This window comes from Haliotis rubra, unplaced genomic scaffold (genome assembly GCF_003918875.1).
Source record: "Haliotis rubra isolate DU_JTF1 unplaced genomic scaffold, ASM391887v1 Scf1097, whole genome shotgun sequence".
NCBI lineage: Eukaryota > Metazoa > Mollusca > Gastropoda > Lepetellida > Haliotidae > Haliotis > Haliotis rubra.
This window is the reverse complement of record NW_025765000.1, coordinates 25,343-153,584: the sequence shown is the minus strand read 5'-3', so window position 1 is coordinate 153,584 and position 128,242 is coordinate 25,343. Positions and strand designations below refer to the sequence as shown.

The 128,242-nt window shown below is 39.4% G+C and overlaps 3 protein-coding genes and 1 long non-coding RNA gene across 4 annotated transcripts; all 4 read left to right on the top strand.

Moving 5' to 3' along the window:
* The first annotated feature begins 6,900 nt into the window (after window positions 1–6,900).
* Window positions 6,901–7,638, top strand: LOC124283884. The gene is made up of 3 exons (XR_006900428.1): window positions 6,901–6,993; window positions 7,090–7,184; window positions 7,346–7,638. It is a non-coding gene; the product is annotated as an uncharacterized LOC124283884 (long non-coding RNA).
* Window positions 7,639–8,367: 729 nt separating this feature from the next.
* Window positions 8,368–19,753, top strand: LOC124283878. Its single transcript, XM_046719907.1, has 11 exons — window positions 8,368–8,578; window positions 8,971–9,644; window positions 9,923–11,346; window positions 11,480–14,727; window positions 15,085–15,381; window positions 15,640–15,756; window positions 15,924–16,068; window positions 16,265–16,401; window positions 16,663–16,751; window positions 17,494–18,632; window positions 18,859–19,753. The coding sequence occupies exons 1-11, from the start codon at window positions 8,368–8,370 to the stop codon at window positions 19,133–19,135; spliced, it is 7,758 nt and encodes a 2,585-aa protein (XP_046575863.1). The 3' UTR covers window positions 19,136–19,753.
* A 6,790-nt stretch (window positions 19,754–26,543) lies between these two features.
* On the top strand, window positions 26,544–31,981 carry LOC124283871. Its single transcript, XM_046719896.1, has 5 exons — window positions 26,544–26,605; window positions 27,456–27,551; window positions 27,689–27,832; window positions 30,990–31,131; window positions 31,785–31,981. Exons 1-5 carry the CDS (start codon window positions 26,576–26,578, stop codon window positions 31,979–31,981), a joined length of 609 nt encoding a protein of 202 aa, XP_046575852.1. The 5' UTR covers window positions 26,544–26,575.
* Window positions 31,982–33,216: 1,235 nt separating this feature from the next.
* On the top strand, window positions 33,217–72,589 carry LOC124283859. Its single transcript, XM_046719888.1, has 53 exons — window positions 33,217–33,227; window positions 33,316–33,435; window positions 34,996–35,139; window positions 35,534–35,647; window positions 35,899–36,156; window positions 36,850–36,988; window positions 37,175–37,379; window positions 37,878–38,030; window positions 38,216–38,567; window positions 39,068–39,374; window positions 39,679–39,805; window positions 39,913–40,149; window positions 40,243–40,452; window positions 40,622–40,893; window positions 41,037–41,196; window positions 41,312–41,533; window positions 41,800–41,950; window positions 42,413–42,696; window positions 42,853–43,050; window positions 43,189–43,324; window positions 43,448–43,494; window positions 43,689–43,812; window positions 44,977–45,206; window positions 46,008–46,160; window positions 46,290–46,461; window positions 46,816–47,070; window positions 47,283–47,503; window positions 49,858–49,963; window positions 50,142–50,258; window positions 50,448–50,580; window positions 50,858–51,032; window positions 51,200–51,476; window positions 52,679–52,748; window positions 53,286–53,435; window positions 53,683–53,897; window positions 54,203–54,435; window positions 54,644–54,797; window positions 55,914–56,092; window positions 56,298–56,435; window positions 56,537–56,702; window positions 56,889–57,042; window positions 57,125–57,246; window positions 58,126–58,265; window positions 58,445–58,592; window positions 59,067–59,261; window positions 59,376–59,579; window positions 68,006–68,755; window positions 69,300–69,512; window positions 69,840–69,935; window positions 71,047–71,360; window positions 71,488–71,683; window positions 71,840–72,205; window positions 72,253–72,589. The coding sequence occupies exons 3-52, from the start codon at window positions 35,025–35,027 to the stop codon at window positions 72,112–72,114; spliced, it is 9,762 nt and encodes a 3,253-aa protein (XP_046575844.1). The 5' UTR covers window positions 33,217–33,227; window positions 33,316–33,435; window positions 34,996–35,024; the 3' UTR covers window positions 72,115–72,205; window positions 72,253–72,589.
* Window positions 72,590–128,242: the final 55,653 nt, after the last annotated feature.

Sequence of the window (128,242 nt, the reverse complement as noted above, 5' to 3'; positions counted from 1 at the left end):
TCCTACTCTTCTATTATCAAACATGAGGTCTCTTAAGAATAAACTTGACGAACTTTCGGCAAGCACAAAATATTTGTACGAATTCAGAGACAGTTGCATTCTATGTTTCACGGAGACATGGCTATCACCCTCCGTGGACAGTAACACCCTCTATTTGGAAGGATTTGGTACTCCAGTTCGATTAGACAGAGATTCATATGCTACAGTGAAATCTATTGGAGGAGGTGTATGTATGTATATAAATGAAAAGTGGTGTCGTAACTATCTTGTGAGAGAAAGGATATGTTCACTAAACATCGAACTTCTATCAGTGTCTATGCGGCCTACTTATCTACCACGTGAATTCGGTCAGATCTTTGCTGTGAGTGTCTACATACCACCCAGTGCCGATAACAAACAAGCAGCTGATGTAGTTCATAATCATGTTCAATCCTTAGAGCTGATTTGTCCTGATGCGCCGAAATTCATACTTAGAGATTTTAATGGATGTACCCTGAAGTCTGTGCTCCCCACCTACAATCAGTATGTAACATGTTGAACACGGATAGACAAGATCCTTGAATTGTGTTATGGTAACATCAAGAACGCCTACAAATCATTTAGTAAACCACCCCTAGGAGCTTCGGACCATAATTCTGTGTATTTGGTGCCCACATATCGTCAAAAGTTAAAAACAGAGAAGGCTATTGTTAAGACTGCCTAATCATGGAACAGAATCTATTGAAACCCTACAAGGATGTTTTGCGTGTGCAGATTGAGACATGTTCTATGATGCAGAACAAACATTAGAAGGAATGTGTGACGTCTTTATGGATTATATAAATTTTTGTGTCAACAACATAACACCAGATAAAGAAATCAGAATTCAAAACAACAAGCCCTGGATCACAAAAGAAATGAAATCTTTAATAAACGACAAGAAACGAGCATACATGAAGTGTAAAATAGCGTAAACTCTCAGAGAAAGTTGAGAGACAGTTTCAGCAAAGCAATCTGCAACAAGCCTGGGAAGGCGTGAACACGATGATTAGCAAGAACAGGCGACGACAGACAACCAACGCCGGGGATAATAAAACGTTTGCTGAGGACCTCAACACTTTCTACAGCTGCTTTGATTGTCACGACTTTACCAATGAGTGAGCACAAGTTAGTGAAGCCGTACGGGATAGTGAAAGTCGTATCCATATATCAGAAGCTGACGTCATTCAAAGCTTCTCCAGAATTAACATCAGAAAAGCAAAAGGACCTGACAACCTTGAGGCATTGTGTTGAAGGAGTGCAGACTTCAACTGTGTACAGTTTTCACTAGATTGTTTCAATTCTCAGTGTATACACACGTTATTCCTTCGGTCTGGAAAACATCAGAAATTGTACCAGTTCCTAAAAAGACACAACCTAACGAAATCAACAACTACAGGCCAGTTGCTCTCACATCTATAGCAATGAAGTCGCTGGAACGCATCTTCTTGAGACATCTCCGTCAGGAAGTTGCCGACATACTGGACCCGCTCCAGTTCGCCTACAGGTCAAGGAGAGGAGTTGTTGATGCCACACTGTCACTCCTTAATAATGTCTATAAACATCTAGAGAAACCTAAGTCATACATCAGAATCCTCTTCCTTGACTTGTTATCTGCGTTCAACACTATCCAGACACATATGATGATACAGAAACTGTTAGACATGGACGTTAACTCATACCTCATCAAGTGGATCGAAAACTTTCTTGTGGACAGACAGCAGTACGTGAAAGTTAACGGGGCTCTATCAAGTAAACGGACCAGCAACACTGGTGCACCACAAGGCTGTGTAAGATCTCCTGTTCTTTTCACCCTCTACACTAATGATTGTGCAAGCTCGAATTCAACCTGTTCGACTGTAAAGTTCGCAGATGATGCAGCAATTGTCGGCAAACTGAACGACACTGATTCTGAAGAACTGTATAAGAGGACATTAATCATTTTACGACTTGGTGTGCTGAAAACCACTTACTCCTAAATGTCACAAAAACAAAGGAACTGATAATTGAATTTCGGAGTAAACCCACAAAAATGCTTCCAGTGATAATCAACGGTGAATGTGTTGAGACAGTGTTGGAGTATAAGTATCTGGGAACCTTCATTGACTCTAAGCTGAACTGGAACTCTAACACTGAAGCCCTATACAAAATGTGTCATCAACGTCTTCTTCTCATGCTTAAACTGAGATCTCTTAATGTTAACCCATCTGTGATGTAATCTTTTTATGTAGCATTTATTCAGAGTATTTTAACATTTTCCTTCCATTGTTGGTACAGGTCTCTCTCAGTTCATCTCAAATCAAAAATAGACAAAATTGTTAACACTGCAAGTAAAATCGCTGGAGTCAGATTTGAATGTTTATCATCAATATATGAGCGGCAAATCGTGAATCAAGCTGTCAAAATCATATCTGACCGTACTCACTACTTAAATTCGGAATACAACCTCCTCCCTTCAGGCCGCCGCTACAAAGTTCCAATTGTGAAAACTAAGAGAGTCCGTGCATCCTTTATTCCAAGTACCATATCTCTCTTAAGCCAATGTGAAGATACCTAAATCAAAGAATTTATGTAAATATGTTTGGTATCTCTCTAATGTGTCAGTAGCTCTGCTGATGTAACACAAATTCCTGAAAAGGCATTAAAGTATTATTCTATTCTATTCTAAATCGTCTCATGGGTATTGGATCAAATCAACCATTAATTGAACACCAAATTAGGTGAAGGTCACAAAAGATCGGATTGTCAAATTTGCTCACACTTTCCTAATGTGTTTAACTCAAACACCGATCACCTTTGACAAGTGTCCATTTTTATCCCCCAGGCATATAATGCGGGGGACTATAGTCAACGCCTCGTCTATCTGTCAATATTTCCGTTCAACATTTTCAACAAATTTGGTATATGTTTGAAACAGAACCTAAAGTGGTGCTTTTTGGTACATGCGGATTTTTTGTAATTTTTCTTTATTTTGATTTCCATTGAAACAATTTGGACTTGGTTTCAAAAGGAGGGGGTGGATTTTGTTTCCGGGGCACAATTGAAAAGCATGAAAGATTTTTCATCCCAAACTGGTACATGTATTAACCATGCTCGGAAGTGGTGCCTTGTGCTATTTTGCTATTTTCCCTGTTTCCATGGAAACAAGTTAGGCTTTCGGAGCACAACTCGAAAACCGTTCAATATATTTTATCAAAACTTGGCACATATATCAAACAGATCCTTAGCAGCGCCTTTTGCTATTTGCAGATTTTAAACATTTATATTTTTCTTTCCATTCCAGCATGCTACATGCTGTAACCAATGGCGCACCATATCTCTAAAACTAATAGGTATTCTTTCATGAACCTGTGTGCACACAAAGGTCTGGTTGTGAAATGGTGCCTTTGTGCTACTTTGTTGTTAAGAATTTATGTTGTGTTTGTTTCTATATGGTAGCATGTTTGATTTTTGTCTTTGTCAGGACCATATCGCGAAAGAGTATTATGCATTCTTTCATGACACTACACGCACACAAAAGCCAGGATGTCTAATGCTGCCTTTTGGTATTAGGAATTAATCAAATTTGCATTTTGCCTGTGTACAAAGCTGCGAATCCAGATGAGACAGAATAATCTCTCATCAAGTAGGACTTTAAGGAACTGTCAGATGATTTGTACTTTAAAATTTGTTCTGATGACTCTTTTTTATGCATAATATGCGGAATCCTAATTTGTAGAAATTTCGTATTACTTCCAAAGAACACACTATTGTCATGCTCATATCGAGATCATTCACACACTTTCATATTTGCAGATTTTGAATTCTGATTGTTTACTAGAATACACAGAATACTAGAAAAATATTGTAGCAGCACATATGGTTCAGTGTTTTCACAGGTCATGAGTTGGGTCAAGGTTATTCAACCGAAAGTGCTTTTCAAATGGCAGTTTCTTTCAGACTGTATGGAAGCGGTGGTATTACACCACCGGAAATGATTATAACATTCTTCTATTATCTGAATTTGTATGCACTTCCTTTAAGTGTCTGTCTTGATGATATTATGTCTAAAATGATCATAACCGTTTTCCTTGCAGCTTTGGATGCTGGAGCAGAACTTGGGCAAGAGATTTCCGTGGATGTACAGACTGTCAAATCAACAATGTCAGTAGGTGAAATACCAAATTGTATGTAAAGATACTTAGGAGTAATGTAATGAAAATGTGAAAAGTTCTGATTCTTTCAACTTTCAGTGAATGAGATTTAGACAACTGGAAGCACAATGGGTAGACATACTACACAGTGAATGGAAATGGACATGAACTCAGGCGATTGTTCCACTGCCTCACTGGGTTAAGTGTAACTAAAAAAAATAGTTGTTCTCTGACATTATGGTACTACAAACATGGACATGAGTTCATTGAAATAAGAATTATTTCTGTTTTGTCGTTCTGTTTTGCATTAGACAAGTATAGGTCCATTTGTTGCCGGAAAAGTCAAAGCATCGTTTGGCATATCGATCATAATTGCATCTGCTGGAATATCTCTCACTGGATGGCTGATGAAAACAAGTTTTCCTTTCATACTGGAGATGAACTACGCAAAAGTACCAACAGTTGCCACGTGAGTACAATTTTTAATCACTGCATTATAGCAAACGCAGGTAAGGTATTGGGCATGTTCTATGCATAGTTTCTGTGGTATGAAATCATTGATATTTTGGTGATTATTATATTTTTCAGTGTCGGATCCAACTTTCGAATGATGCAAGAAATAAAATTGCATTTGTAAACTGTCCAAAAGCACTCAAATACAACTTCCTTTGAAAACATCCGAAATAGGGTTTATTCCTGACATACCGTGAAAGTCATTGCATACAGCAGCCTTAGCTACCGTTCTGGTCTATCAGGAGACAATATGAGTATATGATGTATGCCTGAAACAGCTTAGAAAATCGGGTTACTATGCAGCTGAATTATAAGGTAATTCTAAACTTCATCAACAGTAGGCACGTGTCTGAAGGAATGATTTGCTAGCAGTATCACTTTACACTATTTGTTTGTGTGGTTGTTGTTTACCGTCGCACTCAGCAACAATATTCAACCTATATGGCCGCGATCTATAAATAATCGAGTCTGGACCAACCCAGTGATCAGCAGCATGAACATCGATCTACGAAATTGGGATACGATGAAATGCGTCAAACAGGTCAGTGAGCCTGACCATCCGATCCCCTTAATCGCCTCTTACGACAAGTGGGCTTCTGAAAACCACCCGGATATTCATGGGTGCACTTCACAGTCTGATTTGTAGGTGGAATCTCCATATTATTGACAGGATGTTGTGGTTGGCTTATGCTTTAGGGATAAGATATAATCACTCTTGTTATGGTTCCACTTATTGGTCATAATTCGTGTGGATGATAACATGTGTCCGACTTGTTTCCTTTATGCTAACAGTCTTACTGAACATGGCCAGGACCTCCCATGGGAAGCATTTTAGTTGGAGTTAACATACATGTACTTGTTTAGCAGATCTTGAGGTAAAAGGTGGAACAACGTTCTTCCTCACAAATTCTTGTGTGAAACATCGTGTTGTTGCAGAATGTTGTAAAATAAGCGTCTGCTGTATGATATTTCCAAAGGTACCTGTGTTTGGACAATCCGCATGCGTTTCTTGTACCCCTAATTCTTCTTCCACTATGCTGTATTTCATTGCTCAGTAAGTTGCCTTTTCTTTTACTTGCGCCTATATACTATCATATAACCCACATCAGTGTAAAACGATAATAGATTCAATCTTTAATTTCAGAAAAAAACTTAATGTCGAGCTTACACCACTTGAACTACGACTAAGAGCATGGGTAAAAATACTTTTCATTATCAACATGCATTTTGACATTTGGCACTGGCGAAGCCCCACATACACTGGCACCATGTGGGAACACCAATTTGATATAAACGATAACACTCCACCACGATTCCCCAACTGTGACCACAGGAAGAGGTCATTGTCAGGAAGCTGTTCTGTCCGGCAACTTGATGGAAGACATCCCAGTGACACAGCATTCATCCTGGAAGTTGACAGTGGGGATGAAAATAGCCCTCTCACTCTACACTATAGTATTGGTACTTCTCGAGGTGGAAGAGATGTGAAGTCACTGGTGGAGATGAGAGGACCCTCCTTAACATTGCCCACGGTTTCATTGCCTCATGGAGTACCTTTGTATTGGACAATAAGGGCTAGGAACACTCAAGGTATTGAGGCAGCGGCTATGTGCATGCTCCACACCTATGACAATACAGTTCCAGATGGGAGGGTAGATGCTGCCTATCAGTTTACAAGTCACAGAACGGTGATCCAAGCCAACGTTGTTGTATTCGAAGATTCTCCACTAACACCTAATCACTCAGTTGCTGTGGGATACAGTCCTGGGGAGTTCGGAAAAGAAATTTTGGATTGGCAAATTCTGTACCTGGAAAACACAGATGAGAGAAAAGGTGTTATGTCCGAATTGAAAAATTTTGCCCCATCTAAGCCTGGAAAGCTGTCGTCTGCTCCATTTTCTACAGCTCATGCAGATAATGACATTGAATGTGCAAGACTGTGTTTACAGACAGGTTCAAAGTGCATTTCCTTTGACTATGAAATGCATACTCAGTCTTGTGATCTCCAAGAAACAGTTGTCGGAGCTAAGGCGAAACTTCGTGCTGCTGCTTCCTATTTCCACTATGAAAGACTTGGAGTTGGTTACAGTGCTTATCGGGACTTCTCTCACTCAAACCTCGAACATGGTGCCCAGTATTTTATAAATGCAAAGATCACCAACACTCTAGGATATGTTGCCTACCTGCCATCAACTGGGACTCTAGCTGACTTTACTCCACCTGAACCTGGTCCTGTAGGAGAAGTTGTTTCAGATGTGTTGACAGCTGATGGATGTAAGGCAGCTGTGACTCAAAGATGCATCGATGTCACCAAAGAGCTCAATCACAGGTAAAGCTGCCACCTTGGCCTTCTGCACTATGACAACATAAACATGTTAAAACATCCGAAGAGAATATTATTCTATTGACGTGATGTCTTTTACAGAAAAATCATTGATGGGAGTGCTGGAAGAACGGTTTTTGGAGGCAACAAACCTCTTGAAGATACGAAATACACACTCGCAAACAACTATATCTCAGGTAATCTACTTAAACACACATGCCAAGTGTCGCTATGAAAATCTGACATACAATGCCTGTGGAAGACCAATTGGGTAATGATTACATTTCCTTATGTAACTGTGGATAATTTGTTCTGTGTGGTTTGTTGTCATCGGTATATCTATGTTTACTTTTTACAGGAAACTGCGATGGCTTCCACGACGACGAAAGTGGTATTTGGGGCTACACGTGGGCAGCTGGGACGTCTGTGTGTGGGTCTGATGTCGTGAAGTTCACTGATCCTCACGCTCAGCTGCAAACCAGGCAAGACTGGACATACACCGGACTGGGCAAGAACCTCCATCTGGCTGATGGTCAGTACTATATCACCTTCCAAGCTATCAACAATGTTGTACACGGAGGAGCCTTGGTTACAACAGTGTGTCACTCTACACCTGTGACAGTTGACACTACACAGCCCGTTGTACATGAGGTAGGGATTTGCTGTTTGATGAGGATTTTGATATCTTGGGCGTCTACTTCAATGTATCGGACGCTGGATCGGGTATTGCCAGGGTGGACTTTGGTCTGGGCAAAACAAAGTATGATTTATTTGTTAGATCTTACAGCCGTCATCCCTTCCTGAACCGAGCTGACCCATACCTTGTGATAGAAGATCTTGGCTTGACACCTGGTGTCCAGGCTTGGGTGCGGATCAGAGCCGTTAATTCAGGTAAGGAGAAACCATTGACATAATAGACAGACACATTTAAAATTATTAAAATTAAATTGTAACTGTTCGTGAGACAAACATTTATAACATGTTATTGTTTGTTATTTATAGTGGATCTCTCCACTGCAAGCCATGGTGATGTTCCGATACTCATTGACTTTACACCGCCAGTCGTTGGTAAAGTTCTTGATGGGGACAAACTGCTCGAAGATGTTGAATACCAACATAACACTCAGATGATCTGTGCACAGTGGGTCGACTTCTATGATCCAGAATCTGGTATTGACAGGTATGTGAAGTCAATTATGTCCCAACTTCACCTTTGTCTGTAATGGCACAATGTACCTGTATGCATCTCGCACCAATATGGGAATGAAACACTTTACACATTTGCGCATGTTTATACCATTCGCATTGACGATCTAGACGAGTTCCAACAATAGAATGGTATTTCATCTGTCATAGTGATTGTTTAGTTGCTAAAGAACAATGTTGCAATATACCTGTACTTTCAGTTATCTCTGGGGTGTTGGAACGACAGCTGGAGCTGATGACATTCTTCCATTTACAAATTTTACGCATCAAGTTAAATCTGGGTGCAACGTCACAGCTCTGCACCACAATACAACGTACTATTCAACAGTTGTCGCTTTCAATGGGGCCATCAATCAGAAGGAAATTCTGGCAACATCTAATGGAGGTATGTTTGCTAATCGAACATATTGTTTTACGATGTCATAAGCTATATTTAAGGGTCCGTAAGAGGATCTGAAAGTGCAGAAGATAATCAGGAAATAAACCCATCTGCAGAACAATTTAGGACATGATAAAAAATTTGAATACACAAATGTACTGAGAGTTATTTCCCCTAGATGTGATGTATTAACATCCTGACAATGACGTGTGACATTTATTCTAGGAAAGGAAAATATAGCTGGTATTTTGAAAATGCTATAGCAAAATTACGACAATTCCTATAGACAGACAAAAGTGATGGTATACTGTTGTATAGTAGATAGTGTACATATGGATGCCGCAAAGTGATTTTACTCTGAAAGAATGGATGGGTATACCAATTGTCTTCTGTTTCAGTGCTGGTAGACGTAACGCCTCCATTGCGCGGGTTTGTCCAGGATGGTCCTGATATTGTGAATGATGTGGAGTTCAGTTCTCAGACAGCTACTATTGAAAGTGCCTGGGCCAACTTCACTGATCCAGAAAGCCACGTACAAGAGTACACAATGATGGTATATGTAAACGATGAACTGAAAAAGAAGTTCCATATTGGATCCAGGACCAGTTACACTGACCATACAATTGACACTAAACACAAGGACCATATCCGAGTTCAAGTCGCAGCAACAAATGGAGCAGGACTTGAAACACAGGCAGACAGTAATGGGTATCTGGTTGACGAGACACCACCCAACATGATGTATATACAAGATTCTCAGACAGGCAAATACCAAAGTGATTCCTCACACCTTGGCGTCAAGTGGTATTTTACAGATGAAGAGTCAGGCATCTTGGAATACAGATACACTATATTTGAGAAGATTGGCGGTCAGAAGAAAAGGTTTTGGCCAAAGGATGAGACATTTGCTGTCATTGAAGTTGAAAAAGCAGACATACAGTTGGATTCCCTTCCACTTACAAATGGGGCCCAATATACAACATCAGTCACAGCACTCAACAACGCCCTTCTTGCAACGTCAGTAGAATCAAGTGGTGTTGTTATTGACACAACACCACCCACAGTAAAGAAAGTGAGTATCCATCATTGTATAAACTTTATTTCGCAAGGAAGTATGAATCACCAATGATTAATTTTATTCTGTTTCCAAGACAGCAATCAGGAACAATCATGCATATTCAGTGTATGGAACAGTTTTCAAAACCTTTTGCAAGTTTATGAGCACACAAACTGTTCCTGTTGAGAATTTTCTGCAATATAAAACGTATTCATTTGTGCAATATAATAACGCATGCCTGAAGCAAATACACCTGTAATTAGGTACTTGAACAGTTGCTTCACGTGTTGTAGGTGCTAATCGGTCTCCCTGGGCAAGAGGAGGAGCTTGATGACTTCGGAAATGTAATCCACATGGAAGATCAACCGATGCATGTGTCTTGGACAGCTCGTGATCCTGAGAGTGGTATCTCTCAAAATCTGCTTTGTGTGAAGAACAATGTCATACAGTGCACTCGAAGTGAGCAGTTTACCAACTATGGAAGCACATCATCTGTAACATTAGAAGCTCTCAATCTTATATCAGATGAAAAGACTCAGTACGTTGTCGTTATCAGAGTTACAAATGGAGCAGGCTTGACAGCAGAAGCTTCATCAAAGCCAATACATGTAGAGAAGGGAAACTCCCCTGGAACAGTCTATGATGGTCGAAGTATCAGTGAAGATACAGATTTCCAGCAAGATCTTTCAAGTCTCTCCATGTCGTTCGATGGCTTTGGTAGTGATGCGTGTGGAATAACCGGCTATGACTGGGCGATTGGAACACAGCCATACCTGAGTGACATAATGCATTACACAAACTATGGACTTACGATGGTCAGCGACAGTTCAGGATATGCGGAAATAACAAATACAAACTTCAACAATGTGAAGTACTATGTTACAGTCCGGGCTATAACTGGTGTGGAATGTCCAGACTCGTACATCGTATCATCATCAAATGGTGTAACGGTTGACCATGAAGTTCCTGTTATAAATCAACAGTACAGAGGTCAAATGATGTCTTCCTCACTTTTGTTTTTAAACCAAACAACAACTCTACCAATATCATGGTCTGTAGAGGATGCAAATATCATGCCTGTGATATCCTGGTCAATAGGGAGCCTCCCAGTCTCTGGTGAAAAACACACTGTTAATATTTCAAAGTCGGGTCTTGATCCATGGGACATAAGTCTTTCAGCAAACAACACATATTTCGTGACAACATATGGCTCTGATATGGCAGGCAACACGGCATTAATGAGTTCACCGCCAATCACAGTTGATAAAACCCCCGTCTCTATTATTGACTATGAGTGTACACCTTTTGTATCAATGATGTCAACAATTGTCACTTGTTCTTGGAGGTTTTTCGAAGAAGTAGAAAGTACCATCACTAACGTATCAATCACAGCACGTACAGGACAAAGCAGCTCGCATATATTAGTGGTTAGCAGGCTATCGGCAATTGAGAGACGCTGGAGCTTTGACACAGAGTTAGTTTTGCAAGATGGAGTTTCATTCCTGTATATAACTCTGGAAATTGAAAATGGTGCACATCTACGCAGCAAATTCTTCAAAGAAATTGTCTTTGATCAGACACCGCCAGCCGACGGGGAAGTCTCAGTAGTTACATCATCTAATCCATCATCAAAACAGGAAGTAGTCTGCCAGCAACAAACAACGTACATGTCTGTCTTTGTGAATGGATTCAACGATCCCGAATCACAGATAGACAGGTGAATTACAACTTTGCTACATGAATAAAAACTCACAGTTAAGATTTATGCTAAAACATTCCTTACAGCCACGACATTTCCTCATATGCTATCGACTATGTAATCATAATGCTAAAACTGTAATATGTTTCAGGTATGAAGCAGGACTGGGAAGTGAGCGAGGACTGACAGATGTTCTTACTTTCACAAAAGTCACTTTGTCCAACGGACTGTTTGTAGTTCCAAACCTACACTTGGAATCTGGAGCCCTCATCTTTGTCACTGTCCGCATTTTCAACAAAGCCGGTCTGTTCACAGTGAAAGAAAGTAACCCGTTGGCTATCAGCCCAAAATCCTACCTAGTTGTTTTGGATGGACCAGGATCTGATGATGTTGATAGTCAACATGATCTGACGACCATTCAGGGAAGGTGGGGTTACTCTGATCCCTGTCCAGTGGTATCAGCAGAGTGGGCAGTAGAGGACATCACAGGGGAGATTATCAAAGGCTTTGAACAAACCCCTGGGAATGGTCATAACTTCTACAATGATGAATTGACATTGGAGAATATGAAGACATATAGAGTCATTGTGAGAACCACTGATGCCCTCAACCGCACCATGATTGGGAGATCTGATGGAGTGATGGTCAAGATTCAGCCTCCAGTTCCTGGGAATGTTCGAGATGGCATTGCTTCTGACATCAACTACCAGCTACCTACAAATTACCTTGCAGCAAACTGGGATCCGTTTGGAGAAATGAATGATTTGGACCCATCACAGAAAATTGAATACTATGAAGTGGCTGTAGGGAATGACAGAAGATATAAAGACAGGAGATCCAATGTTCATTTCTTTGAGAATGTTGGTCTCAACAGAAGTTATGTCTTTAAGCATTTAAATCTAACCGCAAAAACAGTAACATATTACATCACAGTGAGGGCATACAGTTCTGCTGGAAGTTATGAAGAATCTTTTTCAAATGGAATCCGAGTTGGATTTGGAACAGACATCGTGTCGGGAGATATCGAAGTTGCTGAGTACCAATCCAGCACCAGTGAAATACAAGTATCATGGTCTGACTTTATATCTGACTTTAACATTCGGAAATATGAAGTTGCTGTTGACACTGAAGAATACACAGAGTCAAATACAAGCTTGGAATGTCAGGCTATTGTCTTGCAGCCACTTGTGGCATTTGAGCCTGTCAACAAAGACACAATCAAAACCATAAAGGGTCTTCATTTAAATCATACGGAAGTTTACTTTGTCCTTGTCAAAGCTGAAGATGAGGCAGGGATATGCCGGATTGCATCCAGTAAAGCAATTACAATTGATACAACACCACCTGAACCAGGACAAGTGATCATTGATGGTGGACGGTCATCTGGTATTCTATATGCCACTCAACTGCACTCTGTACATATAAACATGACAGGATTTACAGATGAAGAAAGTTCCATAGATTACTACACGGTGGCATTATTAGGGGAACTTTTCTGCTCTGATTCAATGTCATTATCCCCCAAAGACAAAGACGTTTTACGTTCTGTTACTGTTTCAAATTCCGATGCCCACTTCAACGATCTCATGTTAGACACAACCAGGCCATACTATATACAGGTTACAGCAGCTAATAAGGCAAGTTTGAAGACGACTGTGACAAGTGAACCTATTTTAGCAGATTACAACCCTCCAGTTGCTGGAAACATAAAAATTGGGTCAGATTGGAGGTACAGTTCAAGGTCTTGGGGCGATACGAACCTGTTACAAGGCACAATTCTCATCAATACCAACATACACGATTCAACATGTCAAACTGAAAGAGAACTACTGAATAATGACTATAAAAAGGAAATAATGATTTTGGATGATGTCTTCCAATCGCACGCTGTTGATATTTTAGATAATAACCGTGTCAAGATATATGCACGACTTGACCCGTCGCTGCAACTGTTTGAAAAAGGAGGAGTCAAAACAAACCCAACGCTACTGACAGAAGGCAACTATTCATTTTCTCTTCAGGCTACAGCACGACACAACGTTTCATCTATGATAGGTCTGATTCAAGAAAGTCTTCCAAATCCTGATGATATCTTAATGGCTTATGCAAAGATATTTATAGATAATTGCAATGGCAGTGCATGTTCTAACGGCGACAGGACTGTAGTAACTGATGACGAGAGTTGGAACCTTGGCGTTCTCGTGACTATGAATAACATCTCAGAACCCATAATTCTGTTCTGGGCCAAGGATAAATCCAGAATCAAAGTTCATAATGTCCATGTAGACTTTGATCCAAGTTTCTCACTGAACGACTTTTCTCTTCAAGCAATAAATGATTCAACACCATCAACAGATTCGTGGGATATAAATCTATTCATCAACGGCCAGTTGAAGGGTCAACATGCTGGACTGAACATTCAAGGATACGTTGTCGCCTCTGTGTTCTCCTGGAACAATGATGGATATATTCCACAAGTGGATGATCCGTTTGACCCATTCACAACTAACCTACTCCTGTCATCACTGAGACTACCGCTCCCGCAAATACACCCATGTAGGTACGGACGGGCATTTTATGATTCACAGAGCGGGATCAAAGATATTTCCGTTGGTCTGTCAGATTCTCAGAACACAACTGCAAACATAGTACCTTATACGAAACAAATGTCATTTTGTGTTCCTTGCAAAGATCTTTGCAAAGAAAGTTGTGGATTTGAAGGTTCCTGTTCCAAGAGTACAGACCAACCGGGATTATCAGTAAGGCATTTCGAACTCAGCAACTTGACACTGATTCCCTCTCGGATGACTGATCGAATTAACTACACTGATTCCCAAGCCAGTGCCTACTATTTTGATGTGAAAGTAACTGATCATGCTGGTTATGAAAAACAAATCAAGTCTAACGCAATCATCATTGACACAACACCCCCAGTGGTGACTGATGTCACTTGCTTTGATCCGGAGTACTCGCTGTATGAACCTGCACTCTACATTGGAAATGATCATGCTGTCAGTGCTAAGTGGGAGATATCAGAGGATTTCAGTGACATCAACACTGTCTTTGTTGGAATCGGAACAAAATGTGGACTAGATGATATTGTTCAAATACCCCTTCAAAACAGACTGAAGAATGTAACACTGAATTCAACAAACGAAAGTCTTCAACAGGATCAAAAGTATTTTGTCGGCGTTACCGTAATAAATTCTGCTGGTCTCAACCACACTGCATGCTGTCCATTTGTCATTGATATTAAATCTCCCACAGTTTCCTCTACTGAACCAGTGCCACTGTTTGTCTCAGCAGACGATGTAGCCGGACTTAACGTTTCACTTACTGAGTACAATGATCGAGTTGGAATCCAGTGGGATGATCCTCATAATGATGTGGACTATTTTGGTGAGACAAATGCTGACTTATTGTTTCTTCTTTGTACCTAAATGCATATGTAATATTAGATGATACAGTGTCAAAGTTGGTACAGCTGAAATGCTCGATCACTTTGGGTTTTTTCCCTTTAAAAGTTTTGCTATTGGGTCGACTGGACAGGTGTTTTGAAATGCCGTACTTCTATCTATTTCGTACCTACGCTGGGATCCACCAGTCTCCGGTTTGAACCCAATACGTCTCCTGATTATGATCCTTGATTTGTCAACCTCAAACATTGTGCATGGTTCAAGGTTACCATCTATTTCGAATTTTAAAAACGTTTCATTTTCCCACAGCTATGCTTATGTCATTTAAATGATGTTCCAGACTGGCAGCTGGCGAGTGAGGATTCAGCAGACGAAATATATCCAACAATGCGAGTCGGTTCCAACACAACTCGACGTGTCGAGGTCCTGAAGGGAGATATAAGTCTTTCTCATGGCGCTGTCAACGCTTCAGTGTCTGAATTCCTTAACAGAAACTTCTCTGATGGTCTTAAGAGTGCCGACTTCAAGAATAGTCCTCTCATGCTGGAACCAGGCAAATGTGTCATCCAAACCGTGACTTCTGTCAGTAGAGCTCACAAGAGAAAGGATTTGACGTCACAGAAGACCTGCATTAAACGTAATGTCTTTCTTTAGGTGTATGTTGATATCTGTAACATATTTCAACACATTATTCAGCCTCTGCTGATTCCGGGTAATCAACCCGGATGGCTTATGGATTAATAGCATTCACTGGTTTGCCTAGTCCAGATTCAGTTATAAACAGCTTTTGCGAAAATATTGCTGAGAGGCATTACAAACAACATTTTATCGTTCATATTAAATGTGCAATCAGTTACTTATTTACTTATTATGATGTGACTTTTGTATTGTGCAGGCAAGAAAGACATGATTGTGAGACAGGGTACAAACAAAACACTTGTGATTGACGGCGTTGTCATCTCCGAGTTATTGGCAAAGCACAATCACTCTGTTTGCACAATATCGGTGGAAGGTAAGGTGATCAGATGATTAGACAGTAGCGTCAGTTCCGTCAAGCACAAACTCTGCAGTTAATACTAATGTATTTACATGGTTTGACCCGTCCTAAATTTCGAGACAATTACGGTATTTTTTCTGAATGTTGTGCAATATGTGCAATGTACCCATACTGTTGTGTAGTTTCCAGTGGCGCCCTAGCGGTCGGTGTATTGAGCAAGACCGATCAACACATGGCCTACGGTGCTCCAGCCGCCGTGGATTATTCCCCTTACATCGTCAGCCCCGACATCACCTCGACACAGCTGTCCCGGTTTCTCACTGGAAGGTGAAGTATTGTGTTTTTGTTTCTGAAGCAAGTGCCTGTACACATATCAGAATTGACAATGCACTGTATTTCTGTTCACATGAATCACGGGATATCAACACCACTTCTACAAAAATGTTCTCATCCGCAGTATGACATAGTGTAGCAAATAATCATTATTTAGATTTAGGCATGTTCATTTAATTTGTTTTTTCAGAGTCTACAATTTTGTTAGTCCTGCATTCTACCTGTCGCCGATCAGCAATGTACAACTAACAGAAGACATCAACGTTGATTTGCCAGCATCCCCAGCTAATGAACACCAGGAATCAGCGATCATTCTGTGGGACTCAGGTACAAATACGACTGTATAAAACATTTTAAGCATATCTGCGTTGTTTCGCATTTTGAAAGGAATGAGTTGGTATGGTGTTACGCCACTTTTAACTATATTCTCATTTTATGGCAGGACGGCCAAAATGGGCTGAAATATTTTACCAATGGGGAGTCGAAACCAGTTTTTTTGCGAATTCGATCATATCCACTAGGCTATCCTGCCGTCCCATTCTGAATATTGTTCATTATGATACTAATCGAGTTCCTTTCTGTACACAGGTGACAAGGTCTGGCGCCATGTCAGTGAAATCTGCGGTATTGTCCCTTTCAAGAGCCGCGCCACCACGCGTGATCCTCATGCAATACAGGTGAGTTATATATGTCGGTATGCACTGGTGCATATATATATATCTGTTTGGGCACCTTATGGTATTTATGTCGAGGCCAATATACCATCTGCTCCAATTTATGTCTCCTACGTGTCTCAGTTGGTTCATTACATTTTAGAACGTGCATATTATATGCAAGGAAAGACTCAATCTTCTTACTAAAAAATATAAACATGAAGAATGAAAACGTATGGCTTCACGTCAAATTTTATACCATATGGGTAGGATAAAGCAAAGGAATGTGTTATGCAGGTTGGTGCTATTTTCAGTATTCAAAAACATGCCGTTGCCGTTGTCTGTTGGCTTTTGAGTCAGAGTTCACCATCGGGAATAGGGAAAATTACTCGGACAATAGTCATTTTTTAACAAAAGCTGTTTAACAGCGAGGTATTTGTAACCGTAAGGTACACTGGATCCAGATTGCGCGCCGTAATCGCTACTTTATTTTTTGCTGAACTTACTGTAGTTTAGGCTGTGTTGAAACTGGACCTTTTTGAGGGATGTCATGTACTGTTTGATATCGATCTGCACGTGTGATAACCTCTATCAGATCTGTCTTTACCAATGTACCTTTAGGTTTTCGGGCACATTATCATGCTATAACGCATGTGGTATACTGTTTAAATCTCCCCTTTATGACTATGATAGTATTGATAAGTGGCGGATGTAAATTGCCTATGCCGATCACCTAATCATAATGAACATATCACTTTGTTTTCAGATCTGCAATTTAGTATTTAAGAGAAGCTTGACAAAATCAAATACACGTGAGAAGAGGGCAACTCATCCTTTCTCGAGCCCAAGAATGTTTTCCGGAGCAATTGTGTCTAAACATGTGAACAATACACCTCCCATCATTGACACCAGTGTTATCCGATGTGTCGAGGACAGCTTTGTGGAGCAAGTCATCAAGTACCACGATCTGCAGCATGACAATTTAACATTTACATTAGAAGAGCATCCTCATCACGGTGAAGCCAACCTCACAGCAGAGGGAATGCTATCCTACCAACCAGAGAAAGATTTTAATGGCTATGATAGTATTCTCGTAAATGCAACCGAGGTATTCATACTTGATCTGGGAATACAACCAGCTACATTTACCAAGAGAATACACATCAACGTGTCAAATGTTAATGATCCACCTGTCACTTTCTACCAGAGGGACACCCAGTCACCAATACCATCATTGGTTGAAAGTATTCACAAGGTATATGTTGAAGGCAATCTAACGGATCACTCTCTGGGTTCGTTTTGGGTCGCAGATGTTGATGACCCTGAAGATTTGACAATCATTCAAAATAATGTAAGTGGTCTGGCAGCCAACTTTACACTTACACAGGTTGATGCGGCTGGGGAAGATGGAGAGACATACAGAAACATGTCCATGATCTACACAGGGAACACTATCACCAAACATGACCTGAAGCTGAAGACCCTCAAGGAATTCCACGGGAGCATCCAGTTCTCACTGCTCGCTGTTGATGCGAATGAGAGCTACAGCCACGCCCTGTCCATCCACGTGTTTGTCCTCATCAACCCATGTTACCATGGTAGCTGTGCTCCAAGAAACCCGTCTTTACCATGTGAACATCCAGGCAGAGAAAGCAGCTTTCAGGCCTATCACTGTGAATGTGTAGCTGGTTATGAAGGACAGTTCTGCGAGAAGGAAATCAACGAATGTCTGAAGGCCACCTGCTCCCTTCTGTATGATTGCGAAGACAAACTAGCAACCTATGACTGTGTCCTGAACATCCCGAAGATTCTTGCTATACTTGTCTGCTTTCTTCTGCCCTGCTTAGGTGTTACCTTTTACATAAGTCGCAAGTACAAACAAATTAAACGCCGATCAAAGGTCTGGTAAGTAGCATTTTCACTTTTACTTTAGCTTTTCTTTTAAATTATCGCAATAGACATGATAATATCTGATTTTGGTTTTTTGTCTGATTAGGCAGATCCGACAGTCATATTTTGTTTATAGTTTGTTTTTACATGTTGCATACTTCACATTAATAGTATCTCAATACGTGTCTAAATGTGCGTTTTTTGTGGCGTCGATATTTAAGGTGTACATTTTTGTTTGAAGGAATTTGCCAGACAACACTCCAGATACACAGACGAATCCTGTATACCTAGCAAGATACACATCCACCACGGAAGAAGTAAAGCAGGAGACGACTTCCGGGTCGCCTTTCAGCAAGAAAGAAGTAATTCAGGACAAGAAACCTGCTGCTTTTCAAGAGAATGGCAGAAGCACGCCTGCCTCGTTCATGGGTCCAGGACACGCACGCATGCCTCACAGGAAAGCAAACTACTCCACCCAGTGGAGCTCAGATAAAACCCTTCCTAGAGTTGTTGATTGAAGCAACAGTATCCAAAGTGTCGAATTTTGCAGTGTTTGCAGTGTAGATGTTCTAATAAAGGCTAGGCTTCTTTTGTAACTCATATTAGAGGAACCCGTATTGGCCTTTGTGTGAACTTTAACATTTCTAGTATCAGTATTCGAGTATTTACTTCAGATACTAATAATGCGAGTGTGTGTCTTTGAGTTAACGCTATCCATATTTCGAAATATTTTATATATGTATCTGAAATGGAAACCATCTAAGACACGAAATATATTTCATTAAGAAATAAAACATCTATATGGACAATTTGAAAGTGTTAAAATTAAAGCTATTGATAACCTGTATATGGATAAAGACTTACTTAAGGTCATATTTATAATGTCCATGAGAACCAAGATTGCTCAGATTGCCCTATGTATATTGAGATGAGTGTGAAGATGTACAAAATATAATCCCACCATTGCTAGAAATTGTTCATAACACATATTGCCTTTTTGCAGATTGAACCCGTGTTTGACAAAATGCTGTTGATAATATTGATTTGAGTTATCTATATAATTATATTAGTTGTCAACAAAACCGTGTGGGTGCCAATCTGACCCTAAGGTTTAACTCAATAAATATTGATATCGCCTTCTTTGTTATTATCTTGATTTGATACCGAGCATGGTTATAATCACCACTTGTTTTAATAGGCTACCATTACTATTAGATCATGCAATGTTATTTTTCTAGAAAAGACTGTTACCAGAGATCTATAACCAACTTCTGTAGAAGGATGGACTGACGGAGAATCGTACAAAAACTGATTAAATGTAATCAGTCCTAGCACATCCATAAGTGGCTATTCAACATTGCCAGCATCAAATTGAATATTCAGCTTGAACTGAGGGAGACATACGCTACCTTTATTACAATCAATAGCAATGACTTGTAACAATTGCATACAGTTTAATTTATCTGAAAGAGCATCATCGTTTTTCCACTACATTCTTCTTGTAGTCCAAGAGGAGTTTCCACATATAAGTACTTAAATTGGCCAAATATTTGGCTGGGTATCTTGCAAAAAATCTGCAACAACAAAAGAACTCCATTGTCTTGCTCTCTTTTTGTTGGTAGACAGTGACACAAACAATCGAGGGTCATTATATTTCAAGGTCAGACAGTCAACACAGAATGTGCGCTTACGTTTAAAACGAAATATGAACAGAATTTCTGCTGATCTTTCATCTTATTTTCTGCTTAGTGGATTTCGGCTAAATCTTCCTACCATCGCCAGCGGCTGAAGGGATGGTGTAAATCCACCTAGGGTCCATGCAGGTAACCAAAGTACTCTAAGTCCCCATGGTTCCTAGTATGGTGATCTACCTTCAGTTGTTGGCGATCTATAGCCTGTTTATATATTGTATTGTCCTCTATAGTTAAAGTATTTTCTAACTAGTTTTAAATATATCTATCTGTGATAATCTAGTTGGTTTTACTGTCCTTTGTCGGCAGATATTTTAAAATGATTACCTTGTTTTCATCGCTATATGGCTGAAATATTGCCGATGCGATGTAAAATTTTAATTCACTCACTCACTGCTTATTGGAGCTATACAGCAGAACTTAATGCTTGAGTGCGGATATACGTTGCGTTTAGCATTATTACGATTATGTGTTAGCATGATTTTGGACGAAAGCCTCACTCACTGACTCACGCACGACTAATTAACGTCTGATGGTCATAAACTGCTCTTGTATAATATACACGTTTGTTCAAAAATGTTGATTCCCAGTATGAGATGAAGCTGATTTCTCAAGTCTTATGTTATATGTATTTATTATGAATTTAGAACTAGTTTTAGTCACGATATGGCTGAAATATTGCCGATGTGAAAATCTCACTCACTAACTCACTCAAGTCTTATGATTACGTAACAGGAGAGATCCGCCTTCTCTTGTGAATTAATTGTATTCGATCTTCTAGTCAGGGCGATATAGCGATGGCCCGAATCAGCCGCCATACCAAGGACTGTTCGTCATTCGATTTCTCGGAAATCTATATTCTCCGGGAACGGTGACTGCGGCTGAATATACTCTTCTTTTGACATGATCTGAACACTCATCTTTCAGTTGCAAACGCCGTGAAAAGAAATTCAATGGATATTTTTTCCCACCCGTGCGTGTAGAGGTTCCTTTCAACTTTCGTTCACAATCAATGCTATGCATGAATATTTTACGCAAGTCTGTGTATATGGATCGGTAACGTCTCATTATGTAATGTTTGTACCTACAACACTTGATCCACAGGGCCAGACCAAGCGGCGTCTTACCTAAACGTTGACCCCTAGGGTTGAGGGTAAAAATCCTTTGATGTGATATGTTGTTTTAGCGTTGTTGCTTCAAGGGATTAAAGGCTGGGTGTCACCCAAAGTTGAATTCAGGTGCGAAAAGTGATCAACAATTTAAGTATGAGATCTGTTCACCTACTGGAATATTATTATTTAGTGAGTTCACTCAATGCCACTTATTTAGTGAGTTCACTCGATGCCACTTATTAATTCAATCATATCACACATGTAAGGCAGCATGATATCTCAAACATCATTTCCATCATGGCAAATGCACAGCTTGATCACTACTTTCTTATAATAAATGTGCATTTATAATGCGCGCAATCCAGACAGATATGCCTGCTCAAGGCGCTACAAGGGGACTGTATAAAGATAAAAGTCAGGGAGTGTTGACTGGATTTAAATGTTACTATGATACTTGGAGAACATATGGGTTTGAATTGAATTTCTCAAAGGTTGGACACAGTTTCAACTCTGATGGAAGTGAGTTCCAGAGGATAGGGGCAGTGCTGGAGAAAGATCTGGAGCCAAATGTCTTGAGTCGAAATTTAGGAACTTGGAGAAGATTTTGGTCACTTGATCGGAGTTTACGTGCTGGAGTGTATGGAGTCACGAGTTCAGATAGATAGTCAGGGCTGGTGTTGTGGAGGCATCGATAGGTGATACAGAGAAGCTTGAACTCTTCCTACTTCTTGGGGTGGTAGATACCTGTGTATGGAGGGATATATGTATAGAATAAGCAAGAGGAAGACCGGAGGCTGGGTTTCTTAATTCTACGATCAATGACATTCTTTCGAAACAGCCACCAGCGCACAAAGATGACTCGACTGAAATGAATAAACACATATAATGTAGATTTATTAAGTCATTATAATTATAAATGAGGGATGGCACGGCAGGGTTTACTCCCATTAGTTAGACATCCCAACTGTCAAACACTGGACTCGAGATTAATTAGGGCAGCACCCATATATAAATGAGAATGTCCCAATTGGATATTCTAACCAGTTAGTTGAACCTAACGAAAAACTGTTATTGTGTATAAATATCTTGAATTTATTTTTGATCAAATTATCTATATCAAAATCAATTTTGTACGTGAAGTCTATTGATACTGTTTAAATATTATAATTCCATTAGTGCTTTACTGTTCACAAATGACAAATGCTAATTTCGCTCAAATTTGTACATGAAGTGTTTTTGGTAAATGTTATAATTCCATTTACAATTTAGTGCTTTACTGTTCATAAATGACTAAATGCTGAATCCGCTATTTTGTCGTTCCTGATTTCTGTATAACCCATGTGACTATAACAACATTTTAATCCCATTGTATCCAGTCAGTGGTGCGTGGACACTGTCGGCTCCTCCCTTGCCAGTTTGTTTTGACACGCTTTAGAAGGTTGACGTTTTGTTAATGAACCGACCACGCAACCCGCCAAGATCATCGACAGCTAGATTGCACGGCAACAGTCTATTTGTGTCAGTATATTTATACTAAGGTTTCTTTAAACAGTGATACATGAAGAGTTAAAGAGCATATTTGGTTGATTCCTATATTTACACGGGATATACAATTTACGAGCATCGTTAAACTACGTACATTATTAATACAATGGTATTTATCACCAATATCGTTCATTTGACACGATTTCCAAATATGATCACTAAATGGAGTGCTGTTCCATCTCCCTGTTTCATTTGGCAAGCGCCGACAAGCTGTTCGAGGGAAGAATATCTTAGGCGCGGAAAGGAAAGGAACATAAACAACCTCGCCCTGTTCTATTTATATACTTGTTTCACAGGTCTGTTGTCAATACCAGATCAACCTGTTTAAGTCACATGGTGTAAGTCACAAGCCTCAGTGAACAACGCGTGCATGTGAAAACATGAGGTATGCTAGCCAAAAAGAAACTGTGAGCATAGGAAATTGACTATATATTAGAACTACAAGTGTACAGAAATACGGATGTAAATGCAGTAATTAGTGAAACGAATTGAAAATATGCATGTGCTCCTTTTCTTGAATGTGTGGTTTCTGCACGGACAGGCGCAACACGTTTGTGCATGTGCATTTCGATAAACGAGAAAGTCAGGTGACTGCGCATTTCCATTGCGACCGAAACACCATTTCAGCAATACAAAGACATCATCAGAACAGTAATGAAATTACCGATCGGTCAAGTGGAGGACGTTCTCGAGTCGCCCAGACTAGAAAGAAAGATGCGGGTAACTCATCTCCGGTAGAAATTCCAGACTGAACTGACCTTTTCTCAGACCATTCCCGCCTATCCACCCCAACACGTCAGTACGGGATACGACCACGTCGTCCCGTCATGCGACCTACCTTTTCATCCGTCAACCTCGGTTGTGGTGAAGGACTGTCGTTTCCACAGACGTGTCCAGATGTAGCACATTCAGTAATGACCCACGTCGGCGTGTCTACAAATTTGTGTTATGGGTGTGTTACTGTGTGGGGAGGAATGTGTGGGCAGGAGAGAAAACTACTTGTTATCGTTAACGATAATTGGACAGCTCAGTGTTTTACAGATGACTTTTTCGCCCAATTTTCCAGCGAGGTTGAGGTGACGGGATCGAGCCAACCTGTGACCGGTTATAAAACCTTGGAGTCATCATTATGTGCAGACTCTTTCAGTGTTGTCAAAACCCCTAGTGTACAGTACACAACCCCGTGGATCCGTTGTTATATGACCAGATGGTGGCCACATGAATACGTGCAAACACCTAGTTGCGGGTACAGCAACGTGCAGTGAACTTGGACTAAGTACTGTGACTATGTGCCCAGTCTGCCCAGCTGTGAATGGGTACCTGGTAAGGATGGGAAAGACTCACTAACTCGGTGCGCCTAGTGGCTGCAAGAATTGTATGATCCCCATGGAGTTGAGATTGATAATACGACTTTGAGATTGACATCCAGTGATCGAGGGAAAAACAAAGCACCTTTGAGTGGCTGAGCTGGATATCGGCGCTATACAAATGGATGGATGGATGCATGCATGTATGTATGTATGTCACGAATTTTCAACGTATAGCTGTGGCCTCTTTGAACAAAAGACATGTCCCATATAGAATACTCTAGGATGTCGGGGATCGTTGTGTTGGAGAGCATCACCCGAGGCCCATATGACACGTTCGAAATGTGCGTGTCATAGGGCTGTCAAATTTGAATTTCTTTGATAGGTCAAGAAAAGCCTTTAAAAAGGCAACGTTGGAGGCACCTGGGTAAATTCAGAAATGTAGCGAGAAGGACATGCGATCATGATCATTTGAGGGGTGAAGCTGATTTCACGATGACCATACCTCCGTCTATTGGAGAGTTGCTTTTATTAGAGATGAGTACTCGCATCGCAAATACGGTACTCCAGTATATGACATTTCATATCAAAGGTCTATTCATGTCCTCTTGAGGATACAGCCACTAATAATCTCGGTTGCTAATTTATTCTACCGATTATAAATTGTCATTGATTTACAAAACATATTCATCGACATTGTTCAATATATTCTATTTCCTTCAAACATCCAATGGTGAAATGAAAATTGACATTAGTAAAAAGGTCCCTCGATAAAGCTTTGAAATATTTATCCCTTGTGATGGAAAAAGTAATACAGTCAAGCAGGACATAGTTGACTGTGATTCTTTCATCACAAGGGATACAGAATTCAGCATCCTCATCGTTTCTTAAATATCCACGAGCATATCGTGAATGGCCAATACGACATCATCTTAATATGACCTCTTCAATGTGTTTTTGAATCACTATTAAAAATGTGATGATACCCGGTGTTCGCGAAGAGGTTTAGCATGCCCTGCCAGACCAGTAACACCCACCATCTGTTTGCCAAATGTTCCGCAACATGAAAGTATTTTTGCCTGACGCTGTACAGCAGTTCCTCCATACGACGGCGTCCTGTACGACGGGAGCTGTGCCAGTTTACACTTATCAGAAGTTAGCACAAATTCCGTGGTCTAGACTACCATTTTTCTGGAAGCTACAGTGGCTGAGTGGGTTAGACGGCTGACGTTGTGTGCCTGTCTCTTACAGTGTGGGTTCGAATTCCGGGATGGGTCTCAACCCAACAAAGTTACTAGAATCTGTGCTTTACTGAGAAAGTGTAATCCCAAATATAACCTGTGGCGTGAGGACTGTCCCGTATCCGGTTAGTCTAAAAAAAAGCAAATACGTATGCCGATCTGACATGTCCTGCAACGCCAAGGAATAAACCATTTTAGAAAATAGAGTGCATCAGGCAAACTGGTCATGAACCACTGAGGGAGCAGGCTTTAAATCCCTCGGGTGAAGGCGCAGTCATCATTACCAATTCGCTTACGTATCCGGGTCTTATAAACAATTTCAACATTTCTGAACAAATTCAAAATAGTACAAACAAATCTCCATAAAAATATTTGAAGTCATTAATAACCTTGTTATTGTGCACTTTGGTTTTATTGTATACATCACCCACCTATAACTTACTGTATATCACTACCCGTGAAGGTCCGGGTTAGAATGAATCTTCAGTAACCCATGCTTGTCGTAAGAGGCGACTAACGGGATCGGGTGGTCAGACTCGCAGGCTTGGTTGACACATGTCATCGGTTCCCAATTGCGCAGTTCGATGCTCATGCTGTTGATCACTGGATTGTCTGGTCCATATTTGATTATTTACAGACTGCCGCCATGTAGCTGGAATATTGCTGAGTGCGGCGTAAAACTACACTCACACACTCGCTCACTGTATATCACTGTCAGTTTTCATTCACACAAACCAGTCCGTGCCATGCATTATCTGAAAAGCTTAACAGATACCGTGGGCATATATTTTTAGTTTTACGCTCGATTTTAAATACAACTGAAAACGTAAAACAAAAACTCCAACTTCTAACTCCAACGAGCAAAACTCAACGAAAAGCTCTCGCCTATATCATAAAAATGTGTTCATAATAATCAGAAGGCACAATGACATATGACATTAATTATTGGTTAATAAAAGGGTTGATTATGTTGGTGATATATTACAACTAAATAAAATCAATGGCTGACAAGTTTCTGTTGTTCATTAAGCTGCGGATGCTGGTAGATACAAGTGTGAAGAAATGCCAAATGCATCACCCACTGACTACATTGTAAGTATTAAACGTTCACATTTAGCTGTCTTTTCCATAAATTATCTCTATAACAAACTCAAGATTGAAATAATGTTGTTGATAAAATCTGAACCTACTTTAAGTATGTGACAACCTGTACTCCAGAAAGCTATGCCCACAAAATGTAGTTGTTATGGTAACATATAAACCTAAAGTGTGCTTCTCACTATATGTTAAGAATCTCTTCTTTTCCCGGAATAACCGCATTTGAGGTTTTTGTTTGCTCTTAGGTTTTACTTTTTGTAAGTAAGACCCTTCCCAGGTTTTACTTTTTGCAAGTAAGACCTCTTCCCAGGGTTTACGTTTTGTAAGTAAGATTTTTTCCCAGGTTTTATTTTTTCCTAACTCTATATCAACATCAACATTCAAATGATATATGAGTGTTTGAAATCAATTGAGAAATATCGTCCAAGATCAATTTCAAAGTGCAAATGTTTTCCAAAGCAGGATTTGAAACGCATCTATCAGGTTAGTAAGCGGACGCTCTACCTCACGGCCACTGTGCCAACGAAGACGTTGGTGTTGAATTATCTATGTATAGTTACTGTCATTAAATTTATTTTACTTGCGCTTCAGTTATTGTTATGTAGCTTCACTTATTGATCATCTACATTGCAATTATCCATCATTGACGGTTTATATGTTAGGGAAAACACTTCCCCTTCGGTTTTGGTAGAGGATGTAAAACCTTGGGATTTCCCTCCTCCCTCGGTTTTACATTCTCTACCAACACCCCCGGGGAGTGTTTCTCCTATACATAGTAATCAAGGTGGATATTCCAATATCTATCAAATTCATGGGTTTTAAAACATAAGTATGCTTTTTGCAGAATCAGAACCAACAGCAGCATGAGCTTTTCCCCGAGGACTTTACCGGATACAGATTTTTGGTGCTGACGAGAAGTAATGATAACACAAGCTGTAGTGTGAGTGTTGTTTATGTATAAAGATTGAGTCGATAGACGTGTAACTATTACTGGAGAGTGAGGGCACAACCTACAGGACATGTCCTGTTATATCAGTATTACACTATCTTAATGAAATAATATCACCTTTGTTGCAGCTGCTGCGTATGTACATTGAGGGAGTGAGAGGGTCAGCATCTGGGATATGTCTTCATCCCTCTAGGCCAGCCTTGTGGATGCCTGGGAAAACTGGAGATGACATTACAGCACAGATAGGAAATATCAAATTGATATTATTCGAGGTAATTATAACCAACTATATGTTTCCTGTTTAACATATAACCCATCTCATATCGGTGCAACTCACAACCCTGCAATTTTCATGTATTAATTCGTTGTCACCTATGTAACACATAGAACTTAATACTTCTGTCTGGCTCTTAAAGTTTATATGATATTTCGGGCAGCAAATTCGTACTTGTTCTGCACTTAAAATAGTCGTAGTTACAGATCGTGCCATTTCTCTCTTCCATTTTATCCTGCCGACATATAATGCGGGTGGTATCATCAACGCCTCGTATGTCTGTCCGTCCGACTGTCCGTACTCATTTCGTTTCCAAAGCAAAACTCAACAAAACTTGGCAAAAATATCCAAAAGACCCTGAATTGGTGCCTTTTGCTACGTGCCCATTTTGGCTTTTTGGTTGTTTTTTTCTTGATTTATATGGAAAACAATATGGTTTCAAAAGGAGTGGTGGATTTCGTTTCCGAAGCACAACTTGAAAACCATGAAAGATTTTTCACGGTGCCTTGTGATACTCGGTTTGCTAAAAACTTATGTTTTGTCCGTTTCCATGGCTGAAAGTTTGATTTTAACTGTTCATAGTGTTAGGTTTGTCAGAAAGAGTACTGGAGATTCTTTCATGAAACTGTGCACAAACAAAAACCAGGTTGTAAACTTTTGATATGAGTGATTATGTTAATTTGTATTGTTCGTTTGAGTGAGTGAGAATTTAACGTCACCTCGGCAGTATTTCATCCATATAGTGACGAGTGAGTGAGTGAGTATGGTTTAACGCCGCTTTTAGCAATGTTCCAACAATATCACGGCGAGGGACATCAGAAATGGGCTTCACACATTGTACCCATGTGGGGAATCGAACCCGGGTCTTCGGCGTGAAGAGCTAACGCTTTAACCACTAGGCTACCCCATCTCCCCATATATATATAAAGTGACGAGGAAGGTTTTTCATACACAATAAATATACGTTGTTAAATAATCAGTCATCGAAGGACTGTAAGATTACTAGAGTATCACAGATGGAGTCTAAAACTAGCATGGAAATCTAAAACTATTTTATTTACGAAGACACTACAATATAAAAACAGACTATAGATCGCCAACAACCGAAGGTGGATCACTAGACTAGAGACCAGGGGACTTACAGTGCTTTTGCTACAGGCATGGACCCTAGTTGGATTTACACCATCCCTTTAGCCACTGGTGACTGTAGAAAAAGTTTACCCAACTATTGTTCCCTTGACCTAGACATTGGTGCGTACCTGACATAGAAGTACAAAATTACGAATCTCCTTACAATGTTATTGTTTTGATAGCTCAATGGCCCCTAGTATGGTGATCCTCCTTCAGTTGTTTGCGATCAATAGCCCATTTTTTACGTTGTATTGTCCAAAAATAGTTTTCTACTTTGAAAGATATATGGTAGCTATACTGAGTCAAAAAAGAAACTTAACATTCTTTCTTCAGGGCACTATAAAAGAACAAGAGATGGTAAGATGGTTAAATTGTTATTTTTTCATTCCTGATATCTGTGTTATGTACTCGATACACTGACAGTGCCATAATCAGTTCCATTAGGCTACACCAACGTTCCAAAACATGGGTATACAGAATGTCAAGTCACAAGAATAAAAATGCGAAATTTCTCAGTTCAATATCGTGTATGGCCGCCCCGCGCATTCACCACTGCCAAACACCTTCTCCTCATCGACTGCCTGATGCTTGTGAACACGTGGTTGGGGATTCTGCGCCATTGCTCTTGCAAGGCAGCGCTAAATTCCTTCAAATTCTGAGGTTGGTTCCTAAGACCACGAAGCCTTCTCGCAAGAGCATCCCAAACGTGCTCTATTGGATTAAGGTCAAGGGACCTCGATGGCCAGTCCATGACGTTGATTCCAGCGTTTTGAAGGAAATTTCGTGTCAACATCGCGGTATGCGGCCGAGCATTATCATGCTGGAACTGTAAACCTGGGCCATGAGCCGCCATGAAAGGAACGAGTTCAGGGGGTGAGCACCTGGTCGCGGTAAGCAGCAGCTGTGAGGTTTCCACGGATGATCAGAAGTCGGGAACGGTTGTTCCCACAGAAAGCACCCCACACCATGCAACTTCCGCCCCCGAATCTGTCGACTTCCTGTACACAACATTTGGCATACCGTTCACGACAGTCGTTTCCAGACTCTATGCCTGCCGTCCGCGAATCTGAGGGTAAACCTGGATTCATCGCTAAAGACGACTCGATTCCAGTCACTCTGGGTCCATCGGAGGTGACGTCGAGAATGGAGATTGGCAGCCCGCAATCGATTTCGAATGGTCTGTGAGGACAGTCGACCTCTAAACATCTCAGCCTTGGTCCGTGTAGCCGGCAGAAATCTGTCACGTGGGTGACGTAGGACGATTTGACGTTCTTCTGCTCGTGACGTCACACGTGGACGACCCGACCTTGGGCGATCAGAAGTGGTGCCAGTTCGTTGTAGACAGTACGACGGCTGCATCCCATTGCTCTTGCGACGTCAATAACTGATCTTCCCGCTTGCAACATGCCAACGGCACGTTCACGTTGCACATTTGACAATCGTGACATTTCAAGTACCGTTAGAAGTGTGGTTTAAAAGTGTTTTTTCAATTCTTGAAGCCAATGCAAACACGTGCATATGGAGAAAACTTCGATGCGAAGATCACGTGATCGACTGCACGTGCAAAACCTTGCACGACGAATGGATGGGTTTGAGTGGGTTTTGCTAACGTTTTTCTAGAGTGGAAAGATAGGGATCCCATTTCGGATACATAGATGTATCATCAGAGAAAAAATATTCATTATTTTTCAAATTACATTTTGTGAAGTTTTTTTTGACTCAGTATAGTTTTAACTCATTTTGTGATATTCAAGTAAGTTTATTGTCCTTCGTTGACAGGGTTTTATATATTTTATGTATGCATTATGATATAGTCATGATATGGCTTAAATATTGCCGATGTGGCTTTGACTCACTCACTTTGATAGCTCAATAACTACTCGTGCATACGGACGGACAGATTAGACACAAATTCTCTCATCGAGTTGGACTTTAAGTAACTGTCAGATCATTTGTTCTGTCAACTTTGTCATCTTCTGATGACTCTTGTTTTGTGACTGAAAGTATGCTTGTTTCAACTTAAGCCGGATACAGGTTGTGCCTGGCGACCAGCTGGAGTAACAGTGACAAACATCCACTCGTCACGAAGTCAATATTTCTCCTGTGCCCAGTCGGTTCAGGAGTCAGGACGGACCATGAGGAGGGTTCGAGAAGCTTTCACTAGAAGTATGTTGAACATTTGAATTGTGTAATGTGTAATTGTATATCAGCTGATATTCGGTGGTATTAAAACGCATGACGCACTGAAGATGAATGAATAACTAGACAAATATACATTGAAACACACAGCTTAAGGTTTACAACCACGATGCGTCCTAACTTTGGCAGCAGCAGTACGTAACAGGTCCTGTTATACATGTCTGTGCAGTTTCAAATGCTGTAAAGTCAATACCGAATATATCGTTCTTGAATACGGAATTATGTTGAGAGCTAGCAAGCAAGCGATGTTTACGGCCATGCAGTAAAAGGCACTGGATCGCTCTCACCCAGATCAACATAGGTGCGGCAAGGGTTCTAGAACTAATCACCTTTTAAAACATGACTACTACTTATGTAGTGTTCTGAAAATGATGTAGGAAGATACCTCTTTTTACTATGGCTACGAGACAAATTTATGAGAACTTCATTCACATGCTGCCATTTACAATATTCTCTACCTCTATTCTGCAACATAACATGATTTTCTACATATACGTATCTGTAAGTTAGGGGGCGAGGGCCGTGTTGGATGGTGAAGAATGGTGAAAGGGTGTGATTATGTACTAGTATTCACTTGTTAAATTAGTCCCTGTATTCCAGTTCTACCAATCGTTTCACAGGACTCACAGTAACAGTTTACACAACCGACAGAATTTTTGCTGGCACGGACTCTGGCTTGTTTTTGCGGGTGCAGGGTCGGACCGGAGGGGGCAGTGAAAAGCAACTCTCTGGGTCGTTTGAAAGAAATGATGTTGATAGGACTGTTATGGACGTTGGGGATATCGGTCGACTCTATGAAGTGAGGTGTGTAAACTGATTTTTACACTTTCTCAGTGGGAGCCGGAGCAATTTATACTTATCCGGGGTTAGTCTAAATTTAAAATTTGTTACATTTGGCCACTTTCTAAATAGCATTGTGTATTCATAGCTTTCGGCCGTGGGAGCCGTGTCAATTTACACTCATGGGAGGGGTACGCAGTCAAGATAACCAGTTGTCCGACTTCCATTTTTTTGGAAGCTGTGGTGGGTGAGTTCGTTAAGCGGCTGGCTTTGTGTACTGGCAATTAGGTGCCTGAATCTGAGGGTGTGGGTTCGAATCCCGGATGGTACTCAACAAAAAAGTACTAGAATCTGTACTTTACTGAGAAAGTGTAATCCCAAATATGACATTTGTTACATTTAACCACTTTCTAAATGGCAATGCGTATTTTTATTTGTGAACAATGTTTAATGTTAAAAGTGTTTAATAATGTGCTTAAATCTGTTATTGGTAAAATGTTGTGATGAATACATTTAACGATATTGCAGAATACGAACTATCTCAGTTGGTTTAATTAGGATAATTGTATGTACTTTTTCATAGGCATATTTTAATTGATACACTTAATGCAGGTAAACTTTACTTGTTACAGAATACGCTCAGACGACAGAGGTTTCAATTCCGGTTGGCATCTTAAAAGGGTCAGCATCTCCTGCTTGACTGTGTTGAATTCTCCAGGATAAATATGTCAATGTTAAAACTGTAAAGGGTCTTTTTAATACTGTTCATTTTCATTTAATTCTTGTTTGTTTTTAACAAGAAATTGATTTAATTAATGAATTTTGATTAATATGTTCTGTAGATAGATGTATTTTAGGGTTAAAGTAGTGTAAAAGTTATTGTCCCCCTGAGAGGGTACGTAATTCAAAGTAATTCTAAACCTACTACCATTTTAGTCGTAGAATATATGTTCGTTTAATTTGTGGCTAGATTAGGTAACATGAGAACCAACTTTATATGCATATTACGTGTGTGTGTGTGTGGTGTGCGTGCGTGTGTGTGCACATCACTAATACTCAGTGATCCAGTCACATACCTGTCACTATTGTTAATCTGGATGAAACTTTTTGGCAGATAACTGAGACTGGTTATTCTCTGTCATTGGCGTGTGGTATTTATAAACAATGTTTATTCCTGTGGTTGTAGATTGAAATCCATGAAGATGACAGTACAGTTGTATTTCAATGCAACTGTTGGATTGGCGGAGGGGACCCGCTGGAGAGAAGTATCAGTGTCAAGAGTGGTAAGTGGTATCAGATAGTCTTAATAATGACTTTTTGTGAAAAATATAAGCAAAATATTGTTTTACACCCTTTCTGATTGTATCACAGAGTGTGCAAACATCGAGTACTGTCGCAGTCAACGGTGCATTACCTGCGCAGCATGCCTTCCTTCAGATTCAGATTCAAGCTACTTTTATGCACTCAACAGTTCCAAAAGACAGTGTTATCGTAAGTACTCCAACCGACATATGTAACAGTTTGCATATAGAAAAAGCATTGGTTTACTTTCACTAAGTGCGCACATAATTACATAGAATGGTTACATCCAAGCAAGAATAACAGTCCAGCGATGGTAGATTACTCTCTTCTAATGTGTACGGTTCTCAGTGTCCTTCCGTTAAACAGTTTCCCTTAATTTAAATTACTTGTGTACGGTGTCAAGCCATAATAAGTGTCATCATAATAAATATTATTAGAATACTTTAAAAACTAAATGGGGAGGGGATCAAGCTACCCTCCTACACATTATTGGTGCGTTCAAAACTTGATTAGGGCTCCATTGTATATGGTGGAGACTGCAAAGGCAGTCTTAAAATTCTTCATTCTGTCCACCACCAAGGTCTAAAACTTTGTCTTGGATCCTTTAGAACTTCTCCCGATGAGCCATCTCTTACACAACGCTGTATAAAACCATCTTTACGATATATTACAAAACTATATTCTAACGAATGGAACCCTGTATATAACTGTGTGTTCAATCCCCTCTATGAGGATTTATACTATAAGAAGTCTTCTCTTGTTCCGCCTCTAGGGCTAAGAATTAAACCATTTATGTCGGCCGCCGGCATTGAGCTGGAAGATATATCACCTTCCCGTCATCTTTCTTCTCCTCCTCGGCAATTAGTGAGGCCACAAGCTGACCTCACAGTGACAAAGTTTAAAAAGTCAGAAACCAATGAATTACAACATAAAAAGGAATTTGATTATCTATTAAAAAGTTATATAATACATACAAATCCATATTTACAGGTGGGTCCAAGGATAGTACCGCAATTGCTTGTGCCACTGTCATTTGAACCAGAACAATATCTTCTCGATTACCAGATCACAGCTCAATTGTCACAGCTGAAGCCAGCGCCATATTGACAGCCTTAAAATATATTAATTAACACCCTAAAGACAAACAATATATCATCTTTTCAGATTCTCTTTCTTGCCTTCATGCTATAAAAAATCGCTCTTGTAAACATCCACTTTTAATCGAAATAAATGAATTGTATAATGATCTTGCGACTGGCCAATTCGACATCGTCCTCTGTTGGTTACCCAGCCATGTTAGAATCTCTGGTTACACTCAACAAATCTGTGACACCACTTCTCATTCCATACTCCGATTACAAAGCTACCATTAGATTATATATCCGTGATCTCAAGCAAATGGAGTGGGACACCCAGGTAGGCGTCAATAAACTACCACAATGCGACTACCATCGGATACACCTACTTGGGTAGTCAGTCCAGATTTATACAATTCAATAATTTCAATTAAAAGTGAATGTTTGCCACGCAAACGTTTAAAAGCCTGAAGGTACGAACGAGAGTCAGAAATCACAATTTGTCAGCGATTCTTATGATATATGTGCAATTGCTGAGATTTCATATGAGTATGGAAAGGGATTTTGTCACCTTTCAATGATAAAACGAAGGGTTGTTTGTTTTAAACATAGCGGAAACTGAGGAAGAATATGTTTCAGTGAATCTGACTTCCAACTACCTCTGTCTATTCAGGATGCCAAGACATTGCCAACTGTCAAGGGATGGCGGAGTGTCCTTGCAATGACTGCCAAGTGTGCTCAAGATGTGAAGGCGTTATGATGGAAGAATCAGGCATGCGAGCTTATGCCATTTCGGCTGACAGAAAATACTGTAGAAGTGAGTACGTTTAGAAAAAGCGAGCAATCTAAGGTCACTTACAGTATCATTCTGATGAGGAAATGGTAGACCCTATATTTGTAGTAAAGGGTATATGTACTGGTAATACAAATTGTTTTAAGTGAGTATGAGTAAGTGAGTTAGTTAATATTTAACGTCACCTCGGGAATACTTCAGACATATTTTTGAGTGAGGGAGTGAACAAGGTCATACGCTGCCTTTGCCCACCACTATGCTGCAGACAACCCGAAATGGATCATGGTGAGTATGTAGCAAACAAAACTGGGTCTTTGACTGATGAGTGGTTTTTTATCCCATTGGCCTATCCTATCCCTTACAACTGATTACAAAGCAAGAGGAATACGATAAGATAATCTGTCTATCCGAACTTCAGAGGCATGTTCATGGCGTTCTGACAGCACGTGGTGTTACCCGGGGACCTGCCAGGAGGAACTGGCCAGTAACTGCATCTGCTCTCCTGGATTCAGTGGTTCAAACTGTCAGAACAGTAAGTTTACTTCACAATTATTACACTTCTTACCTCCCGGCCTCGATTCTTTAGCCATACAAATTGGTGGTGTACTATACATAATGAGTTACTTATTTTGGTAAATATAGACAAACACAAATTTTCACTGATTGTATACCGTTTAGTAGGTAGCATTAGACACTCAGTGATTGTGACAAACTTAAACTACTTTTAACAATACCATAACTTGTCACCAGTGGTTTGACTGTTTTCACGATTCAACCCTTCAGTTGACACACAACCCGTGATACTATGGAACAGAATTGTTGTACATGGCCAGGGTAAAGAAACAGCCAAGGCTCCAGTCGACCCGAACAACTCTGAGGTCCAGGAAGACTCGTGGACAAACCTGAGGAACATGCACAGTATCAGCTATGATTTTCACACAAGCTTCAACCCTTCTGAACTGCCGCCAAGCAGGCATAACTTCATAGATGGTTACAAAGTCGGAATAGTACAGGCAAAAGTGACACTAATCATTTTCAAAGGTACACCGTGAACTGTTTAGACAACAAAAAAAACTTGATTTTCAGAAAAAAAAGATCGGGGGTCAGAATTGATTTGATATTTTTGTATGTTCCACTTAACGTTAAACCCTTTGTCTTTAAACCCCTTCTTCTGTTTCAGCACTCCTTAGACATACTTACCCTTATCGGAAGCATCCTGTATCACCACTTATTTTCAATGCTCCATATTCGTTTCGACCCGTGAAGGTCCGGGTTAGAATTGATCTTCAGTAACCCATGCTTCTCTTAAGAGGCGACTAACGGGATCAGGTGGTCAGGCTTGCTGAATTGGTTGGCACATGTCATCGCATACCAAGTGCGTAGATCGATGCTCATGCTGTTGATCACTGGATTGTCTGGTTCAGACCCGATTATTTATAGACCGCCGCCATGTGGCTGGAATATTGCTCAGCGCGGCGTAAAACTAAACTCATTCACTCACTCATATTCGTTTCAAGGTTGCCTTCTTAAACTGAACTGGTTCAATACTTTGCAATTACTTCTCTGATATATATTTGGCGTTGCTCCTGATAGAGGTAAAAGGTCATCAAGGCATGGGATGATCACAAATCAAAACCTTATATTACACCACAAACGATATTAGCTTTGTGTTGTATAGGGACTTACAGCCGACAAAACTGAATGAGATCTTACATTTTCTTCATTTTATTACAGAAATGATTACCTCTTTCTCAACGTCCATTGACTGTCGTGATGTTTCTAAGCTTGACCCACAAACAGATATCTTCAAATGCAGTGGAGATGTCAATGTGACAAATGTCTTGACTTCATCGGAGCTAATAACAGGGAATGTGTAAGACAAACTTGCCTATTACAAATATATTGCTTTCCAATGTCACAGTGTGTTTTCATCTGCGTAATGCTTATCATGTTCCCAACAAGGTTGGATATGCTGTGTGAATCAATATTGTGTTGTTGCATTTAAGTGCTAACATTGCTCAAAGAACTTGATTCATGTATAAATCAATGTTTGTTACAGACTGCAGTTTCAGTTTGTCACCTCAAACGGCGGGTTTGTGAAGATCAAGGACATGGAGAACAACACTGTGCAGACACACTACTATGCTGGTCAGTCGAGGACAGCAACATTGAGAATAGGTATCGACTATGTGAGTCCATATCACTGCATTGCAGCTCGGGGATGTTCTGCTGATATGCTCATTGTTGGCAAGACAAGTAAGCAGGTGAGAATATGGTTTACATAGATGACACATCCATTTTGTTCCACAAGACAGACATACGATATCATTGTAACTAATTGCAGACACCTGAAGATGAGGGTTAGAATTGGTCTTTAACCCATGCTTGTCATAAGAGGCGACAGGCGGGTTCGGGTGGTCAGGCTCGATGACTTCGTTGATGCTTGCCATTGCATCCCAATTGCATACCCCACGTAAATCGATGCTCATGCTGTTGATTACTGGACTTTATTTACAGGCCGCCTCCATACAGCTGGAATACTGCTGAGTGTGGCATTAAACAACAACAAACAAAACTGTTTTAATCCTGATTCTAACAAAGACACAATTTGCAGTTGAAAACAGTTTCAAAACTCTGCAGTGGTGAATTAACAAATGTAGTATCGCCTGGAAAACATGCATTACGCAGTTTGTACAGTAGGTATATGTAGCTGGCATTAAATGACTCGGTATAAGCTGATGTGTTGTCTTCATTGTTTACAGCCATCATTTAACGTTCAGTGGAATGGGTGGAGAGACGACACATCTGGCATACGGTCATTTGAATTCCAAGTATTTGAAATGGAGTTTATCGTCAGTGAAGATGGTCTCAGGATGAAAAATAGAAAACTCATTCAAAGGTTCAATTCCACTCAGGTGAGATGCATGGTAATGAAATAATATATTCAGTTTGATTTTAAGAGCCTTAGTCAATATCTTCGCAAAACACGCTTTTGGTATCTTGATGGAGAGTTGGTCTAGCTACTTCGTTTTAGAATACAATATTACAACAATATTAAATTTTCAAAAAGTGAACATGATTTACATTACTTTTGTGTCAGAACACTGGCAGACTACACCTCAATGACAATGGGATACTCTCAGTGGAGATTACTGCGATTGACAAAGCTGGAAACCTAAAGAGTGCCAGACGAATCATGATCCATGATGGAAAATCCAAAGTAGAGACGACACCAAACACCGTGTTACGTGCGACGTCAGCTGCAGAGATATCTTCATGGGAGTGGCAGTGGACATCGGACTCGGTCACCATCGACTGGAACCATCGCTACATCAACACGCTACACCACAGAAACAAATGGTTGGAGAGGGTATTGCCAGTTCCTAATATTGATGAAGAGTATGATGACCAAGGGTACAGCCGAGGGGTGGATCAGATACCAAATGTACAAGGTTGTGATTTCGAGATCGCCATTTTCTCAAGTCTCTTTTCAGAATATTAAAGTCTGTGTTTTTGTCATATGTTTGAGAAAACGTATGCAAGTACTTTCAACTGTCAAAAGTCCCCCCTGTATTGTCCTAATTTGTAAGAGATATATACTAGTTTAATTTCTTGAGCTTGTGATAATCCAGTTTGTTTTACTGTCCTTCGTTGACAGACGTTTAGTGAATTACATTTACATGTATTTATGATAAAGTTAAAAAATTGTTGTAGTCACGATATGGCTGAAATATTGTCGATGTGACTTTAAATTTTAACTGACTGACTCATTCACTCACTCACTCAAACGTCCTCCTTGTTACCTTTACTGTATTGTTGTTTATATCATTAAAATATGTCTACTAACTCACTCACTCAATGAAACGGCTAATTCACAGATGTCATCTTCATCATAAATGTTGACTGAAGACCAAGCATAAAAAATGTTATCATTGACTAGTTTCCTTCTCAGGAATTGTTGCCGTAAAATATGCTTACAAAGTGGACCACAAGGGAGGAACATCAATAGGAACGGTTCCAGATGACCCCCACTTCAGCAGCCTCTACTTGAACCAGTCCCACACAATCTCGCCCACTCTGGTTGATGGGGACACTCTCCGCTACTGGATCAGGGCTTATGACATCATGGACGAGTATCTGGAGGAGAGAGTGACCGTCCACATTGACACATCACCCCCTATCATTGAGAACCTGTGGCTGACTCGGGAGGACAGGCTCAATGTCAGTGTACACAACGTAGATGAATTTAATCAAATGGTGTAAGTAATGTTGACTGTCAACATTGGGGTATATGGGTATCCTTAGTGGGAATAGAATATCAACCATCACATAGCAAATGCTGAGAGTATTTCAGAATGAATCAGTCTTGAAATTGTTACACTGACATACAACGATCCTGAAGATGCCTTATTTATACACTGTGGCTAACGGTTAACATTACAAACGTCCCCAGCATATATACCAGACCATACCATAAAGTTGTTTTTAAAGCTATCCTTTCCAGGCAACCAGCTGTGTATAAGACAGTTCAACGAACTATATAACCCTCTGTGTAATTTGCAGGATCGAATGGGTGAGTTATGATGACCACAGTGGTCTGGAGACAGTTTCCTGGCGACTATTTGATAATTACACAGGTGAGGATCTCGTCCATGGTGTTGAGCACGTTTCTCCGCAAGGCAAAGTACAGGTAAATACTTTCGTCTCCAGTTTTCAAATACTAGTATTAAGTTGATATCATTAATATGAAATTTAGGAGCACCTTGATATATCTTCTTTTTTTAAAATGGCCTTCAGGACTTGCTGGAATGTGAAAGTGAATACCAGACTAGACCCATGGGCCCTCACTGTTACTGCACTCCTGGAGTTGGATGTTACCATAGACATTTCCAGATCAAGCCCAGGGTTGTATCAGCCAATCTGTCACATGGAGGGATCTTCCATGACAAGGACAAAGGGGTTCATGACTCGGATTACTATCTTGAAGTTACCGTGATGAATCATGCCAAACTGACAACAACTCTAGATTTTAAGGTTTGTAAAACATGTTTGTTAACATACAAATGACGTATTTGAACCCCTTTTAAGTATGTTGTGTCATGCTATTAATCTGTAATATTTGATCAGGTGACCATTGACTCCAGTCCACCGCACACTGGTTCTGTTCACGATGGTCAAAGGGGCCACTCTGAAATTGACTACCAAGACAGTAAGCAGCTCCATGCCCACTGGGAGGGATTCTTTGACAGAGAAAGCGGAGTCAAGTTTTACCAGTACGGATATGCTGATCATTGTCTAGAGATAAGGGATTTCGGCCTTGATTTGTCATCACCCAATGTAAGTATGAAAGAAACTGTTTGTCTCGTAAGAAACATACAACGTTGGAGCACTTTTGTAATAGAAATATATTTCACAATGCAACAATATTGTTTCCATGGAATAGTTAGTCTCTGTCAACAGGTTGCTGAGTATTGTGTAAAATCTAACTTCCACTAATTCCACACAGGTGACCGAGACGTCCTCAACCCACGCTTCGTGGACAGCCCCTTCTGAAGGCAAGTTCTATATCACAGTAGTCGCCTTCAACCGAGCTCTGGACTCATCCCTTCCAGTGTGTTCTGATGGAGTAACCGTGGATAAGACACCACCGTCTCTTGCCCAGATTGCTGTCCTCAACTCCCGCACTACTGAAGGTCTGGTGACGAATGGCGAGGAAGTGTGGCTCGTCACTGCAGACAGGAGGAGGAGTCGGATTGAAGACCCCGATAGTGTTTGCAGGTATGTTATTACAAGGCTTCAACATCAAAACAAAATACAATTAAAATATACATGTTAGAAAACGTTTGAATAAAATTACACGTTTTATTGATCGAATGTTTGTATGTAGTGTACCATGCCAATCTAGAAGTCTATATTTGCAGAATGCGGGCAGCAGTGACAAGCAATCACAGCTTATCTCTACTTCCCCTTCATAAACTTCTGAATGGTTCAACTGTAACCCACAAAGCATTATCCTGCAGTCAGCATCAAGCCTTCATGCTCAGCTCCGTCAATCAGTTTTATATGTCACAGAAACATCACGTGAGTTCTAATCTAAAAAGACAGATTCACCGTACAATCAAGTAGTTTCAATATTCAGTTCGTATATATTACATATATATTGGGTTCATATTACTCTGCGTGATTTCGCCTCCAGCTCTATGTCAACTGGACTAGCAGTGATGCTGAGAGTGGTATTTATGACTATCAGCTGGGACTTATGTCTGATGCATCTCGTGAAGCAGCTCCAGACATCCTTCCCTACACATCCACGCACCACCATCCTCACTATGAAGGATACCACCCACATCTCAGTGAAGGGCAGCAGGTCTATGTAGCAGTAAAGTCTATAAATAAAGCTGCATTACATGTCACTGAGGTACGTCAGATACACGCTTACGTGTGAGATTTCTACAAAATGATGCTTTCTAAATAGAAAGACAAATAACAAGAGTAGTGATAACCTCAAAAGGACATACATATCCATGTGCAAGTCTGATTATATCAACGTAGGTTTGCTCATAAAAACGGAAATGGAGGTGCAAAAATAAACAATGTCACATGGAGTCAGATCAAGATTTTTTTAAGTTTCATGCTGTTTTTCATACAAGGCAGCTGCCAACCTACTCTCTCTTATTTGTGCAGGTCTTGGGTCCTATAACAGTGTACACTCAGGCGCCAGGGTTCACAGCACCAATCACTGTTGGCTTACACGAAAACCACCTTGTCGCCACGTGGACAGCTGGTTCATTCACAGATGTCAGGCATGACTATCTGACCTATGAATTTGCTGTTGGTGCGTATCTGTTGAATGGAGACATCAGAAATTATGCTACATTAGTTTTACTTATCAGAATAGTTTTAGGATTCAAACATGCAGTTGTAGAAAGTATGGTCTATGTGCAAATCTTGAATCATCATTTGATGAGTGTTGGTCAAGTTTCATCCGCCATTATAATCTATGTAGACACCAATATGTAAACATTGGGACTTTCCATTTGACATTAAACTCTAAAATACAGGAATGCAACTAAACACAGAAAATTAACTTCTTTAAGTGACATTTAGACATTGGTATGATGAAGAGGAACACCTTTTTCTGATAGACAACTTCTGTATTGTAACAATGTGCTTGATAACGGTGTTAACATCTACACCGACACGTTGCATCTATTACAATAAAAAATTGTCTATCCACAACAAGTGTTCCTCCTCAGAAACGTATTTTAACAATTGTTGCAATATGTGTTGTCTTCAGGTTCTTCCCCTGGAGGCTCCGACATCTTCCCCTTCCTCCCTCTCCTGTCTGGAGGAGGATGTTCTGTTTCCACGCCACCAGCATGTACGGCTGTCGCCACCAGCGACCTTCACTGGGATCTACATCACGCACAAACCTACTATATATCGGTGAAAGTGACCAACATTGTTGGACTGTGGACAATTGGTGTGTCGGACCCTCATGTCCATGATGTCATACTGTCGTCTCGGGGAGTCGTTTTTGATATCTGTCCACAGAATGAACAAGAACTTTTTGACATAACGGTAAATCAACCTGTGTCATATAGGTTAAATATCTGCACTGTATTTTACACAAAGAGAGAAAATACATTATTTATTTCAGTTGGAAACCACATCAAGACATTCTGTAGTCGCGTCAATGGTTGCTTTTGATATTTTTCGTATCTTGTTTCTTTTCAGGACTTCGTGGATTCCGATCTCCAGTTATCCACCACCACACTGGAAACAAAATGGTTTGGGTTTGACGTTGGCCGGTCTGGGGTCAAGTACCGCGTCTGTATCGGAACAACTCCTGGAATGCAAAACGTCCGAGCCTATGCAGATGTTGAAGAATCCATGTCACACAAGTTTAACAACTTGATACTTAATGTGAACACTGTAAGTGAACATAAACAGACCTGTTATTGGATATCAGATAGCACAGATTACAGGTGACCCGATTTACATAAGACAATATTGTAGTACTTTAAGTTGCAAAATGAGATAGCATGTATTTGTGGTTTGTTCTACTTCTAGGTTTACTATGTGACAGTAAAGGCACGGACACCTGCTGGAGAAGTCAGTCAGTCATCGGACGGGGTCAGGATCATCAGATACAATGAAGATGTAGGTGGCCGTGTCACAGTGAGAGATGGAGACAGATGCTCAAATGGTAGGATGAAATAGTGTATAAAAGCCTGTTTATCTGAACACAATTTGGACCAGATTATTGTTTCTAAGCGACGTAAATGCTTTGATTAGTGAGACTTCAGATGCTATATTATTTTCCATCCAGAACTTCACCGTCAGACAACAAGCAAGACTAGCATGCGGCATGCTCCTGTAAGTATACCAGACCTCCTCCTCTGTAAGTGTGTCACGAGAACCTACCGATGATTCATGCATTTCACATATAATTACATCATTGAATATGAAGTTGTCGGATGACGAAGATTACATACTGTTGCAAATATGTATACGGGCTACTTCTCGTCTATGTTTACTTTTTTATGTTGTATCTTACACTCTGGCATCAGTGTGTTCCTGATCCGATCTACCAAGCGTCCACATCCATGTATGCAGCCTACTGGGAAGTAACTGGTTTCAACATTTCTTACACTGATGTCCAGATATTAATTGAAAGAAAGTTCCCTGGATCAGGTATATAATCTTATCATTACAGACCATAATACACTTTTGTGGTACTAACTTTTATTTTGATATGAGCCATCTGGTAGGGGTCAATTTTAAAGGAGATAATCTGACATAATGTATGATACTGATTGATGTAGGTCTTGTTATAAAATTTTATGTTCAGATAAAAACTGAGAACACTGAAACAACATCTTGTAGCTACGGCAATACAATCTCTGAATTAAGGAAGTCATTTTGGAAATCAAACAAAATGTCGAATTAGTTTGAAAGACTATTTTTCAAACATATTCCTTTCAGATTGTCCAGTATCAGTGTCCTTGTGAACTAGAGCTGTATATCTTGTATATTTGGAACACATCAGTCAGCACTACAAAGTGTGCTAATAGAATATAAGCGACCCCAGATAGTATCGTCCTACTAACTTCAAATGTGGAAGTAACTAATCTTTGTAAAATACAATGTTATGAACTTGAACAAAATCTATCTTAACAGAACTAATGTATTAATGTAATACATTTTTAACATTTTAAAAACAATTACAATGACTTTTAACACAGAGAGAGAGAGAGAGAGAGAGAGAGAGAGAGAGAGAGAGAGAGAGAGAGAGAGAGAGAAGAGAGAGAGAGAGAGAGAGAGAGAGAGAGAGAGAGAAAGAGGGAGTAATCGACAACCACTGTTCTTGATGTAATCTACAGATAGTAACTGCTAACATTAGATCGTAATTTCTCAAAAATAATTATTATTAGAACACAGAGTTGTGAACTTCTCTTGAATCCTAATGGCACTGTTAGCCGATAAAATTTGACTGGCATCTTACTCAAAGTATCTGTGGTCAGTTTCAAAGGTGGTGGTTTGTAAAAATATTTGGAATAATAAACAATAATGATCAACATAAAAGGCAGATACCGAATTCGAATTAACAGGAGATTTAGGATTGCTCATTAGTTCATTACTAATAACCTTGACATGTTTGAGTGCGCTAGATCTTAAAACACAGGTCGACTACTACTAAATATATGGTCACGATAGTGCTCAACAAGTAATAAATATATCACGTAACTTGTTCAAAGATCAGATATAGATCATAATGTACATGCATATACATATCTTGAACATTTCATGCAATTTAACATAAGTCAAATGCCTAAGATACTCACAATCTATCACCAGATGATCTGTGGCAAACTGTTGATGGGTACACAAGTCTAGGAGTCGTTGACAATGCAGTGTTAAGTGGACTTTCTCTGGACCCTGGACACACCTACAGGGCTGCCGTCATGTTCTGTGTCGTGAGAGTCTGCACCAGGCCCGTGCACAGCAATGGTGTGACTGTAGTTCCCCATCCCCCTGTAGCTGGGGGCATCAACATTGCATACTCCGAGAAAGGGATCTCGTCACAAGTGAGCACAGTGGTAGCCAGTCATGTTATGAGGGAATGTCCAGAACTATAGTTTCAGCTATGATAAAAATACATGGATCTTACGGAAAGATGATAGCTCTACCATATATTCCATATAGTCTTGACATACTGGTAACATTGAGGCATGGTGCGCGAGCTTTCTAAGGCGCCAAACTAGCTTCAGGTGCCGGGATCGAGTCCACATGTGACCGGGTGTAAAAACCTTGGAGTCAACTTTGTGTGCAGACTCTTTCAGTGTTGACACAAACCCTAGTGTACAGTACACAACCCTGTGCACTTAAAAGGACCCACGTATCCGTTGGTATATGACCAGATGGTGGCCACATGAATACGTGCAAACACCTAGTCGCGGGGACAGCAACCTGTAGTATAACTTGGACAAAGTTCTGTGACTATGTGTTCCAGTCCACCCAGTTGTTAATGGGTACCTCGTAAGGATGGGAAAAGCCACATTAACTCGGTGCGCCTAGTGGCTGCATTAGTTGTATGCTCCCCAGGGAGTGTTGATAATATAATGTGACATTTGAGATTGACATCCAATGATCGAGGGAAAAACAAAGCGCCTTTGAACACGTGATTTAGATATTAGGGCTATATAAATAAATACATATATATATATTGAGACATTATCGCAATAGGCCACTATGTCCCTATTATAGTGTTTCAACAAACTGATAACCAATTATATCTGAATCATCTTCGATTGTCCTACGTTTCCTGAGTCATAGTATGATGGAACAAAAACTACTAAGTTTTGCACTTTCCTTTGTTCTTTGCATAGCTGGAGGTTGCAATGGATCGTTTCCGCGATCGCGACATACCTGCTACGTCTGAGTCGTATGCTGTGATGGAAAGGTATGAGTGGAGTTTGATCGATCCTGGACTCCTCACTGAGTGGGCACCTGTGGCCAGTCTGACTCATCAGGGAAATCAGGTAAACTGAGGAATACGAAAAGCATTCTTAAACTATCGATCCCATTTATAAAAAAAAACAATCTTGATGGCTGCATAACACGATTCGTCATAATCACATACATACTTTTTGCTTTTGGCAACTGGTCAGGTTTTATTCAAGATCAGCCTCTCCAGACCGCTAGATTTCAGCAAGTGCCGCCGGCTAGCCGTCAGAGGGTACAACAAAGTAGGGCTCTTTACCGTAGTGTCTGCTGATGTCAGAAACTGCTCTGCCTTTGATCCACCTCTGGTGAAGCCTTCACTGGTCATTGACGCCACTGGTTAGATATTTGAAATATTCAATCATTGCATATGACAGTTGTGCATATGCCTCCGTAGGATGTTTTCGGCATCGATATAAAACGTTGTGCTGACTTGATATGTAGACGGGAAAATATATTTTTTCCAAATAAGTTACTAGTATCTTTGAGATTTTGTTACTCTGCATAAATCTTTCCCCCAATGTTTTGATTGCTGCCATCTCATCATTTCTGCTACTAAAAGTCTTCCACGCACGTGTGATTTGTGTATATGGAAGGGATAAAAGTCAGAAGGTGCTTGATCACTGGTTGGATATTTGAAATGTAATGATGCACACATACATGCTTTCCTGCACACTATTTATGCTCTTGCAGGATTAAAGATTGCTGAAGGCATTGGGAGCAATATCATCTTAGAACACAATGCCCTCTGGCCCATGCTGGATGTCGACTATACTCCCTACAAAAACATCCTGTCAGCTGTGTGGCCAAGTCTACGTCACAGGAAGTACAAGTGGGCGGTGGTAGCTGGTAACAAGCTGGATCCTACATCTCACTTCAAACGGCAGAGTCTAATGACTGTCTCTGACCCATGTGCCTTGGCCGATGTCATCAAGTGTGGAGAAACAGGTGAAGTTGTGATGCGCACAGATTATATGTCGCTGATCATGACTTCTTGATCTTTTGGGTGTAGTTCCTTGTTGATACTCCGCATTATAAATGGAGTATATTCGTTTAAATTCAACTGTTTTCTAACTTCACAATTTCAACATTAAAACATTTACTAGTTGACAACCCTTCACGAATAGAGTATTTATATTGTGATTCTGTTCGTTGTCTAGGAATGGAATTTGTCAACATACACTTTGACCAGAAAGAAGAACTTCCCTATGGACAAAGGTTCTACGTTTGCATTCATGCTGATGAGATGGAAGTGACTTATGAGAAGTGGCCAACTGCCTTGGAAGAGGTGAATGCGTGCAGTGACGGTATCACTGTCGACCTCACCCCACCATCTCCAGGCTCGATCAGCATCCCGGGGCTAACGGAAAACATATATCAAGTATGTAAAACACCCTAAAATTTGATAGTCATATATAAACTTAAACGTGGTGAGGTCATTTATACTCTAAGGTAAATGCCACTTTTTGTATGCTTAATGGGTACTTTAAACGACATGTTGGAACATGCAGTGAAACAACTGATTCAATATTCGTTGAGTTTGATTGAAAGAAAACATTGTCAAAAACAGCGAAGAACAAGGGTGCAGAAAGACACCAGCACCGTGTTTGATTCAAATGTCCAAATACAGCTGCCTAGTGCATGTGGAAGACATACTTCCCGTGCATTTCTTTGTATTGGTAACAAACATATGTTTCCTTTGCTATTTCAAGCTATCACTTGACTCATTTTCACAGGTTTTTGGAGACAGGCGCCGCCAGTGTTTCAAGATATACTCTCGATTTTGCGAATATCTGGTGTTATAAGTACAAGATTGTGTTTTGTGAACTCTTGTTTATGGTATAGTGGGAATCTATGTAATGACAGCTATGTACAACTGTTTATCTGCTTGGGTTAGAGCACCAACTGGTTTATCAAAATATGTGTTCATGCAACAAACTGGTATAAATGGTAATTTACAGAAAACTAAAATTATTGTTTTTAGAAACTGTGGCCCTTTCAGGTCATATGAAAAATGGTTTTATGATGGTATCTCTATTGGTGGTGTACCTTTTTATAAATAAATAGGTCTTGTGTTTACCCAAGGTTCAAACATGTTTAGCATCCCAGGCCAATAAGGCAATAATTTCGGTTACTAATTTTCAAAGGAGTGAGTGAGTGAGTTAATATTTATCGTCACATCGGCAATATTTCAGCCATATCGTGTTAAGAACAATTAATGATTATATCATATATCAATAAAATTAGAAATTAAAACCTGTTGACGAAGAACAGTAAAACTACTAGTGTATCACAGCTATCCATTTAAAACTAGTGATGAAATCTAAAATATATTAACTAGAAATGACAAGACAATGTAAAAACAGGCTATAGATTGCCAACAACTGAAGGTAGATCACCATACTAGGGACCAAGGGGACTTACTGTACATTTGCTTCCTGCATGGACCCTAGCTGGATTTACATCATCCCTTGAGCCGTTAGCAGTTAAGACACATTTAGCCATACATTATAAAGACACTTATTCTACGATTAAAAAGGTTGGATAGATTGAAACTGACTTTGAAAATTTTCAAAAGAAATTAGGTAAATAAATTTAAATTATACAGATGTACTTAAGATATCTGATTGTATGAGCCCCACCTATTCTATGCTATTTATCAGGAATTTGGGACACTTGTTACTGCAATACCATTGAATCAGTCCACAATAAATGTTGTAAAAATGCATTAAATGTTGGAAAATCTACAATATGTTTTTAGTGATTGAGTGAGTCAGTATTTCAGCCATATCGTGACTATGCAAGATTTAAATTTTTAAACGTATAAATGAAATAAAAATAAACTTACATACTTACCTGTCTGCGAAGGACAGTAAAATAACTAGGCTATCACAGATTTATACTTGAAACTAGCATATATAACCATAAAATACTATTTCTAAGTTTAATGGTACAATATATAAATGATCTATACATTGCCAACAACTGAAGGTAGATCAGTTGTTATCTTAAGAATGTTTTTTCACTAAATTTAGATGTTGTAAGTTTAAGTTAGAAGTTGAAACTAATAGATGTGAAATGTAAAGAGAGGTATTGCCAATCATGTGAATCCAAGGGTATTTTCTAGTTGAAGATGAATGGCATGTAGTTTATATTTGTGAAACATATTCTGTGTACAGAAGGAAATACATTAAGACATATTTTAGTATTTATCCTACCATTAATAATTTTGGTGCACTGATAAATAGTAATAACAGTGATATAATTATATATGTATGTCTAGTTTTGTTTCGTGTAAATAAGAAAATCTAAATCCGCATTGTGTAAATACATTTGATTAAGTTTGTATGTTGGGCCGGAGGCCTTTTACTGAAATAAACTGTCTGACGTTTGCTTTTAGTAGAGCTTAGTCATGTATGTAAAAAGTACCAAGTTTCGTAACATAACCCTATACTGACGTGGTGGTAGTCAGTTTGAAATAAAGGTTCTGTGTGGAGATGTACATGCTTGCGTCTGTGACGTGGGTATGGTAGGGGGTGGCATACATCGCATCTGTGAATGTGGATACATTTGATCTTCTGATCTAACGCTATAAGAATTTTAACTGGAAGAGACATAATCCTGGCACTATCAGTTGCATTTATACAGGCTGGTATTTTCTTGTTCTTATGTAGTAAACACATGTTTATGATAAAGTGATGATCAATCATCCATGAACTGTCAATATTCTCACAGATCAGCACATCTGAGGTGAGGGTTGAATGGTCTGGATTTACTGATGTGGAGGAGGAAGGATGGAGTTCACATACGAGTGGCATCGCCTTCTATCAAGTTGCATTAGGTAGGACAATGTTGTACACTTAGATGGATGCCTCATAAGTTGGGTAGATGTTGGCTTCTAATGTTTAATGTTCTGAGAACTTAGACACGTTGCAGGACTATTTAACAATCAACAAATTAGTATGTAAATGTAGATTACTGTCTGCACAGCTGAACTTACAAACGGGTTCATGCGACAGGGTCTATACCAGGAGAGGAAGACATCAGAGAGTTCACAAATGCTGGACACGTCCACCACACCACGCTGTCAGGTCTTCAACTACAGGACGGACACGTCGTCTATGCTACTGTCAGAGGTACATGGTCTAGGACAAGTGTTTCAGTTGATATAAAATACAGATTTATCAGGTATGACAATTTACAAAATCCAAATGTACCACTTTTGTAATATACCGAATCATACTAAATTTTACATCATGAAATGTGCTCATTTATGGTTTTGCCACCAGTAAAATGATTTTAAGTTTTATTATATATGTGTACAGCTACCGACTTTGTCAACCACCACTCAACAATATCGTCAGTAGGATTTGTCATAGATTCTACTCCACCTTATCACACAAGAACAAACATACAAGTTGAAGAAAGGTACCTCACATCTCCCGTACTCCCAGTGTGGTATGTATCATAAATGTTTGAATTTGTTAAAACACATGCTTCCTCCTTATTAAATGATTGAAAGAAACATACAGTTTAATTATTCTTTGAAGAACGTATCAATCTGTGTACACAGACTTTTCACATTCCTCTTCAAATGTCTCGCTGACAGCAGTGTAATACTGATATCCAGCCACAATCATATTAGCTTTATGATTGTGGCTGGATATCACTCTTACTCTGGATATTGATAGTGGTCATGACAATTAGCGACGTTTTGTGCTGCGTTGCATTTCAGCTGGGAGGGAGTGTTTGTGGACGAAGAGAGCGGAGTCAAACATTTTGATGTTTATGTTGGAAGTAGACCAGGGCACCAGGACATCTTGGTATTGGGAAGAGTACAGGAACTATGTACAGAGCTTGACCTTTCCCAAACAATGAAAGATGGTCACAGTGTGTATGTTACCGTGAAGGTGAATGTCATTTTGTCATAAAACTTTCATAACACGAGTTTTGATAAAACGATCAAATGAGTTATCAAAGAGCATTGTCTTACAATCCATTGTACATCAATCCAATGCAAGTTCTTCATTTATTAGTGCATGAGAAGTTCATATATGTATTTCCCTCCGCTCTGCAGGCCTACAACAGAGTGAACCTTTCCACATTCATCACGTCACATGCCCTGGAAGTGGATACAACGCCCCCTTCTGTCGGTCACGTGTTTGATGGAAGATCATCAGCTAGTTCAGCAGAGGTGAAGGATGAAGATTACATCACCAGGATGGAAGACATGGGAGCCCATTGGGAGGGGTTTTCTGATCCCCATTCTACCGTTTCTCACTTCTTGGTCAAGGTTGGAACCTGCCCTGGATGTGACGGCGCAGTAGTGGAATTTGCTGCAGGTGCAAGCACAGGTGGGTTAGATTGGGTAACATTGATCATGTACTGCAAATGTAACCAAGAGAGAACAACAGGAAATGACCTACTACGTCTTTGGCAGGAAATAGACATCTGTAGTCACATGTCGGGAAACAGCATAAGTCTCAACCATTTCACTGTGATATATCAAAGCCAGTGCTATTAAGGTAGATTAGATCTGAATATATTGTCACTGAAATCAATGTTTACATGCTTTCTGAATTCCAAAGGACGGGCGCTGCACAACATATACACTGATACCTTATGGTGAGTGTGTGAGTGAGTTTATTTTTTACGCAGCACTTAGCAATATTCCAGTTATATGGCGGCGGTCTGTAAATAATCGAGTCTTGACCAGACAATCCAGTGATCAATAGCATGAGCATCGATCTGCGCAAATGGGAACCGATGACATGTGTCAACCAAGTCAGCGAGCCTGACCACCCAATCCCGTTAGTCGCCTCTTACGACAAGCATGGGTTACTGGTGATCAATATTCTAACCCGGACCTTCACGGGTGATACCTTATGGCGCCTTTGTGAAAACTTTCGTCTTCTTGGAGGCTAGCTTCATATTCATTGGACTGCTGAGAGTCAACAATTCAAACCATTCTCGACATTCTCGACTGTCCACGATTGATGTTAAACCTCAATGAAAGGACCGCAATTACACAGACTGGTGCACCTGACTATGAATATATCGCATATCTCAGTGTAAGTCCCCACATCTAAAGTCCGAGATTAAAACCGGAATGTCTGGTCTATTCCAAATTGAAAATAGCAGTGCGGTGATCTATAAGTTCAATCTCCGTGTCTTATATCAAGCAATAATATTCTGTAGGGGTGAGGTGGGGTTTTTTCGATTGCATATTATGGTACACAAATCGTATTGTGTTTATATTTATTAGAAACAGAAAAAGTTATTTCAGTATCCAAAATAAAGTTATTGAAATCTTGCAAATTCTTGCACAACCTGTTCTCAAGATTCCACACTGATTCGTGAAAAAAAGCCTCCGTGCTCTCATTCCAAACGCGTTTCACTCGTACCAGAAAGGAGATAAAGCTATTTAGGTAACGCTTTAGGCTTTTACCGGTTTACGAGTTTTAAACCACAACCTAAAGGACCGCAAAATTAAAAACAGAATAGCATTATCTCCTAACTGATATAGCAAATTTAAAGAGTGTGTGCTTATTTCCAGATGTAGTCTTCCATCACATTATGTTCGCTGAGGGTGTCAGGTATTACGTGACAGTGACAGCTTGTAACATGTAACATCTGATGGTGTTATCCTGGATCAAAGTGCTCCTGCAGCATGGACGGCACACATCCGAGACTCCCAGTACCAGGCATCCAGGTCCTAGATGCTTAGATTTTAATATCAAGGTTTAACCCTAACCCTGGCAGCGTCATGGACGGCATCCACCAAGACCGAGATTCCCAGTACCAGGCATCCAGGTCCACTCAGACTCCTGCTTACTGATTTTAATATCAAGGTTTAACCCTAACCCTAACCCTGGCTGACGAGACCGAGACACCCAGTACCAGGCATCCAGGTCCACTCATACTCCTGCTTACTGATTTTAATATCAAGGTTTAACCCTAACCCTAACCCTGGCTGACGAGACCGAGACTCCCAGTATCAGGCATCCAGGTCCACTCATACTCCTGCTTAGTGATTTTACTATCACGGTTTAACCCTAACCTTTACCCTGGCACACAAGACCGAGACTCCCAGTACCAGGCATCCAGGTCCACTCATACTCCTGCTTAGTGATTTTACTATCACGGTTTAACCCTCCCACCAGGCATCCAGGTCCCTGGCACACAAGACCGAGACTCCCAGTACCAGGCATCCAGGTCCACTCATACTCCTGCTTAGTGATTTTACTATCACGGTTTAACCCTAACCTTTACCCTGGCACACAAGACCGAGACTCCCAGTACCAGGCATCCAGGTCCACTCATACTCCTGCTTAGTGATTTTACTATCACGGTATCAACGTTTACCTTTTACACTCCCAGTACCAGGCATCCAGGTCCACTCATACTCCTGCTTAGTATTTTACTATCAGGTTTGCCCTAACAACCCTACATACTCCCTCCCAGTATCACCCGGTCCAGACCATTAAACTATGTATTATTAATCAATATCACCCGGAGACCATTACAATACCAAAGTGATTTTTGTGTTTGTGTCACTAGAACGTTCCTGGGCTGCAAGTGGCATGGGTTCCAGGACACAGAGTCAGGTCTGGACCACTATGAGTGGCAGGTGGGGACCACACCAGGAGACAATGACATTCTCTCATCACAGCATGCTGCCCTTAAAGAGGTGGCATTCCTCACACTGAACGCAAGTCAGATGCTACCCATTGGAAACAGGATGTATACAACAGTTAGAGCGTTCAACAAAGCAGGTATAAATGATGTAGAGATGCATTACTCATAATACTAATTTCAACATACAAACAGTCCTTACTCTGTCTTTTACAGCACCAATAGTGATGAATATTCTATCCGAAAACATAAGGCTGAATGTTTTAAATAATTATCACATTCTTCAGGGAATACAGTATTCAAAAATTCTACTAATGCTGTACTACTTTCATAACGACGTCATGTCACCATTGCAAAATGAAGTTTGTCATTGTCGTTTCTCTACACTTAAACATGCGATGAACTTGGTATTGTATGTTGGTATATTATGTGGTTATGACTCTAGGGATGTTCACCACATCAACATCAAATGGCTTCATCATTGACAACAGCGCACCTGAAGTTGTGAAGACCCCTGCTATTGTGGAAGGACAAGGGTCCTTGGTTGCCATGACTCTGATCAGTCGGTCCACTGTGAAGGTCATCTGGGAGGTGAAGGACGATGAGTCTTTCATAGAGAAGCAGTACATCTCAATCTCCTCTCATAGGCTAGGGGAGTTCGATTCTTCCTTGATGGAGGTGAGAGCCAACAGTAAGGTGTTGACAGGGACTATGTAATATCAGTCACTGAAAACAGGAAAGTAACAAAGAATTAGGTGACCCTTTCAATATAAGATTCGATTTGCTTTAATTAATCCATGTGTAACAAGATAATGAACGAGTGCTATTGCATTAAGCTGTCTCAAGTATTTTACAGCCTAACCCAGAAGACACGGTTTGTCTTCAGATACCAGGACCTTTGAGAGAATATACTTTCACACAGCTGAATCTCCATGATGGAAGTCATTACATTGTGAAGGTTATATCATGCAACATGGCTGGTCTCTGTACACAGAGTCAGACTGGAGGCATCTTGGTCGACAGCTCCGTACCAACAACAGGTCGGTAAATATTTACCATAAACATTGACGTGAACATAATTAAAAGATAAAGTTACTCTGTTTTCAATTTTGCGGTCCTTTATCGTTGATTTAAGACTGCTAAATGTAATTTAAATTAAACATTTAGCGGTATTAAATCAACGATAAAGCACCGCAAAATTGAAAAGAGAGTAGCTTTATCTTCATTCTAGCACGACTGATAAGTGTTTTAAAACCGAACTGTTTGACGCGCAAGAACACAAGGCGTGAAGGGGCCTTTTTTCCTGGAAATCGCTTGGAATCGTCCCGTTGAGGGACAGGTTGTGTAATAAACAAAATAAGACATGTTCAACAACATAAATGCTATATTTCAGGAACCAGTATGTTTGTACTTGTAACAAGTAGCATACATAAATATAAAAAATACAGTTTATACAGTGAGCAAATACAATTATTTGATTTTTCTCATGCGAATTATTGATCGCCCCTACTGTATGACAATTGCCTCGCCCCAATTCAAGCCCTGAAGTCGATAAGTTTAGTCGCCGCTAACTTTATTCCCGGAAATAATTGTTGATAACCACCCTACTATTCCCAATTTGGAAAAGACCTGACATGCCACGTTTTATGTGGGATACATGGACAGTGGAAATGGAAGGACTGGGTATTACGGCCGGGACGGAAGCGGTCAGGTTAGGACGTGTGGGCCGAAATGTGTTGTCGACGTCATGCCCGCTAGATCTGGACCCGGTTTGAATATACTGCCGCTTTTGCGCTGCTGACCGATTTTCCAGCTTCGTAGTTTCTTCACTGGGATCAGGGTCAAGAAATTCTTCTTTAAACCATTCGCTTTTTACTTCAAAAACTCCAAAGATGCTGCCGAGGTAGAAATTACCGATGTCCGACATGTTTGTTTACAAACAATAGGGTCAACGCGTTCATTATATTCATACGCGGTGAATCGGTCACTTTATGTAGCGGTCTTAAACTGCCATTTAAGTACGGATTTGATGAGCTCCCAGCCAATCAGAATCGAGTAGCACACAATGTCGTGCTATAATTTCTCTTATATTATGATTTGTATTCTCTTGTAACGAATTACAAGCACATACATCTTATTGAAGCTCACCTTTGCAGGGGTTCTTGCTGTACAAACGGACCATGCTGCCAAATTGTCAAGGACTCAGTCTGGCTGGATGACTTGGACAAGAACCAGTCTTAACCTTGCTTGGCTTGGGTTTGCTGATCTACACTCTGGCATAGATCATTACATAATTACAGTGGGCTCCAGACCATTTGCTGCCGACATAGCACAGGTTTCGTCATTTGTGAAATTGTATCAGGAATTGCACCTTCTGGTAGTTTTCAATGTTTTTTTAGTTCAGGGTTTTGTGGATCTGACTTCGGTTCATATGTCATATCATAATGTACAAGATGTCCAAGAGGTACTTGAGGAATATATGGTTTCAAGGATGTAAATGATATGGTTTACCTTAATGAATTTATCGTGCATGTATCCAGGACCTGCTGGTGAATGTATACCACAACATCAGTGGAGTGGACCTAGAGGATGAGGGAATTGTGCAGACATTCAACATCAGTACCAAGGACTTGTCTTCTACAAATTCTGTATTCGTCACCATGTGGGCAGTAAACGGTGTAAGTACAAGTTGACTTTCCTTCTTACCAGTTGTCATTTACATTTTCGTCCTTCTTTCCTTCCATCTTTCCTTTGTTGTTCAATACCTTTGGTTATTCAGGTAGGCCTCAAGAGCAGCCCCCTCCATTCCAAGCTGGTTCTGGGAGAAGGGGGTGAGCTAGAGTTGGTGAGACGGTGCAGCTCCTACAACTGTGAGGGACACTGTGTCTGTGCTGCCCAGGACAAGACGTGTGACATCAGTCAAGGATGTAAATTCTTGAACAATGGTATGCTTATATATTGTAAGAGGGATGAGAACTATATCACTCACTGACAAAAGACCATGTCTTACTGTGTGACACTACTTTACAGTTTAAACCATGTTTTTTGAGAGATTTAGAATCATGTCCATGCCAGTACTCTCTGTCTCTCTCATTCTCTCTCTGCATCATGTGCAATTTTTTTTATTCTAGGCATCGGGAATTCTTCACTGACGGTTACAGACACCACTGATCTGAAATCTCTTAAATCTCCTACGTTGGAGAATGACATGGACTTCTCTCTCTTTGACTCATTCCTTGCAGCAACATGGACGGTAACCAACACACGATCCACACAGCCCTTGAGGTAGCTATCAACATTTTCTTGAAAACTGTTAATTCCTTTTCTCATGTTTAACATTGATAAAGGCCTTCAATGTTCTTTGCAGGTACGAGTTCAGTGCCGGGCATTCAAGTGGGACATATCCGAGAGGAATATATACGGAAAGTACCGAACGAGTGTGGTTTGATGCAGGAACTTTAATGTCTGCGGTCATAACCCTACCCAAAGGTAAGAGGATAAATGGTGGAGTCGTTTTATATTGTTTAACCTACATATAAACGATTAGGTTTACATTGTTCGTTGTAACTGCATTTTAATGTCCTCACATGCATCTTCTTTGAGTGGCATTTTAGAAGTTGGGAAGTACAATATAGACACGCTTTTTGGATAACAACTTCTTTATTTCGTGAGTGCGACGTTTCGAAACAGATTCGGTACTCGTGAAGAGCAACTTTCTTATGGTGAGTGCTGGGTAACGCTAATAGCTCTTCCCCATTTGTACCGGGACAGAATGTGTCCACAGCACCCCATTGCTGGTCGTAAGTGGCGACCAAATTGTGTCGGTGGAGGACGGTAGGCTGGTGGTTGAGGGAAAAGGAGCCTGGAACTGTGTTCCTATTGCCCAACACACCACTTCGACCCTGACTTCACCTAGACGGGTGGTAGAATGTGCCCGGTTCTATCAATCGGCTGGTAACGCCAGGGCTGTGCATGGTGAGTATTTGGGCAAATATTTCCGTTATTATTTGGTCTTGGCTTTTTCAAATTCCGATGTTCAAATTATTGACCGATTAACTTGCCTAGAGTCCTATGCCAGAAGGCGGTGGCTCATGGGCCAATCTGGCAATATAGACTACTGAATTCTGTGTTTCTCCAGAAACCTGTCAAGGGCGAACCAGCCTGACATTTCTTCCGCTAGATTCAACAGCTCTTCGTCTGACATGACTGAGTGCGACGTTTCCATACAGATTCTTGTCAAACTGACAACGGTACAAGAATCTGTATCAAAACATCACACTCGCAAAATGAAAGAAGTTGTTATCCATAAAGTTTGTCTATCCTCACATGTAATCTTAGTTGTGAAGTTTGTCTTGGAATGTTTTACAGGGCGTGAGCTGATACCAGGACTCAGCTACAGTGTATTTGTGCGGGCATGGTATGACGAGAACACATACAACATCTACAAATCCGACGGCGTCCTCATTGATATTACAGCACCCAGAACATTCTCCCGACAAGGAGTAGCGGTGGGTGGGTTTCGATCACTTGTGAACCATACAAAACGTACCAAGTACATCATGACAACAAGAGTATCTACATTTCATTGTATATGAACGAACGAACGTGTGTCTACTTTTGATTACAATGAGCCTATTTGATAGAGCCGTTTTGGTTCAAAGTCACCATCCTGTGGTTTTCTTTATAGGTGAAAGAGCACATGGAATCTGGAGACAGGAAGGACATCGATTACCAGCATCGCGTAGATAGGATATACCTGAGCTGGAACAATGTACTGATGGACACACAGTCAAGACTCCTGAAATACAGGTCTTACACAAGTACTTCACCGGGCGGTATGTTTAAAAACATGTTAGTGAGTGAGTTAAGATTTAACGTCAAATCGGCATTATCTCAGCCATACCGTGACGAGAACAATGTAATTCGTATCAATAAAAAATATATTGAGATAATAAAAACCTGTCATCGAAGGACAGTAAAACTACTAGAATATCACAGCTCTTAATTTAAAACAAGTACACTATCATAAAAATATATCACTATAGAAAACAATACGATATAAAACCGGGCTATAGATCGCCAACAACTGAAGGCTGATCATCATACCAGGGACTAAAAACATGTTAGCTAAGGACAACGAAGAATCTGTTGTAATGCTTTCGCATAAAATATACTAGACAAAATAAGTTGATTGATATTTTATCAGTGTGTCAATGAATAAATATATCATTATTCATAATTTCAAAATTTACATATATCCCTAACTATTTTTGTCCAGTATATATTCAAACTGGGTCTGTATGTTTCAGGTTACAGCATACATGCGTCGTCTGACATGACTGCCACGAACTGCACAGTGTCTGGGTTGTCTCTGGAATCTGGAACAATGTACTACTCTAATATCCTTGCATATAACAAAGCAGGACTGGTTGCCTGGGCATTCTCAGATGGGGTGCAGATTGATGTCACGGCACCAGTAGCAGGGACTGTAGAAGATGGAGACGGTAGGCATAGGATTTCTGTACCATTCAGCGATGAAAGAATATAGAATGTATATTGTAAGTGGCATGACATATTAAGACGGTCAACATAATTTTGTCTTTCCTGTCACTGTCCAGGGTCCGGTGATGTTGACTACCAGTCCTCCCAGACACGGGTATCTGCATCCTGGTTTGGGTTTGCTGACAAGGATTCCACAATCATCAAGTATTTCTGGTGTGTTGGTTCAACCAATGATACATCTGCATGCAGCATCGTGGATTGGCAGGATGTGGGGCTACACACATCAGCAAGAGCACGCCTGGAGTCACCACTTGCTGATGGTAAGAACATAAATAATTGATGTGATTGTTTTTGAAACGACACTGCAGCTCACCTTACACACACACACACACACACACACACACACACACACACAGAGACAGACAGACAGACAGACTGTATGTGCACGAAAATGCAGAATCAGTTAACGTGGGAAATACGATGTATTTAATATGACTAATTATGTCTGTTACGAAATGATTGTGTTACACATGTAAACTTATTTTTACTATTATCATATCGATTAACCGTGCATTTAGAACGATGGATTATGTTAAAAGAATGGACGATAATAATCGCAAGTCGTGAGTTACTGACGTGAGCAAATTAATTTATATTTATGGTTTTAGCTATGCGTGGGATTTTGAAAATATCGTTAACACTGATTTATTGGTTATGCAGTTTTTTTCAACGAGTTAAAGATTGAAACATCCAGTGTATATTTTCAATGTTAAATGAACATTCTAATTCATGTGTCAAAAGTACGTTTAATATGGAATCATACTTGTCAACTTTATATAACAAAGATTTAAGAAGATTTTTATCACTTTTACGAGTAGGTGAATTAAATATCATGAAGAATGCAGGAAGAAGAAATAATATCCCAAGAGAATTACGATTTTGTCCATTTTGTAAGAACATGTTAGAAGATGAGGTTCATTTTTATGTCTATTTGCCCACTATATAATGATTTAAGAACAAGACATTTGTTAAATATTGACAGAAAAGTTAGAAATTCTCTCATCCACCTTGTTCAAAATGAAAAATGTAATTTTCTGACTAAAATTGACATTTTATACTTATCCTGACTCATGCTAGTTGCTTGTCTCCTTCTCCTTGCGAATGATAGTGGAACACTTGAATCCCTTTGAAGTTCCCTTCAAAAAAGCGGACGTAAAATCACTCACCCACAGTAGCCTCCCTTTGCCCCCTGGAGCCATTCTAGTCACAAGTTCAGCCATGCCTGTCACTCTCTCCTTCTTCGCACTAGCGGACTGTTGTGAGAGCGCCTGGATCCCTATACGGCACTATATCCTTTTTCTCTTTGGACATCTACTTCAAATTTTGTTGTATACGGTTTTCGGAAGAATATACCAACAATATGGTTTAAAATTTTGTCTAAATTTATATATATTTCACGTTCTTTGGCATGATTTTTCATCGTGTTTACAACTGATGAAAACTTGCTTTCGTTGCAGGTACCAGTTGTCTGCAGTTATCCTCATTTATTATGTCCTAATTGCACTATCAATTCCAGCTTGCGCTGTCAACTTTGTCAGCATTTATCTATTGTTGAAATGAATAATTACTTAATTTCTATTCATAGACGTGCTAAGGACTGGTCTAGACGGCATTCACAAGTCATGTCTAAATCAAGTGATTGCGCTGATAATAGTTTATTAATTACTGCTGCTGAAGTTCACCATTTCAGTGAATTGCCGGGCGTCGTTATGGGGCAGGTCGCTGTTCCAGGGGGGACCTCCAGTTCCAGGGAGAAGATCATCATCATCTGAGCTACCCTCTTCACAGACAAGAAGACCAGATTGTCTTCTACACGGAAGAGGAAGACGACCTCAGATAAGACTTTGGTGAAGTTTCCCCACAGTGCATCACATAGAGAGTCTGCACAAAGGACCAGCAATCTTCACATCGCATCCCAACGAAGAGGGAAGCCTGCGTGAAGGAGGAAGTCTGCATGAAGGCTGCTACATAGACCTCATCTACGATGACGAGCCTGCACAAAGGACCAGTAGTCTTCAGATCGCATCTCAACGAAGATGGAAGCCTGCGTGAAGGAGGAAGTCTGAGTGAGGACAACGATGATGCAGACCTAGACGTGCCGGAAGGACCTTCCAAGGAGCCTTCGCACAGGAGCAGAACTAGACGTTCCTCAGAGCATCGCAGAAGTCGGGCACATGGATCATCTTCACCCTCAGACGTGGATTTTCGGAGTGAGGCTGCATGCACGCACTCATCATCACCGAGAAGAGAATCCACACCTTCACGAAGGCAGAGGGATACGTCTCAAGATTCAAGGGAAGATTCATATTCCAATCGTTCACCTGCGGGCAGGTCTTCAGGCAGGTCTTCAGAAAGGTCTTCAGGCAGGTCTTCAAGCAGGTCTTCAGGCAGGGACACACGTCATCGTGGATCAGAAGATATCTAATGATGATTTGATACGCTCACCTTTCACCTGTCGACCCGATTGCTCAATCTCAGCGCAGCCTTGGTAAGGCTTCGAAGTTCCAGAGTCAACATGTCCCAACGTTCAACGCCAGGAAATTCCCGCTACTTCACATGGAACCCTTTATGAAGGCTCCAGAGATTGATAAGAACTACAAGATCATCAACGACTCCCATTGTAGAACTTACACAACTACTAGACGTACTTGTTTCGGGCTAGGCAGATCCAACATCAGCGGGCTTGACTCTCTTGAGGAAGGGGACAGCTTGACAGTTATCACCGGCCTAGCATTGGCATTGTCGCAGTCCTCAGCGTGACATCGTTTTTACAGTCATTATAGCAAAAGTATCAAATCGACAAGAACCTTTGTGTATTCAACACAAACTGGTTATTTTACGGCGCTTCATTGAGACCGATGACTACAGTCTACAAGTAACAGCGTTAAGCAAGTATGGAAACTTCAGCTGATCATCTGTATAAGATGACGACTGCATTATCTTCAGTGAAGAAGGAAACAATCACAGCTGCTAGGGAGACCTACATTGGTATTACGCGGCAAAATCTTTCGCGCGTTTTCCACTCAGCCTTCTATACACGTGTTCACTCGTGTAACTCCGGGACAAGTTGTACAGTGAGGTTACGGACAAGGCCGAGTGTTGATGAAGAAATCAACGACTGCACAAGATTTTACAAGGATCTTTTTCCTGCAACACCGGTGACGTCACATCGCGGGAATCTGCGATGAATCAAATTCTGCAATTTGATTGGTCCATGAGAAATAACGACCCTGGCATAGCTTACGTGCCAGAAAGTCGTCTACAGTTGTAAACAACTTTTCAACGTGGGGGGAAGGCTCCATTTACAGTCCAGTTAGCAGGGTACAGCGTGATTCGACTGTCTTCACGGGTCATAAGGACCTTTCCTGTCAGCAGATTGAAGATTGTTTATCCGGGGATTTGCAGCAACATACGTTAGACGATTTCTGCTCGCGACAGCCAGTCTACTATAAATAGACTTCACAGCGATGACAGTTCCAGTACATCTAGAGACGACGAATTATGCATTATCACTGCACTTTGTTAGGATTCTGGTGACAAGTTTTCTTGACATATTATCTGAAGATTGAAGAAATAAGCTTCAAGTCATTATTCCAGAACCGGACATTGCTCCGCTTCCATTACGGACATGGCAAGGGTTCCACTGTCTACTTACCTACAACATAGGACATGAGCAGATTTCTGGGAAGATGGTTAATCTCACCACAGAATCGTCTCAGAGGATCGTTGGGTCTAGATAAAAGCCATGGTATCTCAAGCAATACTCTCTCCGTTGACACTATGAACTTGGCAACCACGCCCACTACTGAGATTCGTCAATGCTCATCTCAACAATATGGATCCACTGGAGAGTCTGGAACCATACCTGCTATGGTAGACTTAGAAGTTGAAGGTTTGCGGAGGAACCTTTTTATCAGAGCCGGTTTGCAGCACTCAGTTCTACGTGGATGCATCACTACAAGGATGGGGTGCTCACTTCGACAACGAAGTGGCAGCAGGGGAAGTGGTCGAGTCAGGATCAGAGTCTGCACATTAACATGCTGGAGATGAGAGCAGTGATCAACGTTTTACAACACTGATTCAGCGTACTAAGGAACGCACGGCTCATGGTCCATACGGACTACTCCACAGTAGCGTTCTTCATCAACAAATGAGGATCAACAAGATCAACAATCTGCTAAATCTCAGCTTTCTCCTGTTCAGCATCGTCGACGACCTGAACATCTACATAAAGGCATGTCACATTCCAGGAGCAAGAATGTCATAGCAGACACCTTATCTTGTCCACTACAACCATCCCTGACGGAATGGATGTTACATCCAGAGGTGTTCCGGCTCGTCATACAAACAATAGGATCTTAGCTGATAGACCTGTTTGCAACAAAGTTCAACAAACAGCTACCAACATTCGTCTCAACGATCCCGGATCCTCAGGCATGGGCAACAGATGATCTAAGCATCTCATGGGAAGGACTAAAAACGCTTATGCGTTTCCACCTTCAGCACTATTGCCACAAGTGTTAAAGAAAATCAAGCAGACGACAACGCTGCAACTGATTTTGGTCGCGCCCTATTGGCCAGCGAGGGTATGGTTTCCTGCCCTCATGCAAGAACTCGGAAGTCCGACCCTGAAACTACCAGAGTGGTTGAACCTGCTCGTCAATCCACACAAAACGAAAGCTCACGGGAATCCGACAGTGTTCCAGTTACACGCGTGGAGCGTACCAAAACTAGCTTGAAGAAAAGAGGGTACTCCGCCAGAGCAGCGAAAGCAGTAACACTAGTTCTACGCAGGTCAACTCGCAACTTGTACGACGACAAGTGGCAAAGATTCGAACGGTATGCAATGAGGAAAGGCTTCACGGCAGTGAAAGCAACTCATCCTCAAGAGGCGGAATACCTGTGTCATCTACGACAGACGAGACACTTAAAAGGTTCAAAACTCTCAACGTACCTGGCGGCCTTCAGCACAGTTATGACCATGTAGACGGGTGTCAAGCTGACCAAGGTACCAGAGATACTGGCACTACTGCGCTCGTTCAAGTTGGAAGACCAACAAAAGAAATTCAAGGCTCCTGCTTGGGATCTCAACGTAGTTTTGCAGCATCTCACCAGTGATGCTTACGAGCCTCTAGAACGGACATCCTTCGAGTTTTAACACAGAAAACTCTGTTCCTGATCGCCTTGGCAACAGCAGCATGGATGTCGGAGATAAATGCTCTGGACTTCGAACGAACACGATCTGGGACTGGGATGGGATGTTATAGTGAGTGAGTGAGTGAGTGAGTGAGTGAGTGAGTGAGTGAGTGAGTGAAGATTTTAAGTCACATCGGCAATATTTCAGCCATATTGTGACTAAATCAAGTTATAAATATATTAACAATTTAAGGTAAATTATAAAATTCCGCCAACAAAGGACAGTAAAACAACTAGATTATCACAGATAGAAATATAAAACTAGTAACTAAATCTAAAACATTTGAACTATACAAGACGATACAATATAAAAACAGACTATAGATTGCCAACAACTGAAGGTAGTCCACCAGACCATGGGGACTTACAGTACATTTGCTTCCTGCATGGAACCTAGCTGGATTTACACCATCGCTTCAGCCGTTCGCAATTTAGCAAATCTAGCCATAGATTAAAAGAACAGGGATTCTACGATTAAAAAGGTGGAACGTTTTAATTTACTTCGAATGTTTTGGGACTTACGTACCCTCTCAGGAGGACAATAATTTTACAGTACTTTAACCCCCCTCGACGATACAGCCACTCACAATCTTAGTTACTAATTCAAACTTCCAATCATAAAATATTTATCTATTTACAAATCATTTAACAAATCTAATTCTTTTAAAAGGGCAATAATTAAATGAGAACTGATACTAGTAAAAAAAATCCTTCATAGTTCGTGATTTAAAATAATTATCCCTTGTGATTGAATATTCAACACAGTCAAGCAGGACATGACTGTGATTCTTTCATCACAAGGGATACAAAACGGAGGATCCTCACCTTTCAGTATGTACTCATGAGTATATCTTGTGTGGCCAATACGACATCGTCGTATGATGATGACCTCTTCAATTCTGGACAGACAACCCAAGTGGGTATAACCAATATAGGGTTTTATTTCACATCAATTTATTTATACCCACCTGGGTGTCCCACTTCTTCTGCATTAGGTCACGGATATAAGATCTGATGACAGCTTTATAATCTGAGTATGGAATAAGACGTGGTGTGACAGAGTTGTTGAGTGTTGCCTTGGCAGCAAGATCGGCCATTGTATTCCCAGAAATGCCATTGTGGCTGGGTAACCAACAAAAGACGATATCGTATTGGCCAATAGCAAGATCATTATATAATTCAATAATTTCTATTAAAAGTGGATGTTTACAAGAAAGATTTTTAGAAGCCTGAAGGCAAGAAAGAGAATCGGAAAAGATGATATATTGTTTATGTTTAGGATGTCTTTTAATGTATTTAAGAGCCGTTAATATGGTGTTTGGTACTGCTGTAAAAATAGAGCTGTTATCTGGTATTCTAAAAGATATTGTTCTGGATCCAATGACAGTGGCAGGATTTTATAGCAAAGAACCAGCTGCCCGGTCAACCCGACAGACAGTTCCACATCCCAGCACTATCTAAAGTCCTTGGGCCACAGGATATCCAGGATCTATCCTTATGCCCAGTCTGAGCATTAAAAGTCTACCTACAAATGACTAAGACGAGGAGACGAAAATTCAAGCGCCTTTTCATCCCTCTATCTACGGAGACGCCTACAGAGGTCTCACGTACGACGATATCGACCTGGATGAGAGCCGTCATCTTAAGGGCCTATAAAGCAGCAGGACTTGAACCTCCACGAGCCTCCAATCCTCACAAAGTCAGAGCTCTGGCGTTGACACTCGCTCTGCATGGAAACTGCTCCATCTCTACGACAATGGAGGGCTGCTTTTGGAAATCGGAGACGGTGTTTGCCAACCACTACATCAGAGACATTGCTACCGAGGACGTCTCCGGCATTCACCAGTTTGGGCCTCTTGTTGTAGCACAACAATTGACGGTTCCACAAAGGCGCTGAGATGAATCTCACCCATTTATCACGTGACTTGTAAAAGCCAACGCTCGGGAGAGCTAGAGCTTTAGAGTCCATGCGCACGTCTAGGACAGACCAGCATGAGTGATAGACCCTGTACTTGTAAAGGAATTACTCGTACATGAAGTAGGGTCGCTTCTCCACTTGATGCGAGCATCAAGAGATGGAGTTGCAATAAATCCACACATAATGTCAGGAGAAGAGTTCCAGAGAAATCTAACAAGTAGTGGTCCCCCTAGACTCATCTGAGGAAGATGGAAGAAAAGGATCAGCACAAGTGCCATCAGAAGTTCCTACGGGGGTTATGCAGGACGTAAATCAACAACCAATGAATCCAGAAGTGGCCTGACCCACCACCGATTCCGTTGGATTCTACAAGCAAATAGCATGAGTCAGGATAAGCAAAAATATGTAATTTTCTGACTAAAATTGATATTTTATACTTATCCTGACCCATGAGGTCAGCCCTCCCAACCCCCCATCATGGCACTTTGGATTTCCCTGTAAATCCGGGTGTCGGGCTCATATACGGAGAAAGTGACAGGCATGGCTGATCATGTGACTAGAATGGCGCGAGGGGTCAAAGGGAGGCTACTGCGGGTGAGTGATTTTACGTCCGCTTTTTGAAAGGAACTTCAAAGGGATTCGAGTGTTCCACTATCATTCGCAAGAAGGAGACAAGCAAATAGCATAAGTCAGGATAAGTATAAAATGTCAATTTTAGTCAGAAAATTCCATTTTTCATTTTGAACAAGGTGGATGAGAGAATTTCTAACTTTTCTGTCAATATTTAACAAATGTCTTGTTCTTAAATCATTATATAGTGGGCAAATAGACATAAAAATGAACCTCATCTTCTAACATGTTCTTACAAAATGGACAAAATCGTAATTCTCTTGGGATATTATTTCTTCTTCCTGCATTCTTCATGATATTTAATTCACCTACTCGTAAAAGTGATAAAAATCTTCTTAAATCTTTGTTATATAAAGTTGACAAGTATGATTCCATATTAAACGTACTTTTGACACAGAATAAGAATGTTCATTTAACATTGAAAATATACACTGGATGTTTCAATCTTTAACTCGTTGAAAAAAACTGCATAACCAATAAATCAGTGTTAACGATATTTTCAAAATCCCACGCATAGCTAAAACCATAAATATAAATTAATTTGCTCACGTCAGTAACCCATGACTTGCGTTATTATCGTCCATTCATTTTAACATAATCCATCGTTCTAAATGCACGGTTAATCGATATGATAATAGTAAAAATTCATGTCGACTTTAATAAGTTTACATGTGTAACACAAACATTTCGTGACAGACATAATTAGTCAGATTAAATACATTGTATTTCCCACGTTAACTGATTCTGCATTTTCGTGCACATACAGTTGGCCGGAATGCCAGTCCTTTACTCCGTTAGTTTATTAACTTCAAAAATCATTTTATGCCTTTCCAATGCACTTCAACTTCACTTTAAAACAGATATTTGTTGACATGTTGTCTATGCTGTGCTATGACCAAGTTTTGAAAATATCTCTGGTGGTTATGTGGTTATTATTTACAGGAACACAAATATGGGCGAAGGTTTATGCAGTAGACGTTGTTGGACACACATCTACAGTGGTTGTATCAGATGGGGTCATCATTGATTCATCGCCACCTGATGTTAAGGACATTGCCTATCTAGGGGAGAATCTGGTGTCCAATCCCTCCTTTGAGGAAAGCATTAGCCAATCCACTGACTGTCATCCTGAACTACCTTCATGGAAGGCTGGGAGGCACTCCTGCATCAGGCTACTGACACCTGGTGTTCACCATGCCACACACGGGAAGACAGTAGTTTCTGTACGAGGCAGCATACAGCAGAATGTCATGAACCTTGACGTTGGCAGCAGATATAAAGCCACCATCCATGTTGGGTATCCTTTGGACATTACTGTCAACCAGAAAGTAGTAGAAGGTTTCATATCGTTTGGGAATGACATCTTTACCTTCAGCCTCGATCCACACCTATGTGTAGACTCGTGTTATGGAACAGATGGACGGGTCATCCTGTGGAGCCAGTATAGCTTCAGTTTCCTGGCACAGAACGCCACAACACCGCTGACGATTGGGACGTCCTCCATCAGCATGGAAATGGCCCTGGATCACGTGTTGTTGCAAAGAGTGGATCATGTAGGGAATGCAGATACTATGGAAACAGAAAGTAACGTCAAGCTTCAAGCTGTCTTCCGGAAGCACTGGTCATCAGTTCACGTATCTTGGCACTTTGATGATGGAGAGTCTCCAATTGTAGAATACACAATGGCTGCGGGTGCGTTACACAGTAGAATGTCATATCAGTCTATAACTTGGTCGCATAACCTCACTTGTGTAACTCGAGAACATGCCCGACAATGATACTAACACTCAGTATTGTCACTTTATTGTCAAGTATACGGTAGAATTTCAATTTAACAAGAACAGCGTCTATATTCACGAGACAGTGATACACGTGCTAATGCCCAGATGTATGTAGTTGTTTAAATGTAATGAGCGTTAAAAAGATTGAATTAGTGTAAAGCCAAAAAAGAATCATATCTCTAAAAGGTTACCGGTGAAGATCTGGGTTTAGAATTGATCTTCAGTAGCCCATGCTTCTCGTAAGAGGCGACTAACTGGATCAGGTGGTCAGGCTCGCTGACTTGGTTGACACATGTCATCGTGTCCCAATTGCGTATATAGATGCTCATGCTGTTGATCACTCGATTGTCTGGTCCAGACTCGATTTATTACAGCCCGCCGCCATAAAGCTGGAATATTGCTGAGTGCGGCGTAAAAGTAAACTCACTCACTTACTCACTCGCTCACTCTTAAAGGTACTGTCTCCGGAGGAACTCAGGTGCAGGGCTTTAAGAGTGTTAGCCGACACGCACATGGAACTCTGTCAGGTCTGAGACTGTCCCACAAACAGAAACTGTTCCTGACCATCACTGCCAGGAATGCTGCTGGTCTCACAACCGTCTCCCGCCCTGACCCTATCACTGTCGACATGACCCCGCCGATGTTCTCTCACATCAATGATGGAGACGGTAAAGTGAAATACTTGTGGTTCTGTCAAACTACATTTAAGAAAACCAAATATTTGTCAGATTTAAAGAACGGCTCATCATAATCAAACAGTCATGCAAATGCATTTAAAAAGTTACATCAATACATATTTGCTTCAGTTAAAGCCTTTTGGAATATCAACTTTATATTTCGTGAATACAACGTTTCTTACTCATTCTTCCAGTGAATGATACAGAATAGATATATACATATACTCTTTGAGCAAAGTACATAACAAGATAACTGTGGATAATAACATATGAGCAACAACTGTATTGAGGTATAAGACTAATTTATTCTTCCTGTAGGGATTGACATTGACTACCAGGCTTTGGGCGATGTGTACGTCAACTGGGCAGTCGAGGATGCCGAGTCGGGTATTGTGCACTGTAGCTGGGCAATAGGTATATATCATAACCCAAACACAGCAGTTACAGACGTGTCCCAAATAGGTGACGTGGTATACTACAGTTCGTTCTACTCTCGTATATAGTGTAATAAAGTACACTTTCGCCCTGAGGTAGCATCATTTAAGTACGAGGACGCTTGTGTTATAATAGTTCAGGACAAAACTGTACTTTATTACACTATACTTGAGGGTAGAGCGAACTGTAGTTTTTCTGAGATGCCAAAATTAACAATCCTCGCTCAGGGCTAGCTGAGGTGCTGTTCTATTGCCTTGACTGCCCCCTAGTTAAGAAGCAGAAAACAAATGATACACAGTTTGAAGACAGTTTATGTTCGCGTTAAATGTCTTCTCTATATTATTTTAATTACATCTGCGATTTTTGTAAACCATATGGGGCAATATGAACCTCGGATTTAGTTTACACAGTAAATCCAGATTGAGCCGACTACTGACGCGACATCCACGAGATACATTGTGGCACTACGGACATGGGCTTAGTTAGCCAACGTTGCTGTGTCGCTGTTTAAGTGTGAGTCGAGCCGAGACATTTCGTTGCGTCGAAAAAGTTAAACGTAATGTTTCCACCATTGATGTTAGCCGAGTGAAGCAACTGCAAACCACAGAACGGGTGCTATGTAGTTGTACTGTAGGAGACTGTAACTGGCGATGTGAACTGACATGCGTCGTGACGTCGGGTACTTTTGATTACGAGGGGTAGCCTAGAATCGTGTGGTGACGTCAATACAGTGTGACGTGCTTTATCCCCTGATAAAGTACGGTCGGCGCCTTTGACCTCTTAGCGAAGCATCTTACAAACCAATTCGAAAACGCGCCACTACAGGTACTCTTTGGTAATTTGTTGATTGGTCTTTAGTTAACGCCACACTCAGTAGTATTCCAGCTATTTGGCGGTCTGTAAATGCTGGAGTCTGGAATAGACAATCCAGTGATTGAAATCATGAGAATCGATTCACAGCATTGGGTTACCATGATATGCATCAAAACATGTAATGGTACAGCGATTTGTTCATAAGTTTAATGTATTTGGCATACATTTAATTTATTACTATTTCTAAAACACTGTGAAAAGTAATTGTTTCCTCCAGGCAGGATACCAGGCAAAGGTGACATCAAGATGTTTCAGTTGGTTTCCCGAAGTCAAACAACAGCTAACTTTGACATCACAAACGTCAATATTAGCCTTCCTCTGAAGATATTCTCAACGGTTCGTTGTATCAACAACGTGGGTTTGATGTCGTCAGCCGTCTCCGATGGCGTAACTCTGACACATGATCAACTAAAGCCTACAATGGCGGCCATCTTGGATGACAAAGTCAGGTACTTCCATCAACGTGGCCAGTGCCTTAAAGACAACAGAGTTCGGATGCACTGGGCCCGGAATCATCTCCAGTCAACCGTGGTAAGTTTAACTGTCTTGCATCTACATGCGTGTTACAGGAATCTGACACATGTCATTTAAGTTAAAATCATTCACTCTAAGACCAAGTTGTCAGTAATGACGGGTGCATGTTGACTCTACACTTCAGATTAAGGTAACAGATGAGTTCGGCACATATCAGACCAGAGTAGACACCGGTGATGAGTTCGCCTCGTTGTGTGGGCTGCACCTCAAGAATTCAGCCTCTTACCCAGTTGCAGTATCTCAAGACAACGTGCTTGGGACACAAGGGGAAACAACTCTTCTTAATCTTACCACCCATGGCAATCCTCCGACAATAACAGGTTAAATTGTTCTATTGTTTTTCAGCCCTTTCACATTCAATTAAAATGTAATTGTCTTTAAAGAAAAACAAGTTTGTACTTGTAATTAATTCAAGAATTATCGAACTTAATAGTACTCACTCATCATAAATTATTATAACGAGTACATGTTTGTAGGATCTGCTGCGATAGCTGTGTCACTGAAAGGAAAGCACATCTCCCTGAACTGGGACGGGCTGTTCGTCTCTCCGTGGAAGGATCTTCAATATGAGATTCACATTGGAACAGTGGTTGGAGGAGCAGACATCTTGGAGGGGGTTCTCATGAAAAGAACGGAAACAAACCTGACCGTGATCCCCACCGATTCCATACCCAAATCTCTATTTGCAGCTGTGACGGCAATAGACCCATGTGGTTATAGTGCTCATTATCAGCAACAAATAGAACTTTAAACATGTCCACACATGGATCGTATTAAACACATATATGTTAAGTATACGCCGGCTTTATGAAACATATATGGAACGACGTCTTCTGTTTTTAAAGATACATTATATTAATTCTCAATATTGTTCGCCATGAATAATTTGCCATATACTTATTAACTGATGATTCAGGCATGTGTTATTGCACAGTCTTTATTTTGCATCGTGACACACAAAGCATAATACATATGTAGTAGCTGTAGAGAAAACTGATGCATATTTTGAGTTGTACAAAACCTTTGTACATTTTTCACCGTTATTCTAGATCAGTTTGGATTTGTTGCTAAACCATCATTCAGTAGTAGCGTGTTTTTGCATTATTTTTTACGCCAGTTGGTAAGATAAATAGTCTGATACTGTCATGTAGTGTTGATTAAGACGTTCATAAATAGATACATTTGTTATATATTAAAAAGTGACCATGATGCATTATTGACTCCAATGAATGTTGTATTCAATTTAGCTCAGCCGCGAACATCACAGCTGAAACAGTAACTGTGCACTGTACATGTGTGTCCATATATTTCCTTCCTTTGTATATAATGATACCTCTTTGAAACAATCATAATCTGGTATTAATATTGCCACAATACTTTAGGTAAAGTATTTGTCAAATTACAAACTTGAGAAATCAGCTTTACCTGATAGAACAACGAAGAAAAATGAAAAGCAGTTTACGACCACCCGATGATAATCAATCTGTCTGTGTGTGTGTGTGCACGCGTGTGCGTGTGCGTGTGTGTGTGTGTGTGTGTGTGTGTGTGTGTGTGAGTGAGTGAGTGATTCAAACGTTCTCCAATATACTTTCGTGTCTTAGGTGATTTGCATTCCATATACATAACCATGTATTAACTCAAAATATGGATAATATTAACTCAAAGCCACACACTCAGATTATTAGCATGTGAATTATATTATCAAATACTGATACTGATACTGTAGTTTACATAGAGACCTATTAGGGTTCCACTAACATGCGTTGAAAACACAGCGTAGCGTTTACTATAACATCTAATCTGCAAACGGATTGTCTGGTCCAGCCATGGAATATATATAGAACATTTCTGAGTGCGACGTTGAACAACAAACAATCAATCAATCTAAACTGAAAACACTGCACAATACCGTAAAGAGTTTGGATGCTGTTGCTTTAATCAACAATTTTGGGAAGTTGTTTTTAAGCATCACGCGATGGAATAGTTCATTTTCCTGTTATGCATCTTCACGTGTCCTGGGCCAATGAACAAGGAAGACGTGCTTCTGCCATTGTCTTGAAAACCAGGTTTCTCGTCCTGTATTTGTTCCGTGGTGGAGGCTGACCCGGAAGCCGTCTGCTCCGTGTCAGCTCCACCATCACTGTGTGGTTCTGCTGATGTCCACTACGCTGGACTCGACTAGATTCGACTGTTTATCACTGCGATTATTAATAGCTGAATCCTTAAAGGGGGTTAAAGCATCGTAAAATTATTGTCCTCCTGAGAGGGTACGTAAGTCTCCAAAAGTCAATTTCGCTCAATTTTAATCGTAATATTTTTGTTATTTTAAATTTCGCCTTAATCTTCCTACCATCGCCAGCGGTTGAAGGGATGGTGTAAATCCAACTAGGGTCCATGCAGGTAGCAAAAGTAATATAAGTCCCCATGGTCCCTAGTATGGTGATCTAGCTTCTGTTGTTGGCGATCTATAACCCGTGTTTTATATTGTATTGTCTCCTTTAATTAACATGTTTTAGTTTTACATGCTAGTTTTATATTCATATCTGTGATACTCTAGTATTGTTACTGTCCATCGTCGACAGGTTTTACTCTTCAAAATGTTTTCATTTTATATTGCATAAATTTTTTTCGTCACGGTATGGCTGAGATATTGCCGACGTGACATTAAATATTAACTCACTCACTGTTTATCTGGAGTAGTGTCTGGCAAACTCATTTAAACATAAAAAATACATATCTCAAAGGTCGACGCCGCAAAAATGCACATTTCCGTATGTATTGAGATACTTATCGATGTGAAGTATACAACATGTTGAAACAAACTGTAAACTAGTGATGAACAACGGGGAGAGTTCTATGGATATACATCTTCTATATTAAGAGGCAAGTGAGAAGTTACTTGTTGTAATGTACATACGGTGTTAGTAGCCACACCGAAACGTCCAACATATCAATAACAAAAAAGTTGTATATCCATATTGAGTGAGTGAGTTAGTATTTATCGTCACATCGGCAATATTCCAGCCATATCGTGACGAGAACAATTAATTATTGTATAATAGAACAATAAAATTAGAAATTAAAGGCCTGTTGAGGAAGAACAGTAAAACTACCAGTGTATCACAGATATAAAAGTAAAACTAGCATGTTATCATAAAACGATATTTTTAAAGAGAACAATACAATATAAAACAGGCTATACATTGCCAACAACTGAAGGTGGATCACCTTACTAGGGACCATAGGGACTTACAGTACATTTGCTACCTGCATGGACCCTAGCTGGATTTACACCATCCCTTCAGCTGTTAGCAATTTTAGATAATCTAGCCATAAATTAAAATAACATACGTACCCTCTCAGGTACACTTCACCCCCTTTGAGGGTACGGTTACTAACAATCTCAGTTACTAATTTAAACTACCGATGATAAAATATTTATCTATTTACAAACCATTTATCAAAATTTATCTTATAATTCTATTTCTTTTAAGAATTCAATAATCAAATGATAATTAACATTACAAAAAAGAAGGTACACTTCAACCCCCTTTGAGGGTACAGTTACTAGCGATCTCAGTTACTAATTTAAACTACCGATGATAAAACATTTATCTATTTACAAACCATTTATAAAAAAATTTCCAATAATTCTATTTCTTTTAAGAATTCAATAATCAAATGATAATTAACATTATAAAAAAGATCCTTCAATGTTCTGACATTGAAGCATTTATCCCTTGTGATGGAAAATCTATACAGTCAAGCAGGACATGCTTGACTGTGATTCTTTCATCACAAGGGATACAAAACGGAGGATCCTCATCTTTTAACAAATAGTCATGGGTGTATCTTGAGTGGCCAATGAGACATCGTCGCATAATGACCTCTTCAAATCTGCACTGACAGTATGTGTAACCGATAGTTGGTTTAATTTCGTGTAGTTTTTTTAAAACCTACTTGGGTGTCCATCTTCTTTTGCATTAGATCCCGCATGTAACATCTAATAGCAGGTTTGTATATCCATTGAACTCTCCCCGTTGTTCATCACACCAACTTCTCAATGCCATTCAAAGAAGTTGTAAACAAGTGATGACAGTCAGATTCTCCTAAAAGAAATGAGCACGATAACACGAGTTTAAAAATAGTACTTACAAGACCTTTGACGAGTAATTTGTTTTTATCTACGTCTTATGCAAAAGGCATCACCCGGGCAGTGCAGACAAATGCAGACAAGTATAGCAAGAATCTTCGGACACATTCACAGGTCGACAGCCTGTCTTCACACTCATACAGAAGGGAACAAGGGGCCTTAAGACATGCGTTGATTCCCTTCTCGCAGAACTGTCCTTCGTAACATACGTACGTACGCACACGCACACGCACGCACACACACACACACACACACATACACACACACACACACACACTTTTGTATAGCGCCCATATCCAGTACAACTGCTGAAAGGCGCTTTGTTTTCCCTCGATCGCTGGATGTCAATCACAACGGCACATCGTATTTTCAATCTCAACTCCCTGGGGATCATACAACTCTTGCTGTCCACTAGGCGCACCGAGTTGATGTGGCTTTCCTATCCTTACGAGGTACCCATTCACAGCTGGGTGGACTGGCACACATATTCACAGTACTTTGTCCAAGTTTGCTGCACGTTGCTGTACCTGCAACTAGGTGTTTGCACCTATTCATGTGGCCACCATCTGGTCATCTACCAACGGATTTGTGGGTTCTTTTAAGTGTACAGGGTTGTGTACTGAGACATGTACAGGGTTGTGTATTGTACACTAGTGGTTGTGAGAACACTGAAAGAGTCTGCACACAAAGTTGACTCCGAGGTGTTTTACACCCGGTCACAGGTGGGCTCGATCCCGACACCTCCAAGCTCACTGGATTACTAGCCTGGCGCCTTAGCCAGCTCGCCCACCGCGCCCCCCCAAACTCGAGTCCAAGAATGTAACCAGATACACATTCAGAAAACTGGTTGCTCTGCTTGGATGTTCACATGGTAAAGACGGGTTTTTGGAGCACAGCTACCATGGTAACATGGGCTAATGAGGACACACACGTCGATGGACACGGCGTTTCTATTATATGTCCTTCTTAATGTATGAAAAGGTAAGAAAAAGACCGATTAGCGGTCACCGAGGCTGCGTGTCCTCCAATCTCTGGTTTCAGTTGTACCTACACCTTCAAATACTTGTTGTTAAAATGAAAAATGTCCGAGTTATTTTCCCTTTTCCCGATGGTCAACCTTGACTCGATAGCCAACAGACTAGGGTATTGCCATGTTTGTGAATACTGAAAAAAGCACCAACCTGGCATTTCAACATATTCATATATCCATAAACGACCCCATCGCATAGCATCTTATCCGTTTGTCTTATCCTACCTAGACATCTCATTCCTCTTTGGTTTGGTCTTTTGGGTAACCAAATTGTGTCTTTCGTTGTGTATAATATTGCGTTCTAAAATGTAGTTAAGCAACTGAGACATGCAAATATAGAAACTGGAGCAGTTGGTAAATTACTAGAAAATACTACAAGCTGTAGAACAATGTATGTACCAGTGCTTACCAGAATATTGGCATATATACATGTTTTGCATGAGGATCACTCATTGAGGCGCTCAAAGAGGCAGTACCACAAATTTCATTGACATGGCGCCAGATTTAGTCACCTGTGTGCAAAACCGAAACTCTATTAGTATAACAATGAACAGATGGTTTCCTTTCAAAAGGGGACGGTAGAGTAGCCCAGTGGATACATTCGAATTTCATCCTTAAGACCTGGTTTCGATTCCCATCATCGGTAAAATGAGTGAATCCCACTTTTGGTTGTCCCTAGCAGTGACAAGGTTTGAATATAGTAAAAAGCATCGTAAAATCATACCCAATCGTTTCTTGTACAACATAGACATGTTTCAACAGTTTTGGATAGTCGTATTTGTATCAGACTTTGTCAACTGTGTGCAGAAAGAAACACGATTAGTATCACAATGAACAGGTGTTTTCCTTTCAAAACGGGACGGTAGGATAGCCTTGTAGATATATTCCTGTATCTCGCTAAAAACCTGGTTCTGATTCCCCTCAAAGGTAAAATAAGGGAAGCCTATTTTTGCCGTCCTCTGTCATGAAATGTGAATACAATCAAAAGCGGCGTAAAACCATGCCAACTCACTCCTTTCAAAATGCGGTACAACACCGATATGCTGAAAGACGTTTTATATAGTCGTATTTGTACCTGAGTCCCACAGAATGATCGCTGATTCCTGGTGTTCATCAGCTGGTGATGCTGGCAAATCAACGTTGATGTCTTCTGTTAGTTGTACATTGCTGATCGGCGACAGGTAGAATGCAGGACTAACAAACTTGTAGACTCTGAACAAACAAATTAAATGAACATGCTTAAAATCTAAATAATGATTATTTGCTACACTATGTCATGCTGCGGATGAGAACATTTTTGTAGAAGTGGTGTTGATATCCCATGATTCATGTGAACAGGAATACAGTGCATTGACAATTCTGATATGTGTACACGCACTTGCTTCAGAGACAAAAACACAAAACTTCACCTTCCAGTGAAAAACCGGGACAGCTGTGTCGAGGTGATGTCAGGGCTCACGATGTAAGGGGAATAATCCACGGCGGCTGGAGCTCTGCAGGTTATGTGTTGATCGGTCTCGATCATTACTCCAAAACTACACAACAGCATCCATTTAGTAAGGGTACATTTTGCAGAATATACAGAAAAAACACCGTAATTGTCTCGAAATTTAGGTCGGATCAAACCATGTTAATTTATTAGTAATATCTGTAGGGTTTGTGCTTGACAGAACTGACGCTACTGTCTAATGTTCTGATCACCTTACGATCCACTGATATTGTGCAAACAGAATGTTTGATGAGCTTTGCCAATGACTCGGAGGTGACATCGACGTCAATCACCAGTGTTTTGTTGGTACCCAGTTTCACAATCATGTCTTTTTTGCCTGGACATAAAACAATGATAGTATTAAACTAAGCAACTAATGGCATATTTATTGTAATTTAATATGTTGTTTGAAAAATATCAACATATACATAAAGAAGGGAATTACGTTTAATGCAGGTCTTCTTTGACGTCAAATAATGTTTCTTGTGAGCTCTACTGACAGATGTCACGGTTTGGATGACACATTTGCCTGGTTCCAGCATGAGAGGACTATTCATGAAGTCCGCACTCTTCAGACCATCAGAGAAGTTTCTTTTAAGGAATTCAGACACTGAAGCGTTGACAGCACCACGAGAAAGACTTATATCCCCCTTCAGGACCTCGACACGTCGAGTTGAGTTGGAACCGACTCGCTTCACTCACTCACTCACTGGATTGAACAATTTCGTAAATCGAATCCGTGACGAGTACTTGGCTACCACAACGCCCCCCACGCCTCAACAAAACAAAAAAAACATTTCCAACAAATCAAAATGAACAACAATGTACACGTACGCCCAGAGTATTCACTCTTGCCAGACACCGATTCAAGAATCATTTTGAAATTACAGATATGGTAACAATTGCCCTCGTCTGTGTCTATCTTTATTCACTTTTACTTTGATCCTTACGGCTGTCAAACGTATTCTTGTGCATCTACCTTCCCAAAACTAACCACTCCACAATTGTGGACATCCACCCTAGTTTAGAAAAAAATATCTGTTCAATGCACGAGAACCTTAAAGCAGATAATTGTACTTGCCTCAGCGTTAGTCATAATGTCTTGTGAGTTCCGATTTCGAAAATATGCTTCCCATCAAAAGTTTAGACTCATTAGTGTAAATATAGCCACTTACTTCAGGCAACTGTTCTAAACTAAATTTTGCAAAATATTCCATACTGTTAAAAGGCACTGTTAACACATGACCTGTGTAAAAAAATTCGTAACGTTGAAAAGATTATTGTCATGAGTTCAGTAAATGATAAACATCATTGAAAATTGGCGAATTCCTAACAAAACTTTTCATCAAAACGCAGCTGTTCACATGCAATATACTTGCACATGCTTTTCAGCAATTTGATGCATGATTCTCGTGCAGTTAATATATATATATATATACATAACACATCGTGAGTGTTTTAAGTGAGTCTGAACTTGTGATGGGTACTATACAAGACAGTTCAAACTATCAAATGTGAATGAACAGTGACCAAATGATGCCCAATGCTATTCTTTGATTTGATTGAACCTAATAACACATATATTTGTGGTACAAACGAAATCTGGATTGGAAAACAAACACAACATATGCCGCCCCTGGACAAACACATCACATAAACATGTTCATGTCAAATATACAAAACACATATACAATATATAAAATCAATCTATAACCATAAACCTGAATTAATGAATACAGTATCTCAAGTTTAATAATTGATCCAAATGTTTTTCGTTTATTGTAACTTCTACTCACATCGTCTAATTTCTATTTACAATAAAATCGTGGAGTGATTTAAGAATTTAATTTTGATTGGACCCCTGGGTGACGAGTTGCTGAAATAAGCGTTTTCAGGTTATACTCGGATATGCACCGTGTGATATCTTGGCTGTTCAGTCAACCTATGCAGACAGACAGACAGCTTGAATAATAAAGTCTCATCTCAATATAAAATAGAGACTACAGAAGTTATAGACTATAGCCACTACTATAATGAGTTATGAGAGACTAAGTTCTGTAAAAAGCATGTTGGCTATATTATGTATGTGCAGCAATCCTGAACACACCATATAAAAATCATTCCTAAACATTCCTGAACCATGGTAAACTTCCCAGTAAACACGATACCCATTCTTGACAGACGGCGTTGAGCACAAAGGACTGACTGACTGACTGAGTTTGGTTTTACGTCGCTTTTAGCAATATTCCAGCAATATCACGGCGGGGGACACCAGAAATGGGCTTCACTCATTGTACCCATGTGGGGATTCGAACCCGGGTCTTCGGCGTGAGAGCACAAAGGACGTATCAAGACACAAATCATTTTCACGTTCAGGAGAATATGAATATAGCAAAGCAATGAAAATATGACTATCTGTGGGGGCTGATTCGGGCCATAGCACGACACGCAATGGCGATAACACAACACAAAATATCGATAGCACAACACAAATGACGATAGCACAACACAAATGGCAACACAAATGACGATAGCACAACACAAATGGCGATAGCACAACACAAATGACGATAGCACAACGCAAATGGCGATAGCACAACACAAATGACGATAGCACAACACAAATAACGAAAAAGAGCGTGACATTGCGATAGCGGGAAAAGGCGATATAGCAATACAGCGGCATTAAGATATGGCGATATTACTCGGTTTCCGTTTGTGAAAATGTAGAAAAGCGGGTATGTTGATCCATTCTTAGGATCTAATAATAAGATATGACTCTGTAGGTTCCGAGAACATATGTTACTGGCAACAATGTCAATGAATTCGGCCCACACGTGGATGTCAATGTTGTCCACGATGAGGGTGATGCCACCACGTAGAGTGATAACTCTGATGTCATCAGAACAACTCTCCAGATTACTGTATATCTCTAGAAAGCAAAATATCGAACAATCGTTTATTAATTTCTGTGTCTAAACAGTCCATTGCAGTACAATAACTGGTGCTACACAATATCATCTGTCTCCACATCACATTTAAGAGTCTATGACTGACCAGTAGTTACACAAAATTGCGATTCAGCGATACTACAACATGGCGTTAAATTGATATATTCATTTTCAAATGAAAATGGTATGTGTATCTGTGTGTGATGTGCCCATGTTGACGCAATGTATTTGAGTTAGTGAGTTAAACTTTTAAGTCACATCGGTAGTATTTCATCCATATCGGGACTGAGAAAGTAAAATAACTAGAATATCACAGTTAACAATGAAAGAAAAAACCATATAAAAACAGGCTATAGATTGCCAACAACTGAAGGTAGATCATACTAGGGACCATAGTGTTGTGTTTGAAATAATATTGTATTACACTAACTGTTAAAAAATAGACTTATTTACAGGTTTTATCTAAATGGTCATTACAAGCATGGCATTTGGCTGATTACATTCAATTTTAATACATACACCACAAAGCAAAGAATTGTTATTGTACGAATTTATAATTGTCTTTTCATGTCAAAGATACACAGCAAAAATAACTGTCCTTCGAAGACAGGTAAGTATATAAGTTTGTTTTTATTTCATGTACACATTTGCAAATTTAGATTTACGACTTTCCTAGTCACGATATGGCTGCCGATGTGACTTTGTAACTCACTACCATTCTGCATAACTTGTGAATGTACCCATTTATTACATTTTACACGAAAACAACAAACACAGTAACACAGTCACTAATATGATTCATCTGTTTCATTATTTTGAACAGCTCACATTTCAACAGAACCCAACAGGAACGCGCATACACTTATATTTACATAACCAGGCGTCAGCTCCATGGCTCACGAGTCTGTACGAGAAGGCGAAGAGCTGTACATGTATACAAACAATTGTGCATGTAGATTACCAGCTGTACATGTATAGAAATACAAACACCTTCCCACAATGAGAGTTAGAGCACATGGCTTCCAGTAACAATATAACTTTATCCGAAAACATGCTCTGTGAAACACCATTCAGCATTTCTAGCTATGTACGGAAACACAGCATCACCCATGTGAGTGAGTGAGTGAGTGAGTGAGTGATCTTTGTGTGCATGTATGTATGTATGCGCATGTATGTATGCATGTATGCATGTATGCATGTATGTATGTAGGTAGGTAGGCAGGTAGGTAGGCAGGTGGCAGGCAGGTAGGTAGGTAGGTAGGTAGGTAGGTAGGTAGGTAGGTAGGTAGGTAGGTAGGCAGGTAGGTAGGCAGGCAGGCAGGTGTGGCAGGCAGGTAGGTAGGTAGTGGGCAGGCAGGTAGGCAGGCAGGTGCAGGCAGGTAGGCAGGCAGGCAGGCAGGCAGGTGGCAGGTAGGCAGGGTGGCAGGCAGGCAGGTAGGTGGCAGGTAGGTAGGTAGGTAGGTAGGTAGGTGAGAAGCCACATCAAGAGGGAATCTTGAGCATTGGAGAACACAACTTCTGTATGAATATGCAAATACAAATATGTCAAACCCTACAACATTTTATGCATATGATGAAATGATGTCTACTAGTGCAGGCATAACATACTTGCTGTGGTATTTAAAACAGATTTCAAATTCAAATGTTTATTGTATGAAAGGTCATAGGCCCATATACATGAAGTGTACATTTGAAGCTGCCTCAATGTATCTTAACATATACACACTAACAATCTCAAATAGTAAAGACCTTGGCAACTTGCTGACAATCATGAAGCTTCTATTGCACTCATACTGAGCAGACAGCCATCCTCTGATCTGGTACATATGAAGCAGAGCCTGAGATGAGACATTTATTTTGCACACAGAGAAAGGGGGAATATAACCAAGTTGATTAAAACAAGGCTTGAACCAGTCCACAACTGCAAACAGATGGTGTACAAGGCTCTACTTAAGATCTGTGGGGTGAATATGAAGAGTCCTTGGTTGATGTCTGGCACAAACATCGCTCGCCATGCTCATCGTCCCACACAGACTCTGCATCATCCTGCAAATACAATACATACAATGCTTAGTAAAACCACAAAAACAGCCAAAGTAACTCATGTATACATATTCAAAAACATGCACAGTGGTACATCTGATCACAATGAAATTATAAAATTAGAACGACTAATTTGTAGATGTAACTAAAAGAGATTTTTTTCACAATCACAAGGAAAGATCTGTAGTATACATGTATATTGTATCTTCCATTGACATGTCACTTATTTGATTGATTGGTACCAGAAAATAGTAGCCAACCCATGTATTCTGAAGCAAATTGTGGTAATATTTATTACTGTTACTGTACTCATATTCAAGGTAACATCTACTACGAAATCGCCAATTGAAATCTAAGCATAGGTAAGACGGCATGATACATATTTTTTAAATAGATACGAATCATGTTTAAACACTGAATGTAACACCTGATTATATATGTGTGGGATCTTATTCATTTCAAATTGAATGACTAACTCAACTGAGAAAAGCATACAAAACCTAACATTTCCCATGAATGAAAAATCGTGGGTATTTCTTAGTTTTATCAACCCTCTAAGGAAACATTCACAACAATATAATAACATAAAATATTATTTTTAATGTGACCTTTACTTTAATTTAAAACTGTAAAATGTGTAGCACAACTTATTCACTTTCAGTTACAGTTACATATCTGTATATACAATAAATAAATATATTCGTTATTGATATATGATGGATAACAAAGGGACAGATCAAACTTAAGTCGTTATGTGAAATCTATGAAGTGAAGTATCTTTGACGACTAACCTGATGAGAAACTGCCGTCCATTCCAGACGGATTCCTTGTTTCCTTGAAACAAACGACTGGCAGTGCGGACAGAAAAACTGGTCTTTTTTTCTTGAACTGAAAACATATCAACTTATAATTACACTGGAATCCACGCACTGTTACATTTTGAGTGATTATATTTTCACAAAGATAAAGAAATTTATTCTATGTATCTATTTAGTGTTTACTTGTTTTTGACTTAATGCTGATGAATAAAAATATTGTTTTTTAAGATTTCCTTTAATGAAATTAGAGCATGGTAGGGTGTAAACTATAAATGATTACTGCCAAGCCTCCTTGTCAATCTCCAACAAGTCCCTAGATCCACAAAACGTATCTGTAAATTGAAAAAATGATTCTTTTAGAAATGTTATACGTTACTTGTGTCAATGCATTGTAAGGCTAAGAGGTTTAATAATTGATTACACAAATTATTACACAAAGCTTTGAGTGTAAAGCATATGTAATAATTGTTTTAATGGTTATAAAATGATAAAATAGATGAGTTGCTTGCTTTCCCTATCATGCTGCATACCATTTATTATTTGTTTTGTTCGTGTATCAATGGAATGGAGAGGTATTCAAATAAGCCATTGCGGCTTGTTTTTACCAATCCTGGTTCAATTTGTTTTGAATAAAATATGTTTACACTAACATGGATGAACTGGTAATTGATAAAGACCGCCATATAGCTGGAATATTGCTGAGTGCGGCGTAATACCAAACTCACTCACTCAGATATATTGAGCTGACATTACATATAAAACTAGTAATAAGTAAACTTATAATACATGGGAATAGTATACGTAGATCTAGGTGTAGAACTGAAAAGAATGAACATGATATAAGCATGTCTAATACACTTGCATGTTTTGAGCTCAATAGGTAAATTACTTCGCATATGATAAACTTTACGTCCAGCAGAAATATTTTCGTATATTGCCTACTCCTGACAGGGTTTTGAAAAATCACCTATTTGCCACTAACACAAGTTCTCATGAGTAGGACTCATGAAGCTCGATCAGACTTTTAAAGTAACGTGAATATGTTTTCAGATTTATTCACTGTTAATTATCTCTAGGCCTACATGTTGATGCTTGACACTGAGGAGGAGCAATTAGTGCCCATAATGCGATGAAAAGACCTTTAAGCCCATACAAGCCCACTGTTGTCACTTTGGGTACTCACATTCAATCTGCTCATTTCCACCTTCACGGTCCCCTTGATGTCGGCAATGTAAACAAATAAAACAATGGCGACCGGATCACGTCCACGCGAGACTACCTAAATCATTATAAAAACACACAGCTCTCATTTTAGGTGTATAGTGTATGTTTATTTTGTTGTATAACGCGGAAAGATATTGTCAAACTGTAATGTTAGATTAAGATTAAATAACAACAACAAAGTGTTTTTCCCGTGAATCTTTGCGAGACGCCATTTTCATAGCCGCCTCCCAGTTTCTCAAAGCACTGGAAGAGAGAATTGCCACCTGAAAAGAAAGATGGAAATGGCTGCGAAAACTCGCAGTACCACGACCCTATCAGGTAAGACTCCAGCTATTTTGTTGTCAACAACGTTTAATGAATTATTATTTACTTTACGTACAGAAATCCGATTGGTAAACAAGCTAATCTGTGGAATTACAGCCACTCACCATAGGTATTCGTCACTATGCATTATTCGACTTACATGTTAATTTGGTGCAGCTAGACATATGTCTTGAATTTATTTCATATCCGTTTGATATTGTTCATATTTTGCACATGGGTCATGAATCATCTCAGCTACAAAGACATAATTTCCGTTTTATTTTCAATTCAGTGCGTGTCATGGTTATGGCAATTTTTAACATGGCTGTCTTTGGGGAAAGAATACGCAATGTTATATATATGTTGCTCATGTAACTACAATGCGGAAAATTATGTATCTGTGACCAAGATGATTTCCTAACAACCTGCAAAATTTGACAACCAAATATGGAAAACTGAATTAATGAAAATAACACAGCTACACTAAAATAGCATGCAAGTCTATGAGAATTTTGCCGACTGACGTAAAGTCCCATGACTGTATAAGCAGTTTTGCTCGAACTATTTTCAAACGATGGTGAAGTAAAATAAGTCTATCTAAAACTATACTACAATTTTGAAAATATAGCAAATAGATTATATATTAATGGATTTGTTTTATTTATTTAGGCTGTTGTGAGGAAACATGCCACGACTACTCCTGGAGGAAAAGAACACCTCTCTTACTGAAAGTATGTGTTTATGGTACTACGAAATATAGACATAATTTCACTTTGAATATTTTATTATTATGCTTCCCTAGATACATTTTCACAAAATGAACCATACTAAAGTTACATTTGCAAATGGATTTGAATAACCGGTAACTTAATCATGATTTCAAATTGGACCAAATAAATCTTAACTTCACACCTGTGTGAAATTGCAGTCAAACTGACCCCTTGATTTTACAATACCGTAATTACTCCAAGGTTATGTCACATGAGATAACTCGACTCCATTCATCAGGATGTTTATATCAGCCCGTTCACTTACTGATTGCATAATCTAAAGTGATAAATCTGTAGTTTGCTTGTTGGTATAAATGTCGCTGCAAATTTAAAACTCGAATGAATGAATGGGGAAATGCAAAGAAAAGTAACGTGTTATTGTTTATTTTTTTTCAGCAAAGCTGATGATGAGTCTGGAGACTGTATAATGAATGACCAAGGATGGTCAGCAGGAACATGTGAAGGTAATTTGACCTATCTGTAGCGACTTTCATTATAAATAGTAAATAATTTCAAATTAATGGTGTAGAGACAGGTTTATGGATGTCAACTCCCTGATTATGTGAAAACATAGCTCAGGGTGAATGCTTACCTTCGTCAGGTGTAAGCATTCACTCCGAAACATTGTGTTTTCACATAATAAAGACGTTGACATCCGTAAACATTCATGTCTTGAAAGACTAGATGGTGTAAACATACAGTCACTACTGGGTGAATATACTTGTGCCTTCAATAATACGACTGACTGACTGAGTTTGGTTTTACGCCGCTTTTAGCAATATTCCAGCAACATCACGGCGGGGGACACCAGAAATAGGCTCAATACGAACTGTAAGAGATTGAATATAGCAATTTGATGAAAATCTATTACTAGTACCATTATTACTATATAGAAAATGCAATAAATGTTCAGATATATATATATAACGTATTACTACCTCTGGTCTGGGAAGCATGTAACTCTAGAGCAAATTTTGTATAGATTGTGTGTCTTTTTAGAAAATAAGATATTTCATTCGGTCAATGAAGTGTGATGAATTGCATAATTTGAGTTTTGAGAAAACTAGTGCATAGTGTGATTGTTCACCTTCTTTATTCAAACTTCCTTTGGATTATTCATTTTAAATCATCCTTGGCATTTTCAGTTTCTTGTTGATTGATGTTTGTGTAATTTATCAAAATAACCTAGTAATTCGTTATTACCTGCCATTTTCAGAAACTTGCACAACGCCTAAACAGACTTGCATCTATCGATTGGCCAGATAGACGAAAAGAAAAGGTAGCGACAACACTCACCATAGACATGACATCACCAGTCGTGAGTGACGAAGATGACGTCAATTAGTTGCATTCCGTCTCCTTTGTCTGGGAGTCCAGCAAGCTTAGGCATACACGACGACACTGAACTTGGAAAGAATCTACACCTCCACTGCTCTCGTCATGGCCAACGTGAGGACGAGGATGAGGCATCCAACCCACCGGAGGGATCTCCGCCCAGCGATGCCCCTTATTGGGCTAACTGACCAACTCTTGCAATATAATTGAATTTATTTTCAATTTCATAATGTAATTTTTATTTTATTTTATTTTGTATTGTAAGCTGTATGTTGTGTTATTGTATGATGTATATCATAGTGGATGTTTGGCGATAGTTGTGACATACAAAGTGTGGCTGAATGCCAAGGCGTGCAAATAAATGTCCGATGCAGCTATGTTTTATTACTGTGTTAAGTTGTATCTTAGTGTTATTTTTCACCATTAGCATGATTTTTGAAATAAATTTCATATCTAACATGCTATTTCAAGATAATAAGTGAATGAAAGTTTAACTGATGAAAAATTCCTACTTTGCTATAAATGATATATGATTTCTTAAACTGGATTGAGTTATTCCAAAATGTTTTGCTCTGTTTTTTAGTGCTATATTACTAGTTATATGTATGATCTTTATTTGCCTTAAATGCTAATTCATATTCATGTTGAGAAAATAAAACAATGAATCTTATTATATATTCTGTTTTTCTTTAAGTAAATGTCATGATAATAACAAATTTCTTCTATTGTTTTTAACAAGAGTTTATGATATGAATAAAGAAGAACATTTGGCTCTTTGAAGCGCATATGAAAACCTGTGAACCTGAAATTGAAACCGGTAACTGAAACTATGCGGAAACTATGTCGGATTGTTGGTACCTGATATGCTTCTGCCTTTTAAAAAAGTGTATACATTCAGCTTTTTTCAAGAATTGAACAAACTGCCATTCCACTTGGGGATTTACATATCTTTTAAGGCCTGTGAACTGAAGGGTCGTCCAAATCCTGAAAGACCGAGGAGGACCAATGACCTTGATGACTAAGTTCAAATTCGACGCCATCCCATGCCGAGGAACTGCGCCGGCAATTGCAAATTGAAAGTCCGACTCTCCACCCCTACCTGGTGGTATATAGCTCGTATTTTATTGGTATTACATGTAATATGGATCTTTCACAGCAAAAATAACTTGGTTTCCGCAATGCGGAAACCTGGTGGAAAGTGGACTGAAACTTAAGTTTCCACCTAGAATCCAGTGAGTTTCCGTTCTTTTACATTGAGTTTCCGCAATAACGGAAAATTACAATTACCCACTTTCTAAGGGTTTCTGCAAGGTTTCCGTTACCCACACTCCAACAGGTTTCCGCAAGGTATCCGTTACCCACACTCCGACAAGTTTCCGTTGAGTTTCAGTTAACTTTGAATCCATCAGGTTTCCGCAAGGTTTCAGTTATTAATAAGACTCCAACAGGTTTCCGCAGAGTTTCAGTTACCAACTATTCGACATAGTTTCCGCATAGTTTCAGTTACCGGTTTCAATTTCAGGTTCACAGGTTTGCATATGCGTTTCAAAGAGCCAAATTTAAACATTCTTCTTTACTCATATCATAAATTCTTGTTAAAAACAATATAAGCAATTTGTTATCATGACATTTACTTAAAGAAAAACAGAATATATAATAAGATTCATTGTTTTATTTTCTCAACATGAATATGAATTAGCATTTAAGGCAAATAAAGATCATACATATAACTAGTAATATAGCACTAAAAAAACAGGGCAAAACATTTTGGCATAACTCAATCCAGTTTAAGAAATCATATATCATTTATAACAAAGTAGTAATTTTTCATCAGTTAAACATGAAATATGATATGAAATTTATTTCTAAAATCATGCTAATGGTGAAAAATAACATTAACATACAACTTAACACAGTAATAAAACATAGCTGCATCGGACATTTATTTGCACGCCTTGGCATTCAGCCACACACACTCTATGTCACAACTATCGCCAAACATCCACTATGATATACATCATACAATAATACAACATACAGCTTACAATACAAAAATAAAATAAAAATTACATTATGAAATTGAAAATAAATTCAATTATATTGCAAGAGTTGGTCAGTTAGCCCAATAAGGGGCATCCCTGGGTGGAGATCCCTCCGGTTGATTGGATGCCTTATCCTCGTCCTCACGTTGGCCATGACGAGAGCAGTGGAGGTGTAGATTATTTCCAAGTCCAGTGTCGTCGTGTATGCCCTAAGCTTGCTGGACTCCCAGACAAAGGGGACGGAATGCAACTAATTGACGTCATCTTCGTCACTCACGACTGGTGATGTCATGTCTATGGTGAGTGTTGTCGCTACCTTTTTCTTTCGTCTATCTGGCCAATCGATAGATGCAAGTCTGTTTAGGCGTTGTGCAAGTTTCTGAAAATGGCAGGTAATAACGAATTACTAGGTTATTTTGATAAATTACACAAACATCAATCAACAAGAAACTGACAATGCCAAGGATGATTTAAAATGAGTAATCCAAAAGGAAGTTTGAATAAAAGAGAACTAAATTGGACAATCACACTTTGCACTAGTTTTCTCAAAACTCAAATTATGCAATTCATCACACTTCATTGACCGAATGAAATATCTTATTTTCTAAAGAGGACACACAATCTATACAAAATTTGCTCTGAAGTTACATGCTTCCCAGTCCAGAGGTAGTAATACGTTATATATATATATGAACATTTATTGCATTTTCTATATAGTAATAATGATACTAGTAATAGATTTTCATCAAATTGCTATATTCAATCTCTTACAGTTCGTATTGAGCCCATTTCTGGTGTCCCCCGCCGTGATGTTGCTGGAATATTGCTAAAAGCGGCGTAAAACCAAACTCAGTCAGTCAGTCGTATTGTTGAAGGCACAAGTATATTCACCCAGTAGTGACTGTATGTTTACACCATTAAGTCTTTGAGGTGTATTTAGAAGTGAATAATGCAAGACATGAATGTTTACGGATGTCAACGTCTTTATTATGTAAAAACATAATAAAGGAGTTGACATCCATAAACCTTGTCTCTACACTATTAATTGGAAATTATTTACTATTTATAATGAAAGTCACTACAGATAGGTCAAAAGTACCTTCACATGTTACTGCTGACCATCCTTGATCATTTGTTATACAGTCTCCAGACTCATCTTCAGCTTTGCTGAAAAAAATAAACAATAACACGTTACTTTTCTTTGCATTTTCCCATTCATTCATTCGAGTTTTAAAAAAACCCTTAAACCTGCAGCGACATTTATACCAACAAGCAAACTACAGATTTATCACTTTAGGTTATGCAATCAGTAAGTGAACGGCCTGACATAAACATCCTGATGAATGAAGTTTAGTTATCTCATGTGACATAACCTTGGAGTAATTACGGTATTGTAAAATCAAGGGGTCAGTTTGACTGCAATTTCACACAGGTGTGAAGTTAAGATTTATTTGGTCCAATTTGAAATCATGATTAAGTTACCGGTTATTCAAATCCATTTGCAAATGTAACTCTAGTATGGTTCATTTTGTGAAAATGTATCTAGGGAAGCATAATAATAAAATATTCAAAGTGAAATTATGTCTATGTTTCGTAGTACCATAAACACATACCTTCAGTAAGAGAGGGTGATCTTTTCCTCCAGGAGTAGTCGTGACACATGTTTCCTCACAACAGCTTAAACGAATAAAACAAATCCATTAATATATAATCTATTTGCTATATTTTTCAAAATTGTAGTATATTTTTAGATAGACTTATTTTACTTCACCAACCTTAGTTCGAGCAAAACAGTTTATACAGTCATGGGACTTAAATATACGTCCGTCGGCAAAATTCTCATAGACTTGCATGCTATTTTAGTGTAGCTGTGTAATTTTCATTAATTCAGTTTTCCATATTTGGTTGTCAAATTTTGCAGGTTGTTAGGAAATCATCTTGGTCACAGATACATAATTTTCCACATTGTAGTTACATGAGCAACATATATATACAACATTGCGTATTCTTTCCCAATAGACCGCCATGTTAAAAATTGCCATAACCATGACACGCGCTGAAGGGAAAATAAAACGGAAATTATGTCTTTGTAGCTGAGATGATTCATGACCCATGTGCAAAATATGAACAATATCAAACGGATATTAAATAAATTCAAGACATATTTCTAGTAGCACCAAATTAACATGTAAGTCGAATAATGCATAGTGACGAATACCTATGGCCAGTGGCTGTAATTCGATAGATTAGCTTGTTTACCAATCCAGATTTCTGTACGTAAAAAAAAATAATTCATTAAACGTTATTTGACAACAAAATAAATTGGTCTTACCTGACAGGGTCGAAGTACTGCGAGTTTTTCGCAACCATTTCCATCTTTCTTTTCCAGGTAGCGAATTCTCTCTTCCAGTGCTTTGAGGGAAACTGAGGCGGCTATGAAAATGGCGTCTCGCAAAGACTCACGGGAAAAACACTTTGTTGTTGTTTTTTAATCTAAATCTAGCATTACAGTTTGACAATATCTTTCCGCGTTATACAACAAAATAAACATACACTATACACATAAAATGTCAGCTGTGTGTTTTTATAATAATTTAGGTAGTCTCGCGTGGACGTGATCCGGTCGCCATTGTTTTATTCGTTTACATTGCCGACATCAAAGGGACTGTGAAAGGTGGAAATGAGCAGATTGAATGTGAGTACCCAAAGTGACAACAGTGGGCTGTTATGGGCTTAAGGGTCTTTTCATCGGATTATGGGCACTAATTGCTCCTCATCAGTGTCAAGCATCAACATGTAGGCCTAGAGATAATTAACAGTGCATAAATCTGAAAACATATTCACGTTACTTTAATAGTCCTGGGTGCCGTTCCACTAACCGATTTTAGGCCGATTGTAGCCGGTCCCGATCTTACGATCCGATCCAAGCTTAGATCGAGACTCTTTCGTGCGAGAGATAGAGGAATGGGAGGCACGAGTTATCTCCCTTTGCATAGTCTAGCAATTGATGGAAGTAGTTTACGAACCAACTGAATGAGTGAGTGAGTTTAGATTTACGCCGCACTCAGCAATAGTCCAGCTATATGGCGGCGGTCTGTAAATAATCTAACTAAGATGCATAGCGTTCACTAACATGAGCGTTCATGTTAGTGAACGCTATGTATCTTAGCTATAAATAATCGAGTCTGGACCAGACAATCCAGTGATCAACAGCATGAGCATCGATCTGCGCAGTTGGGAACCGATTACATGTGTCAACCAAGTCAGCGAGCCTGACCACCCGATCCCGTTACTGGCCTCTTACGACAAGCATGGGTTATTGAAGTTCAATATTCTAACCCGGGCCTTCACTGGTATTTTTCCAACCATGTGTAAACGTGGAAAAAAAGCTAGAGCAAAATATTAGGGTAGTGAGCACCTTGGTTTCAGGTGCAAGTGCGTGTGAACGATGGGTATCAGGCATAATATAATAATAATAAATGCATATTCATAGTGCGCCTATTCCACATCCTGGGGCATGCTCAAAGCGCCATGTACAGATAATTTACACGAGAGTATTTACAGCCGAGATTATAAGTAATAAACTGAGAACAGGTTTCAAGTCTGGACTTTAAAAATGTCAGTTGTGTCAGAGCTTTTAATATGTGCCTGAATAACACGCGGCCTGCCTTTAGAATCCCCCACCAAATATGCGCAGTGAAATCAAACATAATTGTATCTCTTTGCTTCAGAACATTGTTCACTTCACAGCTGTCCCATGACGTTGCAATATTGTTGTACAAATGTGTTACACCGACTCGCTCGGTTGTGTTCCCATGACGACAGTGGTCAGACTGGTCTGACATTTGTAAGGCTTCAGTGCAGTGTTTGTTTACATCACGGAAATGGGGGATTTTAGGGGACGCTCACGGTGAAATGCTCGCTCTTATTTTTCACATAGAATAGGAAAGCCACCATTTTGGTTTCTCTACGATTGATTTTAGCTATCCTAAGTTGGTCATGAGCAACTTAGACTTTGAATCTTAACTTTACGATTGACTTTGGTAAGATTGGTTAGTGGAACGGTATGCCGATCGTAACGTCACGCTAAGATTGGGATTTTAGGGGTTTACGATTGGCGTAGGGCTAAGATCGGTTAGTGGAACTGCACCCTGATCGAGCTTCATGAGTCCTACTCGTGAGAACTTGTGTTATTGACAAATAGGTGATTTTTCAAAACCCTGTCAGGAGTAGGCAATATACGAAAATATTTTTGCTGGACGTAAAACTTCATCATGTAAGTAATTTACCCATTGAGATCCAAACATGCAAGTGTATTAGACATGCTTATATCATGTTCATTCTTTTCAGTTCTACACCTAGATATACTATTCCCATGTATTATAAGTTAAATTATCTAATTTTGCAGTATATATTGCTAGCTTATATGTAATGTCAGCTCAATATATCTGAGTGAGTGAGTTTAGTATTACGCCGCACTCAGCAATATTCCAGCTATATGGCGGTATTTATCCAATTATACCAGTTCATCTATTTTATCATTTTATAACCATTTAATCAATTATTACATATACTTTACACTCATAGCTTTGTGTAATAATTTGTGTAATCAATTATTAAACCTCTTAGCCTTACAATGCATTGACACAAGTCACGTATAACATTTCTAAAAGAATCATTGTTTCAATTTACAGATACGTTTTGTGGATCTAGGGACTTGTTGGAGATTGACAAGAGGCTTGGCTTGGTAATCATTTATAGTTACACCCTACCATGCTCCTAATTGCATTAAAGGAAATCTTAAAACAATATTTTTTATTCATCAGCATTTAGTCAAAAACAAGTAAACACTAAATAGATACACAGAATAAATTTCTTTATCTTTGTGAAAAATATAATCACTCAAAATGTAACAGTGCGTGGATTCCAGTGTAATTATAAGTTGATATGTTTTTCAGTTCCAAGAAGAAGACCAGTTTTCTGTCCGCACTGCCAGTCGCTTGTTTCAAGGAAACAAGGAATCCGTCGGGAATGGACGGCAGTTTCTCATCAGGTTAGTCGTCAAAAATACTTCACTTCATAGGTTTCACTTAACGACTTCAGTTTGATCTGTCCCTTTGTTATCCATCATATATCAATAATGAATATATTTAATTATTGTATATCAAATATGTAACTGTAACTGTAAGTGAATAAGTTGTGTTACACATTTTACAGTTTTTAAATTAAAGTAAAGGTCACATTAAAAAATAATATTTTTTGTTATTATATTGCTGTGAATGTTTCTTTAGAGGGTTGATAAAACTAAGAAATACCCACGATTTTTCATTCATGGGAAATGTTAGGTTTTGTATGCTTTTCTCAGTTGAGTTGGTCATTTCAATTTGAAATGAGTAAGATCACATATATAATAAGGTGTTACATTCAGTGTTTAAACTTGATTCGTATCTATTTAAAATATGTATGTACCGTTTTACCTATTCTTAGATTTCAATTGGCGATTTGGTAGTAGATGTTACGTTGAATATGAGTACAGTAACAGTAATAAATATTACCACAATTTGCTTCAGAATACTGGGTTGGCTACTATTTTCTGGTACCAATCAATCAAATAAGTGACATGTCCAATGGAACATACAATATACATGTATACTACAGATCTTTCCTTTGTGATTGTGAAAAAAATCTTTTGGGTACATCTACAAATTAGTCGTTCTAATTTTATAATTTCATTGTGATCAGATATACCACTGTGCATGTTTTTGAATATGTATACACGTGTTACTTTGGCTGTTTTGTAGTTTTACTAAGCATTGTATGTATTATATTTGCAGGATGATGCAGAGTCTGTGTGGGACGATGAGCATGGCAACGATGTTGTGCCAGACATCAACCAGGACTCTTCATATTCACCCACAGATCTTAAGTAGAGCATACACCATCTGTTTGCGGTTGTGGACTGGTTCAAGCCTTGTTGTAATCAACTTGGTTATATTTCCCCTTTCTCTGTGTGGCAAAACAAATGTCTCAACTCAGGCTCTGCTTCATATGTACCAGATCAGAGGATTGCTGTCAGCTCAGTATGAGTGCAATAGAAGCTTCATGATTGTCAGCACGTTGCCAAGTCTTTACTATGTGAGATTGTTAGTGTGTATATGTTAAGATACATTGAGGCAGCTTCAAATGTACACTTCATGTATATGGGCCCATGACCTTTCATACAATAAACATTTGAATTTGAATTTAAAATCTGTTTAATAAATACCACAGCAAGTATGTTATGCCTGCACTAGTAGACATCATTTCATCATATGCATAAAATGTTGTAGGGTTTTGACATATTTGTATTTGCATATTCATACAGAAGTTGTGTTCTCCAATGCTGAAGATTCCCTCTTGATGTGGCTTCTCTCATACATACATGCATACATACATACATACATACATACATACATACATACATACATACATACATACATACATACATACATACATACATACATACATACATACATACATACATACATACATACATACATACATACATACATACATACATACATACATACATACATACATACATACATACATACATACATACATACATACATACATACATACATACATTATTGGGTTCTCTTGAAATGTGAGCTATTCAAAATAATGAAACAGATGAATCATATCAGTGACCGTGTTTGTTGTTTTCCGTGTACAATGTAATAAATGGTACATTCACAAGTTATGCAGAATGGTAGTGAGTTACAAAGTCACATCGGCAGCCATATCGTGAAAGTCGTAAATCTAAATTTGTAAATGTGTACATGAAATAAAAACAAACTTATATACCTACCTGTCTTCTAAGGACAGTAAAATAACTAGTCTATCACAAATGTACACTAAAAACTGGCATGTAACCATAAACACTTTAACGGTACAGTATAAAAATGGGCTATAGATTGCCAACTCCTGAAGGTTGATCAACATACTAGGGACTACGGGAACGTACAGTACTTTTGCTTCCTGCATGGACCCTAGCTGGATTCTGTATATAGATATTATCTTGCAAATGTAACAGTAAGTAAATATTGTCCCCCAATGGAACAGCACAAAGTTAAGTTTGCCATTTCATCTAAGCTGAAACCAACAGAAACCTAGCGGAAACCTACATTACCCAGTATTTAATAGGTTTCCGCAATAGCGGAAACTAAGTCATTTTGCTATGAATGTTTCAGCGAACTGAAACTAAATGGAAACGCATAATGATAGTTTCAGATGTAGAAACTTGACGGAAACCTAGATTTGTTAGTTTCAGTTTTGTAAACTATGCGGACACTCGCATTGTCTGTTTCCGGATACTGAAACCTAGCGGAAACCTACATTACCCAGTATTAATTAGGTTTTAACGGAAACTAAGTTATTTTTGCTGTGTTTGTGTTGAATATAGTCTTTTATCAATTGAAATGTTTAGTTTTTAGATTCAAATTTTGATAACTTGATAATGATATTTCTTATAGCTAAACTAAATGTTTCTCGTCACTATATGGCCGAAAAATTGCCGATGTGACGTAAAATCCCGCTCACTCACTCACTCACTTCAGATGGAGGCTACCGGCTGCTGGTCAGGGGGACATCGTTCGATCATCACCCGTTTACAAAACAACGCCATCGAAACATTACTTGGCGCTCAGGGGGCCCTGATATGAACCCCCATCAGACATCTTGCACGCCAAAGTAGAGCTGAAGATCTTCCTGTACAAAATCTGCCGGAATTGGCGCATACAATAGCAGAGGATTTCGATGTTGAGACTTAGATTGTCAGTGGCTTCGAGGCTGGCTGATGTTATCTGTGCCAGGGTTGGCTACTCCCTTGAAATTTTAGTTCTGCTCGAATGTACGACGGGCTTTTCCATTTAAAGTTTTAATTTTATATAAGTTGTGGAAAGTAGGGTGGTACCAAAAACTCTGTGTGCAGTTTTCCCAGTTTTCCTACCTTGCTTTACCATGGTTTTCTTATGTGTAGATTTGTAGAGGACTTTGGAATAAATTCATCAGCTATTTCAATTTAAACATTAGCAAAAGCCTGAACAGGATTAGTAATATGTTGAAACGCTAGGGTTGTATTTTATTTGTGTACAGGGTTTGAAATAGAGACCATTTTGCCTTTGAAAAATTCGATCTAGCAGAAGGTGGAGTATCAAGGTGGAGTATCAAGGTGGAGTCTGAATTTAACGTTGTGAGGATAGTTGGGAAATAGACACTTCCACAAAGGGCACTGTGAACTGACCAAACGTATTCACTGAGCAGGTTCGAGTCCGTAAGATAAATCACCAGAAAAGAGTAGATGCAGATAGAAATTGGAGCCATCAATAAATATTCATAGGTGATTAGTGGAAATGACATCTTGCAGTAGTTTGCCAACATAGGAAACAATTCATGGATCCGCGCTTATTGATTGACAGCTGGTATCAACCAATCTGAAAAAAGCTTCCATTCTGTGCCACACTGCTATCAAACACCCGCCATATTTTACCCACAAACAAACGCCGGTGCCCTTAGTTACCGTGTGGTGATAAGCACAAAAAATGGTATTACGATGCGCGTGGGGGACATGCAATGCTGACGAGCGTTACCCTGAAAGGCTGGAAGGAGTTTTTTTCGTTCGATTTACAACTGTCAAACGTAATGAAGAAAAATGCAAGCGCTGGATTAAAGCTTGCGGTCGTCCTCATGAGCAGCTAAATTTATCCAGATTAAATCAACACAAAGCTGTATGTTCTGAGGTAAAAATAATTGAACTTTTAAATAATATTTATACTAAAAGGCATGCTTAATTTTGTATAGAATGTTCACTGTTATAACGTGAGATCTGAGCAATAATATCGCTGGAGAATTCATTTATAACCATTTTTGGCAAAGAAAGTTCCTCGTTTCATTTGATTCGATGTAATGTGTTAGGCCTGATACGTAATTAGATATAAATAGCTGGAAAATGGAATGTATATCTGTTGGTCTTATCTGAGAGTATTTTTGTTTATTCCATCACTTTGTAGGAGGAAAAGGACCGAGCAGAGAATATCCTGACCAAGTGCCTGCAGACGGAGCCTGCCCCAAGACTAACTCATAATTGTGGGATAATTAATTGTTTATATTTCTGGAAATATATGCATGCAAATTTATTTTAAGTAACTGCAATCAAATTTTAGGTTTCATTGCTAGTTCTGTGTCTTTCATATGTCTTTACAGAGTGCCCAGGGTTTCCATTATCCCCTTATTCATTGTCATCATGTTTGTGTGTGTCTGTAGATGTATGTTTCTTTTTCATTATGTAGTGTAGTCTCTCAGAGAGAATATTGACTTGTATATGTTTTACAAATTACACACATCAAACTAGATTCATTCCTTTTTGTAATGATGGAAAAATACATGTAAATAATGTTTATATTGACAGAATAAATAATAAAAATCATCATAATCATGTCAAGCATTATACATTCCCTTTTTTCTCAGACTGAACACAGGCAAGCCATCCACCAAGTCAACTGCTTCAGTTCCGATATTGTCAGATACTGACCAAGCACAAAACAAGTCCACTTACTTCATGATCAACACATCTACACAGACTGATGAAACATGTATGTATATATGGAGATTCTGTGTTAACTCATTAAGCCCGAGAGCCCCATCACTACTCAACACCTGGAAGCCCTCGCTGATTGCCCACTCTCTGTGCCGAGACTAATTAGTGCTGATTTCCCTGGCAGGTTTCGGGGATCACAGGAAACTGTCTAGTCGTACAAACAAGTCCTGATTGTTTAATTGTGTCGTAAAGATATATGTTGAAAGAAATCAGGTGTGAATACATGCAAGCTTTATGTAATTTATGTAATTTGCAAGTTTCTCTTGTAGACCTTTTGTCGGCTTGTACATTTGTATTTTATCACAATATGTATACACATGTATTCTTTGTATGTAACAGATGAGACACACGTTAACAAATTCTCTCTCTTATATCATTGCGTGAGGTTTTAATTTACAAAACATCTATGACAATGACATACTGTAAAGAAGAATTTACTTTCATACTTAATAATCTTCGACGAAAATAGTGGTTTTGCTGATACATTTCTAGTGTTTACCAATTATTTTCATGAAAGTACTATAACGCTTGTCTGTTACTAGCACAAAGCACATTCATAGCATTGCACTTTATTTCATACAGATTTAATGCAGAAAACATACGTGACCATACAAACATACATATACAAAATGTATACTACATATTCCTTGCATAGACATAAAACAAAGAGTCACGTGATAGGGCGTCATCAAATTTCCCGAATAGAACGTTCGGTATCTCAACTGTTCAATGTAGTGGCTGGTCATATGTTATCTGCGACCAATCGTATCATGAGATACCTGTCACAGAGGAAAGGACAGGTGATGGGGCGTGGGCGAAATTTCTGAAGAGCACGTTTGGTCACTCAGCAGCTTGGATAGAGATTGGTTATTTGCTATATCCTTGACCAGTCGATATGCTGGGTTTCGGCTTTATCAACTCAAGCTATCATGTAACAGTTTGTGTATTGTAAACATACACACTGGTATCTCAACTGTTCAGTATAGTGGCTGGTCATATGTTATCTGCGACCAATCGTATCATGAGATACCTGTCACAGAGGAAAGGACAGGTGACGGGGCGTGGGCGAAATTTCTGAAGAGCACGTTTGGTCACTCAGCAGCTTGGATAGAGATTGGTTATTGGCTATATCCTTGACCAGTCGATATGCTGGGTTTCGGCTTTATCAACTCAAGCTATCATGTAACAGTTTGTGTATTGTAAACATACACACTGGTAACGATGTATGAAATATACACATAAGACAAATAGGAGTAGATAGTCACTTTGGCGAGTTTATTTGTCCTCATTTTAGTGCTTTTCGATAAGTAAAACAAAGCGATTGAAATCCAACCACTGAGTAGAGGTAGTATTTATTTTCATATACATTTTATGCACACAACTAGTACATAAAACATAATGGTTTGCTGTACATGTAAATATAATCTTCACCTTGATACGAATGACTATCCAAACTAGAGTACACGCATTACAGAATTCACGAGGTGACACTATACTGAATTATTATAGTGTATAAACTTGCAGTTGACACCCCCACCCCAATATTTATGAAGGTGGGCGTGCCTATATCTTTACTGAATGCAAACGAGGTTCATAAGATTACAGATGTGCATGCATGTATAAACATCACAGAGAGGGGCGTGACTCCATAAAGCAAGATGTCCAATGATATAACAGCGCATCTGTTTATTTTACACTTGTCACGGGACAAACCTTTCAACAAGGACGTAACTACATATGCATTCTACCGGTGGCTGTTATTTCAAGGTCGAAAGAGGCGTTCAATTATCTCATTACTGTAATCTGCTTGAATGATTATACGCATGTGTATCGATACCGTAACTGATATACTATCCAGCTTTTATTGACGATGGATCAATAGAGACTGAGTTGATTGATACACGTGATAATTGCACCGGATTTGATAATTACACAGATCAAATACAAACGTTTTACAGAATGCTCATGTAAATTGCATAGAAAACTGACAATTCAAATCAACATGAAACTTTCAACAGCTTGAACAAAATGCTTGAAATACCTTTGTATGGCTTACATGTAATAACTTATGATATTACTTCTGTCCATGTGTGACAATGTTTTGAATTACCAACTTACTGTCTTTTGTAACAAACGTAGTAAAAGATTTCATTGTTGTAATAACACTGACATGTATATATGTATTCGATGCAAAGGCGCGACTTATCACTTTATATTCGCTTAGGTAACATTACGAACTTTAGATTATGGAAAACAACTAGTTACAATTCAGTAAACTTCAAATTAGTAAGTTCAATTATGTTTAATCTATTCGAGCTTGGATGTATAATTACTTGTGTTTATACATTATGTTTCAGTATATGAAACATGACAACGTAATGATGCCTAAAAAGTAAATTCAAACTATTCTATTGTGTTTGAATTCTTTGTATGTCCTTGAAATTTCGTATATTGTTTCCCATTTATTAGGTAGTTGAAGGAAATATAATTTTTAGTAACCTCTAAACCATTACATCTAATTCAATCAAGGTGCATACGAAGTATTTTAGTATCCATTCCCAAGGAAGAGTACCAGGCACTTACCTCTGTAAAAACATCATAATCCCCTTTCTCGCCGACATGCGTTCATTTGCTAAACGCTCGTACAAGCCTATGATAATGATTAGCAATTGTTATCAAATACTTTAAATACTTCTTCTGATTGATACTAAAGGTGGGATCTCTCGTAAGAAAAGCTAACATTTGCTCAGTACTTCTAAATTGGTTGAAATAATAGGTACAGTGCGATTTTTAAAAGTACAACACACATGTGCGTCTCTCGCTGAATAAGAGGTGCTTTCTGTTGACGACTGTATGTGGCTCTCGCTGCGAGAAACTGCGAATTACCTGCCCCATAAACACGTCACTCGCCGTGAGGAGCTGATTAATTTGCCCAATATATGCGTCTCTCGGCCTCAATGAGTTAAGAGCTGTGATATTCTAGTGGTTTTACTGTCCTTCGATGACAGGTTTTTACGTTAGACATTTATTGATTTGAATATTGATATCAATTGTTCTCGTCACGATATGGCTGCAATATTGCCGATGTGACGTTAAATTTTAACTCACTCACTCACTCAAATGACCAGTACAAAACTGCCTCCAAACTGGCTTGACAAAACATATCCTGGGGACCGATTTCCTTAAATGTCTTTGAGAATTATACATATCGACTGAATCTTAATGTACAGAATGAACTGATGTGGACACATTGTATAACGTGATATATATGTATTGGGTAATAGATGACATATGAAGTTAAATTTTGTTAAACATTCTTATTCATATTTTGATATCACACTCTTAAATGTTTAAAATGTCCCTGAGGGTTATAGCTAATTTCATCAATATCCTGAACCACCGTATTTCCAATAATATTATGGATATATTTCAAATTCATTTTTCTACTCACTGCCTTACAGAACACCCCAATACTGAAACTGATCAGGTTTTAGTAGCCGATCATTTCATAATGGGGCGATTAGATATTTCCGAAATAGATACATTGTGTTGAAAATGTACTGAATAAAAATAAATGGTTCATTGGTCATGTCCTGAATGATATAAAATGCGCGTGTTAAAGAGGTGACAGAAAGGAGTCTATTTATGTGTTCCTTTAATCCATCTTAAGCCCTCTTGTCTTTATCCACACGTGTGTATTTGTAAACAGCTACTATACAGAACGGCATTACCAGCCTGGAAAACATGGACCTGTCCTCCATCACGGATCAGCCGACTAACCTCAATATCCCGGGCACAGAGTTCATAGGGCAGATGAATGAAATGTTGGACGGGATACGAACAAAGGTGCGAAAATTGGTGTCATGAAAACTATAAGTAATGGATGCGAGGTGGAAGATATCTGAGGTTTCAGAATGTAATTTATTGAGGAGTGAGAAATAAACCAATTTTATCTTTGGCGTATCTTTCTTAGCTTTGTGCGTCATTTTACGATAAATAAATTGGATAGGACGTCACTGAATATAATGAAACGATGTCTTGTTGGTCACAATTTGACCCTTGGCAACCATTTATGATGTATTTTGTTTCAAAGTCCTGTTCATTCATTTTGGTACTTGTCATGGTGTTAAGTGTATTAAACATATATTTTTACCCAGTGGAATCATGCAGTGAGAACTGCCTGATGAATGCCACGTGTTTGGCAAATTTCAAAAGCTTATATGAAAGCTGTATCTTACAGAATAGTCTGAATACCAATACAAAATGGAGTTCTAATAATCACACTTTCTTTCCAGATATAGGAAGCAAAAGCTGACCAGATGGGGCTTTAACGGAGGAGATGAAAGCTGAAGATGATTATGAAGACAATCAGGATTATCCAAATGGAAAACCCCTCTACTTCCCCTTCTTCCCACCAGGCGCCATGACGTTCCCTTATTCAACAGGGATTGTTTTATTTGTCATATGTAAGTAACCCCTGAAAGAAGATTGATGATTGATTGAGATGATTGATGATGATTGAGAAAGATTGAGATGAGACTAGTGAAGTGAATCCTTGAAACAGCATATTTCAGATTTTGAAAAAATCAGCGGTAGTGAGCGTTAATTATCAAACTTCATGGATATGAAAACATCACAAACTATGATAATCAGCCTGCTTCACGTATTGAATACGACTCAGAAAATATTGTAGTTCGATATGTCCGCCTCAATGCTTCAACCAGCCGTCAGTCATGAAACTTGGCTTCGAAAATGGGAAAATCTGATATTGCATCAAATATAAATATGTTAATATCATTTCCAAAATAACATAAAAACAACAACAACAACACGATTTAATAGTGGTATATCAACACATCACTGTTTGCTCATATGTAAGTTCAGCCGCCTCTTCGAAGAATCAGTTTCCTCAACCAAACATTTATTTCCATTACCTTTACTCAAATAGCGATTAAACCAAGTGGTCGCAAACAAAAACAAATACTGATTGCACCCCGCATAAACACATACAAAGGCATGTTAAGTGTTCACCTTATCAATCACGGAAATACATGGGTGTTTTATCGTTTTCATGACATGAGTATTTATCAATGAAAATATGCATACTCACCATAGATGGTGCTGCTCTGCTGGCGACAGACATCAACAGAGCTCCCATTGTTTTTATTTTTACACAAGTCAGTAAGTTTTGAGGAACCGTATCTTTGTGATTAACAACCCTGCAAGTATGGGTGGATTCCACCGGTGTGCTTTTAGCGATGATGCTAAGTATATTTGTCCGCTGCGTGTCATCGTCTTGGAGGCCGTTAGATGACTCCGTAACGTTGAACCAAGATGGACGTCATTGGCACCAGCATGGACGCGAAGAGCTGCTGGCGCTGAAGGAAACCGCGTTGGAGTTGAAAGGACTTAGAGACTGCCCCCGGAATGTGCATCAGACAAGGGGAATAATTCAAATTCAGGATCAAAAGTTACTAGGAAACGAGGTAAGCGGGGAGGAGTCCGCCGACGAGTTCGGGCGCACAAGTCAAGACCACCTCTTCCAACTTTTCTATTATCAAACGTGAGGTCTCTTTAGAATAAACTTGACGAACTTTCGACAAGCACAAAATATTTGTACGAATTCAGAGACAGTTGCAGTCATGTTTCACGGAGACATGGCTATCACCCTCCGTGGACAGTAACACCCTCTATTTGGAAGGATTTGGTACTCAAGTTCGATTAGACAGAGATTCAGATGCTACAGTGAAATCTATTGGAGGAGGCGTATGTATGTATATAAATGAAAAGTGGTGTCGTAACTATCTTGTGAGAGAAAGGATATGTTCACCAAACATCGAACTTCTATCCGCGTCTATGCGGCCTACTTATCTACCACGTGAATTCGGTCAGATCTTTGCTGTGAGTGTCTACATACAACCCAGCGCCGATAACAAACAAACAGCTGATGTAGTTCATAATCATGTTCAATCCTTAGAGCTGATTTGTCCTGATGCGCCGAAATTCATACTTAGAGATTTTAATGGATGTACCCTGAAGTCTGTGCTCCCCACCTACAATCAGTATGTAACATGTTGTACACGGAAAGACAAGTTCCTTGACTTGTGTTATGGTAACATCATGAACGCCTACAAATCATAAAGTAAACCACCCCTAGGAGCTTCGGACCATAATCCTGTGTATTTGCTGCCCACATATCGTCAACAGTTAAAACAGAGAAGACTATTGCTAAGACTGTCAAATCATGGAACAGGGAACCTATTGAATCTCTACAAGGATGTTTTGCGTGTACAGATTTGGACATGTTCTATGATGCAGAACAAGCATTAGAAGGAATGTGTGACGTCATTACGGATTATATAAATTTTTGTGTCAACAACATAATACCAGATAAAGAAATCAGAATTTTCCCAAACAACAAGCCCTGGATCACAAAAGAAATGAAATCTTTAATAAACGAAAAGGAAACGAGCATACATGAAGAAAGATAGAATAAAACTCAAATGCATACAGAAGGACATCAATCTTAAAGCTCGTGAGTGTAAACTAGCGTACAAAGACAAAGTTGAGAGACAGTATCAGAAACGCAATCTGCAACAAGCCTTGCGAGGCGTGAACACGATGATTGGCAAGAGCAGGCGACGACAGACAACCAACGCCGGGGATAATAAAACCTTTGCTGAGGACCTCAACACTTTCTACAGCCGCTTTGATTGTCACGACTTTACCAATGAGAGAGCTCAAGTTAGTGAAGCCGTACAGGATAGTGAAAGTCGTATCCATATATCAGAAGCTGACGTCATTCAAAGCTTCTCCAGAATTCACATCAGAAAAGCAAAAGGACCTGCGACCTTGACGGCATTGTGTTGAAGGAGTGCAGACTTCAACTGTGTACAGTTTTCACTAGATGTTTCAATTCTCAGTGAATACACACGTTATTCCTTCGGTCTGGAAAACATCAGAAATTGTACCAGTTCCTATAAAGACACAACCTAAAGAACTCAACGACTACAGGCCAGTTGCTCTCACATCTATAGCAATGAAGTCGCTGGAACGCATCTTCTTGAGACATCTCCGTCAGGAAGTTGCCGACATACTGAACCCGCTTCAGTTCGCCTACAGGTCAAGGAGAGGAGTTGTTGATGCCACACTGTCACTCCTTAATAATGTCTATAAACATCTAGAGACACCTAAGTCATACATCAGGATCTTCTTCGTTGACTTTTAGCACCTTACCGACTCCTGTCTTCACCACCTTGGCAGATGGTGAAACCACAGGTCGATCTTACCCTCACTAAATTCAAAAAGTCTGAAACAAATCACTTGGTGTTCCAGCAGGAATACATCCGGTTACGTTCCAAGTATGACACCCATAGATCCATTTTCACAGACGGATCCAAGGATGAGGGCCAAGTTGCCAGTGCTACAGTCATTGGATCTAAGACTGTCTCCTCTAGGATTCCCTTTCCATTTTCACTGCCGAGGCCAAAGGTATCTTTTCAGCTTTGACCTATATTAAACAGCAGAATCATTCAAAAACTTCATCGTTTTCACAGATTCATTATCTTGCCTTCAAGCACTTCAAAATGTTACTTCAAGTCACCCAATCATTCTGGATATTTTAGAACTTTACAACGACCTCTCTACTGGCCAATGTGACATCGTCCTCTGCTGGTTGCCGGGTCACGTCGGCATAGCAGGTAACACAAAAGCCGATGCTGCAGCAAAAGCAGCTCTTGACAAGCCCTTATTTCCACTGCTGATCCCGTACAGTGATTTCAAACCCACTATCAAAAGCTATACTCGGGACCTCATGGAAAAACGATCGGACACTCAAGTAGGAAGAAATATGTATGAATTGAAACCAACAATTGGTTATACCTACTTGGGTTGTCAGTCAAGACGTGATGAGGTAATTTTACGACGATGTCGTATTGGCCACAGTCGATTTACTCATGACTATCTGCTGAAAACGGATGGGGATGGACCCCCCATGTGTGTCTCTTGCGATGAGGTTTTCACCATTAAGCATATTCTGCTTGAATGCGTGGACTTATCGTCTGCAAGGGACTCACATTATGATGTAACAAACCTAAAAGATCTGTTCTCCCGCGTGAGCACTCATCTGATAGTGAACTACCTGAGGGAAGTTGATCTGTATCATAAATTGTAACTGTGAAATGTAACTATCATAAATTGTAACTGTGAAATGTGACTAACAAATTGCCTGCCTTTAAATTTGATGCTATGACTTTTTCTGCTTTTAAATGACAATGTAATATATATATATTTTTTGAAATAAAACTCATTCCGAGTATGTACTTACAATGTTTATTAATGCAAACTTGTTCTCGTCACGATATGGCTGGAATAATGCCGATGTGACGCAAAACCCAACTCAACTCAACTCATCTGCGTTCAACACTATCCAGCCACATATCATGATACAGTAACTGTTAGATATGGGCGTTAACTGATACCTCATCAAGTGGATCGAAAACTGTCTTGTGGACAGACAGCAGTACGTGAAAGTTAACGGGCTGTATCGAGTAAACGGACCACCAACACTGGTGCACCACAAGGCTGTGTAATATCTCCTGTCCTTTTCACCCTCGACACTAATGATTGTGCAAGCTCGAATTCAACCTGTTCAACTGTAAAGGTCGCAGATGATGCAGCAATTGTCGGCAAACTGAACGACATTGATTCTGAAGAACTGTATAAAGAGGACATTAATCATTTTACGACTTGGTATGCAGAAAACCACTTACTCTTAAATGTCACAAAAACAAAGGAACTGATAATTGACTTTCGGAGTAAACCCACAGAAATGCTTCCAGCGATAATCCACGGTGAATGTGTTGAGACAGTGTCGGAGTATAAGTATCTGGGAACCTTCATTGACTCTAAGCTGAACTGGAACTCTAACGCTGAAGCCCTATACCAAAAGTGTCAACAACGTCTTCATCTCATGCGTAAACTGAGATCTCTTAATGTTAACCCATCTGTGATGTCATCTTTTTATGTAGCATTTATTCAGAGTATTTTAACATTCTCCTTCCATTGTTGGTACGGGTCTCAAATAAAAAAAAGACAACATTGTTAACACTGTAAGTAAAATGGCTGTAGTCAGATTTGAATGTTTATCATCAATATATGAGAGGCAAATCGTGAATCAAGCTGTCAAAATCATATCTGACCGTACTCACTACTTAAATTTGGAATACAACCTCCTCCGTTCAGGCCGCCGCCAATTGTGAAAACTAAGAGAGCCCGTACATCCTTTATTCCAAGTACCATATCTCTCTTAAGCATATGTGAAGATATCTAAATCAAAGAATTTATGTAAATATGTTTGGTATCTCTCTAATGTGTCAGTAGCTCTGCTGATGTAACACCAACTCTGAAAAGGCATTAAAGTATTATTCTATTCTATTCTATTCGAAATCATCTCATGGGTATTGGATCAAATCAACCATTAATTGAACACCAAATTAGGTGAAGGTCACACAAGATCGGATTGTCAAATTGGCTCACACTTTCCTAATGTGTTTAACTCAAACACCGATCAACTTTGACAAGTGTCCATTTTTATCCCCAAGGCATATAATGCGGGGGACTATAGTCAACGCCTCGTCTATCTGTCAATATTTCCGTTCAATATTTTCAACAAAATTTGGTATATGTTTCAAACAGAACATAAAGTGGTGCTTTTTGGTACTTGCGGATTTTTTGCAATTGTATTTATTTTGATTTCCATTGAAACAATTTGGACTTGGTTTCAAAAGGAGGTGTCTGGATTTCGTTTCCGGGGCACAACTTGAAAAGCATGAACGATTTTTCAACCCAACCTGGTACATGTATTAACCATGGTCTGAAGTGGTGCCTCTTTCTATTTCCCCTGTTTCCATTGAAACAAGTTAGACTTTCGGAGCACAACTCGAAAACCGTTCAATATATTTTATCAAAACTTACCACATATATCAAACAGATCCTTAGCAGTGCCTTTTGCTATTTGCAGATTTTAAACATTTATATTTTTCTTTCCATTCCAGCATGCTACATGCTGTATCCAATGGCGCCTTTTCTTATTTAGGAATTATAAGAAAATGTATTTGTTTCCTGATTCTATGGCACCAAATTGACTTTGATTCTGTTCACAGTGATGTGTTTGGCTGAACCATATCTCTAAAACTAATAGGTATTCTTTCATGAACCTGTGTGCACACAGAGGTCTGGTTGTGAAATGGTGCCTTTTTGCTACTTTGTTGTTAAGAATTTATGTTGTGTTTGTATCTATATGGTAGCATGTTTGATTTTTGTCTTTGTCAGGACCATATCGCGAAAGAGTATTATGCATTCTTTCATGACACTGTACACACACACAAAAGCCAGGATGTCTAATGCTGCCTCTTGGTATTAGGAATTAATCAAATTTGCATTTTGCCTGTGTACAAAGCTGCGAATCCAGATGAGACAGAATAATCTCTCATCAAGTAGGACTTTAAGGAACTGTCAGATGATTTGTACTTTAAAATTTGTTCTGATGACTCTTTTTATGCAAAGAAGAAAACACACTTTTGTCATGTTCATATCGAGATCATTCACACACTAACATATTTGCAGATTTTAAATTCTGGCTGAATACTAGAATACACAGAATACTAGAAAAATATTGTAGCAACACATATGGTTCAGTGTTTTCATAGGTCATGAGTTGGGTCAAGGTTATTCAACCGAAAGTGCTTTTCAAATGGCAGTTTCTTTCAGACTGTACGGAAGCGGTGGTATTACTATGAAGTGGCTGTAGGGAATAACAGAAGATATAAAGAAATGAGATCCAATGTTCATTTCTTTGAGAATGTTGGTCTCAACAGAAGTTACGTCTTTAAGCAATTAAATCTAACCGTAAAAACAGTTACATATTACATCACAGTGAGAGCATACAGTTCTCCTGGAAGTTATGAAGAATCTTTTTCAAATGGAATCCGAGTTGGATTTGGAACAGACATCGTGTCGGGAGATATTGAAGTTGCTGAGTACCAATCCAGCTCCAGTGAAATACAAGTATCATGGTCTGACTTTATATCTGACTTTAACATTCGGAAATATGAAGTTGCTGTGGACACTGAAGAATACACAGAGTCAAATACAAGCTTGGAATGTCACGCTATTGTCTTGCAGCCACTTGTGGCATTTGAGTCTAACAATAAGACACAATCAAAACCATAAAGGGTCTTCATTTAAATCATACGGAAGTTTACTTTGTCCTTGTCAAAGCTGAAGATGAGGCAGGGATGTGCCGGATTGCATCCAGTAAAGCAATTACAATTGATACAACACCACCTGAACCAGGACAAGTGATCATTGATGGTGGACGGTCATCTGGTATTCTTTATGCCACTCAACTGCACTCTGTACATATAAACATGACAGGATTTACAGATGAAGAAAGTTCCATAGATTACTACACGGTGGCATTATTAGGGGGATTTTTCTGCACTGATTCAATGTCATTATCCCCCAAAGACAAAGATGTTTTACGTTCTGTTACTGTTTCAACTTCCGATGCCCACTTCAACGATCTCATGTTAGACACAACCAGGCCATACTACATACAGGTTACAGCAGCTAATAAGGCAGGGTTGAAGACGACTGTGACAAGTGAACCTATTTTAGCAGATTACAACCCTCCAGTTGCTGGAAACATAACAATTGGGTCAGATTGGAGGTACAGTTCAAGGTCTTGGGGCGATACGAACCTGTTACAAGGCACAATTCTCATCAATACCAACATACACGATTCAACATGTAAAACTGAAAAAGAACTACTGAATAATGACTATAAAAAGGAAATAGTGATTTTGGATGATGTCTTTCAATCGCACGCTGTTGATATTGTAGATAATAACCGTGTCAAGATATATGCACGACTTGACCCGTCGCTGCAACTGTTTGAAAAAGGAGGAGTCAAAACAAACCCAACGCTACTGACAGAAGGCAACTATTCATTTTCTCTTCAGGCTACAGCACGACACAACGTTTCATCTATTATAGGTTTGATTCAAGAAAGTCTTCCAAATCCTGATGATATCTTAAAGGCTTATGCAAAGATATTTAAAGATAATTGCAATGGCAGTGCATGTTCTAAAGGCGACAGGACTGTAGTAACTGATGACGAGAGTTGGAACCTTGGCGTTCTCTTGACTATGAATAACATCTCAGAACCCATAATTCTGTTCTGGGCCAAGGATAACTCCAGAGCCAAAGTTAATAATGTCCATGTAGACTTTGATCCAAGTTTCTCACTGAACGACTTTGCTCTTCAAGCAATAAATGATTCAACACCATCAACAGATTCGTGGGATATAAATCTATTCATCAACGGTCAGTTGAAGGGGCAACATGCTGGACTGAACATTCAAGGATACGTTGTCGCCTCGGTGTTCTCCTGGAACAATGATGGATTTATTCCACAAGTGGATGATCCGTTTGACCCATTCACAACTAACCTACTCCTGTCTTCACTGAGACTACCGCTCCCGCAAATACACCCATGTAGGTACGGACGGGCATTTTATGATTCACAGAGCGGGATCAAAGATATTTTCATTGGTCTGTCAGATTCTCAGAACACAACTACAAACATAGTACCTTATACGAAACAAATAGCATTTTGTGTTCCTTGCAAAGATCTTTGCAAAGAAATTTGTGGCTTTGAAGGTTCCTGGCAAAGCACAATCACTCTGTTTTTTCTTCTGAATGTTGTGCAATATGTGCAATGTACCCATACTGTTGTGTAGTTTCCAGTGGCGCCCTAGCGGTCGGTGTACTGAGCAAGACCGATCAACACATGGCCTACGGTGCTCCAGCCGCAGTGGATTATTCCCTTTACATCGTCAGCCCCGACATCACCTCGACACAGCTGTCCCGGTTTCTTACAGGAAGGTGACGTTTTGTGTTTTTGTCTCTGAAGCAAGTGCACGTGCGTGTACACATATCACAATTATCAACGCATTGTATTTCTGTTCACATGAATCATGGGATATCAACACCACTTCTACAACAATGTTCTCATCGCAGTATGACATAGTATATCAAATAATCATTATTTAGATTTTAAGCATGTTCATTTAATTTGTTTGTTCAGAGTCTACAATTTTGTTAGTCCTGCATTCTACCTGTCGCCGATCAGCAATGTACAACTAACAGAAGACATCAACGTTGATTTGCCAGCATCCCCAGCTGATGAACACCAGGAATCAGCGATCATTCTGTGGGACTCAGGTACAAATACGACTGTACAAAACCCTTTAAGCATATCTACGTTGTTTCGCATTTTGAAAGGAACGAGTTGGTATGGTGTTACGCCACTTTTAACTATATTCACATTTTATGGCAGGACGGCCAAAATGGGCTCAAATATTTTACCAATGGGGGAGTCGAAACCAGTTTTGTTTCGAATTCGATTATATCCACTAGGCTATCCTGCCGTCCCATTCTGAATATTGTTCATTCTGATACTAATCGAGTTCCTTTCTGTCCATAGGTGACAAGGCCTGGCGCCATGTCAGTGAAATCTGCGGTATTGTCCCTTTCAAGAGCAATGCCACCACGCGTGATCCTCATGCAATACAGGTGAGTTGTATATGTTGGTATGCACTAGTGCATATACATATCTGTTTGGGCACCTAATGGTATTTATGTCGAGGGCAATAAACCATCTGCTCCAATTTATGTCTTCTACGTGTCTCAGTTGGTTCATTACATTTTAGAACGTGCATATTATATGCAAGGAAAGACTCAATTTTCTTACTCCAAAATAAAAACATGCAGAATGAAAACGTATGGCTTCACGTCAAATTTTATACCATATGGGTAGGATAAAGCAAACGAATGTGTAATGAAGGGTGGTGCTATTTTCAGTATTCAAAAACATGGCGTTGCCCTTGTCTGTTGGCTATTGGGTCAGAGTTCACATCGGGAATAGGCAAAATAACTCGGACAATAGTCATTTTTTAACAAAGGCTGTTTAACAGCGACGTATTTGTCACCGTAAGGTACACTAGATTCAGATTGCACGTGTAATCGATAATTTTTTTTTTTTTCGATGAACTTACTGTGTTTTAGGCTGTGTTGAAACTGGACCTTTCTGAGGTATGTCACGTACTGTTTGATATCTGCACGTGTGGTAACCTCTATCAGATCTGTCTTTACCAATGTACCTTTAGGTTTTCGGGCACATGATCATGCTATAACTCATGTGGTATACTGTTTAAATCTCCCTTTTATGACTATGATAGTATTGAATAGTGGCGGATGTAAATCGCCTATTCCGAGCACCTATTCATAATGAACATATCGCTTTGTTTTCAGATCTGCAATTTAGTATTTAAGAGAAGCTTGACAAAATCAAAAACACGTGCGAAGAGGGCAACGCTTCCTTTTTCTAGTCCAAGAATGTTTTCTGGAGCAATTGTGTCTAAACATGTGAACAATACACCTCCCATAATTGACACCAGTGTCATCCAATGTGTCGAGGGCAGCTTTGTGGAGCAAGTCATCGAGTATCACGATCTACAGCATGACAATTTAACGTTTACATTAGAAGAGAATCCTCATCATGGTGAAGCCAACCTCACAGCAGAGGGGATGCTATCCTACCGACCAGAGAAAGATTTTAATGGCTATGATAGTATTCTCGTAAATGCAACCGAGGTATTCATTCATGATCTGGGAATACAACCAGCTACATTTACCAAGAGAATACATATCAACGTGTCAAATGTTAATGATCCACCAGTCACTTTCTACCAGAGGGACACCCAGTCACCAATACCATCATTTGTTGAAAGTATTCACAAGGTGTATGTTGAAGGCAATCTAACGGATCACTCTCTGGGTTCGTTTTGGGTCGCAGATGTTGATGACCCTGAAGACTTGATAATCATTCAAAAGGATGTAAGTGGTCTGGCAGCCAACTTTACTTTTACACAGGTTGATGCAGCTGGGGAAGATGGAGAGACATACAGAAACATGTCCATGATATACTCAGGAAACACTATCACCAAACATGACTTGAAGCTGAAGACCCTCAAGGAATTCCACGGGAGCATCCAGTTCTCACTACTCGCTGTTGATACGAATAAGAGCTACAGCCACCCCCTGTCCATCCACGTGTTTGTCCTCATCAACCCATGTTGCCATGGTAGCTGTGCTCCAAGAAACCCGTCTTTACCATGTGAACATCCAGGCAGAGAAAGCAGCTTTCAGGCCTATCACTGTGAATGTGTAGCTGGTTACGAAGGACAGTTATGCGAGAAGGAAATCAACGAATGTCTGAAGGCCACCTGTTCCCTTCTGTATGATTGCGAAGACAAACTAGCGACTTATGAGTTTGTCCTGAACATCCCGAAGATTCTTGCTATACTTGTCTGCATTCTTCTGCCCTGCTTAGGTGTTACCTTTTACATAAGTCGCAAGTACAAGCAAATTAAACGCCGATCAAAGGTCTGGTAAGTAACATTTTCACTTTTACTTTGGCTTTTCTATTAAATTATCGCAATAGACATGGTAATATCTGACTGTTATTTTTGTCTGATTAGGCAGATCTGACAGTCAACACGTGTTTACAGTTTGTTTTTACATGTGGCACACTTCACATTGATAGTATCTCAATACGTGTCTAAATGTGCGTTTTTTGTGGCGTCGATATTTAAGTTGTACATTTTTGTTTGAAGGAATTTGCCAGACAACACTCCAGATACACAGACGAATCCTGTATACCTAGCAAGATGCACATCCACCACGGAAGAAGTAAAGGAGGAGACGACTTCTGGGTCGGCTTTCAGCAAGGAAGAAGTAATTAAGGACGAGACACTTGCTGCTTTTCAAGAGAATGGCAGAAGCACGCCTGCCTTGTTCATGGGTCCAGGACACGCAAGGATGCCTCACAGGAAATCAAACTACTCCACCCAGTGGAGCTCAGATAAAACCCTTCCTAGAGTTGTTGATTGAAGCAACAGTATCCAAAGTGTCGACTTTTGCAGTGTTTGCAGTGTAGATGTTCTAATAAACGCTAGGCTTCTTTTGTAACTCATATTAGAGGAACCCGTATTGGCCTTTGTGTGAACTTTAACATTTCTAGTATCAGTATTCGAGTATTTACTTCAGATACTAATAATGCGAGTGTGTGTCTTTGAGTTAACGCTATCCATATATCGAAATATGATATATATGTATATGAAATGGAAATCATCTAAGACACAAAATATATTTCATTAAGAAATAAAACATCTATATGGACAATTTGAAAGTGTTAAAATTAAAGCTATTGATAACCTGTATATGGATAAAGACTTACTTAAGATCATATTTATAATGTCCATGAGAGCCAAGATTGCTCAGATTGCCCTATGTCTTTGAGATGAGTGTGAAGATGTACAAAATATAATCCCACCATTGCTAGAAATTGTTCATAACACATATTGCCATTTTGCAGATTGAACCCGTGTTTGACAAAATGCTGTTGATAATATTGATTTGAGTTATCTATATAATTATATTAGTTGTCAACAAAACCGTGTGGGTGCCAATCTGACCCTAAGGTTTAACTCAATAAATATTGATATCGCCTTCTTTGTTATTATCTTGATTTGATACCGAGCATGGTTATAATCACCACTTGTTTTAATAGGCTACCATTACTATTAGATCATGCAATGTTATTTTTCTGGAAAAGACTGTTACCAGAGATCTATAACCAACTTCTGTAGAAGGATGGACTGACGGAGAATCGTACAAAAGTGATTAAATGTAATCAGTACTAGCACACCCATAAGTGGCTATTCAACATTGCCACCATCAAATTTAATATTCAGCTTGAACAGAGGGAGACATACGCTACCTTTATTACAATCAATAGCAATGACTTGTAACAATTGCATACAGTTTAATTCATCTGAAAGAGCATCATCGTTTTTCCACTACATGCTTCTTGTAGTCCAAGAGGAATTTCCACATATTAGTGATTAAACTGGCCAAATATTTGGCTGGGTATTTTGCAAAAAATCTGTAACAAACAACAACAACAACAACAACAAACTCCATTGTGTTGCTCACTTTTTGTTGGTGGACAGTGACACAAACAATCACGGGTCATTATATTTCAAGGTCAGACAGTCAACACAGAAGGTGCGCTTACGTTTAAAACGAAATATGAACAGAAATCTAAATATTGAATTCTTACTTATTTTCTGCTTTGTGGAGCTATGCAGCAGAACTTAATGCTTGAGTGCGGATTTACGTTGCGTTTAGCATTATCACGATTATGTGTTAGCAAGATTTTGGACGAAAGCCTCACTCACTCACTGACTCACGCACGACTAATTAACGTCTGATGGTCATAAACTGCTCTTGTATAATATACACGTTTGTTCGAAAACGTTGTTTCCCAGTATGAGATGAAGCTGATTTCTCAAGTCTTATGATTATGTAACAGGAGAGATCCGCCTTCTCTTGTGAATAAATTGTAATCGATCTTTTAGTCAGGGTGATATATAGCGATGGCCCGAACCAGCCGCCATACCAAGGACTGTTCGTCATTCGATTTCTCGGAAATCTATATTCTCCGGGAACACAGACTGCGGCTGAATACACTCTTCTTTTGACAAGATCTGAACAAACGCCCTGAAAAGAGATTCAATGGATATATTTTTCCACACCCGTGCGTGTAGAGGTTCCTTTCAACTTTCGTTCACAATCAATGCTATGCATGAATACTTTACGCAAGTGTGTGTATATGATCGGTAACGTCTCATTACGTAATGTTTGTATCTCCAACACTTGATCCACAGGACCAGACCAAGCAACCCGCCAAGATCATCGACAGCTAGATTGCACGGCAACAGTCTATTTCTGTCCGATGAGAACGATAAACTGCAAAGTAACCAAAAATCTTGAATAGTCTATTTAATGTCAACATGGTACACGGCATCGAATACCCTAAGTCTTACTGGCATGTACCTTGTTCTGACTGAAGTTTATTAATAGCACGTCTGACTTCATTCTTTTCAATTTGAGTACTTTATCAACTCTAAATGGAAATGTTGTGCTGAAGCCAAGCCACATTAGTTAGTATGAGAATATTTTTTCCATCATATCCATAGATCATTTCAAGCAATGTATCGCTAGTTGGTGTTCCACGGATTCTGCTCAATTTGGATATGCTCTTCATACTTTAAATTAGGTGCATGGTTCAATGGTATCCCAAACAGTTTGTTATTACTGAAGCGTCTGGACTGTACACATCATCTACCGTTTCGTGTATACCGTTCCGAATTAAATGCTTTCTATGCAAACCGACAGCTACAGAAAGTGGATGGTAGACCAGCACCAAATATGTCATATGACCACTTTGACTTATCTGTGGTCGATGGTATATATTATTTTTTATTATTTTAGGATATTTATATAGCGCACATATCCACGCACTAGTGCATGCTCAAGGCGCTGGTATTTTTGCCCTCTATCATTGAATGTCAATCTCAACGTCATATCTTATTATCAATCTCAAATCCCTGGGGATCATACAGCACTTGCAGCCACTAGGTGCACCGAGTTATTACGGCTTTGCCATCCTTTCGAGGTACCCATTCACAGCTGGGTGGACTGGGACACATAGTCACAGTACTTTGTCCAAGTTTACTGCACGTTGCTGTACCCGCAACTAGGTGTTTGCACGTATTCATGTGGCCACCATCTGGTCATATACCAACGGATTCGTGGGTTCTTTAAGTGCACAGGGTTGTGTACTGTACACTAGCGGCTATGACAACACTGAAAGAGTCTGCACACAAAGCTGACTTTGTGCTTTTTACATCCGGTCACAGGTGAGCTCGATCCCGACACCTCAACCTCGCTGGATCACTAGCCTGGCGCCTTAGCCAGTTCGCCCACCATATACCGCATATCTTACACATATATCACCGATAGCACAATATACATCACTCAGAAGAAATGGTCGGAGATGGTGTATTTCGGATATATTACATCACTCAGAAGAAATGGTCGAAGAGGGTTTGTTTCGGATATGTGATTATATCATTCAGAATGGAAGTAAGGTGGCGAATATCGTCGTATAACTCATATCACACAGAATGAAAGGGGGGCGTGGGTGTGGACAATATGTTTTATACATCACTCACAATGTTTTGCTACAAACATCTGCAGACCATAGCTAAGGTAGAACAACAACTCTTACATTGAGCAAACGAAATCCAATTGTACATAATTTGTTATCCTGTTCGACAGCAGTCCTCTCGTGAGCCTTCAAGCTTTATAAGCATATAGTCAACTTTAAGCACCATACTTGTGACACATTGTCTTTAATTCATGCATACGTATATTTGGTTCAAATCGAAGAAATGAATATTGAAGAAGTACAAAATTCGCAAAGCTGGTGCCAATACGCATCCAATATCCATGTATTACTAACTCAAGGACGGTTTCATCCTCGGTGACATATCGGGCACTATTCTAGCATGTGACGGCGATCTGTCAATAATCGAGTCTGGACCAGACAATCCTCGAATTGAGTAACGATCTACGCAACTGGGATACAAAGAAATGAGAAACACCACCGTTGGTGGCCTCTTAAGACAAGCTTGGGTTGGTGAAGGCCAAATCTAGTCCAGATGTTCTCGGCCCGGATGTGATATGTACTTATTTTTGATATGAGAATATGCATCACAGATATAAAACACATGCCATTCATCTTCAACAACGAAGATACCATTTAATTTACAAAACAGGCAATGCCTTTCATTATATGCAACATCAGTGTATCTGCCCGTTTCAACTGCTAGTTTAAAAATACAGCACCGAAATCGGGCATATATAGTTTTTAAATATTGAGGGATATTATTATTATTTATCAAGTAGCTCTCAACATTTAACAAAGATTTGAATTGCTTATAGTAAAGACATTTACAGTTACTGTCCAAAGATGAATGCCAAGATTGAAATAAATTATCATGTAGTCTCTGTTTAAATGATTCCATAAATATTTTGTGATATTTTTAATTCTAGTTGCCCATGAATTTCGTCCTACCCTGTCTAAAGATAATAGCATAAAATAACATTGTTTTGGTAATCTATAGTCAGGCATGTTTAGAAGTCTGACCCAGTATTTCACTGCATTGGTTGTATAAGTAAACTGTAAAGGCACTCTTCCACATTCACCCAAGACCATATTGTTACAGGTGGATTTTCCAAGTTTCAAGACATATTTACAGAATTTAATATGGACAGATTCAATGGTATTACAGTAGGATGTGCCCCAGATTTCAGACCCATAACAGAGAATGGGTGATATCATACAATCAAAGATTTTAAATAAATCTGTACAATTAATGCTGCCAAGTTTCCTTTGGAAATTTTTAACAGAGAATATTGCCTTACTAGCTTGTGATGCAAAGCAAGATGTAGCTTTACTCAAGGATAATTTAGGAGTGAACATAATTCCAAGGTACTTGTAAAAGGATACAGTTTCAATAACATTGCCATTATAAAACCAATTTTCATATGAGCGCAAGGGACCACCGTTTCTAAAAACAATAATCTTAGTTTTCTTTAGATTCACGCTCATACCAGTTTGCTCACAAAATTTACCAAGTACATTGATCTTTTTGGCAGCTGTGCACAGGTGTCAGCTATTGCTGACACATCATCAGCAAACATAAGAGAGCAGAGATTGCTAATAGAAGAATAAACTGTAATACCTTGACCTCCTTCGAACTCCATAAGACTGCATAACTTATTTATGAAGATAATAAAAATCTGAGGGCTCAAAACACAGCCTTGGCGAGTACCGATTTTACAATATAAACTATTTGATACACCCTTAGATGTCCTGACTGAAGCTGATAAAGAACTATACATAGAAGTTAACAGCATAAGAGATTTACCTCGTATACCAGCTTCATAAAGTGACTTTAGAAGAACATCATGCCTTAGAGTATCAAAAGCCTTGGCAAAATCTACAAAGAGACAATAAAATCTACCCCTTTTTTTTTGCTAATATATTTTTGAATTAACGACTGCAATGAAAAAATTTGGTCAGAATCCGGATGTCCAGTATCCGATATATTAAAAGTTTTCAGCTGAAGGCTGACGTCTCAGCTTTTACACTTGCAACAATTACCAGAGGCGAGCGCAACAGAATCGTGATGAATTGCTGTTAACCCCTTTACCAAGAAATCAGATAGCTGTCTTGATGTTGCCGTGTTGATACCTATAAACGTTGTGTAACACGTTATATTTGGGATAACAGTTCCTCCAAGTACAGTAAACTACTGTACAGATTCTTGTGCTTTAAGGGTTGTGCCCCATCCGGGATTCGAACCCACACTCTAGTTGCCAGTACACAAAGTCAGCCGTCTAACGCACTCAGCTTGCACAAAAATGGGAGTAGGACAACTGGTAGGCTTGACCATGGACTTTGTGTACCCCTTTGATTTGTAAAAAAAATGGTACAGCTCCCACGGCAGAAAGCTATAAATACTTAAATACTCTCAGTAAAGTACAAATTGTAGTACTTCTAGTAAATGTTTTCTTGTTTTCAGTAATGGTGTGTTCGCAGAAAAGAATATAGGTACAATCGTGTACGTGTAACTGGACATTGTCAGCGCATGCTTTGCAACAGAAAATGTGTAGCTCGTTCGGAGTAACTGTCATACATATATGAATAATACTGGTCAATGTTTGCAACAGAACCTGTTCTGTTAATATCCCATGTATATAAATATACGACTATAAGTGTTCTCATTTGTAAGGCTCTTAAGGGTGATTGAGTAGCCGGTAGTGGTTATTTAGCGTTCGCTCGTCACGCTGAAGACCCGGGTTCGATTCCCCACATGGGTACAATGTGTGAAGTCCATTTCTGGTGTTCTCCGCTGTGATATTGCTGGAGTATTGCTAAAAGCAGCGGAAAGATAAACTCGCTCACTCTAAGGCTCTTAAGATCAATCTACTAATTGCAACCCCGTATTCAAACCTTAATCGGAGGTACATAACGTAGGAAGCAATATACTTTTGTATAAGGATTATTAAACATACATATTTACTTTTTGAAACGGACCTTCACAACAATAAAATTGGGGTAACGTATGCATTGGCCGATTGTCATAATAATAATCCCAGAGAAGAAAATGAAGGTGTTTATGCAGTAAGTGCTTTCTTAGGCTGAGGAAGAAATTATTATAATATTCATAAATACAAAATACTAAGTAGCATGTACGCTGATGATATATAAATACATGAAATCGTACCTGAACTTAATAAAACGAAATCTGGATTTGAAAACAAACAACATATGCCGCTCCAATAAAAAACCCATCACAATTAGTAACCCGATATAAACATGTTCATGTTGAATATATAACCACACGTACAATGTATAAAATCAAACTGTAACCATTAACCCAAATTAATGAATGCAATATCTCAAATTGAATATTTTATCCAAATGTATTTCGATTCTTGTAACTCCTATTCGAATCGTTTGATTTCTGTTTACAATAAAATCGTGGACTGATTTAAACATGTCCATGTTGATTGCATAATTGAGTGAAGAGTTCCGGGTAAAACTGTTTTCAGGTTATAACGTAACTGGATATGCACCGTGTGATCCTGGTTGTTCAGTCAACCTAAGCAAATTGGCTGTATTATGTGTGTGCAGCCATCCTGAAGACACCGTATAAAAGCATTCCTCGAGAAAACTAATTTCTGAGCGGTGGCCATTGTAAAACGCGGGTTAAATCTTGATCTTTTCTTATGTCACAACACCTAGCACGCATTCAAAACGCTTACAGTACATTCTCAGTAAACACAAGCGACGTTGAACACAAAGTAGATATCAAAACTCAAATCATCTAAAGTTCAGGAGTATATGAACATAGCACAGCAATATAGAATGAAAATATAGAATGACTATCCACTGAACTTTTAATTGATGGTAATCTGTGCATGTTAAATGGCCGTTTGGGTACCCAGGATTTCACTTGGGTAAAGAACGGGGCATCAGTTGTTGAGTATGTCGTAACTACACATGAACAATTAGGCCACTTTGTAGATTTTGATGTAACTACGATGTCTTCTATTATTGATGGTAGTAACGTTCCAGACTGCATTCCAGATAAGTCTATATATATGTATATTATATATAGCACATCATACTAGTGCATTTAAATGTTTTGTATTGAACGAGAAGATGGCAAGGGAGAAGAGAAACAACGAGTTCGGAGAACGAGTTGTTTCTCTACATCCATGACGACGGAAGCGTGACTACTGAGGGTCCAGTGTAATGATTTTCCGTTATCTAGGCCAAGTGATATTGGCAACCACGTGACACGTGATGCGATTGACACAAGTGCCACGAAGTTTAGTTTCATGATTTGTGGCTATTGAGATCGCATTTTTTAAACTTATAAAGTAAGAGTGACATTGTATGATAAATAGGTTATCACACTCGTGTGTTTAGGGATGGTTAATAACCTGCATTAGGAATAACATTAGGAATAAACACTATGTTTATTTCTTATGCAGGCTATTAACCATCCCAAAACACACTCGCGTGATAACCTATATTTACCATTCGATCTCAATGATATCTCAAGGGCTGATTTTTGTCATATTAAAGTCTGGATTAAGTCTCTCGATAGTCAATCCTGGTATAATGATCTGTATTACGACCGTGGTCACCTTAACGGAAATAAACTACTTACCTATCTGTTATTTAAGAAATTATTAAAGCCAGAACAGTATGTCACCTCACTGTTTACAAGATCCCAACGTAGTGTACCGAGTAAGCTTCGTTGTGGCACTAGGATAGAACTAGGCGGGTATACCCGCCCGAAAACGCCTTTAAAGAGATTTGTAAATTTTGTTGCAACAAATCTGTGTAAGATGAGGTACACTTTCTCGCCGAGTGAAACTTTTATTCAGATATCAGATATAATGTATGGCAGGATATCTCCCGTATTAACAATCTATTTTGAGAAATGTCCTCAAAAGCTCAATCTGTATTCTTATTACGTAATGAAAGATTTCTGAAGCTTCTTCCCGCAATAAAAACACAAATGTATAATAGACGAAAACACGCGTTTCAGTCCTGGACAACAATTATCAGTGTGTACATTAATATTTTAACGTGTTAGTCTTGTCTTAATAAGTTGACATATTTATGTGGATTTTAAGTAGTTATCGTGTTTCACAGGCCGCACGGCCGGGTGGTCTACATTTTTTATTGTGAATTTTATGTTATTTTAACATGTCAATTGTATACCACGTGACACGTTAATAAACTATTTTCTTTCTTTCTTATGTCACAACAGCTAGCATGCATTCAAAACGCTGACAGTACATTCCCAGTAAACACAAGCGACGTTGAACACAAAGGAGATATCAAAACTGAAATCATCTAAAGTTCAGGAGTATATGAACATAGCACAGCAGCTTAAAATGAAAAATATGACTGTCCACTGGACAACATGATAATTATCCCGTTACACCTCACACAGCAGAAAAAGCTATATTTCTACAAACACATTCCCCTCGACCCCCATACAGTGCAAGATAATAACAACTTGTATCTGAACCAGTCCCTTTACTTATGTACCTATACATCACATACCCCAGCAAAATGTCCCATGGCCACATACAAACAGCCCGTTGGAAATTAAGAACAAGCACAGTTGGGTGATGATACATGCTTTGATACTATACTATATACAGGAGTTGATAGGTTTCAGATTTCTTAAATTTGGGTAAGTTAAGATGACTAATATCTACCTGTGCATCACCAATTGCGAAGAAGGAGAGAAAGCAAGTGGAACGGAGATCTTTATTACAGGAGTCTTGCTTGACATCGGTGCAAGACTCCATTCCGAAAAGTCGCATCATAATATTATAATGAAGTTGTTATCCATAAAGTATCATGTTTTTCTTATTATTCATCAACTTTCTAAAATGCCAATAAAGCAGATACTTTGGTGAAGGTTTGTAAAGATAATTCTATGCGGCGTTGACACCCTCAACATACAAGATAACAATAGAAGAAGATTTTGGAGATCCACGGCATAGCCTAAGACCTTGAAGGTGGTCAGAATTCTTTGAGTTTAAGGCACTCGGGAAGAGCAACCTCCTCATGGTGAGTGCTGGGTGACGCTAATAGCTCTTCCCCCGTATTGACCGTGTTTCTTCAACACACCACTTCGACCCTTACTTTACCTAGACGGATGGTAGAATTAGACTGGTTCTATGAATCGGCCGGTCGCGCCAAGCCCTGTGCATAGTGAGTATTTTTGCACATTGAACTTATTATCGGGTATTGGGCATCTCGATTTCTAGTGTATAAATTATTGATTATATTACATTGCCTAAAGTCCTATGTAAGAAGGCGGTGGCTCATGGCCAATCTGGTGATTTTGAAATCTGAATAATGTATGTCTCCAATTTCTTGCCATGGGCCGAACCAGTCTGGTATTAAATTGGTAGACAAATGTAGCTATTCACGTCGTGTTCACTTGAGTATATCCCTAATATATCTCGGATATCCGGTGCAAATTGACACTGTCCATATTGACACTCAATGGTTGGTGAGGAGCATGGGTGCTGAATCTATATTCTTTTCATTATGACAACAGAACTACCTGGTTGATCAAGAAATAATAAAAGAGACTAATCGACAATGCCGACGAATCTTTGAGAACTGTTTCCTCCAATGCTGATTCCTTGTGATTGAGGCAACTGATTTTCTGCCGATAAAACTAAATCCTTTTGCTGTTTCGAAGGCTGTTTGGAATTTGTGGGAACGTCTCCCGTCTCCGTAGTGGTTCACTCCTGGTGGAATGTGCACGGAGACACATAACGTTAAAATCCAGTCGTGGTACGATTCGTGATAGAGTTCGTTGATTGACATGTCTGAGGAGGACATTGCTACAGAGCGTCATGATCAGAATGTAACAGCAGTAAAACCTTTCACCGTCAAAAAAGAGGGTATAATAGTGAAAACAAACACGTATCGCTTGACGTTTGCTTGTGCTTCCCTGCCGCAGTCAATTAAAGGTGTATGTTTTAATATCGGAGTAGACGTGTATGTCCCCAGCCCATTCCGGTGTTACAAATGCCAACAATTCGGTCATGGATCAACTCCTATTGTGTCTCTGTGATATGTCATCGATGTGGTGGGAACCACGAAAATCTACAGATACTCGTGACTGGAATTAGTACTCAATTTTATAAATGAAGGTCTGATGTGGCAAATGTATTGCACGTTATGAAATGTGCGCAGGGAAGTGCAGCGAGAGGAATTATCAGCTGAGTTGAAAAAACAAACATCGATCCAAGGAATAACCCAAAACATGCCGAATTATTAATTACTTTTATCTTGCACAGCGGATTTGTCAAAAAGGTATTGTTTATGTATGTAGATTTACACTGAATACACCTACATTCTGTGGTAAAGTGGCTGTGTAAAAACACCGCCCTGCCTTCAATGAATGAACCACCAATACGTTGATTGATTGCTCGTTGTTGTCTAACTAAATATTTGTTTAAAGAATGGTGGAAATCATGCAAATAGCTGTCAGGTGTGCTATTTTGGGTGAGCAATGACACTATACATGAATGTGATAAAATGAGAAACTATCACTAGTTATAACGTTATATACATTTCTTGCATATGAGACTATTGGAAAACACATGACACTGAACAGGATACTTTGTCAGCTGCAGATGAATGGCATATCGTTCTTTTGTGTGGATTTTGATGGATACAATCCTCCAGCAAGGTAATGGCCTGACATTATTGCTGTAACTTTAGTCGGTTTTAATTTTAATATTTGAATTTTATTTGTTCATTTGTTGTAGCATTCAGGTGAATCATTCCACTTCATTTATGTGGCCGTGAATTTCGATGAGACAGACAACATACACTAAGACGCACTTAGGGCGTGTGTGTGAAATATGATTCACGTTGGCAATCTATAAAATATGTCTAGATATATAACTTCATATTTACACTTATGCATAACACTTCACTATATTTATAACTTCACTGACAACAGTAGGTTAGACCTACTTGGGTTGTAAGTCCAGATTTGAAGGGGTAATCATGCGCCGATGTATTGGCCACACAAGATATACACATCATGATGAATATTTATTGAAAGGTGAGGATCCTTCATTTTGCATCCTTTGTGATGAAAGAATCGCGGTCAAGCATGTCCTGATATTTCCATCACAAAGGATAACCATTGCGGTGCATAAACAGTTAAAGATCTCTTTGGTAATGTTAATTATCATTTAATTGTAGATTTTTTAAAAGAAATATAATTCTTTGATTTTTTTTATTAATATGCATTATGGATAGATTATTTTTTTATGATTTGAAGTTTAAATTAGTAGCTGAAATTGTTAGTGGCTGTATCCTCAAAGGGGGTTAAAGTTTTGTAAAATTATTGTCCTCCTGAGAGGGTACCTAATTCCCAAATCTTTCAAAGTTAAATTTAAGCTCGCCAGATTTGTAAGCGTATTAGTTTTGTTCTTTTAAATTTCGGCTTAATGTTTCCTACAATCGACAGAGACTGAAGGGATGGTGTAAATCTATGTAGGGTCCATGCAGGTAGCAAAAGCACTGTAAGTCCCCGTGGTCCCTTCTATGGTGATCAACCGTCAGTTGTTGGCGATCTTTAGCCTAGTTTTATATTGTGTTGTCCTCTATAGCTAAAATGTTTTAGATTTAATTACTGGTTTCTGTCAGTGATAATCTAGTTATTTTACTGTCCTTCGTCGACCGTTTTATTGTAATTTAATTCCATTTATTATCAATTTATAAATTTTCGAGTCACGATATGGCTGAAATATTGCCGATGTGACTATAAATTCTTAACTCACTCACCCACTCTTTGAGTTTAATGGTGCTTTACAGGCTCCACCATTGAACGGATTAGTGATCTATAAATGTGAACCACTGCTCACTTGGAACTTATTTTTTATAGATGTTGGGTCTTGATATTTAATATACTGAACATCATTGAAAACGCAGCAGTCTAAAATTGTATATATTTTCATCAAGATGGATTTCAGCATGACAATGATCAATGAATATAATTAACATGAAGTCGAAGGGCATGTCCAGTTGCACAAATGCCTTAGAAACAAATGCCTGTCCACAGTATGACTCTTAATTCCAAAATGCATCAACATGCAGCCACGCCATGAACAAAGCGGGAATGTTATTCTGAAATCATACTGACTGTGACATTAAAAGCAGGTGTATGAGAACCGATTTTCATTGCTTCACTAACGATTGTTAAACGAGGACAGAGATGCCGAGGTTAACACCTCACGAAAGAGAACGTGCACTAGGCATGACTCAGGTTGGCACCAGCAGCAGGTATATTGCTCTACAACTTGGACTTGGCCACTCCACCATCGTTAGGCTTCATAGACGACATCAGTAGACAGGCAGCACCCGTGATCTTCAATGACCTTGGCAACAACGTGTTACGACGCTGAATCAGGATCGCCATATTGACCTTGTCCATATCAGTGATTGAACACTGCCGACTGCCAGGACTGCTGCCCTAGTTCAAGGTTGACTTTGGGGTCATCAGCGCTGACCCCATGCGACGCCGTCTACATGCTACAGGGCTCCATGCTCGACGTCCTTACGTTGGACCAATTCTGTCTGACAGACACCGTAATGAGCGTATACTATGGGCTAGCAGGCATTTTCAGTAAAAATTAGAACAAGGGCATGGTGTGGTAGTCACTGACGAGTCACGTCTTCATCTACGTAATGCTGACGGCCGATTACGTGTTTGGCGTAGACGTGGTGAACGTTATGCTGATGCGGCGACAACAGATGCGAAACATCCGGGAGGCTGCACTACTGCAGAAGTGGAATGCCATCCTCAATAACTGTATTCGGACGCTTATTGACTCAATGAGGAGACGTTGAACTGCATGTGTCAATGCAAATGGCGCTCACACGCGATATTGACTTTTCGATTTGACCCCAC

Bases quoted from the DNA above. Each gene is read 5' to 3' on its own strand.
- LOC124283878 (XM_046719907.1), top strand. From the start codon at position 8,368: ATGTTGCAATATACCTGTACTTTCAGTTATCTCTGGGGTGTTGGAACG. The intron at 15,757-15,923 runs GTAAGGTGATCA...ACTGTTGTGTAG, and splicing joins TTGCACAATATCGGTGGAAG to TTTCCAGTGGCGCCCTAGCG. The intron at 18,633-18,858 runs GTAAGTAGCATT...TTTTGTTTGAAG, and splicing joins AAACGCCGATCAAAGGTCTG to GAATTTGCCAGACAACACTC.
- LOC124283859 (XM_046719888.1), top strand. From the start codon at position 35,025: ATGGCGGAGTGTCCTTGCAATGACTGCCAAGTGTGCTCAAGATGTGAA. The intron at 59,262-59,375 runs GTAGGCATAGGA...GTCACTGTCCAG, and splicing joins GACTGTAGAAGATGGAGACG to GGTCCGGTGATGTTGACTAC. The intron at 68,756-69,299 runs GTGCGTTACACA...TCACTCTTAAAG, and splicing joins AGAATACACAATGGCTGCGG to GTACTGTCTCCGGAGGAACT.
- LOC124283871 (XM_046719896.1), top strand. From the start codon at position 26,576: ATGCCAAATGCATCACCCACTGACTACATT. The intron at 26,606-27,455 runs GTAAGTATTAAA...TGCTTTTTGCAG, and splicing joins CATCACCCACTGACTACATT to AATCAGAACCAACAGCAGCA. The intron at 31,132-31,784 runs GTATGTTGAACA...ATCGTTTCACAG, and splicing joins TCGAGAAGCTTTCACTAGAA to GACTCACAGTAACAGTTTAC.